Source organism: Cupressus sempervirens, chromosome 1 (genome assembly GCF_028749045.1).
Source record: "Cupressus sempervirens isolate cs-2001-9-10 chromosome 1, ASM2874904v1, whole genome shotgun sequence".
NCBI classification, from domain to species: Eukaryota; Viridiplantae; Streptophyta; class Pinopsida; order Cupressales; family Cupressaceae; genus Cupressus; species Cupressus sempervirens.
This window is the reverse complement of record NC_143118.1, coordinates 216,302,604-216,446,782: the sequence shown is the minus strand read 5'-3', so window position 1 is coordinate 216,446,782 and position 144,179 is coordinate 216,302,604. Positions and strand designations below refer to the sequence as shown.

Genomic DNA, 144,179 nt, shown 5'->3' with positions numbered 1-144,179 from the left:
TCAAAATGCACTTTTGCCTATGATACAAAACTTCACATTCACAACTTTCACATATCACTTCACATATAACTTCACAATTCACTTCCTCATGATTTTGCAAGATTTCTTTGTATAAATACCATGCCTTTTCATAAATTTCTGCTAGCTTAGCTAAGACCCAATAAAATTTCCACTATAGATTAAACATCTAGGATGTCATCCCTAATTAGTCAAGTAATTGTTTTGTAAACAAAATAATTCCTTTACCTTTCATTCTGATGTTCTATAAATCTTTAATATCTCTTTTTCATATTTTATGTACTAATTTCTGAGGTTATACACATCATCATCAACATGTATATTATTCCTATATATTTTCTCTCTCAAGAATAACATCATATAAACAAGTTATACATAAAACAATACACTGTTGTAAACCATTTCCATACTTGGACAATTTTCTGAGTACCAAAAAGCTAAGTATCTTTATTTTTGAGGTTTTCTACAAGCATGTACATCATGTGTTGCCATTAATGACAAAATTTACATATCTACATATAGCCAATTGTCAACAATCTCCCGCTTTAGCATTGATGGCTACAAATTATGAAAATTGACTAAGTATCAAAGACTTTACAAAAACTTGCAACATTACTACACTTACCATCTATGACAAATGCTTCAACTTCATTTATTACAAATGCTCCCCCTTTTGACATGACTATAAAATTCATAACTTACAATTTTTTCATACAACTTCTCCCCCTTTGACATCAATGACAAAGGTCAGAATGTCCAAAAACTGTCAAAATTTATGTCTTGCTACCTCAAGCTAATATCATCTTCATGCAATCATCAAAATTTTCCTTTAGACTATCCATCCTTTCACCCATGTGTCCTTGACTAGTTCGATAGTAGTGATAATTTCACATAAGGCATATGATGCAATATCAACTGCATTAAAGTCAAAATATATGAAATTCGTATAAGTGTCCTTTGCTTTAACACATTCCCCCAATTGTCTCTCAATGGTCAATAGTTTCAAAGCTATAGATTCTCTAAAATCTTATAATCTTCTCAAAATTTTCTCTTTTTCAAGTTGTAGTTTCCTAATGTCAATGTGAACACTGACAACTTGTCATTCAAAATCATCAACTTTTCTAGAGGGTTGTTGTAATTGACTTGTCAGAGCTTCCAGCTCACTCATCTTCCCTTCCATATTGTTATCCAAAACTTTAGTTAACCTATGAGATAAATTACATTTTATGTGCAATACCTTGCCATCTTATTGACATCTTTAGAGTTTCTTGATATAGGTATCAAGACTCAAAAAATCATTCTTTATGGTTTGACAAATAGTGCTAAAAAGATTAGCACCATGAGAAATTTGAGTCTTAGATTCTACAACAATTAACAAATTGGTAAATTCATCATCAAAAGATTTTAGTATGACTTTGGCTCTCTATTTGGGGTCTGCTTCTATATGTTTGGCTTCAAGAGTCCAATGCAATATGTCAGTCACCTCCATTAATGCTCTTTGTAGACTCTTGATTTTCCTATTCTTCTCAATCAATTTTGTCAAAGATAAGATCAAGTCAAATTGATCATCATCATCACCTATAAAGTCAGAAAAATATAGTGGAGTGGATGAGCTAGATTCTTTAGTCTCATCTTCCTTTTGTTTCTTCTATGTTGTCTCCCTTGTTTTTATCTCTTTTTCTTCCTTCTTCTTTTTTCTTTCCTTTCTTGTTCTTTCTTTTCTTCTTCTAGCTTCTTCTCTTCTTTAGGAAACTTCAACTTAGCTTATTCAACCTTTTTCTTTTCCTCTTATGACTGACTTTTCTCCTCCTCGATCAATTTTAACTGATCTTGAATATTTTTGGAATGGGACTCAGGCTAATTAAAAGGATCATCTTCAATATTAATAGTAATATTAGTTTTATTAATTTGCATTATATCACCACTTATTGATACTTTTGAAGTTTTCTCTGAATTGGTAGGTGTTGTCATTAGCTCACTCATCATCTTGTTGATGGTTGCAGCTATTTCAATTCTTATGGCATTCTTCTCACCTCCCGTTAATAGAAATCACCTCATCTTACTTCATAAGTAAGGTGCTAGATAGTTCATCAATTTCATGATTTCTTCTTCATCATTAGTTGTGCACATAGTTCTTATCATGGATTTCCAAAGTCCCATGTCTTCTTCATGAACTAATGTCTTCTTTGCTATAAGTTTGTTATAGAATTTTTGATTCACAATGCCTTCAATGTCTTCAAGTTTCAAATTGTTAAGAATCATATATATCACTATAGAGATATCAATCTGCTCTTTCACAACATCATTGTACAAATCATAAAAATTATTCATTTGCAAAAATTTCTGTTCATTGGCAATAGTTGTGTTAATCTTTTCTATCTTTAGTTTCCAGGGTTGCCTTGTTTTACCTATTAGCTGCTTAGAAACAATAACCTTTTCTGGTTGTTTAACTTCTTGTTCCTCATCATCTTCCTCACTAGAATTTGCAATTTTCAACAATGTTTTCTTCCTTTTCTTAGGTCTAGTAGCTAGTTTCTTAACTCTTTTTGACTTATAGTGAGTCTACTATCCTTTCAAACTTCTTTTGGGTTCACTAAGTTGCTCGGTTGATACAACAACTTATGGGATGTTCTGCTCTGTAGGAGTCACTGCAATGGATACATCTAATGCTTGACCAATTGATAGAGATGCCACATACATGACACCTTGTTCACTAGTTTGTTTTAGCCTAGAGAATTTTTATCTGACTGCCTATAATTCTTCTTCTGACATACCGGCCTCAAATAATGTTTTCTTCATTATAGTTTCAACCTTCTTATGAGATGCTTTTTCTAAAGATGCCTGGCAAGCTAACTGAGTTAACTCTTCATATGTTCCAAATCTATATGAAGCTTGGTCCTTTTTGGAGTTCAACAATAGATCAATGTAACCAATAGCTACATCATCCTTCAATTCATAACCTAAGGGTTCAAGAAATGTTTCCCTTGGTTCTATTGCTTCAACATAAGTTAGGTTTGTATCTACCATAAAACATATGGCAACCTTAAATCTATCAACAATTGCTGGTGCAATTATAAATCTTTGTTTCATTTCATTCTAAAATGTTGTCATAATTAAATTGCCACTATCTAAGATTTTATCAGCAAGATGCCTTTTACATACATATGTTATCTTATCCATAGTACATATGTCACTATTCATAATCTTTGTAACTAATAGAAATGGAAATATTTTAAGTACATGAAATAAAATATGATTGATTACTAACTGAAATCTAAATATAGCATTCTTAGTTCTCTTAATCTTTTCCAAATTCTCAAGGAGTTGTACTCTCAAAATCTCACTCATTTTTACTTTTTCTTTCTCAATAGAAATCTTGTAGGCTACATAGATAAAGCCTCCTAACAACTCATCACTCTTAGGACTTGCACAAATAGAATATGCAATGATTTTTCTCAAGAATCTCACATCATAATGTTTGATGGTGTTGATCTTCACTGCTTCCTATTATAAAAAATGTTAGTATTGAGTTTAGCTTTCTTCTTGACTAATCTCTCACCAATGGGTATACTGCCTTGTTTGCTAAGACCAATAACCTCATGAATAAGGTTGGTAGAAATGTCAACTACATTGTCTCCCATCCAAAACTTCCAATTGTGAATTTTGCTTGATATAATTTGAGTCCATTCTTTGGTATCAAGTTCACTATAGAAGTAATAACTAAATAAATCTAAATCTTTTAGATGTTCAAGTCAAAGCTTCACAGTTATATCATGGTTGAAAATGATTTCCATATTCTTGTTCATAAAATCAGCTCCAACAATTTCAAACTTGCTAGAAGAATAGTTTCCTATGTCTTCCAAGTAAACTACATTGTTTGGAGTTGTTGATAGAGCTGAATTAAGGTTTCCTTCTAAGGGTTTCACAGGGACAACCTTCAATTGGGGTCTCTCAATATTCTCAACATTATGAACTACTGTCATATCCTTGATTTCACCAAATAGAAATTATCGAAGAAATTATGTACAAAAAATGATAAAATAACTTTTCAAAAGTAGAGTTTTGCTCAAAATCACTTCTAAATGCTCTAAGCTTCTGAGAGAATTGCAATGTGGAAATAATCAATTCTGTACTCTATTTATTTATCCAACTTGAATTTTCATTAATTGCATACTTTTCCAAATCTAAAAAGTTGTTAATTTCATTATGAAATCAAATATCTACTCAAAATCATATGTCTGACCTTCAAATGCTACCTAAGGTTAACCATAGATTCATTTCATCATAAAAATGCTCCATAAAAATTTGCTCCATGAAATTTATTGTGAAAACATATATTTCATCTTCTGTCAAAGAATAAACTTCCTCTATTGTAATAATAACTTTTATTTCCTTCATAACTTGTTTCAATAAGCTCCAAATTGTAAGCGATCTTAGCTACAATCTAAATGCATCTAGATGATGTTGATATCTAATTGAAAAGATCATTTGATTAGAAATTTTGTTGAAGAAGACTGTGTGTTTCAATCATTATTTTTTCACTGATATCAAACCTACTATATGCTGGTAAGATAATTGCTTATATGTTTCAAGTACTATCACTTAGTTGATTGATGAGGAGGATTTGATCAACAAGATGTAACAAAAGTACCTAGAGGAAAGGTTGAGTAATGATTATGTATTGAATTATGAGAATTAGTTAAGACAATGATAACATAATGTATTGATGATCTACTTGAGGTTACAAAATGACTAGCTACACTTAGAAAGTTCAAAAGAATAAAGTTAAAAAAAGTTCATTTGCCAAGCTTGACCAAGTAGATAGTAGGTGTCAAGCAAAGTTAGTGCAAGCCGAGCAAAAAGTTAGTTGGAGCTGAGTGAAAGAAAACTCTAGTGGATGCTAAGAAAGTTAGTAGATGTTGAGTAATTTCTAGTTGATGATGAGCACCAGTAAAATCTAGTTGATGTTGAGTAACACAGTATGTGCCAGGCATCAGAAGATTGATAATGTCGAGCTACTGCATTATGACAAAGATCAAAGATTCACCCAATGAAAGCTGAAAATTTTCTTTTCTTGGAGCTTGTTAATCAAGAGGAAGATAAGATTGATGAGCCGGTGGCACAAAATCTTATGTAAACTATTTTGGAAGCAAATTCAAATGGATTCTAAGAGAAGTTTCTAGAAAAGACAAGATATGGGGTAGACACATTGTATCCTACTTAATCCATCAAAAACCCTAATTTTGATGATGCATAATAAGTAGGAAAATGTTCTAATTTCCTATATATAGGAATGTTTGGTCATGAAGCAAAGGGTTAGAAAGTTTTGATGAAAAAATCTAATAGGGAGAAGGAAAGGGGTTGTGCTTCATCAAGTGACCCAAGTGAAGAAGTATGCAATGGCATACTAAGCTAGAAGGCTTAAAGAGGATGATTGCTTAAAGGGTGAATAAGCTATTAGAGTTGCAAAGATTAGAAGCCAAGAAGAGTTGAGGACTGAATAGTGATCTGTAATCTACAAGTAAGGTTGTAAGTTGTATCAGATCAAAGCTCTATTGTTACTCTCTAATAATTGTATTAGCTTAGGGTAAATCCTTTGGAGTAAGGTTGACTTAACAATCATTGAAGATCCTTTAACAAGGTGGCATTCCAAGTGAATGGCCTAAAGTCCTGTAACAAGGCCCACTTTTAGCAGGGTGAGTGAAATCCCTTAATTGGGTCACATTTAACAGGGTGTATTGTAACCTTAAATAGGGTTGGCCTTTAACAGGCCATCACTTTAGAATAGTGAAAAAGGAGTAGCATGTTATTGGTGGTTTTTCCCAAATTTGGTTTCCATGTTAAATCATTATGTCAAATGTGCTGATGAATGTGTTCTGTTTCATGCTTTACATTTCTACAAGTTGATTTAACAGTAACATATCAGTTTTAGTTAACACACAATGAATGCATGCATGATTGATAATGTTTTATGAGTTCACTGAATTGTGAAAAGTTTTATTTGTACATTTGGACCTTGAATAACTAATTCACCCCCCCCCCCCCCAAGTTATTCTAAAAGAATTCTAACAATTGGTATCAGAGCCATCTGCTTAAGAGGATTAGTTTTAAGGTACTAGAAGCATAAAGATCAAGATTAAAAAAGAGAGGTACTCAAGCTCAATAGAGATAAATTTTTTGCATGGAAAATTTTGATGAAGCTACACCTTGGAGGACTTGGAGATTATGCACAATCTAGCATTGCAGTGAAACACGCTAATCCAACGGGAGCTCTAACTGCTAAAGATTTTAAGAAAAAGAAAGAACACAATTAGGTGATGTTGGAGATTTCCTTTGCCCTAAGCTATGCCAAATTTGATGATATCAAAGGCCTTAATAGTGTAGAAAAGATGTGGGATTCCCTAGACACCATCTATGGAGGAGACAAAAATGTTCAAAGAGCCAAGTCAGAGAGCCTTAGAGGTAAGTTTGATGACATGAGAATGGAAGGTGAGAATATTTCTCAATATGTTGTGAGAATAAAAGAAGTTGTTAGCGCAATAAAAGGTGCCACTGGTAAAATAGATGATGATATTGTGCTAAGTAAAGTCTTGAGAACATTGTTGCCTATGTATGCCATTAAATTATCTACAATCCAAGAGTTAATATGTATACCAGGAAATGATCTAACCCTTGAAGGTTTGGTAGGAAGACTCACTGCTTTTTAGCTATCTAATTTTTTATAACTATAGACCAGAGAGTATTGAATTAGCTTTTAAAGAAAAATTGTTATTAAAAGATTTTGAGGAAGTAAAAAAAAAGAAGAAGAAAAGAAAAATAAAGTATGCATCCAATGATAGTAACACATATGAGGAAGACATTGAATAATTGGAAGCATTGTTAGCTAGAAGATTTCATAGAGGAAAAGGAAAGTTCAAAGGTAAGTTACCTATTATTTGTTTCAATTGCAATGAAGTTGGTCATATTTTTGCAAGATGTAGACAGAAGAAGAACTACAGAGAAGGAAACAAGCACAAAAATAGAAGAGAAGATGATGGAAGAGACTATAGAGACAAAGGTAAGAAGTCATGCTACATTATTGATGAACATGACTCTAATGAAAATGATGATGAAGTGGTATATGTTGCAATGAAAGATGAATCAGATGAGGATGAGGCAACTACACTTATGACTTGTGTAAATAAGAATGAAAAATGGATCATTGATAGTGGATGCTCACATCACATGAATGGAGACAAAATTAAGTTCATTACCTTAACCTATTATGATGGAAATAGTGTAAGATTTGGTAATGATGCACCATGTTTGATAAAAGGAAAAGAGTCTATCAAACTCACAAACAATATTTCATGTGACAATGCTTATTATGTTGAAGGATTGAATTATAACTTGTTAAGTGTGTCACAATTGAATAATTTGGGATGCAAAGTTGAGTTTGAAAATAAATCAGCCAAGATATATGATACAAATGGAAACTTGATTAGAAAAGGTGATCAAACTAGAAGTAATATGTTCTATCTAGATATAGAGGATGCTACTTGTCTTATTGCAAAATTTGATGATGTATGGCTTTGGCACAAGATATTATGTCATGTTAATTTTGATAATCAAATTAGTATCAGTAACATGAAAAGAGTTAGAGGTCTACCTAAGTTGAAGAAACTAGAAAATATAATATGCAAATAATGTCAGCTAGGCAAGATGAAAAAGTCAAGCTTTAAAAGTAAAGCTTCTACCTCTAAGGAAATACTTGAAATTTTTCATACTGACTTGTGTGGATATGTTGAAGTGCAAAGTTACAAAGGAGATAACTATATAATATTATTTGTTGATGATTACTCTAAGATGATGACAGTCATGTTTCTAAAACAAAAATCAGATGCTTTTCAAATGTTTAAGTGGTACTTAGCAAGAGTTGAAAAAGAAATAGGTAAGAGTCTAAAATGCTTAGATCAAACAAAGGAGGAGAATTCACTTCAAATGAGTTTGAGATGTTCTGTAATGATAGAGGAATTAAAAGATAGACATCTGAACCTAGGACCCCTCCACAAAATGGAGCTGTTGAAAGAAGAAACATGTCTACAATGGACTATGCTAGAACACTCATGATGGAGAAGAATGTTTCTCTGAAACACTGGAGAGAAGCTGTAAGTACTATTGTATACACCTTGAACCATGTGCAAGTCAAGAAAGGTACTCATTCAACACCTTTTGAACTATGGTATGGATATCCACCTAATGTAAAATACTTTAAGGTACTTGGAAGAAAATGCTATATTCTTAAAGAAGTTAGGAGTGGAAATTTTGATGCAAAAAGTGAAGAAGGTATATTCCTTGGTTACTCCACAAGCTTATAAGTGTTTAAATACTAACACTAACAAAATTGTGGAAAGTGTGAATGTGAATTTTGATGAGTTTACAGAAGTACATGAGGCTGAACCCACAAAAGAACTAGAAGAATACAAATCATTTGTATACTATTATGAAGGAATGCCTACTGAAGAAGATGCTACAAATCATGTTGCAAACCAACAACAAGTCTCAACAACTACGAGTCACAAGTTGTGAATGTTGAGGTGCATTCAGACGCCAAGTTGCAAAATGAGGAAAATGCACAATCTGACACTGAGATTAGCACACATGAAAGAGATGCTAAAACACCTAACAGAGATGTACACAGTGACATTGAAGCTAAAAGATAGAATGTAGTTACAACAACTAAGCCTAGACTATCCAAATATGTCAAAAGGCATCATCTTGTAGATCAAATCATTGGAGACAAAGATGCAAGGCCAATGACAAGAAATAGATTGAGAAGCGAAACATGTTTGTTAAGCATGAAGGAACCTAAGATAGTGAAAGATGCATTGGAAGATGATGACTAGTACAAGGCTATGGAAGAAGAAATTTAGTAGATAGAGAAGAACAAGACTTGGAGTCTAGTTCCTAGACCAGAAGACAAGAATATGATTGGCACAAAATGGCTATTCAAAAATAAGTTAGATGAGAATGGTGAAGTGACAAGAAACAAAGCAAGACTAGTTTTCAAAGGTTGTGCACAAGAAGAAGGAATTGACTATGGTGAAACATTTTCCCCTGTTGCAAGAATGGAAAGAGTGAGAATTCTACTTGCTTATGTTTCCTACAAAGGTTTCAAAGTTTCCTACAAAGGTTTCAAAGTTTATCAAATGGATGTCAAGTCTACATTTTTGAATGGCATATTAGAAGAAGAATTCTACATAGAATAGCTAGAAGGTTTTGCTGATAAAAATAATAAAAACATGGTATATAGATTGCACAAAGCCCTGTATGGATTGAAACAAGCACCAAGAGCATGGTGTGAAAGACTTCATACTTATCTTGTTAATATTGGATTTGAAAGGATGGATGATAATAGAAATTTGTACATGAAGAAAGATAAAGAAAAAGGTATACTATTATGTAAAATATTTGTTGATGATATCATATTTGGAGGACAAGATGCTTTGTGTAAGGATTTTGCAAATCAGATAAAGCAAGAATTTGAAATGTCAATGTTTGGTGGGATCAAATTCTTTGTGGCATTACAAGTATATCAAATGAAATATGGTGTATATATCACTTAGTCAAAATATGTCAAAGAGATATTGAAGACATTTGGACTAGAGGATTCAAAACTGGTAAGTACACCTATGGTGACAACACTCAAGCTATCAAAGAATGATGATTTAGCCAATGTAAATCAAACATTATATAGATCCATGATTGGCAAATTGCAATATGTAGTACACAGTAGACCTAATATTGCATTAGCTATGAGGATAGTTGCAAGATTCTATGCTAATCCTAGAGAGAATCACTTGATGGCCATGAAAAGGATAATAAGATACTTGAATGGAACAGAAGAGTTTGGTTTATACTATAAGAAGAATGAAAAGTTTGAACTAAAGGCCTACAATGATGTTGGTTGGGCTAGAAATATTGATGAAAAAAAGAGCACCAGTGGAGGAGCATTCTTCTTAGGAAAAAGACTTGTTACATGGACTAGCAAGAAGTAGAGTTGTACTTCCCAATCTACTACTAAAGTAGAGTATGTTGTTGTTGCTATTAATTGCACAAACATTGTATGGATTACATAGCTACTTAAGGGAATGAAGGAAGAAATAATAGAACTAGTGACACTTTATTGTGATCACACAAGTGCTGTCAATATATCAAAGAATCTTGTGATGCATACAAAGAAAAAGCACATTGCAATCAAGTATCATTATGTAAGGGAATTGGTTTAAGATAAAGAATTGAAGATGGAATATATTAGCACAAAGGAGAAAATTGATGATATCTTCACAAAAGCATTACCTAAGGATGCTTATGAGTACCTAAGAGGAAAATTAGGGGTGACACCCCTATCAAAGGCTATGTAAAAGATAGATGGAGTACTCTACATCAAACAATTTGATATTCATTTCATAAAAATTGATGCAATGGACCTTACTTTAGAAATTGCCTAAAGTAATTATAGAACTAAAATTACAAATCAATCAAAAGCAAGGTGATAGAGGGAGAAAATTGAAGAACCCACAAAAGCCTATATCTGCATATATTAATGATGCCAAGCATTGAGTATATGTCTTTAAAATTGTTGTCAAAGAGGGAGAAAGTACATTAAACCGATTAGGTGCAAGAGGGACAATGGAGAGAGTGCATCATCAAAAGATCAGAAGACTAAATGAAAGAAAGAGGGAGAAAGAAAAAAATAGTCAAAGGAAGGATCAGAACAAAATGAGGGAGTTATATTTTGTAACCTAATTAGAAGGAGTTGATGATAGAGGGAGAAATTACAACCACAAGTTTTCTTTTTGGTATTGTCTTACTATTTTAACCTAGTTAATTTGATGGTACAAGACATTCATCATTTGTTTAAGTGGTTGATCAGTTTGGTTTGCCATCAATGCCAAAGAGGGAGATTGTTGATATCTGATTAAAAAGGTCATTTAATTAGAAAGTTTGTTGAAGAAGATTGTGTGTTATAATCATTGTTTTGTCATTGATGTCAAACCAGTTATATGTTGGTAAGACAATTGCTTATATGTTTCAAGTACTATCACTTAGTTGATTGATGAGGAGGATTTAATCAACAAGATGTAACAAAAGTACCTAGAGGAAATGTTGATTTATGATAATGTATTGAAGTATGAGAATCAACTAAGATAGTGATAACATAATGTCTTGATGATCTACTTGAGGTTACAAAATGACTAGCTACACTTAGAAGTTTAGAAGAATAAAGTTAAAAAAAGTTCATTTTCCAAGCTTGACCAAGTGGATAGTATGTGCCAAGCAAAGTTAGTGCAAACCAAGCAAAAAGTTAGTTGGAGCTGAGCGAAAGAAAACTCTAGTGGATGCTAAGAAAGTTAGTAGATGCTGAGTAATTTCTAGTTGATGACGAGCACCAATAAAATCTAGTTGATGTTGAGTAACACAGTATGTGCCAGTTAAACTCTTGTGGATGTCGAGCAAGTTAGTAGATGTCGAGTAATTTTTAGTTGATGTCAAGCACTAGTAAAATCTAGTTGATGCCAAGTGATTTTATAGTTGATGTTGAGTCATGCAGTATGTGCTGAGCATCAGAAGATTGATAATGTCGAGTCATGCAGTATGTGTTGAGCATCAGAAGATTGATAATGTCGAGTTGTTGCATTATGACAAAGATCAAAGATTCATCCAATAAAAGCTGACAAGTTTATTTTCTTGGAACTTGTGAATTAGGAGGAAGATAAGATTGATGATTTGGTGGCACAAAATCTTATGTAAACTATTTTGAAGGTGAATTCAAATGGATTCTAAGAGAAGTTTATAGAAAAGACAAGATATGGGGTAGATACATTATATCCTACTTAATCGATTAAAAACCCTAATTTTGATGATGGATAATGAGGAGGAAAATGTTCTAATTTCCTGTACATAGGAATTTTTGGTCATGAAGCAAAGAGTTAGAGAGTTTTGATGCAAAAATATGATAAGGGGAACGAAAAGGTTTGTGCTTCATCAAGTGACCCAAGTGAAGAAGTCTGCAATGGCATACTGAGCTAGAAGGCTTAAAGAGGATGAATTCTTGAAGGATGAACAAGCTATCAGAGCTACAAAGATTAAAAGCCAAGCAAAGTTGAGGATCGAACATTGATCTATAATCTGCAAGTAAAGTTGTAAGTTGTATTAGATCAAAGCTCTACTATTACTTTCTAACAATTGTATCAGCCTAGGGTAAATCCTTTAGAGTAAGGTTGACTTATCAGTCATTGGAAAATCTTTTAATAGGGTGGCATTCCAAGTGAATGGCCTAAATTCCTCTAACAAGGCTCACTTTTAGCAAGGCGACTGAAATCCCTTAACTGGGTCACATTTAACAGTGTGTATTGTAACTTTTAATAGGGTTGGCATTTAACAGGGCATCACTTTAGAAGAGTGAAAAAGGAGTAGCATGTTACTAGTGGTTTTTTCCAAATTGGGTTTCCATGTTTAATCAATGTGTCAAATGTGCTAATGAATGTGTTGTGTTTCATGCTTTACATTTCTACAAGTTGATTTAATAGTAACATATCAATTTTAGTTAACACACAATGAATGCATGCATGGTTGAGAATGTTTTATGGGTTCACTAAATTCTAAAAAGTTTTTTTTGTACATATGGAACTCGAGTAACTGATTCAACCCCCCTCCCCCTAGTTATTCTAAAATAATTCCGGTAGATACATCTTCTCTCTACCTCACTACTCATAGTTTGATCTCTAAATGAAGTTTCAAATATTGGTGGTGTGAACAAGCTTAATTCAACTTGGTTGAATCATACTTGATTTTTGACTTCAATCTTTCTTTCTCTGCATCATCTAACTTTTCTTCAGATCTAATTGTTACTTTTTTTACAAATGTCTCATCAAGTTTTTATCACAGTTCACTAACTATATTTCTTTGGTCTTCATTATCTTTCTTAGTTTTGAAGTTCCTTTCATGATTCCTTCTGTCATTTTCAAAGTTTTGTCCATTGTCGCTTCTATTTCCAAAGTTTCTTCCATTGTTTCTTTTGTTTCTAAAGTTTCTTTCATTGTTCCTTTTGCTCATTCTATAGTACTTCACTATATGTCCAAAGTTGTTGCATAACTGACTTACTAGGGTTCTACTTCTAAGATTTTGTTGATCAATAGGTGCTTGACAATTTTGGGCTATGTGTCCAGAGTTGTTACACTTATAACACATGATCTTCTTTCTTTCTTCATAAGTTCTTCTTTCTCTTGATGTCCTCTCATTAGAGATTTTTCTATCTACAGGGTTAGTATTTCTAGACATTCTACTATTCATTTTATCATTATCATATATAGGTTTCTTACAATAAGTTGATTTATGATCAATACCATGACAATTATGAAAATAAAACATGATTAAATGAATTATTTGCACAATCTCCTTTCATATGACCAATTTAATTACATGAAAACCACTTACCTCAAAATTCATACCTAGTTTCGTTAGGAGATTCCACTTGTTTAGGTTCATCCAATTTCTTAGTTTCCTTGTCTTGTCCAACTTCTTTAGATATATCAGAAGATTGACTAGATTCAATTTATCATAAGATTTATCATTTTCTTTCAAATTTGATCCACTTTTAGGCATCTTCGTAGACACGTTAGATAGGTAACCAAGACTGATTTATCATAGGTAGGTCTTTGTACTAACATTTGTTCATCAAGCTTTTTTCTACTAGAATAAAGTTTTTCAAGTTGCAAATTGCTTTGAGTTAGTTCACCTTTCACAATAGTGTTATACTTATGAAGTTCTTCATGATATGCTTTCAATGTTTCAAATTCAGATGTCCTTTTTTCTAGATTTGCTCTAAGATCTAAATTTTTAGTCTTCAAATTAGATTCAAATTTGTTAGGATCAATCTTCAAACTCAACTTTAGATTTGTAATCTTCAATTCATGATTCAAGATCGTGTACTCTATTTTTAGTTTTAAATATTCATCATCACCAATTTCAAATTCAGTAGATTCAGGCTTGGATTTAAGATGTTCAATCTTGTCCTTTAATTGTCCAATGTACACTTTGGATTCTTCATATATATCTTTCAGCTTATCTCTTTATTCAGTAAGGAGATCAATTTTCTCAAGTCCCTCTTAAAGGTTCTTAATCAATTATTCCATATCCATAGAGATCTTACTCAAGTTGTTAAGCCTCTTCTAAGTAACTGTACTCTGATGCCAATTATTAAAAATAGGGAATACTGAGAGGGGGTCTGAATATGTATTCTACAAGCTTTTTTTACCAAGTGGATATTATTTATTACTTTGAACCATGCATAAGAAAGTAAACAAGTAATTCTAAATAGTAAAAGTAACCATGCATAGAGAGAACTCATAACACCACATTTTGTTAACTAGGGAAACCCTAGACAAGGGAAAACCTTGGTGGTGATGATACCCACAAGATGATGTACTAATATAAATGTTCCTTTTTAGAGAATGGACCTTATTAGGACTCTATAAACTCATTCAGTACATATGAGACCCTATTAGAAGACTTTGAATCCTTGCTAGGAGATCCCAACCCTGTTAGGAGTTGTGGTACAATGTGTGCAAGAAGAGCTTACTACATAAACATGCACTTTCAATTACAAGAAGAGCTCACTACCCAAAAAAGTAACAAAAGTGTGTATGTTGTACCTTCCTTCAGCTCGATCTTGGATCACAAAATTAGGTTCTCAAAATTTTCTTCTACATATGATATAGAATTTTTCATTCACAACTTTCACATATCACTTCACAATTCATATCCTAATAATTTCGCAAGACATCTTTACATAAATACCATGTCTTTTCACAATGATGGGGAGCGTTTAGGGTAGACTAACCAGTCTATGCCACTAATCCACACTAGGATATTGGTGTTCCACTAACACCTAACTTGTTCTATAGGATCTCTTACTCCTTAGAACATCCCCTAACCTGCCCTAACCTTCCCACCAGATGAAATGATCAAATCTTGCTTCATGACTCTCTTATCCTCCTAGGAATGCAATTCTTCCAAAATACATATGTAGGTCTACCAGGGTTCCATAGTAATCCCTAGTACAACCAAGTTTTTGATGAGTTTTAAGGTGCTATTGGAACATTTTTAGTATGCTTGAATGGATGGTAACAATGGGTTCATACTCAATTTCTTGGTTTCTACACAAAAAGGCTATTAGAAGAGCCCCTAATTAGACCTCCACCCAAATTTATAAGGCTAATAACTTATTAAAATTAGGGATTAATCAAACATGGCCTTAAGAAAATTTGTTTCACAAAGTCCATACTAAAATATTTTTGAGGTTTTAGGCCACCAAAAAGTCATATGACAATAATGCAAAAAATGAGGGTTTTGGGGGTTTTGAGGGTTGCCTGTTGTCCTCAACTTTCAAACACCTTATTCAACTCATAGAAACTTCTCTTCAAGAAATAACCTTCTTTTATCCCTCTTTAATCCCTCCAAAGGTAAAGTCTTGAAACCTCATACTTTTCTCTTGAGAACTACTTCTTTGTTGATTGCTCCTAGTCGGGCATTGCCTAGCTCACCTAGGGCTTTGTCAAACAAATGCTTGCACAAATTTTCTAGGCCCTTTCTTGCAATATGTTACACATTAGGTTCTATAGCCTTTTAATCCAAAAGACCATGAAAATCCCATGGTGGAAACAAGAGCTACAACTTGTTCATTGTTGAGAACTCAAAACTATTGTTTTATGTATAACTTGTTTATACAATCCTATTCTTAAGAGAGAAGATATATGGAAAAAATATACATGTTGATGATGATTTGTATAACCTTAGAAATTAGTACAAATAGTATGGAAAAGAGATATTAAATATTTAAAGAACATCAGAATGAAAGGTAAAAGAATTATTTTGTTTACAAAATAATTACTTGACCAATTAGGGATGACATCCTAAATGTTTACTCTATATTGGAAAGTTTATTTTGGTCTTAGCTGACCTAGCAAAAATTTGTGTGGTGTATGATTACCCTTTCAAGGCTCCCACCATTTCATTTTTGGTGTGATGAACTTCTTTTAAGAAGCACGTGAATACAATAAGAGCATATAGCTCATGCTTGTGTGTCTAAGCTAGGATAGGTTTTAAAAGTTTCCTCTTTGGTCTTTGTTGAGAATGGTATCTTGACCTTGGGTTGGTATCATTCAGAGTTATTTATCTTCTCATGGTGGTGAAAGGTTAAGTGAGGAGTCTTTATTTCATTTTGATCATATGTGTTCTTTAGAAAAGCTTCCAAGGTGGACTATTAGCTTGGAAGACCTTAATGCTTAAACAATGCAATTTTATGTAATACCTGTCACCATATGGAATAGTTGTTTTCAAGAGTTTGTAGGTCTTGAGTTAAGCAAGGTAATACTCCCAAGGATGTTTTGGGAGGTTATAGCATGGTCTTATAAGGTGGAAACAAGTAATTCTACTCGAGAGGAAAAATTGCTTAAAAATTGCTAGCAATTTTTAAAAGTTGTTGAAGCAGCTTTTCAACTTCTTCCATTTTGTTGCTAAAAGACCTATTTTTGTAATTTGTAATATGATTTTGAAAAACCCCTAAAACCTATCTTAATACCATGGTATATCCTATTTAAGATTGGAATAACCCGAATCAAGGGTTGGAAGTCATTATTTTGTACGACATTTTACTGCTACAATAGACTGTGACTGATCTTTATACATTTTTACTGGTTTTTGGTGTTGTTTGGCAGAAAATCACATTCTTACTGTCATTTTTTTGCATTTTTTAGTTTTTATCTTGTATTTTATCCATTATCCATGCATTATATTAGATCTATAATCACATTTTAGAAGGTTTTTGTAAATTTCTTTAAAAATAATAGTTTGTTGTCTAGTTTTGAGTACTCAACAATGAAGAGGCTATAGCTCTTGTTTCCACTGTGGGATTTCCATGGCCTTTTTTATTCCAATAATAAAGACCCTAATGTGTAAAATATTTCAATAAAGGGCACAGAAAATGTGTGCAATAATTTGTTTGACAAAGCCCTTGGCAAGCTAGGCAATGCCTGGCTAGGAGCAATCATCAAAGAAGTTGTTCTCAAGAGAAAAGTATGAGGATTCAAGACTTGAAATTTGGAATGATTCAAGAGGGCCATAAGAAAGTTATTTATTGAAGAGGATAATTTTTTGTGAGTTGAATAAGGTGTTTGAAAGTTGAGGACAACAGGCAACCCTCCAAACCCCCCAAAACTCTCTTTTTTACATTATTGTTGTACAACTTTTTGGTGGCCTAAAAACTCAAAATTATTTATGGACTATTTGAAAAAAAAATTCTTAAGGCTAGGTCAGATGAATCCCTAAGGTTAATAAGTTATTAGCCTTATAAATCCAGGTGGAGGTCTAATTAGGGGCTCTTCTAGTAGTGTTTTTGTGAAGAAACCAAGAAATCAGGTATGAATGCATTGTTACCATCCATTCAAGCATACAAAAAGTGTTCTAATAACACCTTAAAACTCATAAAAACCTTGGTTGGACTAGGGATTACTATGGAACCCTGGTAGAACTACATATTTATTTTGGAAGAATTGCATTCCTCAGAGGATAAGAGAGTCATGAAGTAAGATTTGATCATTTCACCTGGTGGGAAGGTTAGGGTAGGTTAGGGGATGTTCTAAGGAGTAAGAGATCCTATAGAAAAAGTTAGGTGTTAGTAGGACACCAAGATCCTAGTGTGTATTAGTGGCATATACTGGTTAGTCTATATTAAACACTCCCCATTAGATTGGTATTGAAGCCTAATTAAGGTGTGGGACAAAGCAAGGTGAATTCAATCACCTAGTGAATCTAGCAATTCTAACACAATGATAACCAATGGTGAATTCGCTAAGAAGGTAGAAGAGAAAGAAGAAGACAACAAGTCTTTGAGAGAAATATTGGTAGAACTGGAATAATTGTTGAGCATGGTCCAAGATACTACAGATAAATTCAAGGACAAGATGGAGCAGAAAGAAGAGAAGGAGGCTAAAGAGAAAGACATTGAGTTGGAAGAAGAAACTCCAATGCCAGACCTTGTTTTACCAAAATAGCCTTTCTTGAAGACAATCAAAGCAATAAACAATAAAGCCTTGGAAGGTATTCCTCTATTCAGTGGCAAGATGGATCCTGATCTCATCATGGAATGGATAAACATTTTGAATGTGATGGTGTCTCTGATGCTCAAAAGGTTAAGGTGGAAAAGTCAATGTTGAGAGGCACTACTCTCACTCGGTATAAATTTGTGCAAATAGAGAAAGAAAAAGAAGGAAAAGGTCTTATCACTTCCTAAAAAGGAATGGTGGCTAAAATCAAACAAGTCTACATTCTCGAAGAATACATCTAGATAGGAGGAGACAAAATTTGAGGCAAAAATTCATGGATGTGCATTCATATACTAAAGAATTCTAAAAGCTGTGCTTGAGGTCTAAAGTGGTGGAAGATGAAAGTATCAGGTTGGCAAGATATTTAAATGGACTCAAATGGTCTATTCAAGAAGAAACAAGCCTTGTCACTCCTAAAATAGTTCATTAGTGTTATCAAATAGCCCTAAAGGTGGAAGAGAAAGGAAAAAGAAAGCAAGACCATACTTCCAAAAATAGAGGAAGAGGTAGAGATTCTAGAGGTGGTCAAAGAGGTGGTTCTAGTAGAGGTGGTGAATCAAGAAACCAAGGGGAAAGTAGACTCTTCGAACAAAGTTTTGAAATCAACATAACGGGATCTTTTTGTAGAGGAAGAGGATCTCAAGGAAGTAGAGGAAGAGGAGTAGGAAGAAGTAGCTCCTATTTTGCCACCATGAAGTGTTACCAATGTGGATAGCTTGGGCATCTTGCCTACAAGTGTCCTAATAAACCATCATCCCCTAGTAATGAGAATAGAGTGGCTTATGTTGAAGAAGATGGTGGTAGCTCAAGCACTAACGAAATTAGCAAACTAGAATCAGAAATGGGTGAGAACTTGATGATAAGAAAGGTACTCATAAGGCAGCCCAATCCGAGTGAACCTGAGTAGGGGAGGGGTCTTTTTAGAGTCAGGTGAAAGATTCAAGGAAAAATTTGCAAGGTAATTGTGGATTCAAGATCTATAGATAATACTATATCAGAGGAGGCAAGAAAGAAGCTGGAACTTACAAAGGTTCCCCATGCAAATCCCTATAAGGTAACTTGGTTGAATCAAGAGCAAAGTGTACTTGTCAATGAGCAAACATGGGTTGAGTTTTCTATTGGAACCTATAAAGACAAAGTGCTTTGTAATGTTTTACCCATGGATGCATGCCATCTTCTATTGGAAGACCATGACAATTTGATAGGAAGGTGATCTGTGATGGAGAAGAAAATGCCATTTCTTTCAAGAAAGATGGAAGGACTTTGAAAATTCAGTCCTTAATAGAGAATGAAGGGGAAGCTTCCAAGACACTTAGTGTGTTACTTAGTACTGGCAAAGAGTTCTTGTAGGCCTGACAGGATGAGGAGACCATAGGATGTGTCATTATGGTCAAGCCAAAGGAGAAAAACACTAAATTTTAGCCCATACCTCTTGAAGTGTAGCAAATTCTTGATGATTTCAAGGATATTATTTCAAATGGTACACCAACAGTACTACCACCTAAGAGAGCAATCAACCATCAAATTGATTTTGTACCTAGTGCTTCTTTGCCTAACAAAGCAACCTATAAGCTTACTCTGGATCAAAATAAGGAAGTGGCAAGACAAGTGCAAGAATTACTGGATCAAGGGTTAATTAAAAAGAGCACTAGTCCATGTGTTGTCCAAGTGGTCTTAACAACAAAGAAAGGAGGAAAATGGAGGCTTTGTATAGATTCAAGGGTTATTAACTAGATCACCATCAGGTATAGATTTCCTATTCCAAGAATAGAAGACTTGATTGATTTTTTAGGAGGTGCTATGTACTTTACTAAGCTAGATTTAAAGAGTGGTGGTCACCAAATTAGAATCAAGGAGGGTGATGAATGGAAGACCACTTTTAAAACCATAGATGGATTGTATGAATGGCTTGTAATGCCATTTGGGCTTAAAAATGCCCCAAGCACTTTCATAAGATTAATGAATTAGGTTGTGAAGGACTTCATAGGCATATTTGTGGTAGTGTATCTAGATGATATACTCATCTATAACAAGACAAAAGAAGAGCACCTAGAACATGTAAGATTGGTCTTGAAGAGACTTGAGGAAGAGCAACTAGCCATTAATTTGGAAAAGTGTGTGCTTATGCAGCAAGAATTGGTTTATTTGGGCTTTGTAGTCCAAGGGTAATCTGAAAGTGGACCCAAGAAAAGTGGATGCAATACTGGATTGGCCTACTCCTAAAATAGGGACTAAAGTGAGGATTTTTCATGGCTTGGCACAATTTTATAGAAATTTTGTGAGGAACTTTAGTGGGATTTGTGCACCAATACTAGATATCATTGAAGGAGGGCTGAAAATAAAGTTCAAATGGACTGTGGCAGCAGAGAAAGCATTTCAAACATTGAAACAAGAGGTAGCTACAAAACCCATTTTAATCTTACCTACTTTTGATAAGTTATTCACTCTTGAATGCAATGCAAGTAATGTAGTAGTAGGGGGTGTATTGAGTTAAGAAGGAAGACCTATGAAATTATTCAATGAGAAACTCAATGAGGAAAATAAGAAATATTTAGCTTATGACTTGGAGTTGTATGCATTAGTACAATCTCTCAAGAAGTGGAGACATTACCTCCTACCAAAGAATTTGTTGTCTTTACAGATAATCAAGCTTTGAGTTATATAAACACTCAAGAAAAGCTTAGTAACAGGCATTTGAAGTGGATGGAGTATCTATAATCTTTCACATTCACAATCAAGCATAAGAGGGGACAGCTCAACAAGGTAGTAGACACCTAGGAAGCTTTTGACTATCCAAGAAGTGCAGCTAGAAAGAATTGGAATAGAAGGTTTTAAAGACTTGTATGAAGAGGATGAAGACTTCTCGCAAGCCTACAAGGTATGCCTAGAGTTTGAGAATCATTTTCATAGTGATTTTGCAAATTATACCCTTCAAAATGGATTTTTGTTTAAAGGTAATCAGCTATGTGTACCTAAGGGATCCATGAGGGAAAATCTAATTCAAGAGAAGCGTAATGGCATCTCGAGTGGGCATTTTGACATAAAAAAGACATTGGAGTTAGTATGGAGATACTATTTTTGGCCTAAATTAGTAAGGCATGTACAAAGATATGTTGAGCAATGTGGAATATGTCAAAGAGCTAAAAGACGTCTAAGTAATGCAAGACTCTATCAACCCTTGCCAATTCCAAATAGGGATTGGGAATGTGTAAGTATGGACTTTGTGGTTGGACTCCCTAAAACCAAATTAGGCATGGATAACATTTATTTTTAGTAGATAGGTTCTCTAAAATGAGTCATTTCATTCCATGTAAAACTACTCATGATGTAAGTTATATAGCACATCTCTTCTTCAAGGAGATAGTTCAAATTCATGGACTCCCTTTGAGTATTGTGTCTGATAGGGATAGCAAGTTGATGAGTTATTTTTGGTAAACCTTATGGAAAAGGTTGGGAACTAATATCTCTTTTAGTTCAACATGCCATCCTCAAGCTGATGGCCAAACTGAGGTCATCAACAGGGTGATTGAGAACTTGTTAAGTTGCTTAACAAAGGAGTATGGGCAGACTTGGGATCTTGTTATATCTTAGGTTGAATATGCTTATAATGATAGTGTTAATAGGACTACAGGAAGAAGTCCTTTTGAGATAGTATATGGTAGACATCCTAGAGAAGTGAGTGTGTTAAGAGACTTAGGTCCTATGGAATTAACGAGTGGACAAGCTGGAGATTTTACCCAAACTATCAAAGAGGTTCAAGAACAAGTGAAGAAAAATATGTTGGAATCTACCCAAAGACTCAAGGAAAAAATGGATGAGAAGAGGAAAGAAGTACAATTTCAGATTGGGGACTATGTTATGGTCCACCTTAACAAAGCAAGAATGTAGCAAGTTATGCCCACTAAGATCCAAATGCGAAGAGTTGGCCCATGCAATTTTCTAGCTAAATATGGAGAGAATGCTTACAAAGTGGACTTGCCATTAGACCTAGTGATCTCACCACTATTTAATATTGTAGATCTGATTAGATTTAAGGGAGAAATTAGTCAACAAAGTGCAGCTCCACCAAGGGTCCTACAAGACCTTGTCACTAATGCAATGCCCAAGAAGAAGCCAACCAAAACAGAGAAAGTATTGGAATCTAGGGTGAAGAAAGCTACAAGGCATCAAGTGTATATAGAACATCTGATTAAATGGAAGGATCAGCCTAAATTTGAAGCCACCTAGGTTGAGGAAGGACATTTCAAGAAGTTTGAAATTGATCCAACTCTTCTTGACCCCAAAGTGCCTTAGTTTGTATTGAATGGGGGAGTATGGTGTAGGAGCACCCTTTCAAGGCTCCCACCATTTCATTTTTGGTGTGATGAACTTATTTTAAGAAGCATGTGAATACAATAAGAGCATATAGTCCATGCTTATGTGTCTAAGCTAGGATAGGTTTTAAAAGTTTTCTATTTCGTCTTTGTTGAGAATGTTATCTTTACCTTGGGTTGGTATCATTCAGAGTTCTTTTTCTTCTCATGTTGGTGAAAAATTTAAGTGAGGAGTCTTTATTTCATTTTGATCATATGTGTGCTTTAGAAAAGCTCTCAAGGTTGACTATTAGCTTGGAAGACCTTAATGCTTAAACACTACAATTTTATGTAATACCTATCACCATATGGAATAGTTGTTTCCAAGAGTTTGGAGGTCTTGAGTGAAGTAAGGTAATACTCCCAAGGATATTTTGGGAAGGTCTAGCATGGTCTTAGAAGGTGGAAACAAGTAATTCTACCTGAGAGCAAAAATTGCTTAAAAATTGCTAGCAACTTTTCAACTTCTTCCATTTTGTTGCTAAAAGACCTATGTTTGTAATGTGACTTTGAAAAATCCCTAAAACCTATCTTAATACCATGGGATAGCCTATTCAAGGTTGGAAGAACCCAAACCAAGGGTTCGAAGTCATTGTTTTGTACAGAATTGTACTACTAAAATAGACTATAACTAATTTTTATACATTATTACTGTATATTATCCATTATCCATGCATTAGATTAGATCTATAATCACATTTTAGAAGGTTTTTGTAAATTTCTTTAAAAGTAACAGTTTGTTGTCTAGTTTTGAGTTCTCAAAAATGAACAAGTTGTAGCTCTTATTTCCACCATGGTCTTTTGGATTCCAAGGCTATAGACCCTAACGTGTAACATATTGCAAGCAAGGGCCTAGAAAATGTGTGCAAGCATTTGTTTGACAAAGCCCTAGGTGAGCTAGGCAATGCCCGACTAGGAGCAATCAACAAAGAAGTAGTTCTCAAGAGAAAAGTATGAGGATTCAAGACTTTCCCTTTGGAGGGATTAGACAATTTTTTGAGTACTATAAAGCTAAGTATCTTTATTTTTTAGGGTTTCTACAAGCATGTACATCATGTGTTGACATTAATGACAACATTTACATATCTACATATAACCAATTGTCAGTAATAATCTAGTTTATGGAACATATTTGGTTATGCCTTTAGATATAGAGATTCCTTCTTTAAGAGTTTCATTCAATGGTATGATTGGTAAGGATACTTTTAGAAAGAAAAAATTACAAGATCTTGAGATGTTAGATGAGCTATATATTAATGATATAGAACATACCATGGCCTATCACAAATCCATCAACAAAAGATATAATGATAAAGTGATTAAATACTCCTTTTTGGTTGGTGATTTATTTCTCTATATAAATCAAAGGAATGTGAATGCCCCACTTGGTGAAAAATGAAATTTGAATCCTAATTGACTACATCCTTACTTTGTCACAAAAGTGTGTCGCTCTAGTGCATATATAATTGTTGATATGAATGGTGTGCATCTTAAGGAACTTATTAATATTATGCATTTATGTCATTATTATTTTTAATCATTCCTTCATAATTTATCTTATGTTCTCACATTTTCCTTTTGAGTATTATTTTATGCCTTCTCAAAGTGTGATGTATAATGTTTTTATTAAATATTGTACTTTAAAATGTAAGTGCATATCTTTTGTCATCATTTCATGCTTATTCCTTTTGTTTTTTAGCTAGCAATTATACAACAAGATTAATCATAGAAATAGTAAAAAGAGAGTGTAAACATATAAGTTCATCATATATATCATCATAAAACTATTTTTGTATACAAAGAAAGCACTATACAAAATGTGTCTGATATCAAAATAGTACATCATGTGTAATCCATGTAGGATGGTGAGAGTTGGATCTCTCAAATCTATGGTTGGATGATGGTGTTTCTCTATGTGTAATCAAGGTAAAGGTATGGATCATGGATGATCTCCTCTTTGAACAATTATGTGATTTATGCCATTGCTCCTATAACTCATGCTCTAGCTTCTCCTATTGGCAATTTGGCTAGGTTAGAATATTTTATGTTGTCATTTATGGCAACATATCATCTGTGTGAAGAGGGAAGATCATTAATATTGAGTTATGAAAGTTCTATTTAGGAAATTGTCTAAGTATCACTTAGCTTATGTGGCAAAACAAATAGAGTTTTGATTAGTGCAGTTTATAGAGGCAATGCTGACATGTGACAAGTTAGGTAAGGATACTTGAGCCAAAAAAGATGGCATGTTCAATTTCACAAGTTAGTATGGACAATACATATAAAGTCATGGATAGATTGCCAATCATAGTTGTATACATGCAAAACAAAGAAAGATAGTGAAATGGGTATTTTGGGTTAAGGAATTATTTTGTAATAGACCAAGACAATATACAAATGTAATAGACTCTTAACTGGGTCAATATCTTTCACAAGATACTTTTGATTAGTGGATTTTGTGGGTACTATCCCCACCCAAGTTTTCCCTTGGCCAGGGTTTCCCTAGTTTAAAAAAATATGGTGTTATGAGTTATCTTATTGCATGGTTATGTTTACTATTTAGCATAGTTAGTTTTCTTTTATATGCAGGTTATAAGATTGTTAATAATATCCAATTTTGGGTTAAAGTTTGTAAAATATTGATTCACACACCCCACTCAATATTTCCTATTTCTAACAAATGGTACTCAGAGCACAGTTACTCAGAAGGGGCTTAACAAATTGAGTAAGATCCCCATGGATATGACATGGTTAGAGAAGAACCTGGAAGAAGCTCTTGAGAAAATTTACTAAAGAAAGAGATGCATTAAAGGAAATATATGTAGTTGCTAAAGATTATATTAGAAAGCTAAAAGATAAGATTGATTATCTCACATCCAAGAAAAAGCATAAAGATCAAAATAAGAACAGTGATGAAGTTTCAAGATTGAAGAAATAATATGAGATCCTTAAGCATGAATTGAAGATAACTAGTCTAAAATTAAGAATGAAGAAAGATAATAGAAAAATTGAGTCAAATTTGAAATCTAAGAATGCAAATATGATATCTAACCTTACAAAAGTTACATCTAATCTTGAATCTACTAAGTTGTTTTATGTAGAACTTGACAAGTACAATATCATTATTAAAGGAGAGTTAACCCAGACTAAGAAACAACTTGACAAGCTATATTCTAGTAGTGAGAAGATTGATGAACATATATCTTTTCATAAACCTTCTTATGATAAGACTAGTCTTGGATATTTCAAATGAGAAAAGTCAGCTAAGAAATTTGAATCTAGAAAGGAACCTAATTCTTAAATTCATTAGCCTATGCAAGATAAATAATATTTAAATAAGATTGAGTCAAATCAATCTAATAGTGCACCTAAAGAGGTTGAGCAAGTTAAGAAATCTAAACAAGTTAATGAACATAAGTAATATGAATAAGTTGAATCAATTAAAGAAGTGAGATGTGAATTCAAAGGTAGATGGTATGCATGTAATGAAATTGGTGATGTGGAAAGGAACTATACAAGGAAATCATTTAAAACTATCACTAATTTTTATTGTTATGATTGCCATAGATTTGGTCATAGAGCAGTAAATTGTAAGAAACCTAAATTTGACAACAATAATAGAAATATTAGGATGTTTAGAGGTACTAACCCTGTAGGAAGAATATCTAACAAAAGAAACAATGGAATGAGAAGAGACATTATGTGTTACAAGTACAACAACTTTGGACATATTACTAGAAATTGTAGACCACCTGTAAATTGATCTAGACCTAGATTTAGAAATAATGCACCTGGATGTCAGTTATGTAATAACTTTGGTCATATAGAGAGATTATGTAGAATAGATATGAGGAACAAAAAAAAGGAATCCAAACTTTAGGAGTATGAACATGAATTCTAGAATGATTGATAGCAACAGTCACAATCATAAAGACAACATAAAAGAACATGTGAAATAATTCAAAGAAGTATTTGTTAGAGCTAAAGATCCATCAAGTTCACATTTAGTGTTGGAAGAGTAGTCAAATGAAGCATCTAGAAGCACATTGAATTCAACAATTGTATTTGACTCATCTTACTTGAATTAAGTACTTTCCATAAGAGATTGAGCATCAGAAAGGTAGAAGTGGTTACAGAGAGTGAGTTAATGTATGTAAAGTTACTATAAGGTAGAATGTGATGTGTTGAAGTCATGGTTAAGTGCATAGATAATTTATAATTCATGTGTGAGTCCGTAAAGGAAATCAAGTTGCTTAGTGATCAAATTTGTGTACTAGTATAATTAATGCAATGATCAATTGAAAGTGACTTAATGATTGAAATCAAGTTACTAAGTACCATTCAATCATGAAAGCATTAAAGGAGAGCTTTGGAATGCATTTGAAGTGAATTTGAAGGAGTATTCAAGTGCAAACAAAAGCAAGCCCTAATTCCATGTAAAAAAGGTATTTATCATGTGTGCAGTTTCTATTTGAAATATTAATTTGAAAGATGGAAAATCCTATGCTTTTTATGTGAGTGAGAGACCTAGATACAAGTTTAATAAGCACCCATATGTATCTTTGGAATATGATCCCTTGGGATCCTTTTGAAAAGTTTCATGCACCAGTTTACAAGTCAAGGACATTAGAGCTTACATTCATTGCAAATTTGAGACCATTAGTGATAGTGATGTTCATAAGGACTTAGACTTAGTTTACAATAGTGATTTGTCTTTGAAATAGGGATTTGAAAATTTGAGTGGTTTGAACATAGTTAAGCACATGTTTTACACATACTTTGATAACCATGAATGGAGTATAATCATTTTGAGCAGAATTCACAAAGACATATTTTGGGTAGGAGATATTGCGACGATGATTGATAATGAGATGATTCACAAACTTACTGTTCTTATTATTGAAGGCTATAATCCAGTTAATGAGAAAAATATAAAGGAACTAGTTGAGACTAAACATAAAACAAAATTTTATGGTAGAAACATGAGACTAGACCTGATAACAAAAATAGATGTAAGGCTAATTAGCAAAATTATTGGTTATAAAATGAATTACAGTTCTAGATTGAACTCAGTGCCTTCTAGATTCATCCATGTAGCTTATCTAATGATTGTAAAGAGAGAAAAAGTAAATATGTGTGAGAATGTAAGACAACAATTATTGGATAACATTGAAAGATTGAAGAAAACAAGGAATGCAGTGGTCAGATTTGAATAATTGTTGACACGTTTTATTTTTTAAGTATTCAGAAGTTTTCTAGGTATGCCTAACCATGAATGGAACAATGATAAATGTACTATGATTATGATAACATATTACTACATGAAGCAATTAGAGGAGAAAATGACAGATGATATTACAAAGATGATGAAAAATTTTCAATCAACCATGAAACATAGATTCAAAATTCCACCATGTTTGGTTGAAAGATACAAAGATGATATTTACTTTATTGTAGAAACTGATGTTACCTATGGAAGCAGTTAAACTTGGAGTCAAATTCATTGACTCTATGGGATGTGAAATTATTGAAGAATTAATTGAAAGTTATGTGAAGATAATCTTGGGGTCTAAGAGAGATAAGGAGTGTCCTAGATGGGGTACCTATGAAGAAAAGGTTAAGGAAGTTCATAGTGAACTTCATGGTAAAGAAATTAAGAAGAAAATGGAGAAAAATATTGATACATTTCTAAAAGAATTTGGAATGACAAGAGAAGAATATAGAGAAGAAATGGGAATTTTTGTGGAGATGTGAGCATGTGGTCAAACTAAAGTGTTAATGGAAAAACTATTAGCACGTAATGTTGGGTTATCACAAGGTGTCATAGTAGTAGGACCATCAACTAGTACCCCCTATGTAGCAGTATCCCAAGTGCAACCTACATTTGTACCTCTGGTACAGAAGGGTAAAGATGAAGAGGAAGTTAGTATTACAAAATTTCAAACAGTTACCCTACCTAGCACCAGGAGATTTGTGAGGTTAACTAAGGTTAAGCAAGAACAAGTAGAGTCCCCTTCAAATAAAAGGACTAATAAAATGTCAAGTGGACTAGGAAAAATGAGGAAAACTCTGCAAATAGTTAAATCAAATGAATCAGAGGAAGAAGAAATAAAGGTAAGACAAGTAGAGAAGGCAGAGGAAGAGGTAAAGAAAATAACTAGTAAAAGACCTTAGAAACCAAAGGTTGAAACTTTGAATGTTACAATTATTGATAACAATAATTGTGTATAGCTGAACAAATTTTATGATTTGTATAATAACATGGATAAATTAAAATTACAAAATACAATTGTTAGACATGTGATTTTGGAAAACAAAAGGTTTGAAGATATTTAGAAACAAATACGAAAGGATTTGTATAATAGACTAATCAATTGAAAGAAAAGAGTAGTAGATGAGAAAAAAGTAATAAAAAAAATTCAGATAAGGAAGTTATGTGAGGTAAACTATGATGAAGACCTAGAAAGAATAATGAGGGTGTTGAGCCGTTGTTAAGGCATAAGAGAAGAAAAATACTTTTGATGGGTGGAAACTATGAAGAAGTAAACAAGGAAACTAAATAAGAAATGGTTAAGTTTATAACCTCTACACTTAGTACTGTATAGGAAAGCAAGGATTTAGGGGGAGTAATCCTTACAATGGTAGAAAATACACCATTAGTTGAGCCTGCAACAATAGTAATGACATTACTAGAAACATCTGTAGTGCCTATACCAATAGTAATATCAATAGCAAAGGTTGGAAAGGATACTACAATGACTGAGACAACATCATAGGTAACTATTGGTATTGATACCATGCAAGTGGAAAGTACAAATATTACTTTTGATACAAAAGAAGAAGATCCTTTTAAGGATTATGAGTAATCTGTTATTGGCAATTTGGTCAGCTACACCAGCTCTGAAGATGAGGAAGAGAAAAAGAGCAAGGAAGAGGAGGAAGAAAGAATGAAAGAAGAAAATAAGAGGAAGAGACTAGAAATAAAGGAAGAATAGAGAAGAAGAAAAGGAAAGAAAAGAAGAACATAGAAAAATAAAATCTAGAAGAAGAAAGAAAGTTAGAAAATAAGAGAAAGAAGAAGTTGGAAGAAGATGAAAAGAAAAAGAAAGTGGAAGAAGAAAAGAAAAAGAGAAAGGAAGAAGATGAATTAAAGAAGACGGAAGAAGAAAAGAAAAAGAAAGAAAAAGAAGATTAAAAAGATAGAAGAAGCAAAGAGAAAAAAGGAAGAGGAGAAGAAGATAAAAGAGGAAGAAGAAAAGGAGGAGGAAGATGAGAAGAAGACAAGTTTACCTAGTTCTTCTAGGACACCCCTTGCATTAACAGCTCTTACTGGATCAGATGATTATGATCAAACTGAATTGATCTAATTACTTAACAAGATAATTGAGAAGAAGAGGAAAGTGAAGAGTCTACAAAATGAACTAATGGAGGTAATAGATAGATTGTAGAATGTCATATTAGCAAGAATGATTCAATCAGACCCGTAGGATAGAGAAAAAGTTGTTTTTCAACCTTTTGATGTAGAATTTATAAATTTGTCAAATACAGTAGCACTCAAGGCAAAAAATATACATGATGAAGAGATATTTAGAAAGGTATGCAAGAATATCATAAATGATTTAAAGAACCTTGATGAAAAGATCAAAGAATTGAGATATTGTCTAACAGAAGGGAAGACAGTCTATGGGAAGTGTGTTGGAGCACACACACTAATCATGGATATTACAAATGAGATGGGTAGAAAACTTAGAAAACTTGAGGCACTAATGAATGAAGTACAATATCCCTTAGCCAAGATTGTCGATCTTGAGAACATAATTAGCAAAGTCAATGATGACATTAGGCTTTTACAGCTACAAAAGGAGATGAAGTTGAAGAGATTTTCATTGCTAAGGGAACACCTTGCATTGAAGATTAATCTTGTATATAGAGAACTAGATGAATGCTTGAAAGTAAAGGAATCTTATGACAATTTTTCCTACATAAACCTAGAAGTAGTAGAGATAGCATCCTATGCTCTATGTACAGTTTTGAGTGTTGTAGATGCAATAAAAGACAAATGGGACATGGAGTTCACCATGTTGAGGTAGAATATTGATGATTGCATCTCATGAATCACTACCCAATAGAAAACTTGAAGGGAATGCAATTTTTTTTTGACTTGTATATAATTTTTGGCACCTTTTTCATTGATGTCAAAGGGGGAGAGATAAGGAAAATTGTATAGATATACATGTGTAAGGGGAAGAGGTAAGGAATATTATATAGATATGTATGAAAGGGGGGGAGATAAATTGTATAGAGAAATATGTAAAAGGGGGAGTAATGTAAAAATTAGTATCATAGTCAAAAGGGGAGTTATAATATAGTTGGGAGATATAAGGAAAGATAGTTAAATGTCATGATCCATGGTTTTTGTAATTTTGTAAAGTTTTGTAAAGACCAAAGTTTCAAGATTGTATTTTTGGGACTTAGCTAATTTTCCACATGTTGTCATCAATGCTAAAAGGGGAGATTGTTGTAAATTTGGCTAGGTTAGGATATTTTATGTTGTCATTTATGGCAACATATCATCTGTGTGAAGAGAGCAGATCACGAAGATTGAGTTATGACAGTTGTACTTAGAAAATTGTCTAAGTATCTCTTAGCTTATCTACCAGAACATATAGAGTTTTGATCAACATGGTTTATAGAGGAAACACTAACACATGAAAAGTTAGGTATGGATACTTGAGACATCAAGGATGACATGTTCAAGTCTACAGGTCAATACAAATAGTATAGATAAAGTTATGGACAAATTACCAATCACATCATTATACGTGGAAAACAAAGCAAAACAAAGAAATGGGTATTTTGAGTTAAGGAATTATTTTATTTTTGAAATAATTACTTAACTAATTAGGGATGACATCTTGGATGTTAACTCTAAGTTTTATATTAAGGTAAAAATAAGTTTTGAAGGGTCCCCGAAACCCTTTACATCAAAAAGAAAGATATACCATGAAGCTCTACCAGGTTTTAAGTGGACCTGAAACCAGCAATACAATTAAACTAGGTCAAGAAAGGACCTGAAACCAACAGAAGTGATCAAAAAGAGAAACCAATGAGGACACTAGAACCTAGAAAAATAGACTGGAAAGCAAGGTGACCTGAGAAGCCTCCTAGACAAGGAAAATCACCAAGGATTGCTGATCAAATTTGTTCTTCTAGTTACAAATTCCTTAGAAACGTTCTTTCTCCAGCACTTATCTTGAAGTAGGAGAAACTCAGACTTTTGTTATCTAAAAAAATCCTAACAATATCTAGATTATGAATACTGTTCAGCCCCCTAATATACCAAGTAATGATTTTCATATCTATTTTTTAGGGGTAAAATCTAGAATAGTAGCCTGCCTGCCATCAGCAATATTCTGCATACTTTCTAACTCTCTGGTTTTCTTAGTGGTTCCTCTTCCAAATTTTTCTGGACGACCAATGTCCAGTTTCACCTTGGACTGTTGTTCTACTCTTTTTCCATATTTATCCAGAGTAGAAGCAAGAGAATTTAGCTTGGTTTGCTTGACCATTTTGCTACTTCTAGTCTCTACCCCTTTAGTAATGTTCTTAATATCAGCTATTTTTCTTTGGTTTGGTTTATGCTTTGAGTTGTCTCCTTTTTCAATCGCAGCATCTAAGGGGGGAGGTTCATCCAAAGGAAGGTCATAAGCAGTCTGAGATAAAATTTGGAACTCCCTAGACTGTGAAATAGGAAGATCACCCATCTCTAATTGATTTCCATCTTCAACCAAGAATTCACCTTCCTCTAGCACGAATTTATCATCTAACTCTCTCATTTGATCTTCTATCATTTGTTGAATAACAATTTGTTTTGATAAATCAGCCAAATCATCTATTCTTTTCTTAGGCAGTATGGTATTAGATTGAAAACCATGTCCTTCTTCCTCAAAGATTTCTTTCTCAAATGAAGGCTCTTTATCCACCTTTGCATGTGATGATTTAGAATCTTCTTTGGATTTCCATACTTTCTTTTGCTGGATCTTGGTCTTTTTCCAATCCAAAACACTATTTGAATTCTTTCTACTTTTGGAAGGATAGTATTTAACCAAATCCCCCTATTTCTTGAAAGCATAGCAAGAGTTAGGCAGATCTTCAAAAATAATTTCTTGAGTCTTTTTACCAAGTTTGGAAATTAGTTCCACCTTGTCTGGGAGATGATTCAGGTCAGTCACTTTAACATAAAGTTTGGCACTTTGAAGTTTGGTTTTGGAAACTGTAGCATTATCCAGTGCCACAAATTCACCAAAAGAATTGGCAATACCTTTGAAAATGTCCTCATGCCAGAATTCTAAAGGAAGACTAGGAAGTCTAGCCCAAATGGGTGTGGTTAAGAAAAAAGAATCTGAAAGATCCATGTTAGGCTCTCATATTTTAATTGTGAGAGAGCATTTACCAAAAGACCATGGTCCTCCACAAAGAACCATATTCAAATCTTCAATGCAATTGAAAACAAAAGAGAAGAAACCATTCAACATTGGGGCAATATCAACTTCTCCTCGAATAATCCATTTCTTTTTAACCATTTTTCTAAGAGATTCAAGAACTGGTCTTGCTCCTAAAAATTTACCCACTAGGGTGAAATCCAGGGAGGACACAGAAAAATCAACTAAAGGATCTAGAATAAAAACTTGAAACTCACTTTTCTCCCAGCAAGACTTAGCAGTCACTGGCAGGAAAAGAGGCTTTCCTGTAGGTTTCTTTCCAAAAAGAGAAGACCAGGGTTTCAGTCCTTCTGAAGACATTTCCTTGTTAGAGTCAGCAACATCTTTCTCCTTCCCGAGATCCTGCCTCGACCCATGAACAGAATCTAAAGGGGGGACATGAACCCCACAAAAAGGACTAGATTCACATAGCATCTTTCCAATATCCACGTTGAGCAAAGAGTCTGACCCAAAATTCTTCTCAAAACCCCTAACAGATCCTCCAAGGATAGAACATCTTGCCAGATTCTCTCTGACCAATTTCTCGCCTGCCTATGAACCAGAAATTTTAAATGTTGATTGAGCACAAGAAGGATCAGAATGACACAAGATCTTTCCATTATCCACAACGGCAAAGGATTCTATCCCAGCATTCTTCTCAGAACCCCTTCCAACGCCTGGAGGGTTGATTCCTCCTGCCAGATACTCTCCAACCAGATTCCCTCCTACCCCACAAAAAGGACCAGGTTCATGCAACTTCTTTCCAATATCCACTTCGGCTAAAGAATCTGACCCAAAATTCTTCTCAGAACCCCCAACAAATCCTCCAAGGATAGAACATCCTTCTAGATTCTCTCTTATCAGTTTCCCGCCCACCTATGAACCAGATATTTCAAATTTTGATTGAGCACAAAAAGAATCAGATGCACACAAGATCTTTCCATTTTCCACGTTGGCCAAGGATTCAATCCCAACATTCATCTCAAAACCCCATCAAGCATCTAAAGGGTCAGTTCCTCCTACCAAATTCTCTTCAACTAGATTCTTGCCTACCAGCGACCCAGCCAATTCAAATTCTAAAAGAGGAATCCTAGAATCTAACCAGTCCTCCATTTCTCTTATGTGCATGTTAACCCTAAGTTAGTGAAAGTCAATTTTGTACTTTATAAAGTGTATAAAGACATGAAGGTTGATTGGGCAGATAATTTGTAATTAGCAAGGTGTAAAGGAAGATTGTTATATGAAAATTTTTGTGAAGCATATGATATTATGTGATATGCAAATTTTGATGTCTAGGCAAAGGAATGTGAATTTTTTGATGAGCAACAAAGACAATAACAGATATACAAGATACCAGCAGTAGTAAAGAGGTTTTTATATCTATCTCTTTATATTGAAGAACTACATTGCATATTGCATGTTTGGGAAATGAGCTCATCTTGCATACATTTTATATTTGTATAAAACAAATCCTAGCAAGGTTGAGGCATCTAACAAGGCCTAGTCCTATAGCAAAGACCAAGATACTATATGAATGTAGTAGACTCTTAACTAGGCCAATATCTTTCACAATATAATTTTGATTAGTGGATCATTTTATGGGTACCATCCCCACTAGAGTTTTCCCTTTGCTAGGGTTTCCCTAGTTAACAAAATATGGTGTTATGAGTTCTCTTATTGCATAGTTATGTGTATTGTTCATCATAGTTAGTTTGCCTTCTTATGAAAGTTGTGAGCTTGTTAATAATATCCAATTTTAGGCTAAATTTTGTAAAATATTGATTCACCCCTCCCCCTCTCTCAGTATTTCCTACTTCTAACATATCCACCCTCTTTGCCAAAAACTATAGCTCCTCTACTACAAACATGAAGATATCCCTATGTCTCCCACAATCTTACATTTTGTCATTGTAAACCTAGAATAGAAGGAATCCTCAACGATACAACCATGTCTATTAGGACATCTCTCATGAAGGATCTCCACTCCTATGTACTAGTTGCACATCACATTTTTAGCCTATATTATTTATTGAATATTCATAAAGTTTTCATCTATTAAATTCATTTTAATTTTCTTTACATCTATATCTCCCTCACATAAGTTTAGGTCTATGTCTTGGAAGGGAATTGTCGATACCACCTAGATGGACTCTCCTCACTCTTCCTATCTCATCTAGGCTAGGGGCATCTTCGTACAGGCATGTTTTTCTCAACGTCATGAGGACTTGGTTGTTATAGGATATGGTGGTGCCTCATCCACTATCCCACCCATTTTTGGCACATACTCCCCACCCTTTTCTTCTCCATGGAATATCTTCTCAATGATATCTCCTCCTCCTCCCCCTCCTCCTCCTCATCCTCACCTTCACATTGAGCCCTAAAGTATGGACCTCGCTCTTTAGTAGGATAGTCATTTGGGAATAAAGATCTCATACATGCACACTGATGTACCATAAATAATCCCTCAACACTCATAAATCCTCAACTTTAGGAGGGATCTTGACATCATCTAACTCTCAATGTTTGTCATTTATATATCATTAATAGTCAACTGAGGTGTGGTCATGGGTGTCTCTATGTATCTCCACCCATGTGTGTATCAAGGTACTTGTATGAGAGGACCCTACTCCAAACCAAAATATTATATCACCCTATCATAATAGTAGGGAGGCACTATATAGTCATGTCTACCCTTTGGTAACCTCTATCTCTTTATCCATATCAATTGCACTACTAAGTCTGGTTATGCTACCATTCTATGGGAAGTCCCCCATACAAACTTTATGCCTAGTAGTCAGTCTAGCCTAACTCTCTAGTATAGTAGATCACTGAATAGATATGGATGGCCTAGTATATATGCAAATACTCTTGATAACTTAGTTGATACATTTGTAGGACATCTAGTAGGCTTGGTACATGTGAAATTCTCAAAGGCCCATTCTTGTAAGAGTGTGAACATTGTCAAGTTGTGCCTTTGATATTTGACAAATCTCTCGAGCTCATAATAAACGTATGCAAGCATACTCCAACCCTATGCATATACTATCGATTCCCTCTGCATGTGATGAACCACATGTGTAAGAGGACCATAGAAGATGGCACCCTTCATATTGAGCATAATTGTTGTAGTAATGATACAAAGGATTATCCTCTTCAGCAAAGGACTTTGTCCAAAAAGGATACCCTTCAGGTCAACTAATTGGGTCTCTCTCTATCTTTATATAGAATCCCCATACAGTACTCAAAGTTTCCCTTGATCTCGTTTTGAGAACAGTTGACCCATGGTCTAATAATTAATTCTTAGACTAGTAGATGTAGAATCTAGTAACCATCCTCCAAGGTCTTAGTCATCTCCCCAACAAGTAGATAGAATGAGCATGTGTCCTCATCTCGTATCTCCATCAATGCTAATAGCATATACCTATGGGGGAAAAAACATGAGGTAGTTGATCTACCTAGTAGAGTCCAATGTCTATCATAACTTGTGTCTCTATTGCACCTAGCTCTCCTATATTCTCCAAAATTTATATCATCGCATTCAACATATATTGATTCCTCATCATTAGAAGCTAGTGCAATGATAACATGATGAATCCCAATTACTATATCACATCAAATAATTATTCTAAACACTAAAATGTACACTTTTACGTATCTTAGGAATAGGTTGACTTCTCAATAAGAGGTCAACTTGCACCCTAGGTATGGTTTGACCTCTAAGAAACAAGTTAACTTCTTGGTCTAGCTATCAAAAATCACTCCCTAAAACATACAAAACAACTTCCTAAATCTATAGATTGTACAAAAATAGAAGGAAAATGCAAGGAAATAGGTGCAAGCATCAAGACCTACCTCCTCTAGCTTTAAATAATATGCTACTACCTGTGAAAGTACCTCTATCTACGTCAGTGATAATTCCTCCTTCCTTGACATCTTTCTCCTTCTTTTTCACCTTCAAAAAAATGTTTCAAATGAGCTTCAACAAAGGTAATTTTACTTTATATATATTCTTAGTTAGGTTAATTTTTTAATTTGTTTTCAAAAGTTAACTTATCATTATTAGATAATAATACATTCCTTCACTTTTTTTTATCATATCTTGATTTCAGTATCTTTAATTTGGGAGCCATTACATGCATCAAAATCATGACTCGTTTACCTTTCTTTACAATTAACTTTGAAAATATTTAGGATTAATATTGAATGGTTTTGAAGGCTACTTTTCATCATCTCCCATGTTTAGTTCGCTATGGTAAACATGATTCCTTGTTTCACCTTTTTTGAATGAGCAAGTCAAAACATGGGGGAATATAGATAGATGTGACTTCATCATCTTTCTCTAGTAAGTCTTAGGTAATTTTTATTATCTCTAACCTATGGTTTTGTGGGATGTGGTTAGTAATATTTTCTTGTAGGAATTGTACATGTGGACTTAGCCATATTCTTTTTTAGGTATGTGTGTGTTTCTTATTTTAGCATACATATACATAGTGTCATATTGTTGGAAACTAACAATTGGAACAATCACTGTGTTGTCATTGATGTCAAATCTACTGATAAGACATGTTTCTATCTAAGCTAAATGTAATATCTATTTGATGAATGAAGAGGATTTGAGAAGTTACTCATAACAAAAGAACCTAGAGGAAAGGTTGTGTTATGAAAAGGAAGCTCCAATTGACATTTGATTAGTTAGACTTTGATTAGACAAAGTGATTGTTTATATCATATTGATGCTCAAGTCTGTACAATACAAGTCAAGATATATCATTGATGTAAAGCTTGATCGAGCAATAGAGTAAAAGATTAAGGAATGTTGAGTGATGCTATTGTCAACTGAGCCATAGTACAAGCTGAGAAAATTTAACGTTGATCAAGCATCAATATCAACCAAGAAAGATAGTTGATGTTGAGCCAAGGAGTTCTATAGTGACTGAGTAATTCAATGATGACCAAGTGTCAGAACTTAGGGCCCGTTTGGTCACACGCATAGGAATGGAGAATAGGCATGTAATATTGGGAATAGAAATGGCTATTCCAATAACAGGTTTTTTTGGAATGGGTATAAGCTCATTTTAGAGGCAAAATGGGAATACATATTCCTATTCCCTATTCCAAGTGACGAACCAAACAGAAAATGGAAAATGTATTCCAACTTTTCTATTCCTATTCCAGCAACCAAACGGGCCCTGACTGATGGCCGAGTGACAATATTTTGAATGTAGGAATCGTGATTTCCAACTGACTTAGTTGATTTCTTGGGATATGGAAACCACATTAAAGATAGATTGATGAGTTGGATCATTTAATTCAAGGAGAGGATTAGGTATCAAACTTAATGAACGAATTCAATGAGAAGTTTCTAGAAAAGAAGGAAGATGGACGAATTCATTAAACATTTTGGATTGGACTGTAAACCCTAAGATCTACGGTGATCATGGAAAATGACATAAGACTAGAATTACCTATTTAAGGAGGTATAGAGATGAACTTGAAGAACATGCACATAAAGGAATCAAAAGAGTGTGAATGAGATATGCGATGATGAGCACAGAGAAACGAATATGTGTGAGTTTCCAGTAAGATGGAATAAAGTTGTTGAAGGTGATAAGCGAATCTAAGTAGAAGGATTAAGTTTGTTGTGAAGAGAAGGGTGATTTCTTGAAGGGTTGCCAAGCCAATCAAAGACAAAGATGAAAAGGAAGGCTTATTAGAGAACCATCACATGAACCAAACAATAATTTGAGATTGCAAAAGTGAGCTATAATTATATAGATCAAACCCTACTATTTTCTTTCTAATCATTGTAAACAGTTTGTATTGAAATCATTTTAATTAAAGGTTGACCTAAAAGTCATTGAAGGACTTACAAGATTCATTGAACATGTTGGATCAAATTGTAAACCCTAAGATCTACAGTGGTCATGGAAAATGACATAAGACTAGAATTACCTATTTAAGGAGGTACAAATATGAACTTGAAGATCATGTACATAAAGGGATTAGAAGAGTGCGAATGTGATATGTGATGATGAGCATAGAGCAAAGAATCTATGTGAGTTTCTAGTAAGAGGGAACAAAGCTGTTGAAGGTGATAAGAGAATCTAAGAAGAAGGATTAAGTTTTTTGTGAAGAGAAGGATGATTTCTTGAAGGGTTTCCAAGCTAATCAAAGACAAAGGTGACAAGGAAGGCTTAGCAGAGAATCAACACATGAACTAAACAATGATGTAAAACTACAAAAGTGAGTTGTAATTATACAAATCAAACCCTACTATTTAATTTTTAATCATTATAAATAGTTTGTATTGAAATCCTTTTAATCAAAGGTTGACCTAGAAGTCATTGAAGGACTTAATAGTCTATGTAATTTTTTTGGCAAGGTGACATTCTAAATGGAATGATCAAAGTCCTCTGATAAAGCCACTCCTAGTAGGGTGATTAAATCCTCTAACGAGGTCACATTTAACAGTGTGTATTGTAACCTTTAACAAGGTTGGCTCCTGACATAGCTCACTTCAAAAGAGTGAAAAAGAGGTGACATGTTGTTGGTGCTTTTTGCCAAATTGGATTTCTACATTAAAACTAGTGTCAAAATTGTGTTGAATATTTTGTGATGTTTTACATTTACATGTTTTACATTCAATAAGTTTGTTATCTTAGGATAGTGCAACACTAGTAATTTTGTTTATCAATATACAATAGAGACTGAGCTACAAAAAAATAAGTAGAACAATAAATGTTCAATATTTGATTGCTCAAGTGGTACTTATGGACCTTGAGTAACTGATTCACCCCCTCCCCCCCCCAAAAAAAATTATTCTAAACATTCTAATACATATACCACTAAAATGGGGGCTAAATTTACCATATTAAATTGGGCATACTTCAATTATGCCCTTTTAGCTCCTCTTTAGTGCATTTTCATTACACAATTGCACTTAGAGAATACACTTTCCCCTTTATCGCTCTCTCCTAGGTGAAACTAAGGTAGGTCATAACACATCTTCCTTGGTTTCCCTTTTTGTCAGTCATGGGCTAAGTTAGGATCTAATTTCCATGCATCCTCCTCTTTCTAGGCCCTGTTTCCCAAATCTAATTTCATTTTATCAATCCTTGATGCACATTACACTTGAACCCTCTGCAATCTTGAAAGTCTGGGTTATAAACCCAAGACACTAACCTCTTGGGGAACAGGTTGACCTATTCCAAAATAGGTTGAACCAAGTTGATTTGTTCCCTAGTGGTTGGAAATTTTGGTGTTGATCCTATTTTAAATTTCAATTAATTCTTGCTCACTATAGTCAGCTCTTTTGGGGTAATTTAGAATTTCTTTATAAAAATACATAAAATGCCTCATGTGTACATGATGGAAGCAAAAGACAAGCACATGTGGACACCCCAATCTGACATAGAGGAATTTTAAAGTGAAAGCTAAGTGTTGAATCTAATTACTTCATTGCAAATTGAGGTCTTCATCATCATTTCTTCAATTCGAGCATTCAATCATTACATGACGCCATGAAGATGTAAGGGATCATGAAGATGGGTAGAATACATTAGCCTTAAGGGCTTGGTATGCTTGATATGCTATTTTCATATATGATCTTTGTCTCTTCATAGTTTGCACATGTTAACATTTAAAAGTAAATTAATATTTCAAGGTTACTCATATAGTCAATTCTTAGCATTTACTAGATCTTTTACATGCTAGATCTACAATCTATGATTCATGGGCACTACATACACACATGAAATTTTTTTTAAAGGATATTCATAGAGGTATAAATCACCAAAATGGGGGGTTGACTAAGGCATGCCCCTTTATAGCCACCCACACAAACCAATTTTGTAACAAACTTGTATGTTATCGATTTGGTGACCACAGATCAGGAAACTACTCACTGAAACATTTCCAAAGAAATTTGATAGACTTTTCTACTATGTCCTAGGAATACAGTTACTTCATCATAATATGTATGGACAACTTAGAAAAATAACATTCTTGGGTTTTTTTTTTGTGACTACAAATCCACAGTCAGAAGAATAAGTTTAGGTATGTTATTTTTGGAATGAAAAGGCATATTCCTCTATACATTTTAAGGTGAGTACTTTATCATTCATTTCACTTTTTAGTCTAGACCTATTTTCCTATCTTAATTGGGTTGATTGCATATATTTAGCATCTAGGTATATCTTAAACTTATCATTTAATCAATTAGTTCAATTTTGCATTTCCATTGGGTATCTTTAATTGAATTACATTTCATGAAAGAGGCCTTTCTAGTGTAATTCCTTGATATAACTTGGTTTTAGTATTGCCATCCCTTTATCATACTTGGATTTTTATAATCTAACCTAGGTCAGATTAAGAGTTATGCTTAGAAGCCCCTCTTTCTCCTGTATTGAATGGTTTATAAGAAAGTGTTAAACTTGTCTTATCTTATATTGAATCCCTTATATTCATTTTAAAAAGGAATATTTAAGAGTTTTATTTGTTCACTAACTGACGTAATGCTTTAGTGTAGCTACTTAATATGTCATTATAATGTATTGCTCCCTTTCAACTACCTTCCCCTACTATCATAGTGTCATTAACAAATTGTTAACGAATGATATTTGTTATCATTCTAAAACCTTAACCCCTTTTATTGGATTCTAATGTTGTGCCTTTTTAATGGATCTACTCAATGCTTCAATCATGATTATAAATAAAAGGGGAGATATGGGATCCCCTTGTCTCAAACCTCGAGATGTATCAAAATACCCTTCAGGAGTACCATTTACTAAAATTAAAAAAACTGGGATTGGATATGCAACTATATAAAATGTTTACCCACTGTTTTGAGAATTTGAAGCCTTCCTCATAGTTACTTAAGAATCTCTAGTCTACCTCATTATAAACTTTCTTAATGTCTAGTTTCATCAACATAATAGGTTCCTTATTAATTTGAATAGAATGTATAGTTTCTTGGATAATAATGATTCCATCATAAATCAATATTCCTAGAACAAACCTATTTGTTCTTCAAAGATGATGAGTGGTAAACATGAATAAATTATGTTGGCTAAAACTTTATCTAGAAATATATAAATTGGATTACATAATGAAAAGTCATCTAGATTATTTCACTTCTTTTTCTTGAAATCAAAGTTATGAAGATACTATTTATTTCAATCAAAATATTTCTAGAATTCCTCATTATTTATAGTTCTTTTATAAGTTATATGCCATTGAAATACTAACATTTTTGGGGAAAAATGATTTGAAAACCCATCCAATCTAGATGATTTACTAGGATATAGTTGATTTATTGCTTATTCAACTTCTCTTAAAATTTTTTTCTATTTCAACATTTTATTTTTCTCATTAGTTATGATCTTAGGGATGTTGGATAATATCTTATTTTGTGATATCAAATCTAAACCATCAGAGTTGTTAAAAAACATGTATAAGATGTTATGGATAACATCTTATTTCTTGTGAATTGTGAATTACATTGCCATTGGTCCCTTTAATGGTAGTAATTATGTTAATACTTCTCCTTTGCTTGGTGATGTGGATTTTTTGAGTTTTTGTCTCCCTTTGTCAACCATGTTTCTCTAGATTTCCCCTTCCAATATATTTTTTCTTAAATTAGTGTCTCCTCATATTTTCTAAAAAGTTCTTTTTTCTTTAGGATATTTATCTAGATTCATACCAATCCCAATCACTTTATTATTTAGATTATCAATGATCTCCTCCTCAAGATATCTTTAAAATGTTCCTTATTCCACTTAAATATTCCTTTTTTGATTATTTTTAATTTTGTGTTAAAATAATACATCCTAGAACCATCAATTTTCTAGGAGCTTTCCACCAATTTTCAGCTAATCCTCTAAGATCAACAACTTGCAACCACATCTTCTCAAATTAAAAAAGGATAATTTCTTAGTTTCAACTCTTTCTCAATTTCCAATAATATTGGGAAGTGATCAAACCCCCCATTTGTTACTAAAGATGAATTTAAATTGTTATAAAAGAATCCAAATTGTCCTTTAGAAAAAAATTATTCAACTTTTTCTACTATGTAACATAAACCTTTTCTTCTATTTTTCCATGTGAAATAACCATTTTAGTTGCAATAACATTTGAGTTGTTATTATGTACCCAATATTTGAAGTCTCTTCAAGATTGTGACTCCACTAAGATTTGTCCTCTTTTTTCAAAACTATTTAAAATCACATTAAAATACTCCCCCACTATAAAATTTATATCCAAGTTCAGACTTAGACAATTCCAATATTTTTTCTTTGGATTTGTTGTTGGACCATAGACATTTACCCAAATTCCCTGCCAATTCATATCAATAATCACATTTTCATGTATCACTTTCCTTGGATCTCATATAATGACCATTCCTTGTGAGGCCCCTTCCATAGGCCTAATATAAACTTTCCAAATTCCTAATTTCTTGCAAAAATTTAATCCTTTACCTCTATTTAGTTTGGTTTCTTAGATCATGATTATTTATACCTAAAAGATAATCAAACTACTCTTGATCAAGCATATTTTTGGGGCATTCACACCCCTAAAATTCTAGGTTATTATCTTCATTTATCCTTGGGAAGTTTATTCCTCTTCACTCAATAGAAATTTGAGGTTAATTTAGCTTTATCTTTTATTTTCCTAACCTTATTGATCAACTTGTTGATAGATTTCGTGCCTCTCTTTCTAGGAATTTTGCCATAATTAAGGCTATTTTTATCTAGACAACAATTAGAAAGACCAAGTTTATTAGTAATTTTATTGCATGAATCTAAACTCATTTGTTCCTCTTCTATGTCAAAAAAGGCATCATTCTCTTCCATTTTCTTATCACCAAAATCTATGAACTTCTCAATTTGTCATTTCTTTTCTTCCTGCTCCGTATCTATATCCATTGTTTCATTCTTTGTTCATGATGGTGTTAGAATGATTTAGAATAACTAAGATGTGGGGGGGGGAGTGAATCAATGATCCTCAAGTCCAAATGCACCAATTGAACTTTTAATCACTTCAAATACTTAAAATCTAAACATTTAATCACTTGGTCTCTATAACAAATAATCAGTAGTGTAAAATTGCAGTCCATTGTCCTAATAGTAACAAACTTGTAGAATGTAAAACATTAACAAGAAAGCATCTCAGATAACATCCACACAAGTATGACACTAGAATTTAATGTGGAAACCCTAATTGGGAAAATATACCAGTAACATATCACCAATTTTTCACTATTTTGAAGTGAGCTCTATTAGGAGTCAACCCTATTAAAGGTTAGAAAACACACTGTTAAATGTGACCTTGTTAAAGGAATTCATCACCTTGTTAGGAGTGACCTTGTTAGAGGGCTTAAGAACATTCTATTAGAATTGCACCTTGATTAAAGGATTTGTATGACTGTTAGGTAAACCTTGATTAAAGGATTTCAATATTGATACAATGGTTAGAAAATAACAACTGGTTGATTTGACAAATACAACTCAGTTTGTAAATATAGATCACAATTTGGTCCAACAGTTGACTCATTGCTTGGCCTCCATTAACATCTCCATCACTAATTTTCTTGGCAATCCTTCAAACAATCACTCTTCACCTCAACACTTCATAGTTCAACCTTTTACTCAAGTTCACCAATCAAAAGAATCAACAACTGCTCCAACCTTGTTAAATTTTTCACCAGCTCTACTAACCTCTTAAAGTTTAGCACTTGTACCTCCTTAGATAGGTAATTATGATCTTTTTCCACTTAAACATACTGTAGATCTTAGGGTTTGGTCATATTCATCTAATCCTTCCATCATTTTGTCTCCTCTTTTCTCTTCTAGAAACTTCTCCAAACTTTTCCTTGAATTCCTGCATAGAAATGCTCAAACACAATTTCCATTGAATCAAATGCTTTAGGTCATCCATCCTTATCTTCAACTTGCTTTCCATATTTCAAGAATTCAATTGTGTTAGTTGGAAATCAAGATTTCCTCATAATCTATCAAATATTGTCCCTCAACCAACACTAGTTTCTAACACTCAGTCATCACTAAATTACTCAGTTGCTACTAACTATTTTGTCCAACATACTTTCTTCTACTCAATCAATACTGATGCTTAGTTGTGTAGTGCCTTTATTGTTTAACTTCTGTAAGTCGTCCTAATGGATGCAACCTTGCTGATCTTTTGTTGTGATGGATCATGATTGTGACCTTGAGTGGTCTACACCGTTGAGGTGTTTGGATTTATGTTTCTGTATCAGTTGCTTTGATTATGCTTTTGTCTGATCTATGAGATTATGATGTGATTTATGGTTCACTGAGGTCTGTGCCAGTGGTTACCAGTATCGATGTGGTATCCTGAGGTTGTTTCGTGATTACCCTGAGATGTGTGCAAAGATTGCATTGTGTACTATTACCATGCTACACGGGACTAGGTTCATGTAACAGTGGTTAGTCATGTTTTTGACTGTGTTCGCTTATGCGTTTTAAGTGCCTTTTTAATGTTGTTTAAACAATCTTTATTAAATGCTTTAGTAATTAGAATGTATTGTTCTTGTGGGATTATTTGGTTATGTGCTGCGGACTTTTACCTTGTTATATTTCTGATTAGAGAGATATTTGTTACTCATGTTATGTTTACATTTGAGAGGACCTGAAGGTCAGATGTTACACTTTGATTCCAGTATCATGGATTTTAGACTACTATGATGTTCAGTTAATCATATTGCATGATGATGCCATTTTGAGATGACAATGTGTTTTATGTTGATATTTGGTTACTTGGTATTTGGACATATCTCTGATTATGTTATGTGATGGATTTAATGCTATGGTTATTTACTTCATTCCTGCGTTGTTATGCTTTATGCGAATGTGAGTGATGTAAATAGATTATTTTAATCTAATTAAATAAATGGTTAAATTAGGTGATTTAACGCATTATTGCTTTGACTATGTTATTATATGCAATTGCACTTGATTGTGTTGTTTAGTGTGCAAGATTTATATCCCTAGCAGTGGCACATGGAGTTAGTGATTCATCCTTTCATATTTTACCAATGTCGTCCTGGTATAGTCGACGTATCCATAATTAAATGTTTAATTAAACCTTTCAGTGGTTATTAAATCTGAACTCATTTGCGTTATGTGATTAGACCAGTAAGCGTGTCTATGCATTTAGAGGTTCACATTGTCGAGAAAGTTGTTTAGGCGATTTCTATTTTTTGGGTTTTTGGGCTTTTTATTTGATTTATTTTAATTTATGCAAGCTTTGCCATAGATGAATTCCTATTTATAGGAATAACCTGTTTTCATTTGGGTCGATTCGAGGTTTAACTAGATTGGTTGGTTATTTTCCCTAATCGATTATTCACTCGAAAAGTGAATAAGTATCCAAAGAGGAATTTAATTCCTCACTTCTCACTTTCAAATTGGAAAGTTGGAGAGTAAAACCCAAAATCCTCTTCATGAGGATTTACTGTTTTGTTCGTTGTGGGAGCTATGAGCATGGGATCGTCGCGAGGTTGGGCTCGTTGGATCAGCTCGAGGAAACCTTGGATTATCACAATTTTCAGCTACTTCTGTGGGATATTTATTTTATGGTTCAGATTCTCGTTTTGCCCTTTTGGCTGTGAGGTAGGGCTTTCTTGTTTTGTTGTTTCTACTCCATTTCTGCTTTTTTTTTTGGTAGCCATTTGTTTGGAGACTGAGAACTAGTGTTCCCCTCCGTTTCTATATGCTAGTTCTACCCGGTTGGGCAGGTATGAACATTTTCCTATTTTTTGGGATGAGGGATTGGGATTTTACGCCGTTATGCTGGCCATTTTTGCATATGGTGTCCGATTCCATTTATTTTTGGATTTTTGGGGTTTTTGAACCCAAAGGCCAAATGGATTTTAATTTTGAAGTTTTCCAATTTTTTGGGATTTTTACCTCATTTTGTGTGCCACCCTATTTTCTCGAGTTTTCTTGGCACAATGTGGGTCGTGGACTTGGATGATTCGTTTGGATATCAGTCAGACCACTTCTACACTTTTATGTTGCATTGGAATGCATGTTGCATTCGTACTTCCGACATTGTGTTCGATTGAGTGATTTTATACCTGGTGTTATTATTTCTTTTAGACCTTTGCTTTTGTTTCGTGAACGCTTGGATTCGTGTAGAATCCATCCTCTCGAATTGAGGTCGGTTGAGTAAGTTCATGACTTTTGGTCTTGTTACATCTTTGAGATTCGTGTAGAATCCATACCCTCGAATTGAGGCCGGTTGAGTGATTTTATGATGTATTGTTTTATTGGCTTTGGGATTCGTGTAGAATTTGTCCTCTTGAGTTGCTTTCGGTTGGGTGTATTGTTTTGCATTGTGTCTCATTCCTATCCTTGTGTTATGATCTTCATGATGGTGGTGCGCCACACACGAGTACGTGCGCGTACATTTGTTGGGTGACTTGCGAGGCCCAATCTTTCATGGATTTGTTGGAAGTTATGATCATTGGGGTTGGGATGGGAGTATGCACGCCCACAGGCACTTGTTGTAGGATGATCATGGGTAGGGTAGGGTAGCATCTAGAGGGGGCTTCTATCTCGTAGCTCGGCGTTCATGGCGCTAGAGGTTGACAGAGGATATGAAGTTTTAAATAAGTGATAATTAAAGAAAATGTGTGTATGGTAATAAAACTTAAGATAATAAAATGTGTGAGCACCTGATTAAGTTCGAGGACACAATATGTGAGCACCCGTTTAAGTTTGAGGACACACGATCCGAGCTTGGGCTTTTCGATGCCAAGCGACTCTCCATGATGTCAACCCCTACTTAGTAGCCTTTTGAGTGTCTGACCAGGATCTTTACTCCTTGCATTGTCTTAGGTTCTCGGTTGCGGCCATCATACTGTCTAGCGTGAGTGTTAGCCTTGGATGTTGTGTTTTATGTGTGTTTGTGGTTGGATCATTATCTCCATCAGCACGGCGGGTGTGGACCTATGGGTGCCACATGATTGGGAGGCATAGCTACCTTCACCACTGCTAGGGATCGGTGTACAGAGACAATCTTTTGTCCTAGTGCGACCGTTGTTGGATGTCTTCACTTGGTACTTCGAGTTTCGAAGTATGCTTTCTTGTGATTTATGCTTTCATTGGGATGCTTGTATATCATGTTTAGACGATGTTATTTTATTTCACACATTCCCTTATTATGATGTTTAGCATATGATTAGATGCTGTGAATTGTTGTATTAGCATATCTGTTGATTATTGTTGTTTAGCATGTGATAGGTGATGTTATCTACTGTAGGATTATCTTATGCTTTTCTACTAGCATGTTAGATTTCTTTATTCTTATTTTGTTGCATGTTTTTAGTAGTGACGTCCCTATTACGACAGTATCGATGATCTAGTTGGTGGCTTGGGATGTTACGCACGGGGGATGGCTAGGACTCACGATGGTCTTATGATGCTATTGACAGTTGGGAGGAACTGCACACTTAGTTTGGTTGTTTAGTTCTCTACGATGTTTATTTCAGTGTGTTCTTTGCTGCTATAGTTTAGATGGATAGATGTTCTTCTTTCTGTGTTGTTCTTGTACTCGAGTGTTCATTCCTCGAGCCTTTATGGATCCGATACTCCCTGGTGTGGAGGTTCTTTGCTCTATTTTTTGGTCCTTTTTGCTTCTGGGAGTGTTTTTGTGTTTCTATGGGCGACATTTTGTTAGCATTGTGCGACATAAAAATGTATCGCATGCCCATACAAACTGTGACGTACGATACTGTAAAGTATCACATGCCTTCTTGAGAAATGTCGTACGACACTGGAAGAGTGTCACATGCCTTTTTGAGAAGTGTTGTACGATCTTGAAAAGTGTCGCATGCCTTCTTGAGAAATGTCGTACGACACTAGAAGAGTGTCGCACGCCTTAAGGAGAAGTGTCGCCCTCCCTTAGTAAAAAGTGTCGCACGATTTTTGTAAAAAACTTGTGCGTGCTATCAGTAGGCACTTTTCTTCGTGATCTAAACTTTCTAAGAGTTGTTTTGGATACCCTTTTGGGAGTTCTTCGACCCTATGTTGTTGCATTTTGAATTCTGTTGATTTCTCTTGAAATCCAATTTTCGTGTTTCTGTTTTTGTCTCTTGGGGTTTAAAATATATTGTTTAAGTATAAGTTGACTTGAGATATATTTTAATATATACGATGAATATTTTGAGATAGGTTTCAGACCTCTCGAAGATAAGTTATGGATTCTAGGAAATTTCAGGTTTCTGCATTTTACCCCAGCTTGGTGTTTTGTTGATGAGAGGTTGTTTCTTGTGCCCTTATCATGTGCGTTGTCATTGTTGGCTTGGTTTGTGTGTGTAAGTTTGGTAGTGGCGTTTGGAAATTCGTTGGTTGCCAAGATGGTGGTGAAGTCTTCCGTTGCGATCGTTGTGATCCCTGTATGATGTTGTCATGTGCATTCATACTTGTAATAAAAATATATATATATATTCTTGGCTTGTATTTCATCCTTGTTTCCAAGGATCTCTGAGCGGGGCATTACAAGTTGACACTATATTTTCTTGGCTTATACTATCGCTCGATCAACTATAGCATCATTTAGCATAAACTTTAAGTTCCTTAATCTTCTACTCTTTTGCTCGGTCAAGCCTACACATTTGGTCTTTCTTTGATCACTTCTTCTAGGCTTCAGTATAACTGCCTTCTGCACTTATTTTATGATCAAACAATCATTTTATCTTGTCAAAGTCTAACTAATCAAGTGCCCATTGTAGTTCCTCATAACTCAACCTTTCCTCTAGGTCCTTTTGTTATGTCCTTCTTATCAAATCCTCTTCATCAATCATTTGGATTACTCAGAAAGCAACTATCTTACCAATAAGGTTTGACACCAATGACAACATAACAATGGTCTCAATTGTAGTTTCCAATAGATGGGTTAGTGCCCATTATTTCATATATGGATCGTAATGCAAGGGGAATAGGTTGATCATTAGTGTCTACCTTAATTTCTCCTTCCTTTAATCCCACTCAACCTTTCTTCAGACTCTTTGTACTTTCTAGAAGGGGAATTTCTTCTAGGACCTTATTGATAAGCTCCATTTGATTCTTTACTTCCTCTTGGCATGAACTAGCGTCGGTCGTTAGTTATCCAAAATTTTCATATTATCTAACAATTTTTTCTCATGTCTTCTCGAGATTTAGGATGGGAGCCATTGTTTGTATTTCCATATTGAGTTTACGTAATAAAATTGTTGGTCTGTGGTGATTGATTAGGGAACTAGTGTACAGTCATCAAGTATTTTGCAAGGCTTACTTGTTCACCAACACTAGTAAATTGTCTGGAGGGCTATAATAAGTGGCAATGTAATGTAAAATATATCAAACTATAATTTTCTCTTCCCTAGATAATAATATTGGATTCTCTATTTGGTGGACAAAGCCCAAGATTAGGCAAGCCATGTTAAATCTTTGTGTCTTCCATTCTAATTTTGCATTATTGGTCATATTTGCATGTAATTATTAGATTCATATCTTCTAGCCCTAACAAAAACCTCCCTTTTCATTATTAAATTATATTTTTGTCTCTTCCTCATTTTAGGAGTTATTCTTAACTTGGATATTGTTGGTTTGGTGTGTTGGACTTTCCAGTATAGTGATTACATTGCCATGAATGGCCAATACAAAATATAGTTATAATAAAATGTGTATTCTTTTTTAGTAATTAACTCCAATGGTTTCATTTGTTTTGAATTTATGTCAATGTCTACTAAAATTTTGACATCTAAGGAAAACAAGAAATTTTTCTCTATCCCAATGAAATCCCCCAACATTGCCTATTATTGTAAGAATTTTGCTATGAAACAATTCTACTAGTAGGTTAGGTAATATGGCCCATTTAGATTTTTTTTTGGTTTTTAATGACTAGGGTCAAATTTGCTAATCTATGAATTTGAAATTAAATCCTTTATAGATGGATTACCATTTAGCAGTTCGTGTTTTAAGGTTTCCTCTTTGTAATCAATGAACAAAAAGTTACTTGAAAGAGTAGTGATACTTAGATGGCCTGCATATGTCCACATCCACCATCTATCAATGCTTTCCACATATTGACCTAATCAACACCAACTTGCAAATAAACCATGCTTTTGCATAGTAATCTCACTTATTCTCTATTATTGAGTTTTCAATAACAACAACTATAAAGTCTCCTCTGTGAACCTTTGGTCTAACTAGGAAGTCTTATTCCATGTTCTATTTTTCTTTGGCCTAAAGGATGACACTTCATTACTAATTTTTGGCATTACTTGATGTCTATGAGCATATAGGATTTTTCCTTGCCCAAAAGATCCATGAGAATTAACGATTCGATTACCTTTTTTTCAATCTTTAAGATTGTCATTAGCATAGGATGAGGTATTTTTTTGCTATGTTCTAGAAGTTTTATTATGATACGCCTAGAGTTTATAGAATGTGAGATTGCAATTAGAGGTTGAGATGCTAATTTTTGAAATAGGCTAGGAATTTGGCATTATGTCTATATGTGTTATATTTTAGTTGCTCTTTTAAGCACGAAAAATCCTTCTTCTGAGCCACTTCTATTTGATTTGCACCAATAGAAAAATCCAATGTTGTACAGGTCATATGAATCACCCATATATGCTTATTAAAGCCTTTGTTATTCCAAACTGAGTTTTTTCGATTAAGTTCTCCACTTGCATGTCCTATCATAACCCTCTTAGCCTTTCAATCCATGACAATCTGCCATCCTTGGTCATTGCTAGAGAAAAACTGGTGCAGAGGTCTTCAACAAAAGTGTGAATGATTCTAATCACAATCCTTAAAGGCAACTATATACATTCCAAGGGTCTCTAAGACTCCATTCTCCCACACTTCAACTTTCTACAAACTTCTAAGGCAACTTCCACAATCTTCTTCACAAAGTCCACAAAGTGACTCTAAAAGCCTACTTTGGATCATAGGGCTCAAACTTGGAAATGATCACAACACAACTCCCTGAATTCAACCAAGACTTGGAACACTTCAAGGGATACACATGGTTCAGGTTTCCACTATAGTTTGGACACTCCAACTTCTTCAACCATCAAATGCACTAAGAGCCCTAATTGCTCCTAGTAGTACTTTTATGGGTTTTTAGGGAAACAACTTGGAAATTTCCTAACTTACTCTAGTGCACTTGAACTCACACTAGCTTCTCGGGCCTAATTGGCCAAAAGAGGCTTAGAACACTTGGCAAATAGAAAGAATGGGTTGCTAGGTTTAGAAACTGATGTGGAAGTTCTTCCTCCAACTTATCCTAATATGAAACAACCTTCTACCAAGTTCTAGAATTCTATCTCTTTGTTTACCCTACAAACCCTCACCAAATTGGTTGAATACATGTGAATATTCAACCTAAGGCTTGCTCATAAGACCTTCAAATCTCCTGATGCAAATCTGCAATTAAGGAATCTATAAGTACATGTCCTAACCTTGTAAAATCTACGAGGCCGTTGAATTCCAACCATGGAGTTACAAATTAGGACCAAAAAGCCATGAACACCCTCAATTTCAGGGTTTGCTGACCCAACCTTAGTAAAACAGAGATATCTTCCCCCAACCTTAACAAAAATGAATGAAACAAAATGCAATGGAATCATGATTCACAAGTCTATCAATTCATGCCATCTGATCTAGTTAGCCAATCAATACAATTTTGTACACACAATAAATGCTCAGAAAATCTGCTTATCTCTCCTTAAAATTGATTTGTCCGCACAGTACTTCACACTCTAATTTGTGGATGCATAAATACATCATCCCCAATAGTTACAATTGATATTTGAAAGGTTGGGAACATTGTGTGAAAAGTTGCACTTTTTGACAAAAAGTTGTCAACAACAAAAATTGCAAATCAACAACTTTTACAACTTTTCGCTTAAGACATGATTACTTGTTCATTTGCCTTTCTACAAACCTTATTAAGGAAAAATGATGATAAAAACATATTAGAGACTCCTATTTACTCAAAATATGCAATTTTGGGATCTTTTTGGACTAAGTGAACTTAGGTTTATAAGCACACCTAAAGTTCCTTGACCAAACATAAGATCATTGCTTATTACATACAAAATGAAATTAAAACACCTTGTTGTGGATCATCACATGTCTTTCACAAGGTCACCATATATCTTGATCCACATTGTGCCTTGGTGCCCTGCACCAAAAACCCACCCTCGCTAGAGGAACATTGTATGTTTACATATTTTATAATAGAATAAAGTATTTTTTTCCCCTTAAATTTAATAATATATTTTTTGTTTATTATAGCTTAGTCAAATGTCACTTTTGATTTATATACATACCACCTTACATTATTGAATATTATTTTTAAGATTGATAAAATAATACAACATAGTATTTAATATTAATAATATTTTACAAATAAAAAATTTAAACATTAGTTTACAATAAATAGATACACAAAAAATTTAAATAGTACATGATTGTTTGAATTTTTTATTGATTTAATTAAGATATTGTATATTGTTATATAGGTGACACTCATAGATTTATATGAACATCACTTAAATTGAATACCTACTAATGTCTTATAAGAAATAAATTACCTTATGAATCACTACTCATAAAATATAAGTGAATGAATTTAACTCACAAACTAAACATAGATTAATGAATTTACCTAGCAAATTAGACAGTGAATTTCTTAAGACATTTTATGCAATTTTCCAAATGGAGGCCTCTCCACTTCAAACATTGCTTAGATGAAAATATCAGATTAATGAATTTACCTCACAAACTAGACATTGAATTGTTTAAGACATTTTATACAATTTTCCAAAGGGAGGCCACTTTGCTTCAAACATTGCTTAGATGGAAATACCAGTTAAGACTGTAATTGAGATTTTTAAACTTCAACCTCACGGATCAACACAAGTGCCTCATTCCCACTTGGAATGCAATCAGCGACAGTGATTGTGCGTCCATCGCCTGGTATGCAGTTCAATTCTTAACCGATAACATAAGCTACGTATGTACCCACAGCAAAATTTTAAAATTAATTCAGATACATCGGGAGACAGAGAGCCTTTTTCAGATTCCCTATTTGACCATAGACTAGTTGTTTTTTAATAACCTGGGTTATTATACATTCGAAAACTGCAATGTTCTTTCCTTTCCAATGGCTGGAGACTCATTTTCTTTAGGGGCCAAAAGGAAAGTTGCCGACTCGCTTGGACTCATTTACTTTCCCGATGAAGTTCAGGCATTGGGTACTTGTTGCATTCTGTGAAGTGGAGATTTTGTTTACATTTTCACGGAAAAAATATTTAATATCAGGTGATAACCATTTTTATTGCAATCTGTAATTTGTTGTTGATATGTGTTTTCATCGGGAATTTCCCAAATCTCCTTTTGTACTGGGTACAGTTACATTTGCTATCCATGGCTTTCACTTTCTTCACTATATGAATGCAGTCGATAACATAAGGCCTAGCTGTTTATTTTATTATACCTTTCCCAGCAGGTGTATGAGCGTTAATGATGCTGTAATCAAATCTCTAATTGGATTATAAGTAGCCAGGATGGCCGATTGTTCTCTGAATGGCATTTATCATATCCTGTTGTTAAAAATTTTACTGACAACACAAGAACATTTCATCAATACAAGATAAAAAAGAGAGCTCTGCTAGCTGATCCAGTTGTATTCGGAAAATGCAATTGAAGAACATTAATCTGTATCTTGATGAAAGTTGTCTATGTTATATCTAACATTGCCCTTCGGCTGTGCTCTGGAAGTAAGACGGAGAACTTATTTAATCATTGACCTAGTTTGAAACCCTGTCCTCCTTCCTTCTCAACTATATGGTCTTGTTTTAAGCAGTGCGGGAGAGTAAACTCTCACTGGATCTATATCGAGGGGATATGAAGAACTGACTGGCCTTTTAGGTAAAACAGAAATACCGCTCTATGACAAAGACTGTAATCTCTGATGGAAGGACAGTATTCTTTAAGGTAAGCAATAGATTAGTTAGCAGCGAGAAAGGTCTACGAAGACATAAAAACACGTAATAGTCAACAGGAAATCCAGTACATGAATGGAGGCCATGACCTTGTCTCCATACCCTCAATTTTAGGTATCTTCAGTTGCATTTTTACTTTTCAAAGGGTAATACCGAATTAGAGATTCCAAGTAAATTTCCAGATAGTTATATACATCCATACAAAGCAAAGAAGAAGAAACACTGAAGATTCTTGCAATACCACTCTACATTATATCGGATAATATTAAATCTTCCATCATTACTAGACTCCTCTTGACCAACACCCAACAATTATTCTAGCCGATCATTTTGGATAATTTCAAGTAACCAGTGGGCTTTATTCTGGGCCAGCACTCCCCAGTCTGAAACATTTCAATAACACACATCTGCTGAGGCTCATTTAGCTAGACAATCTGACACCATATCCCATTCTCTAGAGATATGGACAAGAGCTATCAATTTGAAATTTGTGGCCACAAGAAGAATTTGCATAATTAATTGAGCTAATTTACACGAGTCTTGCAAATTCTTTTCATTTAACAAGGAAACCAGTATGAAAAAGCCCATCCCATAAACAACCTTCTTCTAGCCTAGCACACTAGCCTTTTCCAATGCCTTATGAGTTACCCAGGCCTCCATCTGGTTATTTGTATGCAATCTCATACAGGTAGAGAAAGAAGGTGGATAGAGCTTTTAGAATCTTGAGCAATTCTACCAATCCCTGCTACACTTGGATTACCACAAGCATATTGATCTTAGAAAACTGCTAGGAGGAGACCATTTACTAGGTCTGTCCACCTTCTGAATAGGTTGCAGAATAGGTTGCATTCTATGAGCAAGCCTAGTTTGAATGGCTAAGAGGGATCTAACTCTTGGAGTTTAGCAACATGAGCATCTCAGGAAGACAAAGGTTCATCGATACTAATCTTGGCCTCATTAGTTTCTTTGAGCATATTCCTAATCTTATACCAAACTTGCATAACTATATTTCAGAACATTTGAAAGATGCATCAGTTTTGCTTTAGGGGCCAAAAGGAAAGTTGTCGACTCGCTTGGACTCATTTACTGTCCCGATGAAGTTCACGCATTGGGCACTTGTTACATTCTGTGAAGTGGAGATTTCGTTTACATTTTCACAGAATTTTTTTTTAAATATAAGGTGATAATTATTTCTATTGCAATCTGTAATTTGTCGTTGACATGTATTTTCATCAGGAATTTCCCAAATCTCCATTTGTACTGGGTACAGTTACATTTGCTATCCATTGCTTTCACTTTCTTCAATATATGAATGTAGTCGATAACATAAAGCCTAGCTTTTTATTTTATTATACCTTTCCCTGTGGGTGTATGAGCATTTATGATGCTGTAATCAAATAATTGGATTATAAGTAACCAGGATGGCCAATTGTTCTCTGAATGGCATTTATCATATCCAGTTGTTAAAATTTTACCAACAACACACAAACATTTCATCAATAGAAGATAAAAAAGAGAGCTCTGCTAGCTGATCCATTTCTATTTGTAAAATGCAATTGAAGAACATTAATCTGTATCTTGATGAAAGTTGTTTATGTTATATCTACACATTGCCCTTTGGCTGTGCTCTGGAAGTAAGACAGAGAACTTATTTAATCGTTGACCTAGTTTGAAACCCTGTCCTCCTTCTCAACTATATGGTCCTGTGTTAAGCAGTGGCGGAAGAGTAAACTCTCACTGGATCTATATCCAGGGGATATGAAGAGCTGACAGGCTTTTCAGATAAAACAGAAATACCACTCTATGACAAAGACTGTAATCTCTGATGGAAGGACAGTATTCTTTAAGGTAAGCAATACATCAGTTAGCAGTGAGATAGGTGTACAAAGACATAGATACACATAATAGTCAACAGGAAAACCAGTTTATGAAGGGAGACAATGACCTTGTCTCCATATCCTCAATTTTAGGTATCTTCAAATGCATTTTTACTTTTCAAAGGGTACAACCGAATTAGAGACTCCAAGTAAATTTCCAGATAGTTATATACATCCATACAAAGCAAAGAAGAGGAAACACTGAGGATTCTTGCAATACCACTCTACATTATATCGAATAATATTAAATCTTGATTCTTCCATCATTACTAGGACTCCTCTTGACCAACACCCAACAATTATTCTAGCTGATCATTTTGGATAATTTGAAGTCCCTAGTTGGCTTGATTCTGGGCCAGCACTCCCCAGTCTGAAACATTTCAATAACACACATCTGCTGAGGCTCATTTAGCTAAACAATCTGACACCTTAGCACACTCTCAGATATGGATTAGAGCTATCAATTTGAAATTTGTGGCCACAAGAAGAATTTGCATAATTAATTGAGCCAATCTACATGAGAGGCTTGCAAATTCTTTTCATTTAACAAGGAAACCAGGATCAAAAAGCCCATCCCATAAACAACCTTCTTCAATCCTAGTACACTAGCCTTTTCCAATGCCTTATCAGTTACCCAGGCCTCCATCTTGTTATTTGTATGCAATCTCATACACGTAGAGAAAGAAAGTGGATAGAGCTTTGAGAATCTTGAGCAATTCTACCAATCCCTGCTACACTTGGATTACCACAAGCATATTGATCTTAGAAAACTGCTAGGAGGAGATCACTTACTAGGTCTGTCCACCTTCTGAATAGGTTGCATTCTATGACCAAGCCTAGTTTGTATGGCAAAGAGAGAACTAACTCTTGGAGTTTAGCAACATGACCATCTCAGGCAGACAAAGGTTCATCGATACAAATCTTGGCCTCATTAGTTTCTTTGAGCATATTCCTAATCTTATACAAACTTGCATAACTACATTTCAGAACATTTGAAAGATGCGTCGGTTTTGCATAAGCCAAATCTGCTAAATGGTAAAAGTAGGACCAATATTCCACACCACCACAAGGGCTGATGCTGCAGCTGAGGTTTGTCTGTATTACCCCAAAACTTCAACAAGGAGGAAGCTAAAATTCTAGAAGTAGTTCAGGTATTCCACTATAACCTCCATATCATTGTAGGGCATTAAAAAAAGGTGATTAGAAGAATCCATATTGTTCCTGCAAAGGGCATAATTGGAAGGTCTCTGAAATCCTATTTTCCTAACGCTTTCCAAAGCTAGGCATTTATTGGTTTAGCAGCCACACAAGCATGTTGCATTTCAAGCGATTTTATTTGAAATCCTCCGTCACCAAGGAGATATACAATTCCCTCCTTCCTGCTGTAGTAAGGAATGATATTCAAGAGTAACATAATGGGACTCCTTTTGGGTCATAGCCCCAAAAACTAATATTTGGATTCTTCAAATAACAAGGGCAATTGGCAAGAAAATAAGCTTAAATACCTTGCTGACTACATGTATGTACACTATAGTTTTACCCACATAAATTGGTGATTACATTTATATAAATTATAGCCATACCATTATTCATTGATTCATGTATTCTAATGGTCTCCCCATCCTCCTGTTCAACAATATCTGTGCCTGCACTTCTCCAGTATACATGCTTGTGGGAGTCTTGTTCAAGGGAAATTATATCTGTCTATTATGGTTAATTGGCCCAAAGAGTTTTTTACTTCAAAGAGAAAATATAGATTATCAAGGTACATTTTCATCAAAATCTTGAAATTGTGCTCATATGACAGTGGGAAGCTCAAGTCTTGTGTGGTTTCTTGGAATATGCTGTCAATTTCCTGCACCCTGGCCGATCATAATTACTATGTAATGCTCTTTTGCAACATTTGAATATTTCCTTGAATACTCCATCCGTCATTCTGTGTCAAAAAGTCAGATGTAAATCCTCTTTGATTTATATTTAATTGCGAATCCACGCTTGCAAACCTTAAAAATGAATTGCAAACACAAGAACTAAAGTGAGGAATGAATGCAAAAGTAGTTGGTGAAGTGTGTGATTTTAGCAATTCTGGAATACTGACAAGTGTACATTTCAGGTCAATTTTTAGAATAAAAATTGACTATATTGATGTGATTCCTCTTGCTGAGCACATGCATTTCTTTAGTTTTATTAATTTTTCAAAGGTGTGGAACCATCGTGCCTTCAAGCTTAGATTACACTTATTAGTACAACATAATTTGTTAAAACTTGAGCCCAGAAATCAATGAAGAAAACAGCAATACGAAAGAGCCAAAACTGAAACAAAAGACACCAGAAATATTCTGGTAAAACCCTTCTAGAATGAAGGGAAAAACCCAGCTGCACAACAAAAAATATCATTTATTGATCATAAAAGTTCAAGAGTATAATGCCTATCGCTTGATGCAATACACACACACACACAGAGGTGTGTGTGTGTGTGTGTGTATGTACATGTACATGTACATATACATACATATATATATAAAACTTATGGAAAGACTCTTCACATTCCAACCGAAGATCTCTCCAATTTCAGAAAGCGAGACTCTTTATTACAATTACAATTAGAACTCTTTTAATTTCCATGCCTCAACACATGTCGAATGACACATGCCATTACATTTAATATTAGAATTCAAAAATAAGTGTCCTTTTCAACTAAAGGTGACAATAACAGTAATAACACTCATATTTCCAGAGATAAAGATCTCTATTGCAGCTACAATCTTCTACACTCCCTCTTGGCCAGAGAGAGATTTTTAGCTAAATAATCAGACAAGACTGCAACCAAAATGTCAATGATAAAATCTCATCACATAGGTCCTACAAAATTCATTGAATCACTCAACACGAAAACTTGTAACAATTACTCATTATTAATAATCATGGAATCACTCAACATGACAGATTTATAAGACTCACAACTAAGCCATTAATCATAGACTCTCTCAACTCCCATCACAGAATCTCTCAACATGACATACAACTCCCATCACGGAATCTCTCAACGTGATGACATCATGAACCCTCTCAACATGATGTTCACTATTGCATAGTGAAAGAGTTATCATAGCTAATCTTACAATCTCATTTACTCACACAAGAATAGAAATAGGCATAATAAAAACAAGACTTAATTCCGTTTAAGTCTCAAATCTTACAAAAACCATAAGCATCACAATCATATATCAAAATGAAGGGGATTCCATAAACACTCCCTCTGAATTGCCTCCCTTTGAAGCTAAAATCTCCCTCTAAAGCTCAACATCTCCCTCTGGAGCTATAATCCTTATCTTGTTGCTTCTTGGAACAAACAGAGATTAAAACTTAATTTAAACCATTATCAAGGTATATATAGCTCAAAATGCATAATAACTAGTATCAACACTAGAAATAATGTATGCAATAGTTACACATAGGATCTCAGCGGATTTGTACCAACAAATATAATCCATCCAAAAGGAATACTTCCAATCAAATAAGACATGCAACCTCCTCAAAAGTTAGATTAAGGATCTATAAATACTTACTTAGCTTAAAGAATTGCACAAGAACACCTGGAGACTTTATAGCGAAGAACTTATAACCAAACCCCCGATCGTGAGCCCAAGTTTCCTCAAAGCCAATTCAAACCTCCTGTGATGATGATTACCAGGGCTATTTAGTCAAGCAATTGATCCACCTCGATTCTCGACGTACTATTTAGTTTTAAGAGGGAAAACCAACTCCCGATCACATAAGCACCCTCGATATCCTGTACAAGACTCTCAATATCCGTTTTCAACATATTCTACACAACCTTTGCAAGCCTATTGCAGCTCGTAGTTGTAACAACTTTCTTAATATGCCGAGACATGTTCATTACCCACTGATAAAGCTTTCCTTACACATTGCAACGACATTCGCAACAATAGAAAAGCTAGGGAAAAAATAGATAATAGAACATGCTAATTCTTTGTAGATTGAACGAGCCTACCAGAGAACATATGCTCCAAAACTACCTCATGGGGAGCAACATGAAGAGTCTCGAAATAAGTACCTAATGTAATATGATTTCTTGATCTCTGCCTTGGTTGTTGTTGATTGACTCCCAACACATCATAGTACTCAGACTCCTTTCACTTCAAATTCATTTTCTACAATGGAAATGCTGACCTCTACATGTTCAATACCACATGCGTATGCATTGTTGCATACGTACGAACCACATGATGAGCTCCAACGTATCTGCTCTGTAGTTCCTTCCACTCCATATTCTACTTCAACCTCCGCTAGTTTCTTTACACATTTCAAAAGAAGAAAGAAACAATTGTAAAAGAAGTTGAACAAATGCATTTATGACAATCTTGAGAACTCCGTAGTTAAGTGCGCTTAGGCTGGAGTAGTACTGGGATGGGTGACCTCCCGGGAAGTCCCAGTGCTTCACCCTTATGAACATCACCTAGATCCAATGAGTGCTATGTGTTCCATTTATTCTCATGAGAGATGGATTCATGTTGAATCACTACTCATGAAACATGGGTCAATGAGTTTGACTCGAAAAATCACACAATTAAATCCTGATAGCAATATCACAATCTTGAGAACTATCATAATAATGAAGGAAAGACTTCGAAATAGCTGAAGAAAAAATAACATCTCCTATCTTTTCACGAGGCTACTGTTCCATCTCTACCTTGCATATCATGGTTCCTTGGGCGCATCATGCAACCTCTATACCCTTCGAGACTGATGCATGGCACTTGAGAATGAGCAAGGAACCACAACCCCTTTGGTGGCATTGATTCTCAGAAAGACCACATGCGCGAAGATTTGAATGAATTGCCTCCAATTTCCCAAACTCCTTACACTAGAAACACTCTTTGTTCATTAAAATACAATAAAAAAAACTGAATCGACACCCTTTTGCCAATGGGAAGAGAAGAAATGATAAAATAGAATTTGATCGAAACAAGACTGACGGTTACACAAACGAACCAAGACGTGGAAGCCCAAACATATAGAATGAATACGAGAGGATGCATAATCCTCTATGGAAACGACACCTTTAATGAACCAAAAGAAAAAATGACAAAAATAATAGAACATAGGCAAGAAAGCTATAATATCAACATGCTTACGAACCTCCACCTGTCTACGGGTCTGAGAAGAATTCACGATAAAATAATGAGACAAACTCTCTTAATTCAGACAATGGCCATTTTATCAAACCATCAGCAATATATAAAGATCACGAAGAATTGAAGAAGTTCATACCATACAGTAATAAAACTCAACTCCGACCACTATAGAATAAGGAAAAACAAACATACGTTGTTGATTCATTAAGCGATGATGGAGAGACAAAGAGCTGGAGCTATCCAAACAATGACCTATGAGAAACGAGAGCAATCACAACCAGAAGAAAACATATATAAGGAAATACACACAACTATAATAAACAATAATGACCACAAATTGCCTAAGATGCTCTCTTTTATTGTTGTTATAAAACCTTGCTCTAATACCATGTTAAAACTTGAGCCCAGAAATCAATGAAGAAAACAGCAACAAGAAAGAGCCAAAACCGAAACAAAAGACACCAGAAATATCCTAGGAAAACCTTTCTAAAATGAAAGGAAAAACCCAACCACAAAACAAAAAATATTGTTCATTGATCATAAAAGTTCAAGAGTACAATGCCTATCACTTGATGCGATATATATAACTTAAGGATAAACTATTCACATTCCAACCGAAGGTCTCTCCAATTTCCCAAAACGAGATTCTTTATTACAATTACAATTACAATTAAAACTCTTTGATTTTCCATGCCTTAACGCATGTCGAATGACATATGTCATTACATTTAATATTACAATTCAAACATAAGTGTCATTTTCAGCTGAAGGTGACAGTAACAGTAATAACATCCATATTTTCAAAGATAAAGATCTCTATCGCAGCTACAATCTTTAATGTAATTAATGTTTTTTCTTTCATATTTTCATCTGTTTATTTATATGTTGTACATATCTTAAGAAAGCCCTTTTGCTCTTCCTCGTGAATTTTAAATTAAAAAAGATGCATTCAAACAATTCTAGCTATTCTAATGCTGATTAGAAAAATATTACTCTAGGCAGTGCTTTGTTGATACATGCCCTAATGACTTAGAGGCTTGTTTAAGACGTCTAGGACATTATAGGGACAAGGACAAAATCCTCCCCTCTTGTCCCTCTTTTCAAAAAATGAAACTGGTCTATGTGCACGTTTTTCATAAAATTGAGGCCTTGGCATTTGGAGGTCGTTGAGGCATCCTCAACATGCACCTTTTAGACAGCGAAAAAACATCAAGTTTAACGGAGTGAGGAAATTTTGTATCTTTTCAGATCAACATGTGAGCTAAATTGATATTGCTCACCTCCACATGATCCCAATCCATTTGCATTGTAACTGGGAGACCCATTTGTCCAGCAAATCTAAATTCAACTAAATCAGATACAAATCACGAGATAGTGACCACTAAGATTGTGTCGGTATGGGTAGCAAGTTGTGTTAGGCTAGATAACCATACGATAGGGTGAAAGCTTTGGATAGTGGATTGGTCCGCACAAAGGTAGATAAAATAAGTTTGTGGATTGGCCCCCATAGAGGCCACAAATAAAATAAGCTAGTGGGCTGGTACTCACAAAGACAAATAACAATAGATAGTGGATTGGCCTCCACTAAGGCAACAATTATAAAATAATATTTAAATTTCAGAACCATAGATGGTTTAGATATGATAGCCCCCCTGTAATGGACACCCCTTGGATGTCCCAAAAAAACTAAACCAAATTGCTGAAAGGAATTATGTCAAACAGTTTGCATTCAACTTCTTAAAACGCCTTATAACTCCGGAAATCAAACGTTTATTTGTTTGTTGTGTTTCGTGCATGGAATTGGTATCATACAACATAAACAAGAAAGAAACTACAATAATATGCAAAGTGGAAGTGAACGGCTGCTAATAAAATGTTATTTTCAGAATTCATAAAACCAAATACATGGCAGATTTATCAACTCACTAATTACTTCAGCAGTATTGACATAATACTCCAGCCCATGCTTCCGAACTTGCTGCTACAATACTTTGTCCTTCAATCAGTCCACTACCTTCATAATACCATTCCCTCAAAGCGGCATAAGCGTCGGACAAGTAGTGAATAAGATATGAGCAAAATATCAAATCTGCCTGTAGCCGGAAATGCAACTAAACTGCCTGATACTAAAGCCAATAAGAAAGAATTCCAAAGGCCAAACCTCAAGGGAATGACGTCTAGAATGTTACAAGAGAGGATAGACGTCCTCAAATGCCGAGAACAAAGCTGCAACTCACACACCAATTTCTTCTCATATTCAACCTGTCTAATGAAGCCACAAATGCTTCCTTTTATTCTATTCCCACGGGTCCGCTCAACTCATATGGGCAATGTGGGATAAAAGATGTGTAATATAAAACATATATTAAAATACCCCTTATGTCTCCTTTGAGTACACATCACCATAAAATAAATATTAAAGTAACACTTTAATATTTTACAATTAAATTAGACGTTACTTTAATAAAACTTCAGGCATTAAAATGTATTAGCAATCGGACTCCGAATAATGCGAGTGATAGCTCATCGGAATGCTCTCACCGAGGAGTATCGAATCCAATCACCAAAATTGACCTGCACTGTGTCCTGCCGACTTACTAAAAATAGTAAGTATGCCTGAAACTGAGTAAATCAACTTCGTTTTGGCCCAAACTGGAAATGACTAGGCCAAAACACTCCAAGATCCCATTAAACCCTTCATTAGCCCTCGGGACCATGTAGAACAAGGCTAACGCACACACACTTGGTCAACTGCTAAAATGGGGACATTACACCCCCTTGGAATGGAACATTTAGTATAGAGGGGAACATGATTCATTCTAAGGAGAAAAGGACTGCATATGTCAACATAACAAGATGTTTCCATGGAATCGCACATTATAACAGATGACACATGATACCCACAATATCCCAAAACACCTTATTTTGTCTTATATGTACACAACCTTGTTCTGTATAGTATAGACTTGGATGAATTCAAATGTGCTTGACAAGTTTAGCTCCTGAAAAACTCAGGAGGTATGTTGAAGTAATAATCGTGTCTTGGCCTTAAGGTACATAGGTCAACCTTGAAAATTTCTGCACCTATGTCATGCCTCTATGTCTTCTACCGATTTAGTGTTACGAACAAATTCTCTTGTTTTACGTATTAAAAATTCGCCAATTTGCATTAATTGGTCATTTATAAGTGAGTTAATTGGTCTAGTGTCACAAATGTTCCTAATCAACAATAGTCTTTTTTAGGATAAAATTCCAAGCTTTTGGAATTCCTATAATTAATTTTTTTTGCTATTTTGTCTTGTATTTTGAGTTTGACACAGTATACACTTGTGTGGTACTCTTGGTTGATGTAGAATGCATTTTTCCTAAAATCCAGACCATGGTAAGCAAATTTGCCACTCAAAAAAATGATCCAGATAGAAAAACTGAAATTTCAATAATAGGCTCAAGTACAATAACCTGCAAAGATACAGTACTGAAAATACAAGTAGCACACACTTTAAAAAGCTATTATTTATCAAATTCAAATTGGATTGCTCTTGAGAGTTCTATTGTGTTCCTTTTCTTCTTGGTTACCCCAGTATGCCCCTAGCCACTTCAAACCATGCTGAGGTACAAACTGGTACCTGGTCCTGGTCCAATTTGCCCGCTGGTCCAAACAAGGTTCGAAAATCAAGGACCCAGTTTGAACTTGCTAGCTGTCAGATCAAACCTAGGCGAACCATGCCCAAACATGTTGAACCAAGCATGAACTTCAGTGAACTAGGACCCGTGGACATCATTTAAGTGAATTTTTTTTTTGCAAATTTTATAAAGTTTTGACATCTTTAACCCTAAAAGGTAGAAATGCAAGGCTTATTTTGGCTTCTATTTCTCATTTGTGGTTGTCCAAGTAGGTTATTTTGTCTTGATAAATATAATTTTAATCCATTAGTTGAACTTGAAACAATGATGCTTGAACTTGCTGCTATGATTTAATTTTAATGTTTTGAATTTTTGATGTTGAACTTGAAGTACATGATGTGTTAGGAAACTTGCAATAAAAAATATCACTGTTTCCACATAACCCATAATAGATCAAATAAACACTTCAAATCCACATGTAAAAGATTAGACAACATACCCACAAAAATGTGACACAAGATACCCCCTACAAAACCCTCATTGATGGAAAAATCCAGCCTCTAAAAGCATCCATTAGATGTATTATTCAACAAGATGCCATTGCAATACAACCATGGAAGCCTTTAAAGCCATAGCCACAACTAAACAATCTATGTGAACAAGCATGAATCCGCACATCCCATGCCATGCTTACAATCTCCACAAATGCTCCCCTTGGCTAACCTGTCTCGCCTTGTCTTCATTCTCAACAACTACCCTTGTGGTTGCTTTTATAGCAGCAAGCTCCTACAAAACCACCAAGTAGTATCACGTAAAACATGTGCTACCAAATCTCCATTGACCCATATTTAATATTGGGCATTTAATTATTTTTCCCCAATATTAAATAATTACATCAAATATCATCACAGTGTGTCAATACAACTCATCAAGAATACTTCATGAGAATCTCTACATGTTGCAAATCCATCTAGGTGCTCCTAGGTGCAACATTACATGATAAAATAAAATAATACAATATAAACAATATTATGCAATGTGTGCAACACACATAATCTCAACATGACGGTATGATCAGGATTCACGATGCTATGATTACAAGTTTTGATACAGGAGCATCCTAGGTGTAAGAGCAATCTTGCATCACCCAAAAATATTTCTTTTTTGTTTTTTTAAGTAAGGGTTGTCTTAGTATAGAATTGTTGTTTCTGGAGGCTTGCTACTTACTAAGTCAGTTATACGAGCTCAAAATGTCCTAATTTCAGAGGTGGATGTTCATCCTGGATATACCAGCCTACTAGTTGAGGCTCAGTGCCATATCATGAGTATTCGTGGAGTTATTGCGGATTTTTGGCATGCAATTTTGGTATAAAAACTTCAGGCTTAGCGTTGAAGGCCTTAGAGGCCCCGGATGGGCTCTGAAATGGGGTCAAATGGAGCTTGCACCAATGAGGCTCTGTAAATCAAAAACTAAGGATTCCGAAAAGTGGTGATAATAGCCAATCAGAGCAATGGTTCGAAAGTTATGGCCTTCCGAAGTTGTGCCGACCAAAATTTCCAAAATAAGTGTCAAAGGTGTATTGGGCTGACTCTATATCTAATTTTAGAGTTAGTCTGTCTCAAGGGTTTAGGTTTGATGTCTAAAAACTTTCTCGGCGGTGTAAAAATGCCTATATAAGGAATGCCCGTACATTGTCTAGGATAGCTTTAGGTGATAGTTTGCAACTTTGTGTTGCAAATTATTGTAAGGAAGGCATCCATGTGGGTTTCCATATTGTTTTTAAAAACTGTAATTCTGTATTTGCGGCAATAATAAGAAGCCCATATTTTGTTTTCACAAATTGCTATTATTTCTTTGTTTCTATTATGTGTTTGTGGTATTAATGGGAGTACCCTTCGTCAAGTTTTCTAGTTTATGGCGTTTTTGTTGTTTAAATCATATGATTTTATGATACTATTTGACATTCTAATTTTAACTCATGCTTCTAGGCTTCATAAATATGTATACATATAACTTTTTATAATTTTGACATGTTTTTGTACAAACCCAAATGAATCCAAACCCCTTTCCGAAGTTTTACCATACCAACAAACTGGTTCTTTGAACTTGAACTTCTAGTCAAACTCGAACCAGTAACTTAACTTTTTTATGACTTCAAATTTGTATGTCCAATATCTCTTTAATAGACTAAGATAAATCTTTCGGGACTTACTAAAACTAAAGAAAGAGTTGCTAAGTGAAATAGAAGATAAAACACTTTATTGTGGAAACAAAAACAACTTATCTTTGTCAATTTGACACCTCTAAATATTTGAAAAGCTAGAAGAGTCAAACGTTTAGTTAAAAAAAAATTGAAAAGGAAAAATCTGCTTCCTTGTGCCGAGCCGTAGGAAAACAATACAAAAACCACACATTTGAAAAGGTAATATTCCCCAATTTGAGGAATATGCTCTCCATCAAATCTAGTCTCTCTCTTGTTATTTCAAATTTCTATTTTGTGAAGGGCTTTCTCAAACTGTCAACAACCCATCCATTTGAGGGTATATACTAAAGAACTTTTGCTCTCTTTTGAACTTTGTCTTTGAATAAATCACAATGATATTTTATATGCTTAGAGCAATTGTGAAAAATTGGATTTGTAGAGAACTTGATTCAAGTCTAATTGTCATGGTACACTACTGTTTTTTATTACTACAAAAACAGGTTTTGAAGGGACCCGAAACTCTTTACATAGCGATTACATATAATTTAGCTTTAAGAACCCCAAGAAGAGACAAACAGGTGATCAATTATTTATGCAATCAACCTGCAAAATCCTATAACGAACCAACTAGCAAAATAAGCTACTATGTACACGGCCTCTTTTGAATTTATTGCTACAACAGCCTTCTTTCTACTTAACCAAGATATCTTGACCTCAAGTCAGAAAAAAAACTGAAATGCTCTTCCTAGGACTAGCATCATTTAATTAGTTTAAGGCCACGCAACATTTATTCTCCATCTCTGATGCACCTCAACCCATAATTAATTTTGCCTTTAAAGTATATGTCACATGTTTTGGAACAGTATAGTGAATTGTCCTTTGCTCAACCATGAATTGGCTCAATGAATTCATTGCAATTTAAATATTGGGTCTAGTAATTACCAAATACATGAGGGGATCCGTCAACTGCCTATACACAAAAGGATCCACCAAATCTCATTGAGTCCACAATCAACTTTACATTTGGAACAGAATAGTAAGTGGTTTGCAATCCATCATTTGAAATTTCTTTACAATCTCTATTGCGTGCTTTACTTTAAGGAATATTTATCTTGTACATTTGCAACACCTCAAGAGCTAAAAAGTAGTGCATAAGTTTGATTTTTTTTCATTACAAACTTGGATGTCAACTCAACCTTGCACTATGCTACGAGTTTCTAAATACTTTCTATAAGGATTAAGTCATCCACATTCATGACTAATACTAAAGGTTCAAATTTATCAGATAAGTTATAAAAATGTGATCTACAGTAGTTTTTGTGAAGCCCAACTTCAGCAAGTGCTCATCAATTTGTGAGCATCAAGCATAGAGTGCTTGATTCAGTTCATACAGGGTCTTCTTCAACTTGCATGCATGGGTGTCCAATGCATCTTTAACCCTCTAGGGTGATTTATATTCAGTTAATCCTCTATGTCACCATTCAGAATAGCTATATTTACATACATTTGAAATAAAGGTCAACCAAAATAAGATGTAAGAGACATAATTAGCTTAATAGAAGTGTATCTTGCAACAGTAACAAAAGTTACTTGATGGTCAACTCCCTATTTTTGAGAGATGTCTTGTGGAACAAATCTAGGCTCATACTTTTAAATATTCCCATTTGTTGCATTCTTCACATTGAACATTTACTTGGAATCAATCACCAACTTTCCACCCAGTCTTGGCACAATCTCCCAAATATCATTTAGTATAATGAAGTTATACTTCTCTATCATTGCATCTTGCCACACTTTGAATTGCTTCTTGAATACTGGAAAGATTTAAATTAATGGTGGAAGCTTTCAAAGCAATGTAAGTAAATGATTCAATTTGAGAGAAGTTTTTGGTGCTCCTTGTTTTTGTGCCTCTTGTGATTTCTAAGAACCATGTGAGGCTTCCTAGTTGTTTTATGCTGAGCTATGCCATCTCTTACTGTATCTGTAGCGATATTGTTTTATTTTGTTGATGGGAGCTTGGAACGATAGCTTTGTCACTTTTTTCAACCTCCATGGGAGGTTCTTGAAGCTTAAGAGGACCAGGTATCTTTTCTTAAATTTCACATCCCAATTCACTATCTACTTTTTTTGTTACAAAACATAGATTTACAAGCCTAGGGAGACTCAAATGTCCTACAAAAACACCTTTCAAGCTGGAAGCTTCAAAGTTAATTCTTTTCTCCTTCGGCACATGAATGTAAACAGGACCCACAAACTCTTGTAAATTAGAAACATTATTTTTCTCTCCTACAAAGTCTTCCTTTCGAGTGTTGCTGTCTAACGCTTTGTGAGGACACCTAATTTATCTGTACAATACACGACTAGATGCCTTTGCCAAAAGAAACATGGCTAAATCTAGGTCATGAATTGGCCATTGTTGTCTCTATTATGAACCTGTTCTTTTGCTTTGTGATCCCATTCCACTTTAAGACTGTAAGAAACAATTAACTTCCTCTCAACACCAATGTCTTTACAAAAGGCACCAAAGTTCATGGAGATATACATACCTCCATTGTTAGACATCAACACCTTAATCTTCCCATTTATCTGATTTCTGAGAGTATAGTAAATATTTCCTGGCAATAAAGCTGCTAACATGGGTCCACATGCATATGAATGAATCAGATCAAGAATCCTTCTTCACTTGTGCTAATTGGTAACAAAATAGGTCTTGGTGTTTTTGTCAATGTGCAACTCTTGCACACTGTTGTCCTCCCTATCTTGAAGTTTTGTAAAATCTGCATAATTTGTCATTGATTTTATATCAGGGTTTCTTGTTTGATGAAATTGGTAGTCAACCTGTAATGATTATCAGGGCTTCTTTATTTTATCAAATTAGCAATCAAGCTGTAAAGAACATTCTCTTGCATAATTTTGGCCAATACTTGACTAGGTTCTTCGCTATGATTTATGATGATAACTCGTTGATAATCAAACTTAGCCATGCACATCGAATTTTTCATGGCTGTAATTGAAAGTAGGTTCATTTTTAAATCTAGGGACTTATAGGACATCATGAAGTTCAAGAACATAAGCTAAAAGCATGTGAAGAGAAATAGTTTCAGTTCCTTAGAATGCAGCTCATGGATCATCATCACCAAACTCTATTTATATATCTACTTTTTGCTCTTAAAGTCTGTTGAAAACCTTCACTTTGAAACATTGCTTTTATCGTTAATGTATTCCCTTGCCATTTATTTCTTAGGACATTGAGAAGTGTGTTGGTCATTCTTGTTCCATTTGAAACACTCAATATGGATTAAGTCTTTCTTTCCCTTCCAAAAAGAATTTGCATCCTTTCTTTTTTCATTTTTGACCCCTGCGAGGTCTATTTTGCTACCTTATCCAACTTTTTGACAAGCACTTGATTCTGGTCTATTGGGTGGATATTTTGCAACTGACAATTTTGGGAAAAAATTCGGTCGCAAAATAGGATGACCAGCCACAGCGTGTGAGACAGAGTCTCTCCTACCTTAAAGGGAAGGCTCCCCCTTCTCACTGTTCCTTGGATCAACTCAAGGTAAGCAAGAAATTGAGAGATTTATAAAGAGGGTATTACTATTATCCTTTCTTCTTAACTTTCAAGAAAGGATCCATTTATTCGTAAGGCGAATAATGGGCAAGGTGAATCTCTAATTACACTTCTATCATGAGCTGGAAACAGTGATATCGATAAATTTTAACTAACTCAAAGGCTAGCCAAAACGTAACAGTTTGGCTCTAAGTCCTGTTGTACTTCTGTGGTAAAATTTTTACAATTAGGGCACAAAGACTCCTAAAAGTAACAACAATCTAACTATTTTGCAAATTAAGACGAACACCCAAGCTACAGACAAAGCTAATAGCTATGGATTTTCACAATTGTTCCTGGGCAAAGCTCGAGATTCAATTGTTTCTTAACTCTTTTCTATCAATCACAAAGGATACAATATCAATAACAAAAGATAGTACGAATCAAAGATAACTTGAATGAATAATAGACAAAGCTTATAATTCATACAAGTGACAATTTCACTCAATCAAAGTTAAGTCTCAAATGCGCCATTGTATTCATTTTTTCTCAAAATAATGTTCACACAAACGAAGTTCTGCTGGCACAATTTCTCCAAAGCTCTCTTGTATAAAGATAATGATGATTTTACAATGAGGGGGTACTCCTTTATATAAGCAAAGAAGTTGAAAAAAAGGGGGAGGAAAAAGTGGAAGCAACTCAACCAACTTTGACCAAGTCTAACTACAGAAAATAATGGATCACATGCAACTGCACATGCAACTCACATAACATCTTTTACATACATGCAATTCGCATTCCATGCAATTACACTTTATCATGTAATGCATCTTAAACAACTATGAAGTAGAAATTACATAACAATCTTAAAGATTGCTTCTTAATGCTTTGAATTTTACAATGACGTCACACACTGTAGGAAGATCAACAATCTCCATTGTCTTTGATATGGCTTTGATCCTCACTACATTCTCATATGCTGATTGAATAATTTTAGAATTTACTGTTGTATTATCCAACAAGTGTTTTGTCAAGGATTTGTACAAAACAAACTTGTTCATTGTGTGCGAACCAAATTCTTTAGAATCTACATCAGCATTGATTCTGATTGTATATTCTGAATTCACTCTCTGCTACCAAAAGATTACCAAGATTATCAGTAACACGGCATCCCAATTGCTCCAAATCACAAGTAAGGCTTGTTTCAACCGCTTGACAATCTTCAAGAGCCACTTGCAATTTTGTGATCAACTTTCTTAAGGTCTCTTCCTTGTAACCAATTAGTCCTTGAAATCTGAAGAACATTTCACATGACAGAAGAACATCACATGAGACCATAGCATTTAGATCAAATTTTATCATTTCATCCCAATCCTTAAGGATTTCCTTCAGGGTATTTGCTTCCTGAGTCAAAGAAGAAATTAAGCTTAGTTCCATTTTGTTCATCTCTTTGATGCGCTTTAGAACTGCAAGTGTCTCTGTGATAGCTCGAACTCCTTCAAAAATGATTTCCTGTATCCAAGACTTAGCAGCTTCAATCAACCTTCTTTCTTTAGATGTTTGTGATGCAACAACATTCTGAGAAGATTGCTTCTGGATGACCTCATTCAAACGAGCTATTTCCTATTTCAATTGATTCTTCTTTTCCCAAAGCTCATGACTGCTTTTTGATACATTTGCCAATGCATCATGAGCATCTTGTAAAGAACTCAAACGAGATTGCTTTCCAACTTCAATCTTAGTAAATTTATAATCAGAGCTAGTGAGTTCTTCAACAGGTTTATCTACTAAGGGCTCAACAACCTCAACATACTTGGTTTTGTCAGAATCAACCAAAATTCTAGAAACAATCTTGTCCTTCAGAGATTTGGATTTAGTCTTCTTCACAGGAAGATTGTCAGGAGGAACAACCACCTTCCTTCTCTTCGTTGTTATTCTACTCAACCATGCAGGTAGGCTGAAACTTTCATTTGTAAAAGCAAGCACAGTGGAGACCATTGGCATTGATCCAGATTGTATATCTGTAGTAATTGAACAAGATTCAGTTTGCACTGCTGTAGGCATAGGAACATGTTGTGAAGATTCTATCACGAAAAGTTCAAATCCTGTCAAAGATGTATCAAGTTGGGAAACTTGACCACTAGTAAGAGTCAGAAAATCTTCAAACACATTTGCTAAGTGTTCCAATTGATCATGTGCAGGAACACGAGGAGCAGCAGATGAAATCGGAAGAGCCATGGTATTAACTTCTGAGACGGGAATAAAGTGAGTGAAAACAGTAGAAAATGAATCTACATCATCATCAACCTCATGCAAAAAGGGCTCTTCATGTGGAGAAGACGTGCAAGCTTGTGCAGCCTTGGGAGGAGATATGATTCTAATTTCTCCTTCATCTAAATCTTCTTTCTCGGATTTTGTTTCCAATTCTTCTTTTGATTCTGTCACTGATTCTTGAATTGGTTCAGGAACTTGGGATGATTTAGTCCCTTTTCCGCCCTTTAATTTGAATTTGAGAGTATTCTTGACATTTGAAGATGAAACACCATCTTTCTTTGTAATTTCCAGTTGTGACTTCCTGCCAGGAGGACCAAAGCTCCCACAATCCAAAACCATTTTAGGATTTACTCTTTTTAGGCCTTTACTTTTCAACCACTTGTTAGTGTTTGCTAAGATGGATTGAAACCTGTCCGTAATAGATGTACCTTCTTTTTGTTGCCATTGAATAGGAAAAGGACACATTTTATCAAAACTGGCTTGATGAAATTCCAGATCAAGGATGTTGCCGTCATCTTCAACTTGGAAATCTGGAGGGATTCCCAACATATTAAGATCGATTATTTGTTGCAAGGTTAACCTGCAATAATCCATCTTCATAATATCAAGCTCTATTCTCATGTCAATCCAAATGTCTTCAATGCGATGAACATGAGTATAAACCCTCTTTATCTAAGAGTTCATCTCTCGATAATCAAAGTCAAATCTAGCCTTGAACCTCTTCAATGTAATCAATTGCAACTTTGTTTCCATATTCTTCGCTTTAGGCACATAAACAATTGAATAATTGCCAATAGATAAAGGCCTAGCTGAGGTGATGCCAAATCCGGGCCTATGTGACGCATGCTGATCATTCTGCATGTCCATGAGTTGTCTTGCTAACTCCATTAGAATAATTCGATCTGTAGCATACCTAGGTAAAGTATACGACTCTCCTTTGAAATATCCAACTCTCAAGTATGTGAAAGTGGGAAATTGAAGAAAAATGCAGCCGTACTGGTTTACCTTTTCCCATGCTGCATCAGATACTCTTTTGATACACAACTGTTTGTCGAATAGACACCTGTAATGTCCAAAGAAAGCATCTTGGACTCTTCTGTAATGATATTTATTGTTAGCCAAAGTAATTTGGTCATAGTATTCCCAAACAGGTACTTGAAGACGACCACCTTTGGTGGAAAGCCCTGAAAAAGACCCCATAGCAGCAGCAATGTAAACTAAATATGAATTCATGTAAAGAGGTACTGATGTTCCTACATTACATATCTGCTGACAGAGTGCAGTACTGATAAGCTCTCCCCAAAAGATATGTTCTTTGTTTTCTATAATTTGAAACATAAATTTGTACATCCATGGCTCAAAGTCGGAAGAATCCTTAAGACCACAGATCCTATTGAGAAGGATGATGAGATCTTTGTATTCTTGTTTAAAATTGAACCGATGAAGAGTCTTTGGCCACCTGGAAAAATTACTTCTTTTGTTGTCTAACCAATAAAGGTTGACATACTTTTGATAGTTGTTTTTTTGTTCATTCCAACAAGCCAATGACAAATCTTTGGTCAAATCAACACATTCTGATTTTTGAAGAACTTTGAAGATTTGTTCAATCACTTCAGGATCAAGGTTAATGATGACCTTGCCGTTAGCGTCTTTGATATTCCTTGTCTTCGGAGTGAATCGCGGAGCGCATCCGTAAACAAAATCAAGTTCTATGGCCGCCATGGGAAATGTAGAAACCAAATGAATGTTGTTTCTTTTAATGCATTTCATCTCATGCGTAGCTGGAGCTTCAATCCTTTGTAGAAAATCGGCTACATCTTTGGTGTCTAGTATGTTATCCAGAACAGACGTAACTGAAGAAGGAATTGTCTGAGCCAATTCTTTGTCATATTGGCATTTCATCTTGCCCTTGGATTTGGAAGGCAAGGACATTTCTTGTGCTCGTACTGTAACACAAATTCCAAAACACAAATACATCGTCAGAAGGAATCTCCATGTAAGTGGATTCCAAAGCAACAGTGAAGATTCGAAAATGAGTGACTTTCGAAGAGAAAGCGTATGTATATGCAACGGAATGTGAAATGAAATGAAATGAAAATGCGCGAAGGTGAAACGCATGGGAATGCATGCATAGTGAAAGTTGCTGATTTCAAAAGTGACTTAAATGTTTTCAAAGCTTTATTGAATGAAACATGCATATATGTAAATGCAGTATGTAACGGAAGGTGGAAAGTGAAATGAGATGTAAGTGCGAATGAAAGGTACACTTTACGTGTACATGCGGGTGCAAATGAAGGATAACATGTAAAATATGTTATGAGGTGGAAACATATATGGAAACATGTACTTATTCATGTAAGTGCGAATGCATATATGAAGATGGAAATGAAACAATGGAGGTGAGATAATGAATTATATAGTCACTTTTGGAGGAAGAAAGAAGTCAAAATTCACAAAAAGCGAAAATAACATCTTTTTTGTCTTTTCAAAATATGACTTTTGATCAAAATCGGACCTTTTGGATGCAATTACATGTAAGGCATTTCATGTAATCGTGTCGTGCAAATGGAAGCGAAAAATGAGATGGATGAAAATGAAAACGGAAAATGGGATTACATGCATGTGCGGATGGCGAATGAGATGATAAACATGTAATCGCATTTGTCGGATGAGATGTGAGATGTAATGACATGGAAATGGAATTTGAAAAATGATAACGCTTTCGCATGTAATGAAGGAAAAACAAGTTTTTGGGAAAAAACTTGCAACTTCTCCAAAATGGAGAAAAATTGGCAACAAGCACACAAAACCAAAACAAAAGAAAAACATACCTTTGAAAACAGCTCAAAACATGCCAAGATGCAATGCACTCCAAAGATGAAATTCGAATTTGGAACTTGGGGAAGAACCAAAGACATCAAAATGAAAAAGAAATTTATATTTAAAGGAAAAATGCATATTCTAAGGCAAAGATTTTCACAAATGGCATCCATTCAATGATTTCATGCATAAAATTAGCAAGGATAAGCATGAATTAAACTGTAAGAAAGAAGAGGTCCACTTACATGATGAATATGTGCCAAAAATGAAGGAAAATATGCTCTTTGTTTGAATTTTTCTTCAAAAAATGATGAGAACTTTTCAAATCTCCAAAATCCGAATGATGAAGGGCAGCAAACAAGGAGATTATTTAGCAAAATGCCAAAATGTGCCCTAGAGTAGCTCCTCCTTGCAACATTTTAAAGATTGCATGTTCTTGAGCCGTTTTTGCCAAAACAAGCAAAAAACGTGATCTTCAAAGTAAAACGTTTTGATGATTTAACACCAAAATAATGATCCTTAACCAATGTAATCACCTAATGAGGTAAAACCGACTTGATCTCATGCAAAAACATGATCAAACTTGGCAGATTTATGGAGTTTTATGCAAAAAACATGCCCTAGCTTGAGAGTTTCAAACACGTTTTTTGGTGCAATAACTTGATTTTTGATGAGGGCAAAATGATCACCTCTCCAAAACATGATGAATGCAACTGATTTCATTCAAATCCATGAAGAAAATCAGAAGTTATGATAAAATTAGGAGGTTTTTGGAGCAAGAACATGTTTTCTTCACATAATAGGACATTTTTATGTTCATTACATATTTTAAAACATGTTGGAAGGCAAAAGAGGACCTTTTTGAGTCCAATGCATGTTTTAAAATATGTCTTGTCATATAATCTCACTTTTTGGAGTCACTTACATATTTTATAAACATATCTCACATTTTTCATGCACAAGCATGAAAATTCAACTTTTCATGTCATTGCATCAAAAAGGTCCACTTTTACAAGCTTTTGATGTAATGACTTGAAAAAGGTCCTCAAAATGAGTTTTCATATGCATTAGCATGAAAAGTTTCCACTTTTCATAGTTTTTTACATGCATATGCACATAAAATGTCCACTTTTAGGCTTTTAAGTTATGCATTTCCCTTATTTTTATAAAAATGTGAATAATACGGGTCAAAAATAACATTTATGCATTATACTAATCAATATAAGTCATAAACATTAAGTTATAGTGACATTTATATAAGTATTTGATTTAAAAATCAAAAATTTAAAAAGTAACTATATAGTTCTATAGTCATTTTAAGTGAAAAATTAAAAAGTAACTCAACTTAAAATTATAACATAAAATGCACTATAGTCACTTTAAGTTATAAATTTAAATGAAAAGTAACTTCAAAACATAACAAAAAGTGAATAAAATGTTAAATTTTCAAAAAGTGAATGTCAAAATGAAAATATAACATCATTTTTTAAATTCGTGCTGTTGCACCTAAAATGTCCACTTTTGAGGCACTAAAATAACCATATCTCTTGATTGACAACTCCGATTAACCTCTAGGTTAGACCGAATCGAAAGGAAATCGAAAGGCATAACATGAGCAAAACCAAAGGACTAAAAACAAACAAACACAAACTCAAAAGCAAAAAATGGACTTTGAAGGCTTCAAAAATCAAGCAAAGGCTCGACAAAAAGCAAATCAAAAAAGACTTGACGAAGGCCTTCAATAAAAAGATTCATTGTATCAATTGGTATCGATTGGTTGATCAATATTAACCAATTAAATAATGAAATAAACTTAGAGAAATACGAAACTAATTTGAAAAAGTCTCGTATTGTTACCTACATTTTGTGGTGACAAAATGCAGGACAACATGGTCATAGTTCACAAACTCAAGCTCAAAGAATACTCAGCAAACCCAAATTCTCAGCTCAACAAAAACTCAGCAACTTAAAAAATAATCAATTTAAAAAGATAAACACCTTTTTTTTTGCAAAGTTGGAAGTGCAAAATGTATCAAACTAGTCTTAGAAAACCACAAGGAAGTTCTTTCTATTAAATTTGATTCTTGAATACACAGATTACAAAATTGCATCATCATGTGAAGCTGGATAGTGGATAAAATAGCTAGCTGCTAACTGTTAGATATTATGACTTTATGGTGATTCTCTTAAAAAATCAACATCATAAATTTCATACCTAGGAAAGAAAAAAATTACAAGTTTTTACAGTTTTCTCTTTCCCAATGTAATGAAAACTTTGGGACTTGAGGATATGGTCCTTGCACTAGATTTTGGCTCCCTACCTGGCCTAGAAGTCTGTGCTTGTGACTTTACCCTGCTTCTAGATGGCAATGTCTACCATATCAATGCCATCCAATTCATTAGTTCTAGCATATTAGAAATATTTACAAATTTAAATGCGTAGAAAAGAAAAATGGAATTAATTTGTTGCAAAATTCAAAATTTTGGAAATATCTCCTTCAAATCACTAAAAATTCTTCCCCATTTGCTCTTCAATTTGTGCTTCCTTCTATGCATGTAATACGGGACCAAAAATAGGGTTTTATAGCCTCAAAATGGTGAGATTGGCATGTTTACCAGTTTTAGAGCCTTCTTTTCCTCTAGTGGCAAGTGAATATTTTTACCTCGCCATATTTTGGTGAGTACTTGCCAAAACATTTGGTAAGTTGTCCAAAAATCAAACTAGAGAATTGGCAAGTTAACACAATGAAAACTTGTGTAGCGGGAAATTCCATGAGAGCTGGTAAATTCAGTGATTACTAATTGGGTTTGCAAACTATGATTCTTATCATCTTTCACCCTAACTGAAATAGATTCCATTTGTGTTTTCTCCTAGATGAAAACATCTCAAATCTTTGGAAAGCTTCTCATGAGAATAGACACAAATGAACAAGAGAATCCCAATAAATAGAGAATTGAATTAGAGCTATGGGCACCAACTCTTCATTTTCCACCTTTACCGACTGCGCAAGGTGATTACAAAGTTAGTGTTTGTGTCACTCATACATGTGGCATTGTGTATGTTCTTTGACATTATCTTATGATAGATATTCACACTCATATATAGAGTTATTAAGGCATCATGCATTGCATTTACTGTCTGCTTTTTATTGTTAGGGACCAAATGAGCCTTCTCTGAATCTAAGACAACCCAGTGCCTTGGCTAACATTTGTTATGTTCGTCTAGCTGAGCAGGATTAGCAGGAGGTTGATCCAGGGTGTTCACATAAACCCGAAGATCAATTTCTTCTAGTTGCATTTGCAATATGCGGTTTGAAGGTGTAACTTGGAAGCATCTTTTGGAGGTTGCACTATTTTAAACCAGGACTACTCATGAAAGCTTTGGAACATGCTGAAAATAAATTAGATCAGCAGCCTATCATAGGTGCAAACCAGCACTACAATCTCTAGACCAGTTAAAGCATCACACTCTGCAACCTTGCATAGGTTAAAGTCATCTAAATCATTGAAATAAGAGTGTTGAAATCCTTCATCTACTCCCTCTCACAAGTAGTGACATATTTCTTTCATGAACATCAAGTTAAAAGTTTTCAATTACAATGCTCTAATACCATGTTAAATTTAGAGCATGGTAAGTTGACATGGACTCAAAAAATTAATCCTAATTAGAAACTGAATTTTTAATGAAACAATACACTCAGGTATGGAATAACCTGAAAATCCACATTGTTGAAACTACAAACAACAAATACTTGAAAAGATTTTCATTGCAAACTGAAATTTAATGGTGCTTGCCTGTTTTTCTTTTGTATTCTTTATCGTTTTTTTTGCTTCTGCTAAGTTATGTGACCAAGATCTCTTTCAAAAAGTAAGGTAATGATTATAAAAGGAATATTCTAATATTTAGTATAATGGTTGTATAAGTATTTTTCCGTTATGTTAGTCGGTCAGTTTTTAGTAACTTTTTGTTCTTTAAGTTGTTTAGTCAGTTTATTAACTTGCTATTTTGTTTTTAGTTCTCGACCATTTCCGTTATGGAAAGATCTTGAATTTTCTTATTTAAGGAGTATTCCTCTTCTTTTTATTATTATTGAATATCTCAATTAATTTCCACTGGTATTAGAGAAAAGGTTGGTTTTTGGCGAATTTGTGGTTTAATTACCTAAAAAATTTGAGAAAATTTCTAGAAGTTTTTTAGCAGACTTAGTATAGATTAAAATTTGTGGTTTAAGGGTGAGTGAGTAGCCGAGTTGGTGTGAAGGCGAGTTGTGAGGCATAGTGTTAGGCTAACAGTCCCGGTGTTGCGCATCAACCACGGTTCGATTCACACTAGATTACCACAGACCCTTGTTGGTGAGGTTGATCTCACTTCTACTCCTAGGGAGCTTGTGGTCTAGGAAAAAAACCATACAATGGATGGTGGAAATACAACTTTGATGGCGCATCTAAAGGTAATCTAGGTCCTTAAGGTGCAAATTTTATTATCAGAGATGCTAATGGTGACATGATTGCGTTAGGAGGTAGAGTTTGCAAGATGGAACTAATAATCATGTCGAGATTGAAGCTGCCTTACTTGCAATTACAGCATCAAAGAAGCTAGGTCTGACTAAACTTCATGTGGAAGGGGATTCCCTCACAATCATAAATGCAATAATAAGGGGATCATTGGAAGCTTGACACCTCCAAAATTACATCTCAAACATCAGACAGGAACTTCCAACTTTGGAGGACTTCAAAATTTCACACATCAAAAGGATGGGAAACAAGGAAGCAAACCAAAAGTCCAATTGGGCCCTAACACTGAATATAAATGAAGTGGTGGTGGAGAACTTTAAAGATTTGGTCCCAAATGTGGATGGAGAATTAAACCTCTGAAATGAACTAAAGAATGTGCGACATCCCAAGAATAACTATGTAGGTGTTTGGAATCAGAGATGAAATTCTTATGGCCCAATCCCACACAACCTTGAAAAAGCAAATTCATGCATTTTAAATGAGTGTAATGGCGATGATTAATGGGGGCTGAGTTATTGTTTTGTGTGCCACATTTATTGAGGTAAGGAATGAACATCATTCCAATAATAAGTACAACCTCTTTTTTAACAAACAGTTAAAATTCCTTAGGAACCTTTCTTTACAAGGTAGTAGTAGGTTTGGTGTTGCAGTCCAAAATGGAGTCCTCTTTCACATTTACTTGTTAGAACCAGCTGAACCTTTTTTATGGGAAGGCGAAGAAACAATGTATGGATGGAATGTTTGAATTTAGGCATAAGATGCTCAAGGAGGTTGGTGGAGCTGTTACTAGGGGGAATTTTCTTCAAGGTGAAGAGCAAGCACCTCACCAACATTGACGTTTTCTTAATGATAATGGCACGGGCCCTTCAATTGGGTGAGGAGAAACCTAGAATTAGGTATGTTATGGACAAATTGGTGTCGGCCAATGCTAGACTTGGCATGGATGAAATCCTTCATTTCTCCATCCCAAAGCAGGGTTTGTGAATGGGAGGCCAAGATTCAGGTATTGATAAAATTGAAGGGACACAATTTGTTCTATTTGTTTGGAGGTTCAATGAGGGACAATGACATGCAAGATTTAAATAGGCCCAGGTGGTTTGGTACCTCCTTCAACTGCTGGTTACAGAAAATGTTTTAGATGAAGATGTTAAAGCCATGAAATTACGGGTGCATTAACACCTAGAAGATGAAGTTGCAATGGTGCTTAGTTTACAACAACGGGCACAAGACCAACAAATGCAAAGGGAGGATAAATCATAGCCAGAACAGAAGGTTAATGCTCTCATGGATGAGAGAATCCACGGTTTTGTGCCTCCAACATTACAAGGTGAGTTGTGATGGGTGTGGGGTATACATGTTGATATGTGCATGGGCATTGTAACATTTAGTCTTCCTTTGGTTTCTCTTCTGAATTGTTAATGTTGGTAAATCAAAATGATGGTTATGTTTTTGAGTTTTTTGGATTGGGGAGCTTGATCGTTGTCTGAGTTTCGTTCTTCTGAGGGGAGAATGTTTGGTGGTGTGTTGTTTTGGCAGGGAGGGGTTGGTAGAAAACTGAAGCCAATAGGCTTATCAGGGGAGTGAAAGCCTAGTTTTTGAGGTGTGGTTTAGGTTGTTGGCATTGAGGTTGGGAAGGCCAAAGATGAAGATTTTGAAGTAGGTACAATGCCATATTTTGGTAACACGCAGTTGCTCGAGCCAAGAGAGCAAGAAATCTGGTAAAGAGGATGCTAAGGGTGCTTGTGTTACAATAAGTGGGATGGTTTGAGCATCCACAAAGAGCCCCTACTTTTCAGAATGTAATGTTGCTATGTGCAATTGGTAGTAAATTGGTGTTTTTGTCTCGTTTTCGAAAGCAACAACATGATGAAGGACAAATCTTTCTATGGGATGATGTGTTAGTTTTTTGAAAGATTTGTAACGTTTCCAAAAAGATGATCCTTAATGACATTTCCGAGGTACCTTATTGTAATGTACTCTACTTTAATGACATTTAATAAAATTAAAAATTATTGCTGAGAAGAAAAAAAAAGTTGCGGTTTTTCCTAAACATTTTGTAAGGAAATTTTCGGAAATTTTGAGCTCAATTTTTTCAATAAAATCAAAGGTTTTTTAGTTTTTGGCGATTTTTTTAAAAATGAAGTTTTTTAGATCTGCGAGGGTCCTTTGTTCTTGTGATTGAGGGTTGTTGGGTTTTTTTTTTATCTTAGAGTACTTTGTTCTTTCCCCCCCAAAATCATGATTGTGCTTATCCAAGAGAGCTTTGCATTTTTGGCGAGATTTTGAATGATCTTTTCCCTAAAATTGTGGAGGGTTTCTACATGATTTTTCCCAAAAATCGTGGAGGGTTTTTGCATGATTTTTTTCCAAAATCATGGAGGGGTTTTGCATAGACCTTTCCCCAAAATTTGTGGAGTTTTTTTTTTCATTTTTTTCCCCAAATATCATGGTTTTCTTTTGCTTCTTTCTAACAAAATTGTGTGGTTTTACGCTTTTTTTTTGCAAAATGAGGGGTTTCGTTAATTTTTCACAATTGTGACTTAAATATTGCATTTGCGTTTGATGATTTTTCCATAAATTCATGGTGCTGTTTTGCAACAACTTTTTTATGATTTTTGGCTAAATTGCAGTTTAAGAGTTTTTTGTGGATTTTTCATCAATAAAAATGGTTTCTTTTAGAAACTTTTTTATCTCAATTTTTGTGTCTGTGGATAATCGGAGGATGGCTTCTTTACCCAACGTCAAGTTTGAAGGCATTCTGCTTGTTCTTGCTCTTGGTCATATGAGAAAGTTCTATTGAAAGCGGTTGGTTGTTCAAAAATGTAACCAAGGAGGGTCTCAACAACAGGCTCTTGTTCTAGAGCATTATGAAGAGGAGTCAATCTTCTTTGCGTTTGTGGCTAAATGAGTTGCAGATTATATCAAGTCTTTTAACAGTAGGGTAGTGCTGATGTGAGTTTTGTTCCACTACAATATACAAAATTGAAGACTTGGTATTTGAAGATGAAATACCAAATTTCGAACTCTCTTGAATAAGGATGCTCATATGATCTATAATGTAGATGAATTGTGTGATCAATGAGACAACCTCAAGGTTCCTTCTTTATTTGGACTTCCACTCAATTTTCTAGTGTGATATGCAAAGTAACAAGAATTGGAATCGGCAAGGCCGAATCGAATGGTGAATCGGCCAAGAATCGCCCATGAATCGGCAAATTTAAAAAAAAACCTTTAAATTTAGAGATTTTAATAATTTAAAACTTATTTCATGCACCCTTTATTGAATATAACTTAAACACACTATAACATCATCAAATAGAAGTTAACATATATAAACATGGAACATAAATGATAAATCCATCACATACATAACTATGTTACATGTAAAATGTAAATTGTAGGTTGTAGCTAAAGTAAATAGAAATCATATGATCATAATGATTCAAATCATATAATGTATGTAAGATGAAGATCCATAAGACATCAAATCATAAATGTATGTAAGAATCTGAGACGAAGATCCATGAAACGTATGTCTATCAATATCTGTAAACAAAATGAAAGAACAAGGCTCTAGCTCAAGCCTCATCATCATCCTCGAGCTCAATCGCATCCTCAGCCTCAGCCTCTAAGTAGCCAGTTTGCCTACTTGAAAGGCATCTAAGGTAGGTGCTAGAGGATTGTCGAGCCATATCCCCCGAATGTAAGATGGGCTCACAAACAACATCACTACGACCTTTCTCTGTGCGTGCACGTGTGCGTCTACCAGTGCCTGAACGTGCTCTAGTTGCCTCCTCTGCCATGGCCATAGCCTCAGCCTCTATCCACTTGGTCAACTCACTCATGGTCTTCTTCAGTGAAGATAGGATCCATAGCCTCAGTGAGCTGCTCTGATTCTGGATCAATCTCCTCCAGAATGATCAGAGAGGAGTCAGCGCCCAAAATCAGTCTAATCCTAAGATGAAGGTTGTAATGAACAAAGACAAGATCATTCAACCTCTGCACAGTCAACCTATTTCTCCTCTTCGAGTGGATGTGCTTGAACATGGACCAACTGTGCTCACATCCAGAAGCGCTGCTTGGCTGATTGAGAATACAGATGACAATTTTTTGAAGTTTTGGAGTTGCAGGCCCAAACATTTGCCACCATCTATCTGAAATAAGGGAAAACAAAAACAATTAGTCTCATTTACAACTTTAAAATTACATAATCAACAATTTAAATGCACAACTTATAAGTCATAAACTTTAGATTCAAGAATATATTATTTAATTTTTACCTAGTTGTATTGTTGTTCGAGCATCTATGGCCATCCTGCCAGAGAAAAGTGACCCTTCTTTATTATTGAACTTATCGAGCTCAATGGTTGCAGTTGTGCTATCCTCATCACTACTCAACCTTGGGATCACTATATATAAGCCAATGAGAACCTCCTCATCTGTCTTGAAGTTGGGATGGAAATGAAATGCCGGATTCAAAAAGTAAGTTGGTGCATGGATGGGTCACTGGAGCCGATTCTACCATTTCCTATCAATGATATCCCAAATAGGGGCATACTTCTCCTGCACTCCTGCATATTGGCCTCTAATGGTCTCCTTGGCCCTATCCATGCTCTCATATATGTAGCCCATAGAGGGCTTCTCCCCATTAGCAGTTCGTAGGAGAGATACAAGGGGCTTAGTGACCTGCATATATTATAAAAAAATAAAATATTTGAGTCAAAACTTAATATAAAATAATATAACTTAAAGTAAAACTAAATCATTAAACAATTAAATATTAAATAGTAAATAGTAAATAGTAAAATACTAAATGTTAAATTGCAAGAAATTTACCTTAAGGATTTCTTTAGCAGGTTTCCAAAAACCATCATCATCAAAGATGCAATTCACCACATCTACCCTTGCAGTGGTCGTAGCATAAGAAGATGAAACCCACTCCCGCCCAACAAACATGCTCCTCAAATCATCCCTTGATGTCAACAAGGATTGCAGTGTGATGAAATTTGAGACAAACCTTGTGATACCTAGATGAGCTAACTCCTTGCCTCTTGTGTACTTTCTCATTGTGCTAAGGACAAGTAAATGATTATAAATAAACTTGCATATATTTTTTGCCCTTTCGACACATGATTTGACCCACTCAAGCTTGCCAATTTCCTCCAACATGAGGTCCATGCAGTGTGCTGCACAAGGAGACCAAAATATGGTGGGGTGCCTCTCCATCAAAATTTTACCTACAACAATTTTAAGTTAATTAGAAATTCAAACATGTTAGAACTTAGGAAATTTAGAATTAGAAAAAGTTCAAAAGTCAAATACATTTATTTTCAGAACTTAAAAAGTTAAAAGTTTACCTGCAACAACATAACTTGCTACATTATCTGTCACCACCTGCATCACATGTTCCCCCACCTTTGTTATGACTTCCTCAATAACCTCACATAAGTATGTGGCATTTTTTATATGAGCGGAAGCATCAATAGATTTGAGGAACATGGTATATACTACAAAGCAATGAATTATAATGGATCATCAACAAATTAGCAATCAACAAATCAAAATTTGAAAGATTCAATCACGATTTACAATTATGTATGTAGGAAAGTAGAATGTTCAGTCACCTCCACAGGAAACAAGAAAATTGAGGAGTGTGTAAAAACCCCGGTCTAGTTGTGGCTTAACCAAATTAATTTTATCAACATTAATTTCCTTACTCATTCATAAGGTCATTCTAATGAACACTTGGCAAGCAAAGGTAATTATCACTATATATAATGCTCAAGTCTTGAGCACAATGCAAAGAGATCTTGCCTAGATGAACAATCCGCCTTGAAAACTATGATGAATAAATACATTGGAAAAAACTTATTTTAAACAGGACTGTTGTAATTCTGAAATTCTGCATTAATTAAGATGATTGAGTATGACGCTTCACTCCCTTCACAATTTGATTTGCCACAATGAAATACTAAAGTAAATATTGAAACTCAAATCTCTTAATTTTGATTGCATATGTAAGAGAGATTTACAATCAAAGAATTAGAACCTGATGAGAAATAGATCAGAATTCCAGCTGGGCGACTAATGATGCATATAACTCTTTTCTCCACTTCCAACGTTGCCTTGTCCAACATCAAAATCGGACCAGTCTGAATTTCGTTGTGTTCTGATTGTGAAGGACTAATGATCAACATCACCCAACCCCCCAATTAGCTAACGCAGCCTTCTCCAATTCAAACGCAAGCCATATAGACTTTAGCCACAGGAAGACTTCTAAAATGCAGCCTAGTGAGACGAGATCATAGGTTCAAGTTGTGAAGTAATCCCTGATCACAGGTAACCTGCAGCCTTTAGGAAATGAAATGCAGGTCTGTGATAACTCGCAGCTCCTTGTAAAGCATTGCCTGGCCCCAATGATGACGTCCAGCCTTGTGAAAGGTTGTAAATGCATTCACTAACAAAGTGGCTTCCAAATGAATATACGCATTGTACACTTCCAACAATAATCCCAAATGCATTCAATGATTTCTCTAGATGCAAACACAGGACCCTATAAATCTCCAACAATTAATCTTTCTTCTAATCACACCACAGAATGAATCTCTCCTTAGATACTGTGAGAACAGTAGGAGAAGATAGAAAACAGTTTTATCTCAGCAACTATTTGCAACACAATCCAGAATAAAATCTCAGATTTGAATCTACAATACTTCAGTTGTAGATCCAATGGAACAACTCAGAATTCAAACCCTTATACATCAACAAGGGCATATAGTTAAGAACTTAGGAAAAAGCCACAAGGGCACAAAAGCAAATTAATATCCAAGCATCATTTTCTCAATGAAATGAGCTCATATTTATAATGTCTTTGTTGACAAAAGTTTCCAAAAGAACTCAACTTCTAAAATTGCGAAAGTTTCTCAAAGAACTCAACTCTTGAAACTTTCTAACTTAACTCTTTTAGCAACATTCCAATGATGACTCAATCTTCAACTTAAGTGAAATTATAAAGTTAAATTATAACTTTATAAATAGCCACTTAATTATTTAATAATAATTTGGCCACTAAAAAGATAATAACTCCCAAAATATTCATTATTTAAATATGTCGTCTGAAATAGGAGTCATATCTATTATTTCTCCATGTCACCAAATGCACTTTCCAAAAATAGAAAGGGTCCATCTCGATCAACACCAACTTACCACAAATAGTAAGTACACAAAACTAAGCCCAAATGAAGTCCAATTTGAGCTAAACGAAAACCAACTTGTAACTTATTGGGATGTGGAGAAGATAAGACCCTCCCAAGCCAAGCCACTGCCACGGAAAACCCTCTATCCACAATAATTAGCCTACAAGGATCAGAATAATAGGCTAATCCTTGAAACTCTGATGCCGACAAAATTGGGACATTACGTTCTATTCCTCCTATCTGTCCAACCATCAGTCATGATGGTGCAACCCTTTTCAATCCACTACTTTTGATGCTCCTCAAGCTCAACCTTCATATCCTCACCATTTCATCAAAGAGGTATCCACTCAACTTAGCCTCAATTAGGGCTTTGAACCCCAGACCACGAATAGCAACTACATCTATCATGTTTTGCCAACAAGGAGCCTTATCACAAATGGATTATGATTAGAAATTTAGATGTCAAATCATTATGTAAGCTTGTAAAGTGAATCTATGATTAATCAATGAATCATAAAACAAGCAGATATGATTAAAGTTTTACTTTAAGTTTAACCTTAAAGAAAACAAAGAAAAAAGAAACAATTACCTAGTTGCAACAAATGGAATGTTGCAAAAGTACCAAAATTTGCAAATCTCTTTTCTGGCAGCATCATGAATCTCCTTGTTCAAACCTCTGCCCTTAAGCGTGGGTTGTGAGCCAATAGTAGTGCAGGGCTCAAAGTAATTATCTATTCTATTTTTTCGCGATCTAGGCCGCAATAGGTTGGAATTGGACTCAATCTCAGTATAAGACCGACTAGCACTAGCACTAGAACTAAGATGAAAAGAAGGCCTGGAAGAACCCTCTCCAACACAACCTATGGATGTAGAAGCTGATGCAGATGCAGATGTGGCTATGGGAGCATGGGAGCCAATAGTCCTTAACCCTTCAAGTTGCATTTCTTATTCAATTTTTCTTGTTCATATTTTTCTAACGCCACTAAACAAGTGTGTTTTGTCTCAGCAGTTTGTTGAGTGCAAATTGTAATATCATGTCCAAGTATAGCAGCAATGTGGTATTTGAATCTATAAATACACCAGAATTTATTTCTTTACAAAACATACATTTCGTTTGAAATTTGTTTCTTCTAAGAAACTCTTCATTATATTTCCAACATTCATTTTTTTTACCCATTGCGGAAAATGAAATTAAAGGGCTGTTGTAATAAGAAAATTTAAGTAAGACATCAAAGTTTGAAACTAATAAACAAAAGCTACAAATCAACAAACCCTAATTTGCAATTTAGTAAAACTAAAAAACATTCAAGATTTGCAAATGAAAACTAAAAATATTTAACAAAAAATGCATAATACACTAACATGCAACAAAAAAACAGCACTTACCTCTTCCAAATGAGTTGAGGAGTGTTGCTATTGACTCCTTAATGCTCCCAATGCAATTTGTGGCATCCCCAGATAGACTTTTGATTTCTTTGGTGCTCTTCTTTCTTGCTGGTTCGAAACCCGTGATTTTTATTTGTCTTCTTCTCTCTTACCTTTCCTCTCTTCTACTCATGCTTAACAATTAGAAGGCCCTTTAGGGTTAAAACAAAGAGGAAAAGCCAAAAAGAAAACAAAAAAACCATGTGTTTTATTAAAAAACTAAGTCCACTTTATGCCCTGTGGCGCGGCCGATTCATGGAGCCAATTCAGGTGATTTTTTCCATGAATCGCATAAATCAGCTTTTCAGGTGATTCATGAGGAAAAATCGGCTGATCCAATTCACGATTAATGAAAAATCGCCCAAGTTGAATCGAACCGCCAAACCGATGATTTAGGCATGGCGATTCTTGGAACTCTAGCGATATGCTAGTCATCACAAAGGAACTTAGGCTATTCATTCAATGGATATGAACTTGACCTCAACTTCTTCAATCACTTTCAACCAAAGAACTCGCAAAGGAAAGGGTTTGAAAATATCATCTAACTCTAAGAATGTAAGACAATGTTGATGATGGGATGAGCCTTTAACCAATCCTTACTTTTTGTTGTCAACTAGGCATAGGAAGATGTTATCTTCTATAGATGCAGGAATGATTTTCACATTGTCAATATTCATCCATATACTCTATGAAGGTGCAATCTAAATGAACACTTCCAATAGAAGTTACACTTGCAATTTAGGCCTAGATAAACCTTGCACTATTACTTACAATCAAAAAGTACCAAAAGGTGTTGTGAGGTTTTTGCACCATCGCCCCAAAAAATTTTGGGGACCCCCTTTTTTGGTTGCCTTAGCAAAGTTGGAGTGGTCCAGAGGTTTTTGATTTGACGATTTTGCGCCTTGGATGCCTTCAGGCCAGGAGGGGATTTGATTTGTTTTCACCTAGTGCTAACTTGATTTTCTGGAACATGTAATTTTATCCTTAGGCCAAACAGGTTTCAAAAACAACATTTTTTTTTATAGTTAAAACAAATACTTGGCAGGATAAAATTGCAAATTTTTTTGGACTTAGGTGGATTTTTGAAAATTTGAAAAAATTGTATAAGCTTGAGCATTTTCAAAATGAATTTTTTAGATTTAGTCATTTGGGAAAATCTTGAATTTTTGGTGAAAAAGAAATTTTTTTATAGTGAAATTGAAATTGGAAAATCGATTTTGACTGCTAGAAAAGGGATTTATTTTGTTAAAAATTAAAATTGCATTGCCAAAATTAAAATTGAATTAAATTGCAAAATTGCATTAATTGGGTTGAAATTTTGCCTAGAGGATTTTAGAAATGATAAAAGGAATTGGTAATTTAAAATTGAAAATTGATTTTGGCTTGTTAAATTCGATTTTAATGATATTTTAATTGCCAAAACATTATTAAATGAAAATTTTGACATCTCCTAGGCTTAGCTTGTTTTGATTTTGCAATTTTTAATCAAAACTGGCAATTAGATGAGCCAATTTCACTATGGGCTAAGTAATTTTAATGTTGTATTTAAATATGGGCCATTAATTAAGGGGTTAATTTAATTTTGTTTTCCCTTCAGGCAGGTCAGCCCACTTGGAGAGGCAAAAAGTGTGGTATAAGAGGGGCTTCCCCTCCTCTTATTTTCTCATTCCTTTTTCCTCATCCTTGGATGTGCGATTTTCTTTTAGTGGCAAATTTCAAACTTGGGCAATTTTTTGGAAAGGCAGAATTTTCCTTTTCTTGGCAACATTTTTTCTCCTTGTTTGGGTGAATTTTTGCCCTAGGGTGATTTTGGAACAGATCTGATTTTTTCCAGCTTAGGCAATTTTTGTCGAGTCTGATTTCTCCATCTTTGGCAGCGATTTCTCTTTCCAGCTTGGGCGATTTTATTTCTTGAAGAGGCTATATGATTTAAGGTCTGATTTTTGGCAAGTGTAGGCAATTTCAAGGAAGTCAAAATTCTGATTTTCGCTAGGGCATCATTATTTCCAAGGAGGATTGGAATTTCAAGATCTAATCCAAACTTGAAGAGGGCCTGGATATTGGTAAAGACAGATTTAAGGTAAAATTCTATTCATTTTTAGAGGTGAAGATTGGTTTTAAGGGCGGATTTTATTCCTTGTTCTTGCTTGGTTCGTTTCCCTTATTTTCATCTTGCACTCATTATCCACCACTTCATCATTTCATCGATAGGTTAAAGTTGGGAGATATAAGTGTAGATTCCATGATAGGACACTTGGAGAGGTAGAAATAAGCTAGACCACCCTAAGATTGAAGTTGGGAGAGATAAGTGTAGTCCATCCTAAGGTAATGAAGAGGCAGAAATAAGTGGTAGTCCCACCCCTAGGTTGAAGGTTAGAGATTGATAAGTGTAGAGATAGGACTTGGAGAGGCAGAAATACGCTAGATTTCATAGATAGAAAGAAGGTTGGAGATTGATAAGTGTAGTCAATATCATTTAGAACGAAGGGGCAGAAATAAGTGTTTAGGATGGTAGATGTTAGTGCAAGCAAGAACTCAAAGGGAACGAGTACCAAAAAAGACAAAGAAGAGATGATGCGTAAGACCACCTCCTTCTCAAAAGTGAGGTGAATAAGTGACACCAATATCAATATAGTGAACATGATACAATTAAATGATAGATTGAAGTAAGGACAATCCCCCATGGCAAAGAAGATCTACAAAAGCACAATTGTACATGCGGCGGCTTTCCCTCCTACCTTGCCTTGTCTGGAATTGGTAATGGAATGTGCATTCCGGTTTGATATTGTTACTAAGTCCATCATTTTTTATGAAGAGAAGAGAGTGTTAGCCAACATCGGTGGACAAGTGGTTGAAGAAGTATTTAATATTCCCCAATATAAAAGCATGACTGTGGTAATGATGGATCAGGCGGCCAAGTTATTTCAGGATAATCAGGAGGCTTACTTCATTCATCTAAAGCACGAAGGCAAGAAGGGAGTCACCAAGTCATCAAAGCTCACCAAGCCAGATTTCAAATCAGAGTACAACGATCTTGTTGTGCTTCTCAGCCGAATCATGGGCATGGCTCAAGATATGCAATTCGAGAACTGGATGTACTACTTTATTGATGAAATTGAAAATGGAAAGAGAAGATTTGATTGGGCTAAGATTATAAGTGAAAATCTAGAGTTGCATACAGTGCAAAATCAAAAATAATTCTATATGAGATCTTATCTTTTCTATCTGATTGCGAGACTATATGAAAATCCTGGACTTAAGGCCTTAGGAGTAATTGGCAATGGGCTGGGGCAATGTTTGGTGCATCAGTGCTATCCACAACTTCATTTGCACAACACCAAATATTATAAGATGTTTAATGATGCCTTTGCCATGAAGACGGTAAGGATATTACAAGGGACACCTGCTAGGAGGCTCTCATCAGAAGCGGAAGCAAAAGTTAAGAAGTATGGGAGTTGGTTCATCCAATGTTCGCAATTCACATATATTAGAGTAGCAGGAAGTACAGTTTGTCCCAAGAGACTTCCAAGGTACCCACCCGACAAGGTAGTTTTGATGGAGTTGGCTAGGCAACTTGAGCATTATGACAAAATGATGAAACTTAAAAGTGAGACTAGGATTACCTTCTCATTTGGAATAGGCAATGATACTTGCCCTAATCTCGTCACCTTTGCAACTGCGAAGAAAGAGTTAGAATGGTATCATCTAGGATGGTATAGAGCAAGACAAGGATTCGATCCTAATGGTCTTATCAAGGCATCTCACGAAAATGCATTCAAACATATTCCTACTATAGAAGATTTTTGGGCCAATGCACAGGATGACTTTCATGTGAGGAAGCTAGCTTTCTCAAGATTGTCAATGGGCATGATGAGGGCAATCAGATGGAGAGGCCTTGATTTTCCCGATCAATTAGAAGATGTTGAAAATGTGCTAAGAGAGGATTATGATACAGTGGATGGAACAAAATTGGGTCTAGTGGATTGGGACGATCATTAGGATCCTTCCTTGGAGGCAATTACAAGGACAGTTGATTTACGCACTGAGTCGTGGTACAATGGGAAGTTAAGGCAATTACAAAGTCGGAAGGTATGCCTTATGAGAAGATGAAACCAGAGGAAAGAGGTCCAGCGGAGTCAATCAAACAAAAAGGTAGGGGTAGTAGCCACCAACAAAGAGCAGTTAAGAGAAAGAAGAGAAGTTTGGAGGTTGAGAAAAGTAAAGAACATCAGGATCCTCCAACAAAGAGACAGAATGCAGCACCGTCAAGGGAGAGCATAATTGAGGCTAGAGGCCAAGAGGATAATACAAGTGGACATGAGGCTACGGTAGAGGTGATCTTTGATTCAAAATCAAGCGGTTATAGTAACAGTACCAAGTACTCTTCTCTCTCGGAGAACCAACATGGAGATGATATGACAGTCACTAGTGAAGAAGAGGATAGGCCAATCGATATTGAGGAAGTAAGCCAGGCGCCCGAGGTTGTTGGTGATGCTTTGCTAGTCGAACCAAATCCTAATTTGGGGAGATGGACTATACTGCTATGGTTAAGGAAAATGCTTATGCCAAGATGTGAGGTGGTGACTGTCCGAACAGTTGAAGATATTCAAGGGTTAGTGGAAAAGGATGACAACAAGAAACAAAAGCAAATTGCAAAAATGGTGGCAAAGGTAATCAGGAGTGATGATGAGGGTCACCGAAAAGTTCATATTGTAGGGCCCATTTGCCGTTGCACCAAAAGCCATGACTATTAGTGAACATGGAACACCACATAATTAACCACCTATGGGCAGGGGAGCGCGTCGCATCACCCAACAATCTCCCCCTCGACGCGCATACCAGGTGCTTACGCGGGTCAAGAAGGCACCGGGGAGATTTGAACCCATGACCAAGCCAAAACCAGGCTCTGATACCAATTGTAGGGCCCATTTGCCGTTGCACCAAAAGCCATGACTATTAGTGAACATGGAACACCACATAATTAACCACCTGTGGGTAGGGGAGCGCGTCGCATCACCCAACACATATTACTATACCAACAGTTAGCAAGGCATTGGATGAGATTGTAGCTCAGGAGTATGAGATAGTCGAGCATAACTTGGGAAGAATCACAGATGACATGGAATGTGAGGAGATCCAGGAAGGCATGGTTTCAATTAGAGAAAGGTTGAGGAAGGAAAACGAGAGGATCGTGAAGTTGGAGGCCGAAAACAAGTATTGGAGAGATTGTCAGCTTATCCAACAGTTGCATCAGGAAACCCTTCCACAAGATAGCGGGAGCAACACAAAAGAGATATCGGCTCAGCTGTGTGAAGTCAAGGATTGGATCCATGATATAATTCAAGATGGGCAAAATTTCTTGCCTTCCTTTATCTCATCATTCAGGTCATTGGTGGCTATTAGAGATAAATTTAGAACATTTGAAGGTGAGTGGAAGGATTTCCTTGCAATCAAGGACTTAGCCATTCCCAGGCTACAGGTAATATTGAGCTATCGGAGAGATATTTGGAGAGAACCAAGTTGGTAGATGAAGAAGGAATGAGTATGGTGGAGTCTTGGTTTGTTGCCTTGACTATCAGATTGAGAATACTTGAAGAAATATGGAAGGAGATTGCACAACACAGCCCAGGCGTTGACACTTCCATTTCAACCATGATGAGTGATGTTGGGGCTGCACTTCATTTTGAAGATATCAAAGAGGAAAACGTCAATGAGACAAAACTTGGATCGAGATTGGATGAGTTGGGGAAGGTTGCCATCAAGAAGCAGTATTTGGGCACCCTTGCCTCTCTCAATGCCTTTATGGGATATGTGAAAGAGTATAAAAAGGATCATGAGAAGACACTGCAAGCAACAAGCAACATGATGAATTCAGCCGAGCTCAAGATGAAGCACACGCTTTGCCCTCTCATGAAGGAAGTCAACGACAAGCTAGCCAAGTTCATCACTTTGGCTAAAAGGATGAAAGAAAAGGGTAGAACTATATTAGAAGATCATTTGATGTAAGCCCAAGTTGTAATTTCTCCTCCTTGGGTAGGATAGGTGTCTGATTCTGATTGGCTACCATTTTGGTGCCTTCTCATTGGTAGCCACTTTTTCTTTTTTTTTCATTGGTCCATTAATGAGGCAGCGTCTTCTCATTGGCCGATGGGGTGGCAACCCTAATTAGGGTTTCTAGAATTTGATCTAGATCATTGATTTTTCCTCTTCATCTCTACCATTGGTTGTAATTTTGACCTCTATATAAGGCCATTTGCTCTCATTTGTAAAGGGTGGAAGAAAATTGTTGCTTAAGATAATACCAAAATTGCCTCTCTTTATCATTGTTATGACTCGCATGGTGATTAAGAACATTTGTTGTTATTGCATGGTTTCTACTTCCAATAGTTAAAGTTAGATTCCTTTGAAGTTGTTAAAGTAGATTTCATTTCAAGAAAGTTGTTAAGAGTAAGAGTAGATGGATAGTTGTATGGTGATATTAGTGGATGTTTGATAGGGATCTATAGACTAGGCCACTAGCATCCTAGCGACTAGTTAGGAAGCTTTGCGTGGTAATCTAGTTCTTTTTTCCCTTGAATTATTGCATCTATGGAGGTAGAGCCACTGGTAAGCTTTCATTAGATTCGATCCCTATCCATTTGCTAATCTTTGCATTCATAGGAGTAGAGGTAAAGTAGCAAGTAGTGTGGTAGTTGGAGTTCATTCTTAGAAAGAAAAGGAGAAACACCATTGGTAGACACACCCCATCACCATCAACATCATTTGGCGCTCATATATTTTACAAAGCTAGATTCATCCCCATCACACCAAAAGTCCAAGTTATCCTTGAATGAACAATGTAAGCCAGTCTACGTGATTAACCAGCAAATCACATTAATATAACTGAGTTAGTATCCACAGGTGTAAGGAACATTGGAGCTTTTCTCATCTCTTCATGAGTATTTACTTTTCAAGAGAGGGATTGAGTGTTTGATGTTCCATATCAAGTATTCAATCGCTATATGTTATGTAGTGGTACAAAACTGACATCAGCAAAAGGTATGGGCACTAGCTCTACCATCAATCACCATTCAACCATATTTTTCATTCATCTACTTCTATTTAACATGAAAATCCTAAATGAGGAATTGATGAAACCATGAAATACTGCAAAGCAACAGAAGTAACCCACCATGAAGACCAACAATGAATCAACAATTAATTTGATAGCATTATGGCAACAATTTCAATAAATCTCCTCTCCTACTCTACTCTCTAATTAATGAGTTACAAATGAAAAGGCCTTGGTTTTTCGTAGTTGCTCAATTACAATGAAGGGCCAAGATCGATTCAAGATCAAGGGCGAAGATTTACCACTATAAACCCTAATTAGAGTTGCCAAACTATCATCCAATTACATGAAGGCACCACTCTATGGGTCAATAAGAAAATTACGATGCTCTTGAGAGCCAATGAGAAAATTGTATGCCTGGCATAATATGATTGATTGTGTTTGAACTCATGTAACTAGAGTTTTCTGATTGGTAGAAGATAGCGAGAACCTCCTCAACATCCTTATTTTGTAGGCTTGATCATTTCTTTGGCCATGAGAAAATATCTCTTGATACTCAACATTATCAAGCCTTTTATTGTGATGGCATATTCCCAAATTGCTTCATCTTCTCAAATTTTCTCCATCTTCTTTCTTAGAAATTTTCTAATTGCCATGCTTTGAACTTGATTGTACTTGCAAACTTGGATGTCTCTTTTGATGCCTTAGTTTTGATCTTCTTGAAGTCATGAAATCTACATGCACTTGGATCCTTAAAATAAACTTGGATTTTGAGAGGAAATTCAAGCTGGTGATAAATTCTCACTTGTATCCTTGATCATTTCCTTGCATGACTTGTTCTTTGATATCCATTTTCATAATCTGATCTTGGCCTTGGATTGGAATCTTCATTTTAGCTTTCATTCTCAAACTATCTTGCTTGCCTTGAATTTGCACATTGACAATCTGATTTGAACATTCAAAGTCCTTGAGCTTGATCTTGCAGCATTGACTCGTTCTCTCCTTGTTTGAGGTTGAATTTGGCCTTGCCACTATCTCCTTGCTCTCCTAGCTTTCCATTCTCCAGCATTTACCTTGCAAAAACAAGCTCACGAAATGATGAAATGTAGGAAATCTGAAAATTTTCATGAAATAAAATTGCATCAACCCTTTCTTCTACATCAAAACAAGGGAGCAAAATCCATGTGAAACTTCATTAGTTCAAGATCAAATTTCCTTTTTCAACTCTGATTTCCTCTTAGTTTTTGGGTTTGATTGAGCCTGATGTTTGTATATTTGCTCAGATTTAGCCCTTTTTAGCACAGTATACTTTTGTTTTTGAATGAAACCAGCAGGGTTTTCAGTCCTAATCCCCCAAGATCATTCTCTAAGTCACAATTCTTTTGTCAAGGGTGAATTATCTGCCTTGAGGAAAAATTCGCTGCCCTTTTGCAGAGGTAAATCTCCTTGTCTTTGTGTGAAAATGAATCATCCCTTTCCTTCTTATATAGGTGATTTAGAACTTGAAGGGGCATAGCTTTGTGTTGGGCTGACTTGATCTTCTTCTAGCCAATAAAATCATTTAAATTAATCCTTTTTTTGCTCCCTTGTTGGCCGACTTGATAAAGGGAATAGAGGCAAGTCTTTGGTTATTAGCTTTTCCCAAGTCACAACCCTACCTCCCTTCATTGATTTACTTCAGGTCTAGGCTGAATTTTCATAGTTTTTAGGATTGTGAGTCCTAGCTAGGGACAGATTGTGCCCCTTAGCTAGGACTGATCCAACATTTCTTATTGTATTTTCATTTCCCTCATAACAATTTCTTTTTGTTTTCTTTCTTTCTTGTGCGAATTTGGAGGCTTAATTCATGCTTAAAACACCATGACTTACAAGGTTGAAGTTGCCCTTAGGCTAGGATTTTGTTCTTGCTGCAAGATGACATTGTTGCCTTTTCTAGGATTTGGAATCCTAAGAGGGTGGCAGATTCCGCCATCCCTCTAGGATTTTCTTATTACACCTCTTCATGCTCGATTTAATGATCATGGTCAAACATTATCATCTTTTTCGTTTCGCTCTTGAGTGAGTTAAGGGGCTTAGTGTGCTTTAAGAGCCATCAATTCAGGTTGGAATTCTCACCCTTCCTAGGATTAGGAATTCTAAGCAGGTAGTGGATTTTGCTCCTTCGTGAGGATTTCTGCTTTGCATTTTTCATGCCTTTGTCAGTTCTTGCAAATTGATTCCAGATCTCACCTTTCATATATTGCTTCTAATGAGTATGAGGTTGAGGACTCAATTAAAAACTACATTGTTTCTCCTATGTTCTTGTTTGATTTTGAGTTGATATTGGATAGTCCATCTTCATCATTTGATTTCCTTAATATTAGGCTTGAAAATTACTTTATCTCCTCCCATTTGGCTTTGGTTGACCATACATTTGCAGCTTGCGTTCACTTCCTTAATTCCACTCTATGTCTATGAATTTCAATCCTCCATATCTTCATGTCTTAACCATCAAAACTAGGTAGAAATCTTTGGGATCTTACAATAATGAATCCTAGGAAGGTAGCAGATCCCACTCCTTCCATAGGATTATTTCTTACTTGTTTATCATTGCCCCAATCTTCTTCAAAATTCCACTACTTCACCCTCAAGGATTTGATCGCCATTGTCATGATTGTTATCTTGGATTTTCCTTTCAACTAGGCCTCATGTTTTCTTCCTCTTGGTGATCTGATTTGGGAGGCATAATTTCTACCTTCCATAGGATTTTGAATGCTAAGAGGGTACCAGATTCCACCATCCCTCTAGGATTTTCACCACATATTCATGGTCACTAACTTTGTCTTGCAAATCATACTATTTCACCCTTGATTGATCTGCTCTTGTCTAGGATGGATAGCATACTTTCTGGCTTTTTATATTACCACATTGAATTATGGCTTGAATTGTTCATGTTTAAAGGGTGGAAATATTATGTCTCTTAGGTTAGGGAATCCTAGGTAGGGAGTGGATTTTGTTCCTACCCTAGGATTTTTACGTTGTTTTACAACTTCACCTCAAAAAAACCATCATTTTGCATTTTTTCATCACTTTTCTCATCAATTTGCACTTGAAAGTTGCCTTTGTTAGGGGCAGACTTTTGAGGGGTGCTAGGATTATGAATCCTAAGACATGGTCAGATTCCAACCTAGTACTAGGATTTTTTCATTTGCAAATTAACTCCCCTTTTCTGCAAATCAATATCTTCAACTCAGAGGGCAAGAGGATTTATATAAAATATAACATTTAAGTTATATTTAGTAACTTATACTTTAAATTATATTTAATATAATTATTGTTAGGATGTTTGAGAAAGGTTTGAGCATCATAGCAGTTATAATAAAGATTCTAGGTTCTGGGAGTTTCTTAAAAAAATACACTCAGCCAGATTTCAGGATTTAGCACGCCTTTAGTAGTTTTACCTCCCATAACCTTTCTTGACTTTCTTAGATCAAATTGAAGTTGGAAAAAGGATTTTGTAAAGGTTCTATTTCATTTCATCACACATCCCCATTATTTCAACTCCATCTCCTTGACTAGCTTAGCTCAACTCTCACTCACACCCTTGACAAACTTGACTATCCAACAGTCCAAAGTCGCTTGAACTCATCACTAAGACTTGGAGACTTGAAAATTGTCACCACTTAAGACCACCTAAGACCACCACTACTGCTAAAGAAAAAAGAGGTCACCATTTGCCAGGGGGCAATAGTGTGAAAACCTCACAAGAAGTAGTTAGTAGAATGACCATTAAGGGAGAGTGTTAAGTAATACTATAATATCTAATATATGTTGAGTTTTCGAGATTGCGGCAAATGTAATAGCATTGCCATTTAATTTTGGTATATGTTTTCCAAATGATAGCGATATATTATTTATATTGAGAGTAAGCCGTGAAGAGACATGTCCCCATGAAGGGAAATTCATGGGACATGTCTATTTGTTAATTTTATAAGTAATATAATAACAAATTTAATCTCTCTCACATATACATACATACATACATATATATATGTATGTATGTGTATGTGTGTGTATATATCATTATTATATTAATTTTTCTCATATAACAATAAACATATATCCCAAATATAATGAACACGTATATATAAATTATATCTCATATATTATTATATATAAGTTTATTCAACTAAAGCCGTCAAACATCAACACTCCCTCTTAGCTAGGTAGGATAAACAAAAGACAGATATTACACCATTAGTAATATTAGGAATGACAAACTTTTAAGGATATCTTTGATCAAAAGATATCCACCATTTTGATATCATGAGTATTGGCCTTCAGAATATATGATATTGTAATGTCTCTAGCTTAGAGCCCTTGGAATAACGGGACATTAGATTGTCTTCTCTTACACACTCTATCTAAACTGTACATTTAATTAAGCAATAGATGTTGGACTCCTTGCTAATTGCTATTTTTTTAAAGATTCTAACAACAATATTTATGTAATATAATGCAAACCTTTGTAATGTTCCCTCTCCATGTTGGTTGGACTATTTCATCAAATTCTGTGTATGGATTCTTAGTGTTGAATCTCAAACCCGACCCTTCAATGTTCCTATCTCTCCACTTCAAGTCTGTACGGTGTTTGGTATTCACGTTATTATTTTGTGTATTGGCCTACCTACGGTGTTTGGTATTCACGTTATTATTTTGTGTATTGGTGCAGTATCTATTTGCTTTGCCCATAATTTCCTTCTCTTGCCGGCTTCTATCTGGACAAGGTCAATGGTAGATGAATTCTGATCCCTCGATCTACAATTTTCTTGTTCTTGCGATTCAATGGAATTTTCTCCGACTTCCTTGCATGTGGTGTATGTATCTTATATATCTCTAGTTTTTTGATGCCACCCATTGCTTTGACCTATCCTTCCCCCCATTCCGTGGATAAGATACTCTCTTATATGTAATAACCCCAATAGGTTATAACTTCTTCAAACACCAAAAATCTTTATACTTCAGTTGTTTGACATTTCGTCAAACACTTTGCAAGCAAGCTCTGATACCACTGTAATAACCCTCCTCAAATCTGCCCTCAAAAATGCTGGTTGTAGATGGCTGTAATAATTTTCTTCAATGCTACCCCTTCTGCTTTGCTTTTCCGATTTGCTTTTTCGAACTGCTTTTTCGGCCTGCTTTTTCGGTTCCGCTTTTTCGGACTGCTTTTTCGGCCTGCTTTTTCGGTTTCACTTTTTCGGACTGCTTTTTTCGTATCTGTTTTTTCAGATTGCTACCCTGTTGAATCTCAAGACCATGTCTTTCAATGGCGTCAAGATTTCCAGCTTGAAGGGATTTCGTCCTTCAAACTATTGAGACATAATCTCCAGAAAATTTTCCAATTTCTTTGATATTTCCAAGCATGCTTAAAAGAAGCTCTTCCATTTCTTTTATAGTGTTCTCACAAGAGCTCCATCCTTCGTTTTCTCAATGTGGGATAAAACATAACTCCCTTTATGTAACTTATGTCTCCAATGTGTTATAAAATAAAGGGGACTCTTTTAATTTTAATATTTCCCGCAAACTATAGTCTATGCATAAATAAAGTTAAATATTTAAATTTAACTTTATAAAATAGCTTTATCAATGCAAAAAAAATCTTATCAATGATAAACAAGTCTTCTTGCCGATTTTAAACAATTACCATCGACATATCGCTGCCACTGGATGTCCACCCATGCCCAAGATGACTTACTATAAATAGTAAGTATGCCCAAAGTTGCCTCAAAACCCCTTAGAAAGACCTGCAACTGAAACTATCTAGGCCAAATGGCCTCTAAGCCCCTTTAATGTCCTGGTTAGCCTACGAGATCATGGGGAAATAGGCTAAGGACAACATCATGCTATGAATGCTAAAAAGGGGACATTACAGTCCGCCCTTCCCAAAATTGCTTGTCCCCAAGCAATGGCCGAACAACAACCCAATCAATCCACCTGGATCCCAAATGTAGTCATGAACTATATTGTTGTCAGTCAACATAGGCTCTTGCAACAACCTGTGAAAATTAACCAAGAGGAATCCATAAATGAATCGTGAATCACAGTGCAACTGAACTGCAAATCCACTACTGCCACAGTCAGGAACCCACGAGGCACAAACTCTCAAAATATTAGACCCCAAGTAGAGTAGATCACCCAAACTGTCAACATAATAAACACCATCCACACAACCCACCGTGTTATGTGGAATGCACACTCCAACTCTACTACAATAGTGACCACTCCCACATGAAACTGCACCAAATACAGAGAATCCACACACTGTACATCTGCTGCAGTTAACACAACTCTGCGGATTACTGACCACTGTCTCATAACCATAACACCCATGCACTGCTGATGGTGAATAGTCATTACACGGTAGATAGCAAAAATGAGAGCCCAGTCCAAACCTGTCTGCCATCAACTCCTCAACACATGGATCAAAAGCAAACCGATGAACATATCCTTTAGTATAATGCCGGTAAAAAGAACCAATCTAAGTCAAAGACTCATCTTGCAGACGTGATATGACCAACTGTGACTAATCATCAGCTAAGTCAGAGGATGATATAGCCAAGAGTGCAGAATCAACAACAACATCACTAGTCTCTGTGCCCTCCAAGTCAAACATATCACAATGCTCAACTGTAGCGCCCAACTCAGTTGAACCTGCCTCCAGTGGAAATGGACCAAATATGCCAATAGTAGTGTCGTGGATAGATATATCCTCATCTCCACTACCTCTATCAACCTCAACCATGGACATCCACGGATCACCAGACACCACGGTCTGTGATTGTACAAAATCTGGTAAAGACTGAAGTCGCTCTAACTCCATGGTCACCTTAGCCAAATGAAACTGTGACTCCTCGAAAGCCAACTGTGTACTCTCAAGAATCTCAGAAGTCACCTCGAGCTGCTGAGTAAGCTCACTCACCTCATCTTCCTTGGCCAATAATGCATCGTATGTTGTACTCCCCCACTCCATAAGATAATCTCTGTCGGCTGCCAACTGCATATAATTTGGTCTCAGAATCCGGATAGCCTCCCATAAAGAGTGGATCTCTGTCAAGGAAAGATAATTGCCTCCCTGCTCATCACTAGTAGGAGAACCCCATCCATAAACTGCTAACAACTGACGAGCAGCATCGAAATGCTCGCAAGCGATAGAAATTTCTCGCTCGCCAACTCTCAGCTGACTAGACACATGATTGTGTCGACTGGTCGAACTCCTATACTCTATCCCTGGTACACTATCCAAAGGAGTAACCTCGGAATAGCTATCATCTGTAATACTCAGATCCTGGGACTCTTCTGTAAACTCTGTCATATCTGAGAGATCATCAACCCATTCCAACAAGAATGGTCGACTGGATATATGAACAATGCTCAACACAGGTGTGTAAAAACTAATTCCAGCATCAAACAAGTTGTTGGCATGGATGAGAACTACACCTTGCAAACTACTAATCAAGTCCATGATGATGCAATAGATACTACTACCAAGGAATGATAGATATCTCTAGTCAAAACGATCCCAAGTACTAAGATAAGGATCCCAACATCTAATCCATGAACGGAAACCAGTTGGCAATTCAAGTAAACTTCTCACCTGAGTAATGTGAACAATACCAACTGACTTCACGCACCTGTCTACAATCTTTGAATCCAGAGTGTGAATGCTAGACATACTCATATCATCATCATGTGACCCGACTGTAAAAGAAAACTGAGTCCCTGCTATACGCGCTAACTTCCGAACTGAACTCACCTCAAGACAAAGCTCGTCCACGTGTCTCTCAGAATCCTGGAGAGCCAACCGAGTACACACCAAGGAATTTCAAGTATCCTCCAGCTCATGAAAAAGCCAGTCAACCTCCTTCTCCTCCTTCTTCACTGTATCTTCCTTGATTTGTTGTAAGTCGTCACAAGAAGAACCTGTTGTGACTCCTTTCTGTCTCTCCTGCAATTGAATCATCCAAATGTGATTCTCAATCAATCCATGTATCTTGTCATGATGAGATAAAGCCTTGACAATATCCTTGTCCCTTGTCTTCAGCTAGCTTGCCAAACCAAGTGAAGAGCTACTAGCCTCTATCTCATGTGAAGAAGCATCCAACTGTGCTTGATACTCATTTTCTGCAAAGTCCTGAATGCTCACTTTCTAATCAACTGTACTATCCTCAAACATGACAGTATCCTCAACTGCTGTAACTTCATCCAGCCCAACTGTACTGGAATCACTATCTGTGCCAATCATGCAATCCGGTGTGCCTATGATATCACCTTCTGATGCAACTGGCTCAACCTGCACAACATCTGAAACCCCTTCTGCCTGTGAAGATGATGCAGATAAACCATTACCTGAAGATGTGTTGAAGTCTCCCTGTGTCGAATCTGCATGTCTGTTAAACTCCTCATACAAGTTTCCGCCTGTCATAGGGAAAGTATGATCCTTAGGCCTATCAAAGCGTTCAATCAGTCTCTCCGTAAACTCCACATATGAGGTAATGTGTGCATGACCCATAGTGACCATACCATGATGCCAGCACTTGTGTGCTAACCCATCTAGGTGAATTGTTGCATACTTAATAGTGTCTTCCTCAGGCATAAGGTTCAATTGTAAGTATGTGTCAAGCTTTTGAACCCAAGCTCTTGCTGTAGACTTCCCCGAGCCATCATAATATGGTAACTGAAGTTTTCCAAGCTCTTGCTGTAGACTTCCCCGAGCCATCATAATATGGTAACTGAAGTTTTCCTACTTTCTTCCTTAGCTCGTAGCTCTGGTTCTTGTCATGTCCACGAGGCATATGCTTCATCCACACATCTATATACTCCCTAAAGGTAATTGCAGCAGTAAAATCTGGACCTCCGGCTTCCCAATCTCTCCTCAGTTGGTCCTGTATTTGAGTGATCTGGGGCTCTGGTACGGGCTGCTCTAGAGCTCTAGGAGGAAATGTGGGAATAATGGGTCTCGAACTCACTGTCCTAGTTTGCTGGGGTGCATGAGCGAAATTGTTCCCAACTTGTTCGCATCCATTATGTGTCCCATCTTGATTATTACCACTCTGGTTATTACCATTCTGATTATTTCCTCCACCCACATTACCATTCAACCCCATTTGACGAGCCATCATCTGCATCATAAGCTCCAATCTCTGACTCTATTCTTGTGCTCTCTCCTCTACTGATCGCTGTCCCTGTGCCAAGGTGTCTAATAACTGTACGAATGTTTCCTTTCCCTGATCTGGATCGGCATTCATTTTGTCAAACATTTTTCTCCTATCTGACTAATCTAAATTTCCAATAAGACCTCCACAGGATGGTAGGAAACTGCTCTGATACCACTATAATAACCCCAATAGGTTATAACTTCTTCAAACACCAAAAATCTTTATACTTCAGTTGTTTGACATTTCGTCAAACACTTTGCAAGCAAGCTCCGATACCACTGTAATAACCCTCCTCAAATCTGCCCTCAAAAATGTTGGTTGTAGATGGCTATAATAATTTTCTTCAATGCTGCCCCTTCTACTTTGCTTTTCCGATTTGCTTTTTCAAACTGCTTTTTCGAACAGCTTTTTTGGCCTGCTTTTTCGGTTTCGCTTTTTCGGACTGCTTTTTCGGTTCCACTCTTTCGGACTGCTTTTTTCATATCAGTTTTTTCAGACTACTACCCTGTTGAATCTCAAGACCATATCTTTCAATGGCGTCAAGATTTCCAGCTTGAAGGGATTTCGTCCTTCAAACTATTGAGACATAATCTCCAGAAAATTTTTCAATTTCTTTGATATTTCCAAGCATGCTTAAAAGAAGCTCTTCCATTTCTTTTATAGTGTTCTCACAAGAGCTCCATCCTTCGTTTTCTCAATGTGGGATAAAACATAACTCCCTTTATGTAACTTATGTCTCCAATGTGTTATAAAATAAAGGGGACTCTTTTAATTTTAATATTTCCCACAAACTATAGTTTATGCATTAATAAAGTTAAATATCTAAATTTAACTTTATAAAATAGCTTTATCAATGCAAAACAAATCTTATCAACGATAAACAAGTCTTCTTGCCGATTTTAAACAATTACCATCGACATACCGCTGCCACTGGATGTCCACCCATGCCCAAGATGACTTACTATAAATATTAAGTATGCCCAAAGTTGTCTCAAAACCCCTCAGAAAGACCTGCAACTGAAACTATCTAGGCCAAATGGCTTCTAAGCCCCTTTAATGTCCTAGTTAGCCTACGGGACCGTGGGGAAATAGGCTAACGACAACATCATGCTATGAATGCTAAAAAGGGGACATTACATTATATATTCCATATCAACGAATGTTTGACTCTTAAATATCAAGAGTTACGTCTGTTCTCTTGGACTCCCTAATCACAATGATTATGTGAAGTAGTTAAGATCGATGTGAAGTATAATAAATTATATTATAGTTTAATATCAATTAGTCATTTATTTTTATTTTTATTATTCATGTAATGGTATTGGATGAATATTTTGATAATTAATTATAATATATCATATTATTGTATTAATATAATATATTATGTTATATTATAATATTATATTCATCTACTAATATATGGTACTACACTATTTTATTTTATCTTTTCTTTCAAAGATAATTTTATTATTCATTATTAAATCTATTCTTATAAAGGGGGATGTTACAGATATTCACCGAATACTCTGAGTAATGGTCTTCAGATTATCAACACTTGATATTCACCAAGTACTATGAGTAATGGCCTCCAGACAATCAAGTTGTATGATATTCACCATGTACTCAATAAGGTAATGGTCTTCACAACATCAACACCCCCCTATCTACCCTATCTATATATGATATATGGGCCGGTCAATAGTCTATAGCCGGTAGGGTCAGCTCCTAGCGGTTCAGTCAATAGAAATGCTCCCAATGGTTCAGTCGCCCGAGCCGAGAGCCGGAAAGGAAAAGCCGGTGAGTCAAGTATGTCTGAGTATGTTACATCAACATATGATATTCACCATTTTGATATCACAATTGAGTATTGGTCTCCAAAATATCAACATATGATATTCACCAGATACTCTTTGAGTAATGGCCTCAAGAATCAGATACAAGATATTCACCACGCACTATGAGTAATGGCCTCCAAAACATCAAGTCGTATGATATTCACCATGCACTTTGTGTAATGGCCTCTAGAACATCAATTTGAATAACATTGACCATATACTAAAAACTATTTATAAGGTATGTGCACACACATTCTCATAATGCTTACCATATAAACATCCATCATGCAACGTATAATATATCATGATCTGCATACACATCGTAAGATATCCATCATAATAGAAAATTAAGTTATTGTAAGATCATCACTGTTCAATAACTTCTACAAATACAAGTTACATCATATGGAAGTCGTCACTTCCTCTTGATGTACACAGGGGGTAGGCCCATTAAAATCACATAGTCACGGGGTATCTTCATGAATCACGATTCTTTTAATAGCTGCAATTTATTTATTATTGGAAAATCCATCTCGACATGATTTACTCCCTCTAAATCGATATGACCAAGATCACCGAAGGTTGACTAAATCATATCCTCTTTTGGCTCCCCTCTCTTTCAAGGTTGCTTCTAATTACATACTCCTTCCAAATCTCAATCTCCCTCTTTTCCTTCGAGAACATCCTTGGGAAAGATCAAGGCAAATAATTCTTATAGTAATAAGTATTACCTTTAATTACATATGTAGAGATTATCCATTAATCCAATCATGATACACAGGGCTATGGTGTTGGTCTCATATACCAACACAATAGGATCAATATTTCATCATATAAAACTATATATCATTGTATTGCATAAATTATCAATAGATCCTCATAGAAGATAATATTCACTATCACATATAAAATGAATAATAATCAATCGAATTAAATTATGGAATCTTATATTTAAATTCATTGTCACATTAAAATAAGGAAACCTAAATGTATGAATTATATTGGGAGTAGATGCACTTCACCTGCGGTGATTAATCTTGTTTCTTTGGTAATATCTCTCTTAAGTGGACTTGTCAACCGATTCGGATGGTTTGGCAATTTTGGGTATGTATACAACTTTAATAAGGGTGGGACCTTATGCTTCTCCCTTGAATAGCCCTAACCAACCACAAATTAGTAAGCGATCAATTATTGGAAAGTGGCTAACCTTTGTTTATCATGCACTCTTCGTGCCTGTACGCTGAACATTCACGCAGACCCATGATATGCCTCTTTATTTGACTTTTCCTCTATATTTTACTTTGTCCAACTAATCAATGTTTGCGGTTAATGCCACATGTAATGACTTTGACAATCAGGGCCAGCCTTGTCTTTTGTGTCGTGGTGCACTCGTGGAGTGATATTTGCCAAACCCTTATAAGATACCTTCTCATTCATCTCCATCACTCACACATTCAAAACCCACTACTTGGCCTCTTCTCTGGAATTTGTTGTCATTCGTATCTTTTATAGAACCATAGGAGCATACACCTCAGCATGAAAAAGTAGTTGTCAATCCTTGATAAGCTACCGGACGGGAGAGTCATTCACAACAAAATAAATTTACATAATCAATCTTAAACTATTTGAACCAGATAATAGGCACATTAAGGACATATCACACACTATTTGATAATAGAGGAATAACATTAGAGATAAACAATTAAACATAGGACTCAACAAATTATTGTCATCTCCATGTTCAAACACCCAATCACAATTGGAGGAATAAGGAGAGACAACAATTATAAAGTAGAGATTCCCAACTACTAATTGTTATCCTTCTCCACACAGTCAAAGTGTTGCATCATATTATGTCTCACACCATTATACTGATTTGGATTAAGGAGGTTATTTTTAATATCAATGGCATAGTGCTTGATGTGCTCCTCTAGGTGTCGTGTGACCTGATATGCATTATTTAGAATAGTCAAAGTGATCCCCTTACCAAATGTTAAACACTCACAATGATGTGTGTATTTGGATAGCTTTATAAGTTCAGCTTGCCACTCGCCAATCAGACTATACATTTCTGTGATACCAACAATGAGCGTGTCAAGGTGATCTGTTTATCCCGTAGGTGATCGCTGTTATGAAGTGGCTCAGATATTTGGTCGTTGTGGCAATATATACTCTAGTTGTATTGACCTAAATTATTGCATATTGAGGATTGTTGGGTTTGACAGATATGATGAGCACTCTTCACATGTCAATTCTCCTATGTCCAATCTGCCATATCAAGCTTTGATCAATCATTCATATTAAAGCAACACATCCAACTATTGCTGCACAAATTTCTAATGTAGTTGTTGCTGCTCTTTATTAAATGTATTTGAACACTTTCTTACATTTGCAGCCTAGCTTTGATACCATGTTGAGTTTTTGAGATCGCTGCAGATGTAATAGCATTGCCATTTAATTTTGGTATATGTTTTCCAAATGACAGCGATATATTATATTGAGAATAAACTGTGAAGAGTCATGTCCCACGAAGGGACATGTCTATTCTTTAATCTTATAATTAATATAATAACAAACTTAATCTCCCTCATACATACATACACACACACACACACATATATGTATATGTATGTATTATATCAATATCATATAACAATAAGCATACATCTCAAATTTAATGAACACATTTATATAAATTCTATCTCATATATTATTATATATAAGTTTATTTGATTGAAGCTATCAAACATCAACAGTACAATGGTCAATTAAGTACTTTTCTTTTAAGTTAGTCAATCTTTAGTAACTTCTTGTTCTTTAAGTTGTTTAGTCAATTTAATAACTTACTATTCTGTGTTTAGTTCTTAATTGTTTCCATTTCGAAAGATGTTCTCATAATTGCTTATTTAAGAAATGTTCCTCTTCTTTGTTTAATATTGAATATCTCAATCAATTGTCGTTTGAATTGTTTGAGTTTCACAAAATTTAAATAAAACATAACATGCTTTGTTTTAGAAACAAAACAAATTTGAAATCCCTCTAAATTACACAAGAAGCTAGAAGAGTATAGTTCCCAGCTTAAAAAGAAGACTCCTTTCATGTGCCCTTATGTAGGAGAATAGCAGCAACACAACACATTTGTGAAGTTAACAGTTTGACTAAAGAACCTATCTCACAAGTTTAACCTATTAGGTGTTGAAACAGTTTGACTAAAGAACCTATCTCACAAGTTTAACCTATTAGATGTTGAAACCACAAAAAATGGCCGTTTGGTGTCCAAGTGACCTTTGCACCTTTATGCTCCCAAGCCTTTTGGTAACTCAATTTGTTTGTTGAACTGTCTTGCTAGGAGTATTGGAAATGTTTCAAGTTGGATTACTAAAAAATTTTAACACGTAAATGAGATTATTGTTCTATCTGAACTAAAACCAACATACTTTTGTCATCATGATCCAAATTTGGATCACACCTTCCCATTTAGATGGATTTTAGTGCCCCAATACATAGATTTGGGAAGAGGGGAGATTCCCATACTTCCTCTTCAGAATACATCTTTTCTTTGTTTGGCAATTGTGCTTTCGTTTTTCATTGCTACCTCTCATGCTCTCCTCCTTATTCAAAACTTCTTGAGCATTGGTTACACCTTATTCAATAGAAGGTAACAAAAGTCATTCATGTGGCATAGAAGGCTCAAATAAACAAAACAAAATTACATTCAGTTGAATAGAGTTTCATACATAGTAGTAGATCTAATAAATTTAAATGGGCCATACTTAAGTGGGTTACAGTTCTTAGCTTTACCTTGCGGTACTCTATTTTTTTAAACCACGCCTTGCCCCCACCTTGGAATTTTTTTGTTCAAGTCTATGCTGATTATGTCTTGACATGATAGCAGGCGCTCCACAGTCAAAGTAAAGTTAAAACCAAAAGCTACTGAAAAATAGATCTGCTATAGCATTTTCTTGAAGAGGTTTCCTGTATTGAATGAAAGCATATATTTTTCTATACAAGATTACAACAAAAATATAATTGTACCTTTCTTTGCTTAAAAAAATCTTGTACAATATCCATGGAAATGCTCTCCTATGTTCTACAAGTTATCCATGATAGTGTATATGATCTCCAATTTAATTACCAAGCTTGTTATTCAACAAATTACAACCCCTTATGAATTCTGCAGTATTATTTCCATGTCTGGCCAAAACAAGTATCTTTACAAATATGCCAAGGTGTTCACCACATCGAAGTGATACAATATTGTTTGAAGTATGTTTATAAAAGAGTCATGTCAGTTGTGTTAAGTCTAACTAAAGTTGGTTATGATAAACAAACATTGAACCGGTATGACGGTGAATGGTCTGTCTCCATTCGGAGACATGCCCATTCACCCTCACACCCCTCTGTGTAATATGTATACTTGATCTGCCTGACATAACAAAGCATCGAAATCAATTAATGCAAGTAGATCAAAGGATCATTAGCATCTTAAGTTCAAGAACATCTTTGTTATCTCTGTTATTTATGTACTAACTTATACAGATTCAGGAGCAATTCAAATTCATTGACATCAGTGTTCAAACCTGCAATCAAAGTTGTGCATCAGTCAGCCTCATATTGAAATCTGGTAAGAAAATTTACATGTTATCAAATCCTTGTTAAGGAGAGATCTCATTAAGTTTAAGAGATCAGATTTCACATTAAGTTGCAGTCACTCATTATTCTTCATACATGGAACCTAAAGATGATCCAGAGAAAACTCTATGGATCGAGAATAATGAGAAGGCCATGAAGATAAGTGTGGATGTTGTTTGAGATCACATAGTGCCTATTGTGGCATAACATGCAACAGCATATCGCATGTTTAAAGCTTTTGAAAATGCATTCATAGTAAATAACACTGGTAGAAAACTTGCTCTTAAAAAACAAATGAATAATATTAGCATGAATAAAGGAGAAATAGTAAATGCCTTCTTCATGAGAATCACAGAATTAAGAGATCAATTATCTTCAATCAATTATGAGATTGACAACAAAGAGTTATCTCTAATACAGTTAGGAGGATTGCCAAATTCTTGGGAGTCCTTTGTACAAGGTATAAGTGCAAGATCTAAAATTCCAAAACTAGATCAATTAAGTGCAAGATCTAAAATTCCAAAACTAGATCAATTAAGATCTGATTGTCTTCAAGAAGAGTCAAGATTAATGATTAAAGGAAAACATAAAACCTTAGATAAAGACATTCATGTTCTTAACACCAACTCTCATAAGACGGGTAAGAAGAAGAACACCCAAAGGAAAAGAAACTTTCATGGAAAAGGACAATCAAAATAAAAGAAAGACTTGTCCAAAATTCAATGTTTTAGATGTAATCAATATGGACATTATGCACTAAATTGTCCCAATTGATCAAAACTTCAAGCATCATTTGCCAAAACTGATAAATCAATCGAAGGTCAAGATTTTGAGAAATATGCCTTCTACTCAGCCTTGTCTAGTCAAATATCAACCAAGTCCAACACTTGGATAATTGACAGTGGATCTTCAAGACACGTCACTAGATATCAAGATAACCTAGACAGCATGCAAATAGAAACAGATGAAGAAGTTAGAATTGGGGATGATTCTACATATTTCGTAAAAGGAATTGGGACCTGCACCATCAAGTTAAAATCCGGAAAATCTATTCAGCTTTCTGGAGTTCTATATGTACCACGTATTAAAAGGAATTTGATATCTATATTAGTACTTGAAGATGATGGTTATAGCATTACTTTCATGGAAGGCAAAGTGCTAGCATGGGCAAAGAATTCAACTATAAAGAAGGCTCAAACATTAGGAGTACAACAAGGGCTATTATATGAGCTTTGCACTAAGACAAATCTTGCACTTGTTCATGAGACCTTAGATTCAAATGAAATCTGGCATAGAAAATTAGGTCATATCAACTTTCGTGCTCTAACATCTATGGAGAAGTTGGTAACTGGAATGCCTAAATTAAGTCAAATTCACAATGAATCTTGCAAAAGTTGTGCCTTGGGGAAAAACACTAAAAAGTCATTTCCTCATAGTTTTAGAAAAACTAAAAATGTGTTAGAACTAGTGCACTCGAACCACCCATAGGAGGGTTCTTGTACTATGTGATATTTGTTGATGATTTTTCAAGGAAGACATGGATATACTTCCTTAAGTGTAAAGAATCTGAAGAAATTCTTTCTAAATTTAAAGAATTCAAAACTATCACTGAAAACTCCTCAAAAAAAAAAATTAAAATTCTAAGGACAAATAATGCGAAAGAATACATTTTTGAAATATTTAAAGAATTCTGCAAACTTGTTTGGATTAAGAGGGAGTTTACAGTGCCCAACAATCTCAACAAAATGGAGTTGTTGAAAGGAAAAATAGAACCATTATAGAAGCTACTAGGGTTTTGACATTTGATCAAAACTTGAGCATGTCATTTTGGGCTATAGCATCTAATACAATAGTCTATATTCAAAATAGATGTCCTCACTCACATTTTGACAACAAAACTCCTGAAGAAGCATTTTCAGGAATAAAACCTGACATTAGCCATTTAAGGATATTTGGATGTCCTATGTATGTTCATGTATCTAAGGAGAAAAGGACAAAGTTAGAACCTATTGGAAGAAAAGGAATTCTTATTGGTATTAGTGAAATAGTAAAAGGGTACAAAATCTACATACCTGGACAGAAACAAATAGAACTCAGTAGAGATGTCATCTTTGAAGAAGATATTGCTTTTAAAAGAGCCAAAATTTCAGATGAACTAGATTATGATGACTTATCCTATTCCGTAGAAGAGGCTCCTGCTCTTAAGATACAAAGGGAGTACCCTGAAGAAACTTCAAATGAAAATGAGACACTTTCTAAGACTCAAGAAGAGTCTTGACAATAATTCTAAAAGGCCACTTTGGGCCAAAAAAATCAGAGGAAGGAGGTGAATTTGCAGCACCTTCAGGGACTTTCAAAGAAAGCAAAGGACCTCGAAAACTAACATGCAATGCATTCATGTGTGATATTCCAAACTTTGAACTGTGTAATGCTTATGAAGCTCTTAAACATCAAGTTTGGAAAGATGCAACGGTGGAAGAGTATCAGTCCATACTAAAAATGATGTTTGCGATATAGTTCCTAGACCTAAAGGAAAATTTGTTGTTTCATCGAAATGGCTCTTCAAAGTTAAAGATGCTGCAGATGGTAGCATTGAAAAACATAAAGCTCAATTTGTGGCTAGAGGATTCTCTCAAAAGGAAGGAATTGACTTTGAAAAAACCTTTGCACTAGTTGCTAGGTATACTTCAGTTAGAACTGTATTAGCCATTGCAACGGCTAAAAGTTGGAAAAATCATCAAATGGATGTAAAAACTACTTTTCTAAATGGAACAATCGAGGAAGAAATATACTTGGAATAACCAAAAGGATTTGTGACTCATGATGCTGCCTCCTATATATGTAAATTGAAAAGGGTTGTATACAGACTCAAACAGGCTCCCCGAGCCTGATATGAAAGGATTGATAAATATCTTCTCTGTCTTAGATTCACCAAGAATGATCTTGATCCAAATCTTTACTTTAAAGTAACTAAAGGTGATATGTTGATTCCAATTCTTTATGTTGATGACCTTTAGATTACAGGAGAAGGCCATCTCATTAATTAGTGTAAGAAAGAACTGACTTTTGAATTTGACATGAAGGACTTAGGGATTCTTCATTACTTCCTTGGATTAGAAGTTCACCAGAAGTCTGGGAATATTTTCCTACATCAAAAGAAGTATACTATCGATACTCTAAAAAGATTTGGAATGTGGAACTGTCGACCTATGTCAACACCTATGGAAACCAACTTACACAAGCAAAAGGAAGCAAGTGCTGAATTCAGACTAGTTGATCCTACTTCATACAGATAGATAATTGGGTCTTTCATGTATCTTGTGAATACTCGACCTAATATTTGCTATGTTGTGAATGCATTAAGTTAGGTCATGTGTGAACGTCATGAAATACATCTTGTTGCCTTGAAGCATAAATTAAGGTACCTTCAAGGCACTATTGGGTATGAATTTAAATGTGAGAATACTAGCTTGGAGTTACATGGACTTACCAATTTTGATTGGGCCGGAATTGTAAAAGACTGGAAGAGCACATCAGGATGTTTCAGCTTAGGGTCAGCTATGATTTTATAGATGTGCAGGAAGCAAACTTCAGTTGCTCAGAGTTCTATGAGGTAGAGTATATTGCAGCAGCAATGGGAGCAAGAGAAGTAGTGTGACTTCGAAAATTGCTTTCTAGTTTATTCTGTGAGCCTCTGAAACCTACCACTATTCACTATGATAACCAAAGTTGTATCAAGTTATCCGTGAACCCGATATTTCATGATAGATCCAAGTATATAGAAATTCCTTACCACTACGTAAGAGACATGGTGGAAAGAAGAGCTATTCAATTGGAATATATTAATACGGGTGATCATACAGCTGACATTCTCACCAAGGCTCTTCCTAAGGTGAAGGTTGATCATTTTAAAAAGAAACTTGGTATGGTTGAAATGTAAGTTTATGAGATTGAGTCTCAACTTTGTAAATTTGTATTATTTTTAATAAAGATGTTTTAAGTGTAAACTCTTTTGTCATATGTGTGACTCTATGACTTATGGGCCTACCCTATGTACATTATTAAAAGGTGACAATCTTTTATAATGAAATGTTGACTCTAATATTATAAGGTGACAACTTTATAATTATTAGATTACTATCATGATTAATATTGTGTGACTTGATATTCATGAACAAGTCATGATAGGTAAAAGAACATGTTGATAGATATCATGCGATATGATATCTGTAGAAGATCAATATATTTATTTTTATCATGGTGGATATTATGTGACATAATATCTATGGATATACCATGATCTCTTATGGTAGATAGTTGATTTTCTTAAGTATATCACTATCCAGGTGATATCACTTTTCAAATAAGAACTTATATATATACACTTTGTCTTCCCTAGCTAAGAGGGAATGTTAAAGCATGTAGCTTCAGTCTGACAATGACTATGATCAAGATCTATATATACATGTGTGTGTGTGTGTGTGTGTATATACAAACTAGTATGATGTACATACTAGTATATATACATACATATATATATATATATATATATATATATATATAATCTCAATATATGTAATTCTGCATATGATCGATACAGTTGAACCGATGAACATATATATTATCTGAGATCACATCTCAACCATGATCGAAACTTATTCTGATTCCTTTGATTTAAAGATCATTATCAATCTTTATAAATATCGGGCTACTTATGAATCGAGTTCATTATGATCAGTTATACATGCTTAGACTTGTGTTAAGTCTAACTGAATTCGGGTATGATAAACAAACATTGAACTAGTATGATAGTGAATGGTCAGGAGACATGCCCATTCACCCTCACACCCCTCTGTGTAATATCTATACTCAATCTGCTCGACATAACAAGGCATCAAAATCAATTAATGCAAGCATATCCAAGGATCATTAGCATCTCAAGTTTAAGAACATCTTTGTTATCTCTGTTATTTATGTACTAACTTATGCAAATTCAAGAGCAATTCAAATTCATTGACATCAGTGTTCATACCTGCAATCAAAGTTGTGCATCAATCAGCCTCATATTGAAATCTGGTAAGAAACTTTACAGTATCGATAAGTATGTTGAATTTCAATGGGCATTTGATGAGTTAGACTTTGACAAGTATAATGTTGCTTTGAATGTTTTACATGATGTAATTTAGTGTTGAGATCATGTATAAGCAAGTTATGAAGTCATGAAGTGGAAAGACAAAGAAACAGTAAGTTGCACCGAGCTGGTCAGTGAGGTCAGTAAATGAAAGACTAATGATCACCGAGCTATTACAGTTGTCATACCTCAAGTGAGTGAAGAATTTACAATTTTAAATGAGCAAGAACAATGTTAACTGAGCTTAGTATTGACCAAGCAAGTTTTAGTGTTAACTGTGCAAAGGAAAGAATAGTTTGAAGAAAAATAAATTTGAGGCCGACATTTAATGAAAATATGGATTGATCGAGAAGTTCTAAGATAAGGATGGAGTTTGTTACAAGATCTACAACTGGGGAAATTCAAAGAAGATTTGATGAAGGAGATTTAATGATTTGAAATGAAGCACAAAGTTCAAGGAGAAAGCGTGATACCCTAGTGTCTAGATTCAATGAATCTGAGCTAGATGAAGATCAGACGATTGTGATAAAATGGCAAAACATGGAGAATCTAATGAAGTGGCAATACGTTGTCTATTTAAGGGATGAACAAGATGTTCATTGTTGTTGATCAAGTTGTTTGTGAAGAAGAAGATAGAAGGTGAAACCGAACGGATCAACATTGTGAGATCTAGCAAGTGAAGTGCAAAGTTGATGAGTATGTGAGTGGACCAGTCAGAAGGAAGAAAGAGGATGAAGAGAGGACAAAGAATCAGAGAAATGGAGATCTGAAACAACAAAGGTAGTTGCATTCTTGATTAGATCATTTCACAATTACTCTCTAATCATGTAGCACAAAATCTCTTAACCAAGTGGACTTAACGGTCTTATTTGTAAATCCATTTGTATGGTGACATTTTTTTGATTGTTTGTAAGTCCTTTAAAACAAGCCACTCATATTGAGGAGTGATAAGGTCTAGATGATCATTGGTGTAAATCCTCTAACCAGATCACATTAACAATGTATATGTAAACTTTAATAAGGTTGGCTCCTAACAGAGCTCACTTTAGAAGAGTGAAAATTTTGGGTTGCCAATTCCTAGGTGGTTTTTCCCTTTATTGGATTTCCACGTTAAAATACTTGTATCAAAATGTGTGGATGTTGATCATGTTTATCTCTTGTTTCTCGATATATATATATATATATATATATATACACACACACATGAAGTTGACTCTAATATTTGGTATATGAAGTTAACAATTTATTGCAATGATTGATTTGATAATATTGTGAAGTTTGATCTTGTGAATTGTAAGTTTAAGTGTTAAGTTTCTTGAAAAGTGTTTAAGAACCTATAGGGTAACTGGTTATAATTGATTCACCCCCCGCTCAATTTTCTAGCAATTAGTATCAGAGCTAAGTGCTTGAAGGAGAAAAAATTGAAGGGACTTAAGCTAAAGATCTGAAGATGTATAAGAGAGGTTCCCAAGTTGAACAAGGAGAACTTCGCATCATGGAAAAGTAGGATGAGATTGTACCTATCAAGAATTGGAGATTATGCACTGTACTATTTGGATAATGAATACACTTCACCACCACTTGGACCATTAATAGTTGACCAAATGAAAGAAAAACAATAACACAAAACCCTGTGATAGAGATTGCTTCTTTGAATTTGATGATGTCAAGGACTGTGCTACTGCTAAAGAGATGTGGGATAAACTTGCACTTGTTCATGGAGGAGATTAGGATGTGCTGAGAGCCTAAGACGAAAATTTATGACATGAGGATGAAAGGAGAGAACATTTCATAATACAATAACTGAATTAAGGAAGTGGTTAGTGCCATCAAAGTTTTCGGAGGAATCATAAGTGATGAAGATGTTGTAAGGTATTGAGGACTTTGTTGCCTATTTATGCTATCAGAGTATCAGCTATACAAGAATTCAAAGCTAATCCTAGTAATATCCTTACTCTTGATGCTTCGGTCGGTAGATTGACTGCTTTTGAGTTGAGTAACTTTGATAACAATTTACCTAAGGTAGAAAATGCTTTCAAGTCATCTCTCACTATTGGTGGATCAAGGAAAGATAAGTGTAGTAGAGATGAAAATGATTCTGATTCTGATGAGAAGGAACAAGATGAGCATGAAGCACTGTTGGCTAGGAGGCTACTGAGAGGAAAAGGAATATTCAAAGGTAAATTACCCTTGATATGTTTCAAGTGTAATGAAGTTGGTCATATTGCATCTGGATGTCCTAACAAGAGTAGGAATGACAAGAATGACAAAAGAGAGAACAAATACCGAAGGAACAAAAAATACAAAGACAAGGGGAAGAAGTCTTGTTACATTGCTAGGGGAGAACACTTCAAGTCAGAGTCAGATAATGAAAATGAAGGTGAGGAAGTTGTGCATGTTGTTGTGAAAGAAGATTCAAAGGAGGAAAGGTATGAAGAAGAAAAAGCCCTTATATCTCATGTTAGTAAGAATGAAACTTGGATTTTTGATAGTGGTTGCTCACATTATATGACTAATGCTATTGTTAAGTTTGATAAACTAGAAGAGTATGATGGTGGATTTGTTGAGCTTGGAAATGATGTTCCATGACCAATGAAAGAAAGAGGTTCAGTAATGTTCAATGACAAGATTAGATGTGCTGATGCTTATTGGGTTCAAGGTCTGAAGTACAATTTGTTGAGTGTTGCACAACTTAATTACTCAAGTCACTGACTGGAATTTTTGAACAAAAAGGTGAAAATCTTTGATGCTGATTGAAAACTGATTGGTATTGGTGAACAAACAAGAAGTAACCTATTTTGTTTGGTTCTTACTATAAGTACATGCCTATTTGCTAAAGTTAAAGTTGTTTGGGTATGGCATAAGAGACTTTGTCATGTGGATTTTGATAATATGATTAAAGTGAGTAGGAAGAAGAAAGTGAGAGGCTTACGGAACTTGCATAAACCTGATAATGCTATGTGTAAAGAATGTCAATTGAGTAAGATGACTAAGTCAAGTTTCTCAAGCAAGTCACGTTCATTTAATGATATATTGGAATTGGTTCATAATGATCTCTGTGGTCCCATGAAAGTTGAAAGTTATTATAGTGATAGATACTTTATTCTATTTGTTGAGGATTACTCAAGAATGATGAGTGTGATGTTTCTAAAAGTTAAATTCGATGCATTTCAAATGTTCAAATGGTACAAGGCAAGAGTTGAGAAGGAAACTGGTAAGCAGTTGAAATGTTTAAGATCTGATAGAGGCGGTGAATGCATGTCTAATGAGTTTACTAATTGTTGTATTGAGCATGGAATTAAAACTAGGACACAACAACAGAATGACATTACAGAGAGAAGGAACAAATCCATTGTTGATTATGCTAGAACATTGTTGATCGAGAAAGAAATTGCACAAATATTGTGGAGAGAAGCTATCAATATTGTTGTTTACACTCTCAACCAAGTTCAGTTAAAGAAAGGTACAAACAAGAGACCCTATGAACTATGGTATGGACACACACCGAATGTAAGTTATTTCAAAATCATTTGAAGCAGGCGTTATATTCATAAGGATGCTAGAAATGAAAAGTTTGATTCAAAAGGAGATGAAGGTATATTCCTAGGATACTCTACTAGGAGCAAAGCATATGTGTTTGAACAAAGTGACTGACACTATGGTCGAAAGTGCAAATGTGAGAATTGATGAGTTTGCAGATAAGACTGATGAGGAAAGCAAGAAACAACATGAAGACTACGATAGATTTGTCTATGTTCAAAGAGCACCTAACACTCTACCTGAGCACCAAACCGAGCTACAACAGAGGATTACCAAACAACAACATAGAGCCAGTGAGCAACAACCTATAGTACCCGAGTTACGACTTGAGCACACCGAGTAGAATGTTGAGCCCCAACTGAGTACTGATAACGCTAAACAACGAAAACTCAGGCCCATCTTAGCAAAATACGTCAGAAGACACCATTCACATAATTAGATAATTGGAGAAGAGAGTGATGAAGTCATGACAAGAAGTAAGGTAAGAGACAATACATGCTTGATTTCTAAGTTTGAGCCTGACAATACATGCTTGATTTCTAAGTGTGAGCCTAGAACGGTGAAGATACACTTGAAAATGAAGACTAGATTAATGCAATGAATGAAGAGATACACCGGATTGAGAAGAATAACACATGGACATTGGTACCCCGAAGACAAGAATGTGATTGGAACTAAATGGATTTTCAGGAACAATCTAAATGAAAAAAGTTAAGTTGTGAGGAACAAAGCAAGACTTGTATGTAAAGGTTATGCACAAGAAGAAGGAATTGACTATGGTGAAACTTTTTCCCCTGTTGCAAGATTGGAAGGAGTGAGAACTCTACTTGCATATGCAAAATACAAAAGATTCAAGGTCTACCAAATGGATGTCAAGTCTGCATTTTTTAATGGAACTCTGGAGGAAGAGGTCTACATTACACAACCTAAAGGATTTGTGGAGAAAGATTAGAAGCACATGGTATGCAAATTGCACAAAGCTTTGTATGGTTTGAAGCAAGCACGGAGAGCATGGTATAAAAGATTACATTCCTATCTGATCAGAATTGGTTTTGTCAAAACTAGTGATAACAATAATCTATATTTGAAGAGTGAAGCTGAAGATATGGTCTTAATAGCAGAAATGTTTGTGGATGACATTATATTTGGAGGAATTGAGTTGATGTGTAAGTCATTTGCTGATCAAATGAGTAAAGAATTTGAGATGTCTATGTTTGGTGAGATAAAGTTCTTTAACGGTTTACAAGTTCATCAAACTAGAGGAGGAATATATGTTACTCAATCCAAATACATTAAGGAGATACTGAAAACATTTGGCATGGATGAGTCAAGACCAAGAAGTACCCCAATGATCACTAGATGTAAACTATCTAAGGAAGACAACTCAACAAAAGTGAATGAAACATTGTATAGATCTATTATTGGGAAGTTGTAATATATAGTTCATAGTAGATCTGATATTGCACGTGCACTTGGAATATTAGCAAGATTTTCAGCCAATCCTAAGGAGACACATATGACTGCAATGAAAAGAATATTTAGATACTTGAAGGGAAATGAAGAATATGGTTTATGGTACAAGAAAGAAAGAGATTTTGAGCCAAGAGTCTATACTGACGCTGATTGGGTAGGAAATATTGGTGACGGAAAGAGTATTAGTGGAGGAGCTTTCTTTTTTGGAGAAAGATTGGTAACATGGATTAGCAAGAAGCAAAGTTGTGTCTCATAGTCGACTGTTGAAGTTGAGTATGTGGCTGCTACAATTAATTGTTCAAATATTGTATGGATCAAACAACTGTTGCGAGGTATGCAAGAAGAAGTTAGAAAACCTATAACCATCTATTATGACAATACTAGTGCAATTAACATATTAAAGAATCCGGTGATGCATGAAAAAACAAAGCACATATCTATCAAGTATCACTACTTGAGAGAGCAAGTTCAAGAAAAATAAGTCAAATTGGAGTATGTAAAGTCCAAGGACCATATAGCAAATATATTGATAAAGTCATTGCCTAAGGATTCTTTTTGAGTATCTAAGAGGTAAATTAGGGGTCCTTCCCCTATCCAATGTTCACTAAGTGAAGATGCATGTTGCATCAATTCATGCTTGATCATAATATCTTTATGGAGTTGATGCAGGAGTTTACTCTTTAGGAACTATCCTAGAGTTGTGAAAATGAATGTAATGCAAAAGATGTAATCAATACATGCAAGGTACAAGGTATAACTAGAAGGTTTTATAAGTTTCTCGTTGAAGCTTACAGTTACCTTTGGCATCATTTTCTAAGGGGGAGAAATTCAGTAAGGGGAGATGCAATCAAAGGGGAGATGATTGCCTATAGAAGAGAACTTGTAAAGGGGAATGTAATGTCCTCGTTTTGGAGGTAATTTGATTTAGTTAATTTAAGTAATTATGTTGTCCAAAATAATGAATATTTTATGAGGATCACTAATTAATTATTTTAATTAAATAAATAAGTGGTATTAAGTTAATTATTAATAAAGTTATCAAATAAATAAATATAAAAAGGTAACTTTATATTTAATTAATTTAATAAAGTGACTTGAATTATAAAATATCTTATAAAGTCACTTAATAAATAAAATAAAATAATGTTCTAGAAGTTTCTTGAGAAAGTGGAGAAAAAGAATAATAGGCATCATGGGCTTCATTCTCACCATCCAGATTTGTTGTTGTTGATGTTGATGTTTGATGGTTGTGGAGCCTAGGGTTTCTGCAGTTGTCTTTGGCCATTGAGAACGAAAACTCTCAATTGGTGCACAATTTTGAGGGTGTGAAATATCACTTGAATTATTGCAGTTGGGAAAAAGTTACTTCAAACTTTCTATTTGAGCTCCATTGTTAAAACTTAGTGGCCTTTGGCCAAGTTTTTGTATGATTCGATTTAGGGTTTTGTGGAGACATTTTGGTGGTAAGACTTCCGCAAGTTTGGCATGAAGGAGTACGATTGCATGCTCAGATTTTTATATCAGTCATTTCCAGAATTTTTGTCTTCATATCAGCTTGTGTGAGAGGTTTGATTTTGCTCATACACTTCATCTTGGGACAATTTCATCTAGGAGTGGAGGCACTTCATATTAGAGGTCTAGGCAATCTTGTTGGAGGCTTTGTTGGCAACCAGGAGGCTGCATATTATTTTATATCTGCCATTGCTTCAAAAACAGGGGCGGCAGCATAGGTGGCTCGATTTCGGTTTATGAGGTCTTCATCTTTTGAGATAATGCTTGCTTAACCATTGGAGACTCAAGTCAACTTCAAGCTACAGGTTCCTTGAAGATTTCATGCTATCTATGTGTCATTTAGATGCATTTTATAGAGCTGTTGTAGGTAGATGATGTAATCAAACTTTGGCATTTTCAGTTGGGTCATGTTGTAAGCCAAGAGTCTAGGCATTTCCATGAAACTTGTGTAGGCAATTGCATTTCGATAAGACATCATCTTTGGGAAGTCTCACATAGTTGTAATGTTCATTTGAATGTGATATGAAGATGTATGCCAATTATTTGACAAATTGTCAATGGCTGTAGATGCTCTTATCAACATATAGGTTGCATACCAACTGTATGCTAAAATTATTAGTTGGTTGTAGGTGCATGTTTTGCATTTAGAAATTATATATGAGCATTGTTAAAGATGAAATTGAGTCATTGATGCTTCTAGGTTAGAGTTTATGCATTGTAGTTTGATTTCTAAGCGTTTGAAGTACTTTGGTTTCTTCTACAAGCATTTATATCAGTCTAATCACATAAACTAGCAAACTGGGAGGTTGCAAGTGAATTGTTTGACGATATTCCTTGAGTTCCTTATCAGCACTTTGAGATCAGATTTGAGCAGGGTCATTATAGGGAAGAATATGCAAGAGAAGCTTGGATATGAAACACGTTGTACAAAGGGGGAGATGACATAGAGATACTACAACTGAAAGACTGAGCTGGGGCTAAAAACTTGATACAAAGAACCTGATGAAGTCAGAACTGAAGATGACAGTATGATGAATTATTTCATAATGTAATAATATGTAATCATGTGTTGCCATCAATGCCAAAGGGGGAGATTGTTAGCCTCAACTGATAATGTTGAAGATAAGCGAGATAATGTTTGTAAAAGAGTCATATCAGTTGTTATGTTGTCATGATGTCAAGCCTAAATTGGTAAGAGATTATGCTAATTTAGTAAAGTGCCATATCATTCAATTGATAAAGAGGATTCAAAGAAAGTATAATGATGAAGAAAGTATTGATAAGTATGTGGAATTTCAGTGGGCTGATGAGTTAGACTTTGACAAGTATAATGTTGATTTGATTGTTTTACATGATGTAATTAACTGTTGAGAATATGTATAAGAAAGTTATGAAGTCATGAAGTGGAAAGACAAAGAAACAATAAGTTGCACTGAGCTAGTTAGTGAGGCTATTAAATGAAAGAATAATGATCATCGAGCTATTACAATTGTCACCAAGCATATGTCAAGTGAATGAAGAATTATTAGTGTTAAACAAGCAAGAACAATGTTAACCTATTGTCCTACATTTTGTGATGACAAAATGTAGGTAACAGTACGAAACTTTTCAACTTAGTTTTGCATTTCTCTATGTTTAATTCATTGTTTAATTGGTTAGTATTGATCAATCAATCATTTCTAATTGATATAATGATTCCTTTTACTAAAGGCTTTCATCAAGTCTATTTAGTTTTTTGTTTGTTGAGCCTACGCTTGATTTTTGAAGCCTTCAACGTCTTTTTTTTCGTTTTTGAGTGTGTGTTTGTTGGCTTTTGGTCATTTGGTTTTGCTCAAGTTATTTCTTTCAGTTTTCCCTTTGATTCGATCTATCTTAGGGCTTAATTGGAGTTGGCAATCAAAAGATAAGACCATTTTAGTATCCAAAAAGTGGACTTTCTAGGTGCAACTGTACGAATTAAAATATCATGCTATATTTTGAAGTTGACATTCACTTTTTGAAAAATATAACATAAATTCACTTTATGTTATGTTTTTAAATTACTTTATCATTTTAATTTTTTACTTAAAATAATTATAGAACACTTTATGTTATATTTTTAAGTTGAGTTGTTCTTTAATTTTTCACTTAAGTGACTATATTAACTATATAGTTTAATTTAATTTGGAGTTATAATTCAAAACATCTTAGTAAAGATTCCTGTTAAAATGATATTTGTGCATTATATATTTATCTATATAGTGTAAATATTACTTATGACCCAATTGAGTATTATTTCTTCAAAAATTATATTGACATGTGCTTAATTTATCACTTAAGTTGTGCATAACATGTCTACAAGCAGATTTTCATCAAAATATGCAATTGCATCCAAAAGGTGCGATTTTGAATAAAGAGGCAATTTTAAAACACATAAAACATGTCATTGCATGTGTTTTCAAATATGCAGTGACTCCCATAATGCATGCTATTGCCTTTGGAGACCACGCTTTTGGCATTCTCATGTCAAATTCGGCCCTTCATTGCTCATTAATATTCATTGAATGCAATTGTGGAGAAGTCAAATTATTGTTTGAGAATCCGGATTTGGAGGAGAATTGGTCTTCAAAGCCTATGATTCTTGCTATTTTGGCTCTTTGATCTCCAAGTAAGTGGGGTTTTTTTTAACTTGCTCATTAATTCATGTTTATCTTGCTATTTCCATGCATATTTTAGCTTGATGTTGCACACTTGTTGATATAGATGCTATGAAAAGTGCATTTTTCTTTAAAAATGATGAAAATTCTCATTTTCATACTTTTGGTTTTTTTTCCAAACTCCAAATTCGAATTTGCATTTGATAGCAACTTGCTTGTTGACATGTATGAGTCCAAGGCCAAAGCCATGTGTTTGTTTTGTGCTTGTTTTCGTTGTTTGTTTGCTTGCTTTCTCGTTTTTCTTCTTCAAGAAGAAATTGCAAGTTCTTTCCCAAGAACTTGAGCACATTTCACTTCACTCCACCTTTCACCTCTTCGTGCAAGTGCATCATTTCATTCCATATTCGCCATTACATGCCAAGGCACATTGCATCCATTCCTTTCGTATGCAATTACACTTCAAGAGCAATTACATGTAATTCCACTTTTCATGTCATGACACACTGCATCTCATTCTCCACATGTGATTATATGTAATCTCACCCTCTATTCACATTTACATGCAATCTCATCCTTCGTTCTCATTTACATGCATTTCCATCTTCCGAACCTAAATGCATGTTCGTTTTACATATAATCAACTTTACGTGTAATGACATCTAGAGAACCGATTTTTTACTAAAGGTCACACTTTTAAAGTCAAAAGTTATCATTTGTACGCATTCATATGCATCCCAACTTGCATTCTTGGCCATACCCACGAAAGCCCATCATTGCCCACATGCAATCCATCTTTCCAAGTCCGACTTTGGTCCTTTCCATCCAAATACATATGCTTTCCGGTTGATTTCCAACCATCATATATGTTCCATAAGTGTTTAAACCATACTTTGAATACCCACCCCTCTTGGATTTGTCATTGTAACTCAAATCTCAAAGTTCTCAAGGATTCAATCTCATTGGAAGATGTTATCATCTTCATTGCACACTCTTCAAGATATGTCAAAACTTCTTCAAAAAACAGAGATATCTCGTCAAGAAGGCATGTTTTTATTCTCAAGAAGCAGTTATTAATTTGATCTTCATTGTCTCAATGGTTGTCAGAGAACCTAAGTTCGTGTGGGAATGTATGAAGCACTTAGTTTCAAAAAACATATAAATATTTACAAATGGTTGTCGGAAAGTTGTTTGAAGTTTACCTCCGGACACCATCGAGAAAGTTTTCGAAGAGTCAGAGACTCCAAAATGTGTCAATCTACAAAGGAGAATTCATGACAACTCGAACGAGAAAAAGCTTAATCATATCAAGTTTTCAAATGACAACAAACAATTCATCAAAGAGAGTCAAAGGCTATCAAAAGACGCAACACCATGATTATCAAGGTGAACGCAATGGCACAAAATACAGGGATTCCCGATCCTATTATCATCCGGGATTGCATCATCAAGTACAAGGCCTTTTCCAACAATCTACAGGATTGATTCATTTAGAGTCAACAATTTTAATAGTCTTTCTTCTTCTTTCATGTTTGTAGTTGGAGAGGATGTATTGCAGGAAATTGTCTAATTACATGTAATATGATTTACATGTGTAATGACATGCAATCCAATAATTTCTCTTGTTAGTTAGACCGGGTCAAGGTTGAGTTGCTCCCACTTTTTCCTCTTTTTTTTTCTCAACTTCTTTGCCTATATAAAGGAGTGGCCCCTCTTTGTAAAAATCATCTTTGTTGTATGCAAGAAAGCTTTGACAAACTTGTGCAAACATAACTTTGATTGTGTAGTACCAATTTGGGAGAAAGTGAATAAAAGAAGCAATTGGATTCGAAGCTTTGACTGGAAGCAATTGTGATAGAGAAAATTAGAAGCTTTGACTGTAATTTATGTCTATTGTATTTGATTCATTTTATTATTTTGTGTTCAATAATAGAGCATAGTGACTTAAAAAGCAATCAGAGTCGAAGCTTTGATTGGGAGCGGTTGTGGTAATACATAGACTAGAAGCTTTGACTGTAGCTTGTGTTACCATCTCAAATTTACGAAAAATAGTTAGAATTTCCTTACTTTTGAAGATCTTTGCGCCCCAATGTTAGAGGTTTTTTATAGAATAGAGATCATCTACGTCTGGATGTCTTTGCGCCCCAATGGTAGTGATTTTCTTATAAATTAGACAAACAGGACTTAGAGCCAAACTGGCACACTTTCAATCAGCTTTTGAGTTGGTGTTGGTTTGTCAGTATCATCATTTCCAACTACTAGATAGAAGTGTAGTTAGAGATTACATCTTGCCCATTACTTGCTCCACGAGTAAGTGGATTCTCTCCTAAAAGTTAAGAGGAAAGAATATTGGTAACACCCTCACAAATCTCTCAACTTCTTGCTTACCTTGAGTTGATCCAAGAAACAATGAGAAGGGGGAGCCTTCCCTTTAATGTAGGAGAGACTTTGTCTCACACGCTATGGCTGGTCTACCTATTTTCTGACTAGAGTTTTGCAAAACTGTCAGTTGCAAAATATCCACCCAACATAACCGAGCTTAATATTCACCGAGCAAGTGTAGTGTTAACTGAGCAAAGAAAAGAAGAACAGTTTGAAGAAAAATTAATTTGAGGCCAACATTTGATGAAAATATGGATTGATCGAGAAGTTTCTAAGATAAGGATGGAGTTTGTTACAAGATCTACAACTAGTGAAATTCAAAGAAGATCTGATGAAGGAGATTCAATGATTTGAAATTAAGCATAAAGTTCAAGGAGAAAAAGTGATACCCGAGTGTCTAGATTCATTGAATCTGAGTTGGATGAAGATCGGACGATTGTGATAAAGCGACAAAACATGGAGAATTTGACGAAGCGGCCATAATTTGTCTATTTAAGGGATCAAGTTGTTTATGAAGAAGATAGAAGGTGAAACCAAGCAGAGCATTATTGTGAGATCTAGCAAGTGAAGTGCGAAGTTGATGATTACGCGAGTGGATTAGTCAGAAGGAAGAAAGAGGATGAACAAAGGATAAAGAATGAGTGAAATAGAGATCTGAAATAGCAAAGGTAGTTTCATTCTTGACCAGATCATTTCACTGTTACTCTCTAATCATTATAGCAGAAAATCTCTTAACTTAGTAGACTTAACAGTCTTATTTGTAAATCCATTTGTATGATGACATTCTTTTGAATGTCTGTAAGTCAATTAAAGTAGACCACTCATATTGAGGAGTGATAAGGTCTAAATGATCTTTGGTGTAAATCCTTTAACCAGGTCACATAAACATTGTGTATGTAACTTTTAACAAGGTTGGTTCCTAATAGAGCTCACTTCAGAAGAGTGAAAATTTTAGGTTGCCAGTTCTCAGGTGGTTTTTCCCTTTACTGGGTTTCCACATTAAAATCCTTGTGTCAAAATGTGTGGATGTTGATTGTGTTTATTTCATGCTGCAACTCGATATATATACATGAAATTTACTCTGACACTCGGTATATGAAGTTAACAATTTATTGCAAAGATTGATTTGATAATATTGTGAAGTTTGATCTGTTTACCGAGCTTGTGAATTGGAAGTTTTAAGTGTTTAAGGACCTGCACGATAACTGATTATAACTGATTCACCCCCCCACCTCTCTCAGCTATCTAACAAAAATGTCTATGTTGTGCAGATTGTCAAAGTTGTTGGAGTTTCCATGCTAAGCATACATTTCCACTCACTCCCACTTCCCTTTGTTCTTTCTTGGAATTTTAAACTTTCCTCTCCCATCATGTCATCCCACTCTCACACTTTTTCCTTGTATCAGTCAGGTTGTTAGGATTTCCCCTCCTTAAGTATACCCTCCCAATCATTCTTGAACTGCGACCCATAGAAGTTTATGTACTCATTGAAATTGGACCTTCAGACTTACTCCATTCTGCATATTTCACTTGTGTACATAGTTCTTTATTTAACATATTCATTAAAGTGATATACAAAAGGAAAAAGATGAGAGACTGCTCTTTCCTTTGGCAAAAACAATTAATGCAAATAAAAATCATTTTACCAGATCTCTCTGATGCTAAATAGCACATACATAGTACGCAGACAGATATGTAAAATTTAATGTTTTAACAAATCCAAATCATTTTTTTAAAACCAATATTAATGAAGCACGGAATGGAGAAACATGCATCTTGTCAAACTCTTTAAGTGCATCATGAAATATTTATCCTTAGATTTCTCAACTTAACGAGTTGCATATTTCTTGATGCAGAAGTGCCAGAGAATCTTACTGAATCTGATGTTAACAAAGGTAGGCAGGAAAAATATGCCGAAGAAGTCTGTCCAGTGCTGCAATTTAAGGAGATCATGTTTCAAGGCACTGTTACTTTTGTTTGTAACCATTCCTGTTTGTGTTCTAAGCATATACATGAATGGGCAGAAGATATCGTACTTATTGCGTCCCATATGGGACACTCCACCAAAGCCATTTCATCATATTTTTCATTATTATGCTGAAAATGTTTCGATGGAGCATCTTTGTTACCTTCATGGTTGGCGAGTCCGGAAAACACCTCGTCGTGTTTATGATGCTGTGTTGTTTAGCAATGAGCTGGACCTACTGGAGATAAGGTGGCAGGAATTGCTTCCTCTAGTAACGAAGTTTATAATCCTTGAATCCAATACAACTTTTACTGGCCTTGGAAAGCCATTGTACTTTGCAAACAACAGGGAAAGATTTGAATTTGTGGAATCCAATGTTGTGTATGGAATGTATCCAGGTCGGCCTCTTTTGGATGGAGAGGATCCTTTTGTACAAGAAACTGAAAACAGAGCAGCAATGGATAGACTTATAAGAGAGTCAGGCATCCATTATGATGACATGCTTATCATGTCAGATGTGGATGAAATTCCAAGCTCACATACTATAAATCTTCTAAGGTGGTGTGACAATATACCACCTGTCATGCATCTGCAATTGCGAAATTATTTATACTCCTTTGAGTTTCCTGTTGACCATAACAGTTGGCGCGCATCAGTCCACCTTTATCAGTATTATACACGCTATGCTCATTCCCGTGGAACTGATGAGCTCTTTACAGATGCAGGCTGGCATTGCAGCTTTTGCTTTCGACAGATAAGTGAATTCATATTCAAAATGAAAGCCTACAGCCATGTAGATCGGGTGAAGTCTTCTTATTTCTTAAAACCTTCAAGAATTCAGCATGTCATATGTCATGGAAAAGATCTATTTGATATGTTACCTGAAGGGTATTCCTTTCATGAAATATTCAAGAAGATGGGAAATATACCTCGCTCATTTTCTGCGGTGCACCTGCCATCTTATTTGATCAAGAATGCTAATAAGTTCAGGTTCTTTCTTCCTGGGAGCTGCCTGCGATGGCCTGGGTGACTACTGGACAGAAAATGAAAAGCTGACATGGTTATTGATGAAGGATTCATTGACATAATTCAGATTTCATTAACTGTAGACATGATCTGCTAGAGAATTAACTATGCTTTTGTATTGCATCTGTTTTTCTCTTCATTTGGTGCTTTAAGAGAAATAGTTCTCTTGCCAATGACATTATCATCCTTTTGTGCAACAGTATTGATGATGCAGGATGATTTGACCTATCACAGATGAATCATGCAATGGTATCCATAATGGAGCCTTTATGATCAATCCTAATTACTATTGTGGGTTTTCTATGGTGGATGAATTTTGTAAGCTCTTGTACATAACTCCAATTTTGAAGGTACTTTAGGATTTAGATGACATTTATTAGTATAAAATTTGTTCAAGTTCTGGTATTCCCTGGTTGTATTAAAGCATCATATCCAGAAGTCTGCTTGAGCTCAGGAAGGTTTACTGCATAGGAGCATAATGTCAAATCGCTAAAAAATTTAAGCTCTGGGTTTTTGGTATGATATGTTGTTTCTCTTCAGACTCGATCTGGTTATAACGTAGTTGATGTGAAATCGGTTATCTTTAACAACTCTGTTATCCTGTTTACATTGTTTTTGTTGCATTTCATGCTTTCTTTTCTTGCCTCAGATCTACTTACAATCATCTAAAATAAAGATTGCCTATCCCATGAAATCAAATGATTTACAGCAGAAGACTGAGATTGTGATCTTCCTGCAAACGGTGTTGGACCATAGATTATTAATAGCTTCCTCTGTGCAATGCTGGATTTGATCTGTTCTAACAAATTCTATATGTTTGATTCTACCCAACATTCCAAAACCAAAATGCATTAGCAAAATGTGATAGCCTTTTTCTTTGAAAGACACCATTATGGTAAAGTAGGAAATATTGTATAGAGGTTAACGTTATTACAAATACTAGTAGCTTTTCAAAAAAAAAAAATTGTTTTTCCATTCCTGTTGCAATTTAATTGCACTGCCTAAAATTTTGCTAGTCATCAGTTTTTGTTTCACATGATTATCTATATTGTTCTTTTATATCAGATTTGAATTTGCTTAAATCAGTTGAAATAAATTTGTAGAGCTTGTAGGGCAAAGAAGTTAAGATTAAATTGTCTAAAACATGTTATTTTGTACTCAAGGGTTAACTTATACTTAAAGGAGCTAGTACTAAATCCTGGATGAAAATGTAAATATGGTTAGCCCTGTTTTTAAGTAAATAAAGATAGCACCATATTGCACTACTTTGAGTCAATTGAAGCTATACATTTCACATATATATTTTAATTTGTCTATATAATGATATTGAGATACAAAGTTTCGATGAGTATGAGCTTTCTATATGGAATCGCCATTTAATTTATTGACATGGTTATGCTCATAGGATATTGTTTCAAAGATTGTAGGGGTTAAATTTTTTGATGCAATAGCATTTAGACTTCTTAGTATACAACATGTGACAATTTCATCAATCAATAGATAAGGGATTTGAATGACATTCTATGTTCTTGGTTTATCTTCATGCATTGTCATGTCTATTAGGTCTCATCATATTAAATTATTCAAGTGTATCATTTTCTTGAAGTTTTAGTTGTTTTTAGAAAAAGTTGCATGTGCATAATTCTTTTTAGAATTATTAAGTGTGCAAATGTTTTTGTTAATTGACAGAAGACTTGCAAAAATTATATTTGGCTTTGGTTGTGATAAGGGGAAATAAGGTAGGGAAAAGTCATGAAATAGTCTACATTTTATGTTTTATAAAGGATAATTGAGAAATAAGTGGAGCATTTTATGTTTTTTAAATAAATTTTAGATTAATAATTGATAGATTATTTATTTAGCAGTTAAAAAATAGTTCTCTTGAAGACTTGTCAAAATTTGAAAACTTATCGAAATTGCTGAAGTTAGTTGTCATACATGTTGCAAGATTTTTATTAGTTATTCTATATTACCATTTCTACATGTGAAAAGGCTATCTCAATTATGACTTGGCCTTTCTATGATGTGTGTATAAAAATGTGTATAATATTATGTAAGTTGTATAAGATCTTTCGTGACATTGTCAGTGTGTAAGATGCTATTATGCCAATGTGTAAGATGTTATTATGGATGTAAGAATATGATTATAAAGAGCTAAAAGTGGATTGCAAATCTTGAGCCACTTATGTCACATGTAGTGAAGTGTTATATCTAGTATCTTTTGCAAGAAGGTATAAATTCAAAATAGGTTGTTGGCCATTTATATTCTTATATAGTATTTTGAGACCGTGTACGTGCCTATAGTAATCCTTCTGATGACTTTATGAATCTCATTGAGTATATATTGAGGCCTTGAGATGGAAGCATGATGGACGTAGTTTAAAGAGTCATGTTGTTCAATTACATGAGAGGATAAGAATGTTAATCTGCGTATTTAATTTTGAACCTAATATTATAGTGTGATTGTTTGTTAGTAAATATTGCATTGGCTCAAGACTTTGGAAGTCAGGTTTTTGCCAATGGTTTTTTGGAGTTCGTTGGTGACTTTTAGTGTCATTTTACATGTTATACTACAAAATTATTTATAGATCTAATAGCTTATATTTCTCATCTCCAAGGGGTAATGTAGGTTTAGTGTCTTAAATTGTATCCCTTTATGGTGTCACATTCCTTTTTGGGCCCTTGCATTAATATGATATCTCATAACTCATTTAAAACCTATCTAGTGCTCCATTACATCCAATATTTAGCCATATGCTCATGTGGGGACAAAATTCTATGTATTGGGACCACCTAATCTACAAGCGTCCTTCTCAGTTCATTTTTTGGGCAACTACAATGCCTCCAAAATGAGCCCAAAAGAGTGTGTGTGTGAGCGCGCGTGCGCACACATCTGCGTGCGTGCATGTGCATGCATGCGCATGTGCGTGTGCGTGTGCATGTGCATGTGTGTTCTCTTGTAACTCATTTAAAACCTATCTAGTGCTCCATTGCATCCAATATTTAGCCATATGCTCATTTGGGGACCAAATTCCATGTACTGGGACCACCTAATCTACAAGCATCCTTCTCAATTCATTTTTTGCGCAACTACAATGCCTCCAAAATGAGCCCAAAAGAATGTGTGTGTGTGTGTGTGTGTGTGGTTCCTACCATTTATGATTCAATCCATAATATTTTAATAATGACCATTGGAAGTCATCCTAAATTAGGAAATACCTTGAGAAACTTATAAATTCATCCCAACACTATTGTGATCATTTCTAATTATTAAAAAAGCATCAGTGAGAAAATGTCTTTGCGTTTGAGTATTATTAAATAATGGGCTACAACCTACAAGCATGTAATCATGATTTATCTTGTTATGTCTTGTCATGTCATGTTGTTTCATCAATCATTGAGGGACTTATCTAAAGCGAATTGCATCATTTCCATTATCAAACCAAAAGTAGTACCATATCAATTTTCAAGAATTATTACTTTTTCTACTAGGGGTAAGCTCTCTTTTTCATCGTAATAGCTATAATGGAGGTGAAAAAGCCAATACATGGTTTGATTTAGACAAGCCACTACACAACATAGTATTTTACCTTCATTTGTGTAGGTTCTAGATCTTATCACTGGAAGTTGTGGAATTGAATGGAGTAAAGTGAGTCATACTTTGAAAGACCAAAAACCCTACATCTATATCGATTTGCACACTTGATCAACACTTTCAGCTCCAAATTTCAGTAGAAGTTATTATTTGTATCCTCTTTCTAGATCTTCTACTTTGTATTAGTGTTATGTTCTATTTATTTTTATGCCGAACCTTGATGATTATGTATCATTTGACATAATTTTGGTATCTTCATATCAAAACAAATCAAACAATAATCACACAAATCTAGATTTCCTTTAGGACTAAAAATGGATCTTATTGATTATCCCTACAATAAAAGTGAAAATAGCAATTGTATCACCTCAAATGCAGTGTTAATAGAATAATAAACTAGTAAGCATTCAACAAAACAAATGGATTAAAACACTCATGAAAAGATCTACAAATGCAACCAATATTAACCAAAATGCATACAAACCTCAAGCTTTGAATAGCTTGAAAATGTAGTTGGATTTGTCCAAAATGGATGTGTGCTCAATGCTTCAAGAGGGATGGAGATGTGATCAACAAAGGATCGATGGATGATTCAAGCTATGAAACTGTGGAGGAAATTTGGCATTATGGTGATGCTTTGGCTATTTCTTGGAGGCAAAATGACAAGATAACACTGCATAAAAATTGGTTGATTTGTGAAGAGGAGAGGGTTTGATTCATAGAAAAATGGAGGATGAAATGGACGGTCAAGATGCAAACTGAGAAAGAGCTTAAGAGTGGCCACGATGTAAGGAGGGGACAACATGGATTGTGTTTTCTCAAACACCTCTCCTTGTGACACTTAAAGAGGGTTGGGATTTTGGAGGGAATGTGACCATTTTGGGGGATGTGAAGGAGACAAAGGTGTAAGAGATAGATGGAGTGTGTAAGGGATGTGTAATAGCATTTAAGGAAGATTTAAATGCATTTTGGTTGGGAAGTGGGAGGATTTGACAAGAGTTGACTTGGGTTTGGGTTAAGATTTCTTAATCCTCATATTTAAAGTTGTGCAAATGATTAGGGTGAGATAAAGTTTGGATTAGGGAGTGACTAGGATGCAAGTGGATTGTTAGGAGAATGCAAGTGATGATTAAATTAATCAGGGTTAATTAATTAAGTGGGCTTAGGATGGATGAATGGGTTGGCTTGAGTCTAAACTAGATGGTTAGGATTGGATTAAGAGTTAGGTTAGGGTTATGATTTATTAAAGGTAAATTATTTAGTCAAAAGGGATTTTTGGAATTAAATTAAATAGATTTTTGCAATTATTTAATTTAATAGAGGAAGGGGGATTTAATTAACAATCAGACTATGGGTTGTCATGTTGATTGATTAATTGGGTTGTACTTAATTAGTTTGATTGATTAACTAGGGGTGACATAAATTATTTAAATATTATATATTTAATTAATCATGCCCTAGAAGAAAACTAAATAAGATTACTTAATTGTGTAATCCGATTTATGTGTCTAGAATAATTAGATAGGTTCGTAGTTTACATAAATAGGCTATGAGCCCCATTCCAACATTTCATTTTGGTGAATCAAACATGTCTTATAATTGTATTACTTCAAATTTTGATTTTTATATCTAATTTTTAGTTGTGGATCTTATACATCGTGATTGGTTTGCACTTTTACATTCAACTACATTACTAATTTGGCATGGTTATCAAAATTATTTGTTCAAAGAAGGCTTATTTTCATTTCATGTTACTTGTATTAATTGATTGTATTTTAATTTATTGCATGAGGGTTTCAAGGATGTTCATGGCATTTACTACATTTCTAAAATATTTAATACACATTTCATATTTCAATATGGTGATGTTTTCAAAGATGTTCATGACATGTTTTTTTCACAAAAGGTCTTGTAGATATTTTTTGTTTCATCTTTGATACCTTTCCTACAAATAACATATTTTTTGTTTCATCTTTGATACCTTTCCTACAAATAACATTGGGATGAATCATGCTTGTACCTCTCCTAAAGTTTATCTTATTTAATGAGGAAATATTTAATACTTTAATCAATCATATTTATACAAGAGATGAAAATTGAAAGATAATGACGAATTTCTTCCCAAAAGGATGCTTTAGTGCAAGAGGAACATGCTTTAAACATTGGACATTCAAATATCAACAAATTTCTCACCTAATCTCCCCCTTATTCTCCTAGAGCTTGTCTTGTTCATCAATTCTTTTAGAAACAATGATGTTATACACTTCCTTAATGATTTTTTACCTAACATTAGATTGAGGAGAAACAAAATATTGAATGATAAAAGCACATCCTTTCATCTGAACAACTTAATGCAAATGGAATCTCTTACCTCCCAAGTGGATATGAATGGTGCAAATATATAAGTGTGTCCTCCTCAAAGGATTTGTCCATATTAATCTGTTCATAACTTTGTGTACTTCAAATTATGCTTACACTATAATTTTCAATAAGATATATGATGAAAAATATTCCTCATAAAATTTGCAAACAAATTACAAAAATGGCTTTGACATAAGTAATAAACAAGAATATAAAGGATTTAATCTTGGATGTATAGAACAATGAATCAAGGTCACTATAGAACCTTCATCCCAGTATAGTACAAAAGGCATAAGGTTCCTCACTCCTTTATTATAAATTCTTTCATCAAAACCTAGTATTTCCCCTCCAACAAGAGAAAAGATTTTGTCTATGGTAGAATGGATATTTTTCAGACTCATAGAAGATATAAGGTCAACTTTCCTCCAATAACAAATGAGTCTATTAACTAAACCAAGAGAGGATATAAAATTTTGTATTTATTATCATGTGTTTGGTCATACTAGATTGTTGATTATAAAGCATTTTGAAAATGTATTACAATACTTTATATTAATTCTCTCATTACTATAACATCCTATATTGAGACCTTCCCCTTGTCATCGAGACCTTGTAGAAAGTATTCTTTAGATAGTTGTTCATAGGTGAAGAAAAAATCACTCAATTGGCTCTCACCCTCCTCCTCAAGTTGTAAGCAAGTTGTCTATCAATTATTGAGGTGGTTTAGAAGTTGTGTTGCTAGTTTATTATTAAAGATATTTCTTGACCTTGTTGTATATAATTGTTTTGAACAACCCTTGGGTTGTAGTGGTATGAGGGTCACCCCCTTGCTAGGTTGCTTAAATAATAATAAAACACACACAATTGAATCCAGAAAACAACTTATTTTACAAATGGATTATGGAAATCTGCTATTGTTAATCAAAAACATCTTATATTGGGTTTTTTCAACCCAAACCACATTTTGATACCATAATCATTCTTTTAAGATATTATATTGTGTCGATGTGAGTTTTGTGACCACTCCAACATACAAAATGAAACAATCAGTATTCGAAGATGAAACACCAAATATCTAATCATGTCTTAAACAAGGACACCAATTCAAATGCTAAATAATATAGGACAATGTGTGATCAAGTGAAGCGGCCCCAAGGTTTATACTGCATACTTACAACTTTCTATTGAACACACTACTCAATTTTGTGACGTAGTTTGTTGGTAACCATGTGGGGACCTATGGTATTCATTCAAAAAGTAATCTATCAACTTTGTAAATATGAATGATTTGGAAATATACGATCTTGAAATACTAATATAACAAAGTGCATAAAGATTGAGTTTGGAAACCTAAGATAACTCTAACAATGTGAGGAACTATTGATGGTCAGGTGTAACTAAACTAGTCCTTGCTTCATCAAATCAGCTACACAAAGGAAGGTGCAATCTTCTAAAGGTGTGTGAATTATTTTATCTTGCATACACTCTCATTTAAATACCAAATTATAATACAATCCATGTGAACATTCACATCTAAAGTTAAGTGTTTTATATGAGTTTAGACAACCCTTACACTATTAGTTGCAATTAACAAGTACCAAAAGGTATAAATCTAAGTTTCACCATTATCCACCAATCAAAAATAATTTTATAAATTATACTCAAATTCTACTCACAACACATAATTCCTATTCCAAGTGAGAAATGTAGAAACATGCAACACTCCTGATAACACAATTATTTACCTTGATAAAAGTAATAAGTCTGAAATTACTTTGGCAACATTATAGAACTAATTTCACCAATTGCCCCATTTACGAATAATTTTAGCAAGCCTTATATAGAGAACTCAAGTACAATGAATGAGTAAAGTGATTCAATATCAATGGACAAGATTATGTCAACACAACCCTAATGTAGCTATAAGCATTATATGTTGACCGATATATGCACCAATACATGGGGAAATGAGAAAATTACATTGTTTTTAACTTGTTATCCCCTCAAGGATTAACCAACAAAGAAATTCATTGTGATAAATTGTTAAATGCAATACATAATATACTTTGAATTTCTATCCCAAATCAGTACTGAGAGGGGAGGTGAATTAGATTCTACTTTAAAATTGATTATCTAAGATAATATATCAAATACCTTGCATATCAATAAAATTGATAGTAGAGTAATGGTAAAAGAAACAAATTAAAACCATGCAAGCTCACACAAGAAGGCATACATCAATGACACATATATTTTTGTACGTGGAAACCCTTAGTGAGAGGATGAAAACCATGGTGGGAGTAATATACCTAGTAGCCTTTTATTACAAATAAGAAGTGTTGGCAATGGGCCAACACCCCTCATAGGGTTCGCAACATGGCCTAACCACCTCATGTGGTTCTATAAGACTATTGGTTGTATCGGGCATTGATTGGTTAATCTTTTGGTGCAATGACAACTCTGTCCTTTCTAACAATTGGTATCAGAGCTTGGTCATAGGTTCAAATCCCGCAAACCATAGCAAGTGACGTTAGATGGGGAATTTTTGGCAATGGGCCAGTGTCCCTCGTAGGGTTTGCGACATGGCTTAACCACCTCTTGTGGCTCTATAATACTATTGGTTATATTGGGTATTGATAGGTTGATCTTTTGGTGCAATGACAACTTTGGCCTTTGTAACAATAAGTTACCCTAGTAAGAGCTACAACTGTTCTTTCGGAGAACTCATCTTGTCAAGAATGCTAGTAATCTATTAGGACTATGATAAGCCTATGATGACTACCTTGGTAGAGGATTTACAACACTCCTTATAGGAGGTATCTTTTTAGAGTATTTACAAATGCTTATAATAAAATCATATATGGTTAAGGGTTACAAAGAGCTACAATTGTGTGAAAGAAAACTAAACGGTTGATCTAAGAAGTGGCACAACTTGCCTTGTAGATATGTTGTTTAATCGTTGAGGTCTGACTCACCTTTTTCCTTATCCTTGTCTTGCCCCTGTGATCACCCTTGTGTCACCTTTCACTCTTTCTTGTTCTTTGTTGCTTGAAATAACTTGTATGTTTTTTGGCTCTTCTTCTCTACAACTCCTTCAAGTTTTCGTTCATTACTCAACAACATTCTTAACATTTTTTTACAAGTGTACACTTCATATTTATAGTTGACTGATTCTAGGCACCAAAACCATATTCAACAATCTCACTCCTTTATTGGATTCAAATTTTGCTTATCTTATGCGAGTTAGTCACAAGATACCCATGACTACCTACTCATAATTACCTATATTGATAGGCCTGCCAATTTACCTAGAGTCATATCATGCAACTTCCAACCTTTTCATCTATGAAGGTTATGACAAGGATACATGCCACATCGCAATCCTTCTTTTCCTTCATTTATGTCACATAAATGGTGACTCAACAGACTTGCATTCAGGTTTTGATTGTTCAGTACACTTGTATGAACATCATAGATTGATGCCATAGCTAGATCAGTATGAGGCTCTATCATATTCTAGCTTTGATCTATCGACTTTAAGTCCTCTCTTCATTTTTTCTATTAGTTTCCAAAAAATAATAATACTTAGCATGTGATGCAAAGTGTTAAGCATCACCTTTCTCCAATTATCATGGCAATTGTCTGAATAGTCCAACAATGTTCCTATATCATCTTAAAATGGAAGCACTTTTGTGTTAAGAGTGTTTATCCCTCTGAGTAAGTGGTTTGGGGTCATGTCAAGTGCCTTGAAGGGGTATTTGTACGAATTTGGTTGTTTTCTCCCTATTCTGCTTCTCTCTCTCTAGTTCCAACCTATCTCTGACAACTTGCTCTATGAAACTGAGGGCGTTAACTTCTAGGTCAATAATGACCTAGTGGGTCAAGGTCAAACTCAACCCTAACCTAGTGCAAGGTCAACCTCATCCCTGACGCTAGGTCCTTTTTTCAATTTCTAGGAGTTTTGGGACATTAGGCTTTGAAAAGTTTCTTTTCCCACTTCCAAGTCGACTATTTTGGGTTTCAGAATGGTAGACACTTAAATTACATTTAATCTAGGTCCACTTCTAGGGGTTAAGGTTAAATGGGATTTAATGCTCTCATGTCGGCCTTCTCTAGGAGTTAGTGTCATAGATCTCTATATAAGGAAGCTTTCTTCCCTCATTTTGACATCCACACATATCTATAATCTATGATCCACTTACTATAAGCAAAGTTATTATCTACCTTTTATGAAGCGCATCCACCTACTATGAAGTGAAGATCTACCATCTATCAAGCATTCACGCATTCAAGTGTTCAAGCATCCAATTCATCAAGGAGATCCATTGTTAGCCATTAAAGGATTCAATCTCTATGGAGCCCTCTTGTTGAAGATTTCTCCATCCATATTCATCCAAGCCTTTTCCTATGCAAAGATACATTCAATATTGGTGTTGAAGACCTAATTCCATTGATTTGAGACATCCTACCTACATCTCTGCATACATCTAGAGCATATGTACTTTTGGATTCAAGGATTTGAGTCCTCCACAAGGATTTCAATATAAGAAAGGTGAATTGTTTCATTTACTTTGTTTATAAATATTGAAATTTCAATTCAATTTCAAGGTTAATTCCAAACTGGAGTTTGACTAAGGAAAACCCTCCCATCCAAACAAACAAACCATTTTTCTAGCAAATACAAGTGTGGAACAATGAATTGAAGAGCAGATTTGGATATCCTTTTCATCGAACTTGCAGGATCCATGTACAAAAATTTCATTGGAGCAGAGAAGATCAAGGTCAACTTTTTAGGATACAATTGTTCCCCGTGGTAAGATTGTACCCCACTATCAAGGTCAAGGTTGACCTCCCTTCAAAAAAGACAAAATATTTCTAGGTTTTCTTTGTCTAAACATTTCCAGTACGCAACAGCATGCAGAATTCCCTAAAACTATACACAAACACCAAAAAACAACACTTTCCAAATTCAAGGTTTGTATTTGTCTTTTATCTATTTTAGGATTTAAGAACATACTACTCAAAATAGAAAGACCATTGAATCTCCTTTCTCCCTATTCTCCATCACATGATCCATTTCTGCATTGATCACTTTCTTGTGCTTAATCAATTTGGATCATTCCTTTTGGAAATTACGGTTAAGAAAGGAGACCCTATTTTATTTCTATTCACTCCCCCTTTAGCATTGATGGAAAAACCTTTAACTCACATTGTCATGACCTTAGCCTTATTTATGTTCTTTTCTCCTCTAACACTTTTCCTATACTGGTGGATCACTTAATGCAGGTGTGGACTTAGGCAAAAAATTGATGGGACTCCCCTTTGTGTAGTCTCCTCTTCCTTGTCTCCTTTCCATGCTTTGTTCCCCCCATATTCTTTCATTTTTTCTATCTTATTTTCTTCATCTTCTCCTTTAATTATGTTTCATCTTCTTTTCTTTATTATTTCCTCTTCTCTCTTCCTTCATTCTCCTCCTTTTCTTGGTCATCATCGCCCCCTTTAGCTACATCTTCTTCTCCCCCTTTTTATCAACAATGAAAAAAGGTAAACTAGGTTTTGTAACCTATTTAATACATCTTTGTACATATTCTTAGAACTCTCAAATTTATCCTTCCATGAATCCTCTAGCTTATTGAGAGAAAGAGTTTCACTTTTAATAGATGTCATGTGCTCCTCAATTTCATCTAATGTGTTGACATGTGGGTTGGCGATCAACATCTCTGCCTCCTTCAAATTATCTTGAATGATACATGTCAGGGGTGACAAGCAACATTGAAATTCTAATAGCCTAAGAACTCCTTTATCCTATTCATCCTATATCTGGTTAACCAAATGAATGAATTCATAAACTTTCGCTGAATGGGATGACATTGAACTAGTAAGGGGATCAAAAGTCTTGACAACTTGTTGAAGCTCCTGTTGATTTGTCCCTCATTTCTACTCGAGATTACCTATAAAGGTACTTAGGCTAGAGACCATTACAAAATGGAATCAATTTCCTTTAAAGCCTTGGTCATTTACTCTTTCTCATGTGCAAGATCAACCTTTTTGAGCTCAATGAGATCCATGAGCTTTTTAAACCTCTTTTTCTCAATTTTTTTCTCACCAACTTTCTCTATGTCTTCAATATTATCATCAATATTATCAACTATTTGTTTAAGTTGATCA

General features: G+C 34.9%; 1 protein-coding gene across 2 annotated transcripts; it reads left to right on the top strand.

Annotated features, from left to right (window-relative positions):
* Positions 1-53,838: 53,838 nt before the first annotated feature.
* Positions 53,839-132,577, top strand: LOC149576920 (uncharacterized). Of its 2 annotated transcripts, none has more exons than XM_089820733.1 (2): positions 53,839-54,008; positions 130,920-132,577. In XM_089820733.1, exon 2 carries the CDS (start codon positions 130,947-130,949, stop codon positions 132,057-132,059), a length of 1,113 nt encoding a protein of 370 aa, XP_089676859.1. In that variant the 5' UTR covers positions 53,839-54,008; positions 130,920-130,946; the 3' UTR covers positions 132,060-132,577. The 2 variants fall into 2 exon arrangements, with proteins under 2 accessions (XP_089676859.1, XP_089676868.1); XM_089820742.1 differs by having other exon boundaries at positions 53,839-54,353.
* Positions 132,578-144,179: the final 11,602 nt, after the last annotated feature.

What these genes read in the sequence shown, in the direction of transcription:
- LOC149576920 (XM_089820733.1), top strand. Translation starts at nt 130,947, where the DNA reads ATGTTAACAAAGGTAGGCAGGAAAAATATGCCGAAGAAGTCTGTCCAG.